At 40.8% G+C, this 125408-nt stretch overlaps 13 protein-coding genes across 16 annotated transcripts; 9 read left to right on the top strand and 4 right to left on the bottom strand.

The window, feature by feature from the left end:
• Positions 1-4069: 4069 nt before the first annotated feature.
• nectin3a (nectin cell adhesion molecule 3a) lies at positions 4070-33537 on the bottom strand. Of its 2 annotated transcripts, none has more exons than XM_034548937.1 (6): positions 33305-33537; positions 17804-18148; positions 13328-13627; positions 11527-11644; positions 10332-10483; positions 4070-8226 (listed from the first exon to the last, which is right to left on the bottom strand). In XM_034548937.1, exons 1-6 carry the CDS (start codon positions 33390-33392, stop codon positions 7571-7573), a joined length of 1659 nt encoding a protein of 552 aa, XP_034404828.1. In that variant the 5' UTR covers positions 33393-33537; the 3' UTR covers positions 4070-7570. The 2 variants fall into 2 exon arrangements, with proteins under 2 accessions (XP_034404828.1, XP_034404829.1); XM_034548938.1 differs by having other exon boundaries at positions 4130-8226; positions 17804-18145; positions 33305-33509.
• A 4115-nt stretch (positions 33538-37652) lies between these two features.
• On the bottom strand, positions 37653-40522 carry LOC117741982 (diablo homolog, mitochondrial-like). Its single transcript, XM_034549288.1, has 6 exons — positions 40388-40522; positions 39878-40010; positions 39610-39732; positions 38906-39016; positions 38675-38771; positions 37653-38291 (listed from the first exon to the last, which is right to left on the bottom strand). The coding sequence occupies exons 1-6, from the start codon at positions 40429-40431 to the stop codon at positions 38083-38085; spliced, it is 717 nt and encodes a 238-aa protein (XP_034405179.1). The 5' UTR covers positions 40432-40522; the 3' UTR covers positions 37653-38082.
• Positions 40523-47624: 7102 nt separating this feature from the next.
• LOC117741781 (odorant receptor 131-2-like) lies at positions 47625-48551 on the top strand. The gene has a single exon (XM_034549006.1). The coding sequence runs from the start codon at positions 47625-47627 to the stop codon at positions 48549-48551; it is 927 nt and encodes a 308-aa protein (XP_034404897.1).
• A 4683-nt stretch (positions 48552-53234) lies between these two features.
• Positions 53235-54167, top strand: LOC117741780 (odorant receptor 131-2-like). The gene has a single exon (XM_034549004.1). It carries the CDS (start codon positions 53235-53237, stop codon positions 54165-54167), a length of 933 nt encoding a protein of 310 aa, XP_034404895.1.
• A 2082-nt stretch (positions 54168-56249) lies between these two features.
• On the bottom strand, positions 56250-59319 carry LOC117741614 (diablo homolog, mitochondrial-like). Its single transcript, XM_034548753.1, has 6 exons — positions 59008-59319; positions 58786-58894; positions 58545-58670; positions 57178-57288; positions 56927-57023; positions 56250-56819 (listed from the first exon to the last, which is right to left on the bottom strand). The coding sequence occupies exons 1-6, from the start codon at positions 59142-59144 to the stop codon at positions 56614-56616; spliced, it is 786 nt and encodes a 261-aa protein (XP_034404644.1). The 5' UTR covers positions 59145-59319; the 3' UTR covers positions 56250-56613.
• Positions 59320-63937: 4618 nt separating this feature from the next.
• Positions 63938-64888, top strand: LOC117741779 (odorant receptor 131-2-like). Its single transcript, XM_034549003.1, has one exon. It carries the CDS (start codon positions 63938-63940, stop codon positions 64886-64888), a length of 951 nt encoding a protein of 316 aa, XP_034404894.1.
• Positions 64889-66698: 1810 nt separating this feature from the next.
• Positions 66699-71652, top strand: LOC117741778 (prolyl 4-hydroxylase subunit alpha-3-like). The gene is made up of 8 exons (XM_034549002.1): positions 66699-66713; positions 66821-67008; positions 67673-67827; positions 67946-68169; positions 70816-70965; positions 71049-71100; positions 71258-71421; positions 71608-71652. The coding sequence occupies exons 1-8, from the start codon at positions 66699-66701 to the stop codon at positions 71650-71652; spliced, it is 993 nt and encodes a 330-aa protein (XP_034404893.1).
• A 1012-nt stretch (positions 71653-72664) lies between these two features.
• Positions 72665-73615, top strand: LOC117741776 (odorant receptor 131-2-like). Its single transcript, XM_034549001.1, has one exon. The coding sequence runs from the start codon at positions 72665-72667 to the stop codon at positions 73613-73615; it is 951 nt and encodes a 316-aa protein (XP_034404892.1).
• A 1963-nt stretch (positions 73616-75578) lies between these two features.
• p4ha3 (prolyl 4-hydroxylase, alpha polypeptide III) lies at positions 75579-86960 on the top strand. The gene is made up of 13 exons (XM_034548642.1): positions 75579-75753; positions 76432-76586; positions 76707-76930; positions 79577-79730; positions 79814-79861; positions 80019-80182; positions 81465-81641; positions 83920-83984; positions 84063-84222; positions 84343-84405; positions 84833-84901; positions 85687-85783; positions 86302-86960. Exons 1-13 carry the CDS (start codon positions 75641-75643, stop codon positions 86370-86372), a joined length of 1560 nt encoding a protein of 519 aa, XP_034404533.1. The 5' UTR covers positions 75579-75640; the 3' UTR covers positions 86373-86960.
• Positions 86961-89132: 2172 nt separating this feature from the next.
• Positions 89133-107243, top strand: c2cd3 (C2 domain containing 3 centriole elongation regulator). Of its 3 annotated transcripts, none has more exons than XM_034548325.1 (33): positions 89133-89375; positions 90236-90505; positions 90583-90740; positions 91815-91993; positions 92126-92283; positions 92392-92524; positions 92619-92750; positions 92852-92999; positions 93088-93188; positions 93753-93947; positions 94045-94160; positions 94257-94375; positions 94608-94739; positions 95018-95263; positions 95405-95556; positions 95995-96238; positions 97020-97203; positions 97299-97482; positions 97567-97739; positions 97821-97956; positions 98416-98684; positions 98785-98865; positions 98950-99549; positions 99626-99973; positions 100072-100210; positions 100301-100365; positions 100461-100666; positions 100753-100886; positions 101420-101566; positions 101668-101858; positions 102773-103514; positions 103909-104017; positions 107001-107243. In XM_034548325.1, exons 1-33 carry the CDS (start codon positions 89324-89326, stop codon positions 107136-107138), a joined length of 6381 nt encoding a protein of 2126 aa, XP_034404216.1. In that variant the 5' UTR covers positions 89133-89323; the 3' UTR covers positions 107139-107243. The 3 variants fall into 3 exon arrangements, with proteins under 3 accessions (XP_034404216.1, XP_034404215.1, XP_034404214.1); XM_034548324.1 differs by having other exon boundaries at positions 94811-95263; positions 98788-98865; XM_034548323.1 differs by having other exon boundaries at positions 89154-89375; positions 94811-95263.
• Positions 107244-107801: 558 nt separating this feature from the next.
• Positions 107802-112402, top strand: LOC117741298 (mitochondrial uncoupling protein 2-like). The gene is made up of 6 exons (XM_034548251.1): positions 107802-108125; positions 108572-108779; positions 110616-110819; positions 110995-111096; positions 111178-111358; positions 111613-112402. The coding sequence occupies exons 1-6, from the start codon at positions 107997-107999 to the stop codon at positions 111725-111727; spliced, it is 939 nt and encodes a 312-aa protein (XP_034404142.1). The 5' UTR covers positions 107802-107996; the 3' UTR covers positions 111728-112402.
• Positions 112403-114192: 1790 nt separating this feature from the next.
• On the bottom strand, positions 114193-115797 carry LOC117741775 (vacuolar protein sorting-associated protein 37D-like). Its single transcript, XM_034549000.1, has 4 exons — positions 115696-115797; positions 115413-115584; positions 115244-115317; positions 114193-114630 (listed from the first exon to the last, which is right to left on the bottom strand). Exons 1-4 carry the CDS (start codon positions 115795-115797, stop codon positions 114193-114195), a joined length of 786 nt encoding a protein of 261 aa, XP_034404891.1.
• Positions 115798-117549: 1752 nt separating this feature from the next.
• camkk1b (calcium/calmodulin-dependent protein kinase kinase 1, alpha b) lies at positions 117550-122986 on the top strand. The gene is made up of 16 exons (XM_034548250.1): positions 117550-117789; positions 117889-117936; positions 118006-118059; positions 118150-118201; positions 118293-118402; positions 118663-118699; positions 118799-118820; positions 118905-118993; positions 119433-119632; positions 119820-119873; positions 119964-120037; positions 120842-120929; positions 121020-121148; positions 121529-121632; positions 122705-122755; positions 122908-122986. The coding sequence occupies exons 1-16, from the start codon at positions 117550-117552 to the stop codon at positions 122984-122986; spliced, it is 1431 nt and encodes a 476-aa protein (XP_034404141.1).
• Positions 122987-125408: the final 2422 nt, after the last annotated feature.

Below are 125408 nucleotides of genomic sequence, written 5' to 3'. Positions count from 1 at the left end.
CTATCTCCTCTTCTCTCTCTCCTTATGGATGAATTTACATCTCTCCATTGAACCTTATTAACTCTGCTTCCTCCCCGGAGTCGTTGTGACTTCACGTCTCATAGGGTCCATTGGACCTGGAGGTGTCTGATGCTGGTGAGCCGGCCTCCCGCGTTGGCCCTGCTGATGCCCCGCCCCCCCTCCTCTCTACCTCCTTCTGTTTCATGGATTGGAGTTCCATTCATACATTGTCATATTCATGTAATGTGTTTATGTAACTTTGTAAATGCTGTTCATTCTGTACACATGACATCTATTGCTTCTGTCCATCCGGGGAGAGGGATCCTCCTCTGTTGCTCTCCTGAAGGTTTCTTCCCTTTTTTCCCTGTGAAAGGTTATTTTTGGGGAGTTTTTCCTGATCCGATGTGAGGTCCTGGGACAGGGATGTCGTATGTGTACAGATTGTGAAGCCCTCTGAGGCAAATTTGTAATTTGTGATATTGGGCTATACAAAATAAACTGAATTGAATTGAATTGAATCCCTAACTGCTGTGTGGTGCTGGGCAGGGTTTTCACTGTAAGACATTGCTAATGAGGAGTTAACCAGAAGGTCACAGGCAGTAAAACCAAGACAATGAGCTAAAAGACACTATAAAGGTAACGTAAAGCTGAGGGGGATGAGAGTCAGGTGATAATGCTCTGTGGGGTTGTTACTATGCTTGACTCTTTTCACATTATAGGTGGTCATTTGTTCAATTACTATACATAAGGTTGGTAATCTTGAGAACTAGAAAGAGTATGCTATTTAAAAAAATATCCAACCAAAGAAAAACGCAGTCCATTGTTGTCAACTCTTGTCCAATGAAAGTGGGTAGCAGCACTAGCTTTTTACATTTTCTATTTCGTCAGAATATTAGATTCATTGATTGCTGTCGGGATGAATCACAATTTGATCAAATATAACTAAAACAGTTTTTGAAGGAGATTACCAACCCGAGCTGTGAGGTTACATATCTTGAGGTACATGAGAAGTCCTTAAAATGCTCAGAAGTTTGTGAGCAAAATCTACCCGTTTAAAAACAGCGGACAGCTTAACAGCTTAACGGACCTTGCGGTTAGATAGTTTATTCAACTGACAATAAAATATACATCAATTCTTTAAAAAATCCTCTCACTATTCTCTCCTATAAAGGGACAACATCAACTGCGTCTGACTGATGTCTTTTTCTTGGTACTCGTCGCCACTGTCTCAGCCACAGGTGGCTGCTGCCCTGGAGCCTCACACACTTCACACCGAGAAGAGGGCCAGCGAGACCGCAGGCCATGTGACAACATTTTTGTTGTAACTGCTCCGCAGTCTCCCACCCTGTGCAGCATTTCATTATTTCCAAACCCATGAGCTCAAACAATTTGTCTGTTCAGCTCAGTCAGCTGTGGCCTTTGAAGTGAGCTCCCCGGTGCTGCGTTCGTGTTCATTAGCTAACAATCAGTGTTTTTGGGAGAGGAGGAGGAGGAGGAGGAGGAGGAGGAGGAGGAGGGTAGCACACCTCTCTTTCCATCTGTGTGAATTAATAAATCATGAGGGGTAACAAAAGAAAACAACAGTGCCGGTACACAGGTAGTGAAAAAGAAAAAAAGGGCATTTTTACAAGAATAGTTTCTAAAGGTTAAAGTTTGATGCAGAAACCCGTCTTGACTTTGGGTGGGGTCCGAAAGAATGTTGAAAAGACCCGCTGCTGTTTTACGAGGTAACAAAACTAAACACATTTGCTGACGGATTCATTAAGTGTGAAAAAATGCCCCTCACAGCTACCTGCCAAACACTGAAGAAAGGAAAAAGGAAAGGTAACTCAAGCCCACCAACACAGCCTTATTTACCCGCACTGCCTGCACAAACATGCAGATGTTAGCAGTGATGGATTAGGCCGGGGTTATCCCAGTCAGGCAACACCAGGATAATAGAGTGAGTGCTTTTGGGCCTCGGCGACGTGGATGCTGAAGTGATGAAAGTGAAGTCCAAGAAGGGAGATTTCTGTCCAACATGCCACAGAGGATTAGGTATCTGGTTTCTCCTCCCGCTCTTAATCTGGACCAGAGGGGCGACTGTCACTTCGCTAAACAACACATATTGATAGTGTTGGTGTCACCTCCGAAGCCAGGTTAACACTGGGGATTAAACACAGGCACTTAGAGTGGGTGGACTTGGATTAGGGAGGCCATTGTAAATTCCTTTGTGAATGTTTTTGAGGGGCATCATTTCAGTGTGATAAGTTCACAATATTCAAGGAGACACATCTTACTCTTTTGGGGACTGGCGGTTGACAGGAGGGAGCTGTGGGTGGTCGATGCAGGTGTGATGACAAAAAAAAGAAGAAAAGAAGCCCGGCAGCTTCACTTGCGTCACTGTGTGAAGCGGTGATGAAGAGGGTGCTGAGTTCGACAGGATGGAGAGCGCTGTGAAAGGGGTCAGTTAGTTACTATCACAGGTGTGGACAGTGGAAGAGGCAGAAGGTGACAGAGACTGATGGGCACCTTTACTTTGTATGGGGGAGAAAAAGCAATCTATCTATTCATCCGTAGATGCAACGCACTATTATTTTAATCATCAATCTGTTTCCTGGTTAACCGATTCTTCATTTAGTCTTTAAATGTCAAAAACAGTTATTAGGTTTATCATTTATCAAAATAGTTGTTGGATATGAGCTTGAAGGTTCCTTTTTGGCCTTGGAGATTGGTATTTTGAATATAACTTTTAATTCGGGGGTTTCCATGACAATGGGCCGATCTAGTATTAAAGACCATTATTTTAATAATTAACAATCAGCACATTTATATCTATTTGTTACATTTTGTTTTACAAAGTTAGGAAAGCAACGTTTGAGTCCAGCTTGATGTTGAAAGTGAATGAGCCTTCCACAGCTTATTGATTAGACGCTAGTAACGTACAGGAAGCTTACAGCTTATTGATTAGACGCTAGTATCATACAGGAAGCTTACAGCTTATTGATTAGACGCTAGTAACATACAGGAAGCTTACAGCTTATTGATTAGACGCTAGTAACATACAGGAAGCTTACAGCTTATTGATTAGACGCTAGTATCATACAGGAAGCTTACAGCTTATTGATTAGACGCTAGTAACATACAGGAAGGTTACAGCTTATTGATTAGACGCTAGTAACATACAGGAAGCTTACAGCTTATTGATTAGACGCTAGTATCATACAGGAAGCTTACAGCTTATTGATTAGACGCTAGTATCATACAGGAAGCTTACAGCTTATTGATTAGACGCTAGTAACATACAGGAAGCTTACAGCTTATTGATTAGATGCTATATATCATACAGGAAGCTTACAGCTTATTGATTAGATGCTATATATCACACAGGAAGCTTACAGCTTATTGATTAACACTAGTATCAGACCAGTAATTTACATCTTAATGATTAACACTAGTATCAGACCTGTAGCTTACAGCTTATTGATTAAACACTAGTATCAGAACGGTTCTAGGTTTACCCAAAGCCCATGTATCAATATTGGTATCGGCACTGAGAAAGTCGGATCGGTACATTTTCAACTGTTGCTATCCGTAAAAGGTCAATGTCAAAATGCAATACATGAGCTTCCGCTGAAAGCTCTGGAAGAAATCCAGCAAGTGTAACTTGAGATTGAATTGTTTGACAAAAACATCCTGTGTTGATATTCTTTTTTACACTTTTTAAGAACTTCTCTTCCTGGTTGTTGCTTAAAAGTGGTGACGGAAAGTTCCCTTTTTCAATCTAAATCGAGTATTTTGCAATTATTGCAAAAGTATGTAATGCAGTAACGGGAAAAGTAAAAAAAGAGGAACATGGCAGGAAGATATTTTCTTATTACCACAAACTACCTAAATAATAAATGGACAAGAGAAATAATGCCATTATTAACAAAAGGTTTCTTCTGCAGAGGTTCTGTGCTATTACTTTTGAGATTTATAGTCCCTTGTATATATCTGTAAATGGATATGGGCAATCTTAATATCATCAATGTTCATTACAAAAAAGAAAAAGGAAACAACCCTGAAAGCAGAATCCCAGGACACATTTGAGTGCAATAATAATTTTTGTTTTTTATTGCAAACAAAAACACATAATACAATCTACCACACTTTCATCTCTGATTCCTGTGAGACATCAATCATTCAAACAACATACAAAATAATTGGTCTGAAACTCTCGAGAACAAATATAAAATGAAGTGAAAACAGGCTCACCCACTACAGCTTTATGAGATATGCGTGTCTCTAACGCACATAACTAATGCTCTGGGAAATGTACAGACCGTTTACAAAAAATGATTTTTTTTTTCAATAATAATTAAAAAAAAAGAAAATAGCCAGCATATTTACAGGATAACAATATTTTCTTTGAATCTGGCTTGTCTAAGTTCCCAGTGAATCTTTACTTATTACTCTGTAACTAACGTGTTACATGTGTCCTTTTAAAGCATATAAGGCATAACAATCAACCTTTTGTCTATTATGATAACAGCAAATCTTAAATATCAAGATGGAAGATATCGTAACAGACCAGTCGGTCCTCCTCTTTGACGATATTCATATCCTTTATATTAATGCTTGTTGTTTTTCAAAGCTTCTGTGCATTGTTCAGCCCGTCTAAGGCACCAACTATTCAGTAGGGGAGTCCAGAACAAACTGTACTGTAGTATAAATCAAACTGCTAATCCTACGCTACCCTATTAGCATTATGTACAGGTTTAAAACATTAGTGATGAGAAATAATGAACGTAGTAGGTAGCAAATAACTTCCAGCAACCAGTTGAGTGATCCAACAGAATAAAAAACAAACAACTTAAAAACATTCATGACTTCCGCTCACTTTGCTTTTGTCAAACTGTCTTTCGAGATGAGCAGAGACAGCAGTTTGCATGGAGCGCCTTTACCAAAATAAGATGCAGGTTGACAGCTATGAATCTGCCTTACATATATATATATAACAAACAAAGGTGTGCATGCAGACACAGAGTGTGAGCACTTTAGTTGCCAAATACGAGGAGAGAGAGAGAGAGAGAGAGAGAGAGAGAGAGAGAGAAAAAAGAAAAGTTAATTAAAAAGCTGAAGGTTTGAGGGGCGGACTGCTTTTCGAATGTGGGCTGCAGAGGCAGATGTGTGGTGGATTGGTGCGTGTGTGCGACAACGAGAGTGAGAGCGAGATTAAACTAGTTTATTCTCAGACATCTAATCCTTTCGACCAAAGCCCTGGCATGGAACACGAGAAGGGTTAAAAAAAGAAAGAAAAAAAGCGCCCACAATCTATAAAACCCCAATAAGAAAGAACCCCCCCTCGGGTCCTGATTGTACTAAAAGTATATGTTTCTGTCATCTTGCAACAAACTTGACCAAACAGGGATCTTTCCAAAAAACTGACGTTTTCCCTTTCATGTGAAGCCACTTTGATCACCTGAGGAAACAAAAAAAAGAAAAAGAAACAAAAAGTGGAAAAGTGGAATGTCAAATGAAGCAGTGAGAGATGAGCTCATTCATGAGGTCAACTCTTTTGTTTCAACTGAACGTCACTGGGTTTGTTGTTTGTAGGAAAAAAGAAACATCCCTTTGGGAGGCATTACGTACAGCTCAAACCTAGATGCTTCTTCAACCAATTTCTTCACTCGTGGATTAAATTTCTAGTTTCCATGATCGCTGTATATCCTCAGAGGGGCTGCTGCGGAGCCAAACCCCAACATTATAGCCTGTTCTGTGATCAGTAGTGATGTCAGCCGCACACAACGTTTCCAACTGGGCTGTGAGGTTACGCAATCACACTTCAATCACTTACTAAATAAAGCTGAAGGATCAGTTTATTAGTGCTCTTTTTTCTACACTGCCTGACTTTCTGCACCCCCCAACAAGTATTCTGCTTATATATCGTCATGAATCGCGGGCCTGGAGTGTTGGGGGGGTGAAACTGTCGGTGGTTTATGGAGCCTCATAACGTCAGATGATGACAGCTGTGATGGTCACATCTGGTATTTATAACTCACTGCTTTGATCCCACGTTTAAAATAAAAACTGTAATGACCAATTGGTGTTTGTGTGCGGACAGAAATCAGACGATACGGGGGAGGGAAAATGGAAAAGACAGCGATGCAGCCTGTTATCATGGCTAAGTGGGGAGGGCGAACGCCGAGTAGGCTTCCTTTGATGTTCACCGACGACTGGAATAATGGAGTTGTGCTTTTTCACTGCAAGAAAGTGACCGAGTTCACACATTTCAACAGGCTAATGACAGTATTGTATTTGGTTAGAGTTGTAATCCTTAAGACTTTCATGACATCCAACCCCATTTTTAAGAGCATTTATGATCAGCATTTTTACCTGCAGTAATTATCTCGCTAAAGTTTGTATTGGTAGTGGCAGGGTTCAACATTCCCACACCAAACAAGAAGGATTCAGAGAAAACAGCTCATGCGTGTAATCCAGCACGGGGAAGCTCTCATTGTGAAGCACCCGCAGGAAACAAAAAAGGTTTTTTCACAATAAGCGCTGACCGAGATTATTCATTTAAAAAAAGCGCATTCCAAACAAGACATTGTCTGTTTTTCTTTTTTTATCAGATGACCATAATCTTTTTCTCTTCTACAAGATTCACCTGTTGCTCCGCTTGTTAAGTAGCTGCTCAAAGAGCGTTTGCTGCAGTATTAAACCACACATGCAGTTACTACGGTAACCACGAGTGTCGCCAAATCAACCAGGACTGAAATATTAAAGATCGCAACTTAAAGAACAGAAAGATATCTGTGAGTACGTCCACAGGGAGTGGCCGCTCTCGCTGCCAGGTAACAGGCGGACCATTGCATGAATAATTTACAGAAGATACTGTGAGATTGCAAAAGCCACAGAACTTAACCAAAGGGTTACAGGGATTTGTCTTTGTAGTGTTCTAGCGTCAGTCAGTTTGCTTTTCCCTCAGAACAATGACTGATTCTCCCTTTTAAAATGATGTGAATAACAAACCTTCCCTTTAAACTAGAAAATACATTTTGCTTTTAGAAAACTCATGCAATATAATTTGCTTTAAATACTGGTTGCAGCCATGATAAACATTTCAACAGTATGAAAACGCTGAAAGTAATCAAAAGACCATTTGGAAAATGACACAGAAATTGTGAGGTTTTATGGGAGTAGAGCTCAGGGATATAAATACTTCACTATCAAGAAGCGGAAAACCTGACCTTTGACCTGTGTTAAAGACAGGTGCAAACACAAACAAGCAGAATACAAAACCTCATTCACATCAGTTGAAACTTCACTGTATGCCAAAGCCTCTTAAGCCTACACAGATATCATCACCGAGGCGTTGCAGATCATTTGTAGTTCTTTGAAATGCTACAAAAGTGTAATACAATCCACAAACATGTCCTTAAGGTTAAGTGGTTACAATCAAGGCAGAGCAGTATTGTTCAAAGAGCTCGTTGTGAAACTGAGCTGAGAAATTGAATTCATCCTTTAAGTGAAATGACGCCTTTAATGATATTTATATCTGTCAGTCAGTCTGTTCATTTGTCTGTTTTTCTTCCCCCTCGGCTTCTCAAACATACCACTCCCTGCGTGAAATCACAGATCCGTCCATGTGGGAGACGTAGTCGCTTTCTGTACCATTGTCAAAACAGTCCTCCGGGAGGTAGGGGGAGCCGTTGTTCACTGTGGGGCTGTGAACAGGAGGCCCGCAGGGGTGCATGTTTTGGGTGTTGTAGTGATCTGGGTAGTAGTTTCCCTCCTTGAGGCCCCTGTGGGTATCCCCCTTGTCGGCCCAGTCTTCCCTATCCTTGTGGTCAGGGGTGTAGTCGGGGTAAATGATGTCTCCACACAGTTTGGGTTTCAGCTCCTGGCTGCCTTTGCTCGTCTTGTCCCCGTAGACCTCCTGCAGCTCATGCGGCTGCAGCACGTCCAGCTGAGACTCCTTCTGCATGTCGGAGGGTCCCAGGTACTGTTTGGTGTAGTAGTCCCCTCTGAAGGTCCTGCGCTGTCGCATGAAGCAGGCCCCACCGAGGATCAGCAAGAGGATCAGGAATAAAACTCCGCCTACGGCCCCGCCGACTATGGTACCCAGGCTGCTGTCGTGCAAGGAGGCCAGGGTCGGGGAGGTGAACAGGGCTCTCTGCTGGTCCACAGCGGTGACCGTTCCAGAGGTGTCGTGGAGGAGGGATGCAGTTGTGCTCGGGGCAGCTGTGGTCGGGGGAGGATCTGCACAGTGAACATGTGATGAAAAGATTTAAACGGAGAGGAAGGACAGCAGATGGAATGAGGAGTCATGAAAATAAAGATGAAAGATACCTCACTTTATGTCCTGTAAAGTATACTTGAATGGTTTTTAGATTCATTTATATCAACACGGCGCAGTGTTGGAACGGAGACATGCCTCCCCTGAGACTAAAGAAGCTGGTGAAAGCTGTGCCGTAGAGCAAAAAGAAGGAAATGAGTGCTAAATGTCATTGTGTGTGTGCGTGAGAGAAAGACGGAGAGGGATTGGAAGACAGAGGACATGCACTCATGAGCATCTGAGTGAGCGTGATTGGCTCCCCTTCTCCCTTTCTTTCTAAACCCCGCTGTGGGGAAGTCATGTGAGAAGATGAAACGGTGTGTGATCGATGGGAGGTTCCTGCATCTTATTTGTCCTCCGGTGGCCTGGCATTTGTGATAGCAGCCAGAGTCGGAGAGGAGAGGGCTGTGTGGAGCTCAAGGTCAGGATAATGGTGTCCATTTTGACCTCCAACCTCTGGGACTAAGAGCAGCCTGATACCACTCGTCGATCTCCGGACAGGCACATCAAAGGCCGGACTACAAAGCAATATGACTCGCACTAATAGAGGTCTGCATCTCCAGGAGGTTTTTGGGTACTACTAAAACCGGATTCCCTGTGGAGCTGTAATGATTTCCACAATTTGTGTAACTCAGAAAGAGTCTAATTACAGGCAATTATACACTGCGAGCTTGAAGGATCACGGCTAAAGTAAAAGCAGGAGAGAGAGGACAACAGAGACGGATCAAGGTCAGCGAACTGATAAACCGGCAATCGTCTGCTTCGTCAGTCACTATCAATCCCGCCCTGCAGCACGACATTTTAAACTCATGTAGGGTTATGAGCATCGGTAACCATGTAGCTGATCATCTGAGAGACAAGGCTGCGCAGACAACTGGAAATGTGAAACAGCCCCACCAAGCAGCCACGGAGGGGGAGGGAATATAGCTGAGCTCAACCTGGCTATCTCCACAGGGGATGGAAGTGAGAGGCCGCATGCCTGAGTCTTAATATTTGACAAGAGGAGCAAGATAATTGCTCAGTGCAAGTCCGTCCTGGACGGGATGTCAGCTGTGCTTTCATTTGGAGCAAGACTCCAAAACCCGGCCTGTACACAGATGGAGCTCGACAGCCTTTTTTGGGACTTCTCCAGCTCTTTCTTTTTGACAGTGAGAAACGAAAAAGGATTGTGTGTGTTAGCGGAGTATGTGTCCAAAAGCAGCAGTTGCTGTGTTTGGAAAAGGATTAAAAGGAACCGAAGAGAAATGAAAACAAAAAGAGATGCAGAGTTCTCAGGATTCACGCCCTGACTTTCTAATCATGAACTCGAGTGGAAAACCATGTATAGACAGGGGAAGCAGACAGGGGAGCACTTTGTTATCATGGGATTTTTCTGACAAGGATTCGTCAGTGAATCGACATTTTAACTAATCCAAATGCAGGGAAACCCCTTTTGATGATCAAGGGAAGATCCCTCCTCTGTAGTCTTAATCTATGAATGAATAATTTCATAGAGAACAGCTATAAGAATACAAATTGCTGTTGAACAACTAATTATATGGCATACACACACACATACTTTTGTGTACTCCAAATCTGTGAACACAATTCATTATGGCCAGCTGTGAAACCTGACCTTAAACAAAAGCAAAGACAAAGGCTACATGGGTGCATAGTTTGCTCAACCAGCAGGGGTAAACACCCTCTCTCTTATCTGAGAAATATAATGTTGCAAAACCACAACGCTGGAAATGTTTGGGACCGATACTCTTTATCTGCACTCCGTGCTCCCATGTTGCCAGGAATGTGTGAAAGTGGATCTGTGAGGGGACATTTACACGGAGGCTTAGCTCTGCTAGAAGTGTTGAACTGAAGACTGGTCGTACTGAGAGGGTAATCTTACATCAGAGAGGCACGCTGAATGTCAAATGGCACAGATTGCTATTTTCACCTCGGGTGTTAAAGATGAATTATTTAAGTAAGCAGATGATAAAAATAAGACATCCAGGAGCACCCGGGGGAAAAAGGAAAAGTGAAAGTCAAAACGCACCTTGTACCCAGAGGTTTACATCTTGACTGCGGAGACCAATGTCGTTTATCACTTCGCAGCGATATACTCCAGAGTCATTGCGCTCCAACGGGCGAGTGAAAGCAAAGCTATTGTTTGATTGCTCAACACCCTCGGGCATTAATCCATCCAACCTGTGCAGAAATGAAACATTAAAGGAATCTCAGAGCGTGCAGTACATCAGACTCAGAGGAAATACATCGTTATAACTGCATGTTTCAAAGAAGAATTAAAAATCCATGACTTGAAGTGATGTCACTGTACTGCTGGTTGTGTTGATTCTACCATTCAAAGGCCTGTTCATATCTATATCTTCACTATCATAAGATCACATGACTAATAATTTGAGGTGACTGCACTTCCATCAGTCGAGGGGGAAAAGCGTTCTACAGCAACACAAAGTTTCAACGTCAGGGCAGAAAATAACGAGTTTACCTGTCTAGGCATTATTGGTATTGCCAGTTCAAATGAGGTAGTTTTTCTTGTTTGTAAAGCAAAATTCTGACAAAGAGCTGCCAAGTATTGCTCTGATGCGTGAACCATTGGGAATCTTTTATTTATAGCAGGGAGTCTTCCCGATCGGGGCAGCAGCGCATTTGACAGTTCCAGTGTACAAGCTCCAAAAGTCATGCTGGAGGTAATTTATAGACAGAATCTTCTTTGCTTCACTACCCAATTTAAGTTTCTTTAAACTGAGATTAGTTTTACCCAACTGGAACAATCAGCAACTGATCAGTCATGTAGTATTTGCTATTAGTTAGTTACTCAATAAACATCTTCCTTTTGCCCGTTTGTCACACCTCAGTTAACCGAGTGAGATTATATTTGAACCATCGACTTGTCCAGGCTAAAAACGACAAAGGACTTTTGCAGAGTCCAGATCATGTCATGTAATTCAACATTAGCTGCTGAAAAAGGTTTCCCAAAGTTTATGAGTGAACATGACCGCATATTTTAACAACTCACTGCTCTCAAATATTACTGAAAGCCTAAAATGAATTTGGGACAGAAACGGCTTCCACATTTGCAAGAAACTTTGACAGATGCGTCAGTCTGCTTTCACTTATTCCGTCTTGAAAAGAGGGACTTTCAGGGTAAGTATAGCATGCATTTCTGTTGATAAGTTAAAATCCTAACAAAGTGTTCGCATGGGAAGCCAATCTTTGGAGATACTGACCTGGTCCATGTGAACTGACGAGCAGGCGGGTTGGCTTTGGCTCCACAGTTGAACTTTACATTTTCTTGACCCACATACCAATTTGTGTCAATTCCTATAATCGATACTACTGGTGCAACTGCAAAACAAGATAAAACAAAAAGGTCACGATGTTTAGCACAAGTATCATTTATTAAAACAGCATCTTTTTGGTTATTCTTATACCTCGTGCAACAGTAAGTTTGTTTCTGCTGACGAAAAAATATTTTTTTTCAGGCTTTTTAAAAAGTTATTCCTAAGGATATAAAACAATAGCTCAATAATCAGTGATTGTGATCCAGAAGGAACAAAGTGTGCGTTATAAGCACAGTAGAGAGCGATGACAAAAACAAAGGCTGTGCAGGACTGAAGCAGGGTACAGGATCTGCTGGTGAACAAGAGCCAGGAGAACAAACAAATGACCCCGGGTTGGTGGAAAGTTAGAAAATGACAGACTCACTCACGCAGTAGCTGTACTGCAGCTAATAATAAACTCTACTGCCTCATCATGACAAAGAAAAAAACTAAAAGGAAAGCTGGAGCATGCCCAAATGAAGGCCGGCACATGCCACTGTAATACAACATGGCAAATACTGATTTAGGTATCCAATATTTCGTTTTGATTTCTCTGGAGGACGAATGAGGAACTCATTACAGCACGCAGGAAGATGCCTGGGCTCATCGTGTCAACTGACCTTTTTTTTTTTTTTTTTTTTAATAACGCAGCTCAACGTTGAAATTGTGCTTCTTTTGCACTTAAAATCCCCTGACTCTGCATTAGACATGATTTATTGAGCTGGAAAGCTTCTTTCTCCCTGTGTTAACCTTTGTTGTTCTGCGTCTCCATCCGCTGCCCCCAGCAGCCCCCTGCTACTTGTGTTGCTGCTGAGGCCTGATCAATATTTCATAAAATACCATCATTAGCCTGCACTCAAAGTCCAAGCTCAGATAAACCCTAAGTACTGCTCGTCAAGGAAGTATGCATCAATGATTATAACATTAAAATGACTCTTAAATGGCCCCTTTATAGTAAAAGAGGGAAAGATAGTGATCAGGCTATTCATAAATCAAGCCATCTGTACGGGTTGATATCGATATGATGTATTGTGGACAATATTATGATTATAATAATCATTACTTTGCTGGCTATATTGATTATGTGATTTCAGGAACAATGTATATCATTGATAATATCAACATTTTTAATAAACTGCATAATCTTACCCAATTATTGAGCAGCCATAGTATTTAACCCAAAACAAGGAGGTATGATCAGAGGCAAGTTGGTGAAAGATGGTGATAGAATGAAGCCACAAAACCATTCAGACTGAAATTTGAATTAATTTGTCTCGGAACATTTTGAAGTGGAACTTGAGGCTGCCGATATTGCATTTTTTGGTTATTGCATCTTTCGTAGCAAACATTACTGGAACAAGGGGCCATGGATTCAGTGTGCAAGTGAGTGTATGTGGGAACAGATATGTGGCTCACTGATGTTCTTATATTATTTCCATTTTATCACAAAAGACACCTTCCTCTGTACTTGACGAAACTAATAATTTGGGAATGTTGCACTTTACCTAATGTATTAAAGTAAACATTTAAAAAGGGAGGAATAACTCCCTTTAAATAATAAAGTGTTGCAACTCCATTGTTATTGAACAATGGAGGCCGATGGCACAGAGACCTTCGAAGTAGTAGTAGGATCAATTAAATCAATTAATCGGATGTGAGAAAAGACAACACAGGAGTTAAGGAGGTATCACAATATTTTAGCACTTACACTGAACATTTAGCATGTATGGTATGCGGAACTCTGTTTGCAGGGCCGGGTGGCGCACCACACAGGTGAGCTTCTTCCCCTGGGCGTAGCTCTGCGGTTGCCACATGTAGTGCACAAGTACAGAGGTGGTACCGTTGGGCTCATCCTGACTTTGCTTCTCACTTCGTCCATACAGCCCCGTCTCCCAGAAAACCTCAGCAGCGGGACGGCCCCGCTCTGCTATGCAGGTAGCCACCAGTGACTCGTTCCCACCATCCAGCAGAGCCGTGGGGCCGGCGGACACATAGACCTTTGGCTCCACTGTGTTAAAGAGAGCGAGGAGGAGGACGAAGGGGGAGGAGAGGAAATGACAGAATGAGAAAAGATTACAGAATGAATATTGATCTTCCTCAGTATGTACGTATATGAATAAATAATGCCCATCATGTAGAATATGGACAGAGGGAAGTGGCCTTAGTATACTTAAATGCCAGAGAGGGCAGATTGACTTCTTCCATTTCACATATATGCATTAAAAATGTATGAACCGTGCTACTCAATCTTATGAAGGAATTTCAGTGGAGACTGAGCCGTCTTTATTGTTGTGTTCCAAACATATAGTGTCTCACAGGAAGGGTAGTCTATTGGTCTGTAAGGTTCGAGCCGAGCATGAAGTAAGCATATGATATTGGGGATAACCCTGAATATTCCAAAATCAGAGGCTATTGACAGCCAACATGAGATGAGGAGCTCAGTTACTGTACACTTCTCAGCACTTTATAGCTGGGGTAACGTTATACCGGTTTCCTGAGAATAACTGCAGGTTTAGACGGAACAATGCTTTTTTTGAGTCAAAACAGATCCATGCAAGAGGGACGTGAGCAGAATAACGCAACGCCCTCTACCTGTTGCGTAGTCGGCATTTCTTATGCTGCACTGGCCTAAAGAACACGTGGAGCACTGTCTGAGGAGACGTGCGTGCGCATGTTAATTTGTCGAAACAGCCAATAAGAATGCACTATACTGAAATTACCTGCGATTGGCCAACATCTCTTGCCCCGGACAACATTTTCTAAAGCCTGAAAACAGAGCCAAGAGACGGTGCAGAAGTCGGGTTCTCTCTCAGACCACTTGCATTTCATTACGTTAAAAGGTTACTATGGAATTTTTGCCCAATGGCGCCAAAAATATACTGCCTACCCCAGCTTTAACAATCGAAAACTGACTGACACTTTGGAAAGTTCAGCAACACAAGAGGAGGAAAAAGGACAAAAGACGGTCTGCTGTCTGCTGAGAGAGGGGAGGGGGTGCAATGGAGGGGTAGTGAAGTAAACTGGCTACACAAGGTTACACTTCCGTGTACCATCACGACAATTTCCCACTTATGTTAATGATTTCTTCTTTGTCTTCCAGTACAGAGCCTACTCTATCTCTGTCCCTCTTAAAAGAACAGCTGTTCCACTTACTGCAATGGTGACAGTTTTAAAAGACACGTGGGGGCACTCGCCAGCCTAATCCACAAGACAAGGCCATCACCTTAGACTCAAGACGGATGTCTTGAGTCTAAGGTGAGGCAGCAGGTCAAACAACAATTTCAAATAACTCCCGGCACCCCTTTTTTCCCAAAATAACCTGGCATCTCCCGAACCCACTGCAGGGGCGGGACGGGACGTCCATCTCAGTCATCCACCTCACATTCTTCCCTCTCTTCTCTGTGCCTCTCCTTACAGGCCTCCATCTATAAACAGTAGCTTCTCTATGTTAAGAGGCGAGCTGGCCGAAGCTTCAGAATAACTAAATCAGAGAGACGTGTTAATTTGGAGTTGCTGTCAGGAAGGGAGGGGAACACTTGGGATGAGTGGAAATGCTTTAGGGGATAGGGTAACGATTTCCCTTCAGCAAACCGGCTGCATTGGCCCTTTCCCGCCTACGCACACACAGATCCACATATGCATACAAACACTGATGCCAGAGTGGGAACCCCTTGAAAGAATGGTTTTAACTAGGTGTTCAAAGGTCATCCATCCAAAATCTATAAATTACCATTTTTTTTTATTTAAAAGCGGTCACTTTGGTGTAAAGATTTTTTTGAGATGTTGGATGCAAAACATTGATGCTTAAAGAAAGACAAGCCAATGAACTAAAACAACCACTATTAACTTTGAAAATGAAGCCACACACTGCAAGCAGGTAAGATCAATCTAGCTAATAGGGAACAGAACAAGTAAATATAAGAAATAGGACAAATAGTAACAAGCAAGCAAAAGATAGCTTTATGACGCATTTGTCAAAGAAACTAAAGGGGGCATTATTTGAATAGAGAAATAAAACCTCACCACAAAAATCTATAACCCTCTTCTGATTTTGAGTAAGTAATCTCTCCGTGGGGCTAATTTTATGACTCTTGCATTATTGGCTACATGAATTAACAGACAAGTTAAGAGAAAAAAATAATGCGGTTTATAGTTGAAGGATTAAGCTAAAATGCTTATTAATAAAATCTGCCTCACCAACGTTATGTGTTGCATACATGTTTTGATGTTTGCTGTTCATTAGATTTCCTATTCACCCGTCAGCACTTTGAAACAAAGGGTCATTCTAATTCATTCACTTCCTGTGTCATATTGCCCTCCTCGGCTTCTTTCCTATTGCTTACTGGTGGGGACTTTTGGCTCACGTACTGTAGCACACTTGCTCCTGAGCTGTTCCTTAAAAGCTCGGGCCTTTTCTATGAGATGCTGTAGACACAAGGACGAAAAGGAAAGAGTATGCATCGAGCCAAAACAAATAGTGTGTTGAGTGCCTCGAGATTGAGTAAAAGGTTTGCATCTAGAGTGTAACTTTTGAAAATAAGTCAATGTCAACTGCAACTGTTAATCATTATGATGCGTGTCGTGACTTCGGTCTATTATTCATGGACTGGAGCCTTTCAGTCTAATAATCTTTTAATTGCTTTAGTTCATTTACAAGGAATTCAAGTTAAATCAAGTGTGCTCTCTGAAAATGAAGCAACATTTTTAGTTGAGTTGTTTAAACTGAAGAAAATACAATACACACCCTACAACCACTATTCTGTATATTAGAACAATATGTTAATAAACTCTGGTTCAACAGTATATTGTTCATATGTTGACATGCTATCCAGAATTAGTTTTAGGGATGCAGCAACCTTTTTGCTTTTTTCAAAAACACTCGTGAAAAATGTACCAGTTAACCCAAAACAAGGCAGAGATGAAGAAGCCAATGTTCATTTATGGGAACTTGAATCTGCCGAGTTTAGGTTTGTAATTGGGAGGCGTGCACTCATTAAGATAAACAATCTACGCCCACATGACATGTATCTAATTGCCAAGAACATACGACACCATAATAACACCCTAATTACTAAGCATGTAGTTGTCTATATGGGTGTACATGTGTGCGTTTGTGTGATCCAAAAATAAACAACATGCCTGAGAATCTGCCAAGAAAGAAGAGCGAGGTGAAGTTGAACTCTGTGAGGTCCCAGACACTGGCTGTCAAAGCAGCACTTAATGTACCATTCATTAGTCATCAGAGTCTCCTTCAGTCTCTGGAGGGAGACAAGAAACTACTGCCTACAGTGCAATCTACTTCTCCGCGTTGCCTGAGTGCAATCCAACCACCAATTTAGGGCTTGAAACGTACGCTGACCGTAGAGAAAGTTAAATGTTCATGCTCCTCAGAGAGGAGCCCTTAACACCAATGCAGAAATTTGCAGATACACAAAAGTATAGTATTTTTCATGACACATTTTCTAAACCGGGGATTGCCAAGTTTGTTATCTGATTCTTCAGTGATGGCTTCAGACACGACAACTACCCTTGTGACAAAGGGTAAAGAAGGCAGAACTGACACCAATCCCCACTGCCTCGAGGGAAACAACTGCACATTGTAGCGTTAAGAGCATTGCTACACATTAAACTTTATCATGCATCTTGGTTAAATGCAAGTGAATGTCATGAGAGTTGCTCTGCATCACACCCTGCAATTAACTTGTTGTTGAATGCAACTAGTTGCAACAAGCAGAGACTGTTTGAACCTGTTTACATGCTGGCTACATGAGGAGAGAGTCATTATGTTCCATTTAAGTATAAATATGGGCACTTTTTGATTTGTATGCAAGTGGGCTTGTGGAGGACCTTATGGAGAAATTAATTTAAACCTGACTTGGCAGTTTTTCAAAAGTGCGTGACACTGGGGTGAGTGAAATGAGAGGGATCACACCACAGCAGCTTCCACACAGAGCAGATTCCTATAGGGATTTAAATGTACACAGACTGTGTCCAGGCAGTAAATTACAAAGCTAGGTAGCTTCAGGGAGTAGTTTGTTCCTTCAGGACAAACACTTAGTAGTCACCTAAGCTTTGCTTAATCACAACCACCAGTGTCCTGCTTTGAAAAGTGAGATTAAAGACCAGCATTAAGAAGCACTCAATACAACGGAAAAGAAAATGAGGGGACAGAGCTATACTTTACCTAATACATTAACATAGGTTGATGCTTGTGTATTGCCCAGAGGAAATGTTACTACTTTGCAGGTGTAGGACCCGACATCTGCAAAGCCAGCCCCTTCAATGGTAATGGTAGCGTCTCGTACAGAGGGGGAAACAAACGAGATGCGTTTGATGTAGTCCGGAGAGAAGGAGGTCCCGAACTCGGGGTTGAACACTGCCAAGGTAATGGTGCCTGAAGGAAGACGCCGTTCCCAGGAGCTCTGTGTGAGGTTGGAGCCCACCTCTATTCTGCAGCCCAGTGTGATGTTCTTCCCCAGCACTGCATTCACTTTCTCAGGAACAATCACCTGGTTACTGCTCACACCTGCTGAGAGAAGAGGATAGAGATGCGATTCCGATAAGCAACAGCAACACGTCATTGTTGCAGCTTTAATGAAATTTAAAAAATGCTTTTCTCATGACACTTCTTTGGATTCAGAGGTTACAGTTGTTTTCTCTGGCGTGTAGCAGTGGACAAACATTGTCTGTGAATCCCAATCTATTTGTCAAACAGTATGTTTCTCCCCGTCCATTAACAGACATTATCTTTTTCAGACATGTTTTTCATGGGGGTAAAAAAAAAAAAGAGGGTTACTCTGAGTGCTCTGCTTTCCCTCTTAATAAGCAACACACGTTCACCACGGGACACTCAGACTGTCGGATAGGGAAAAAAACATCACTGGAAGGAGATGAAACAAAACAAGCAATGTTATGGTTGTTTGTCCTGTTTTTATAACGCTCTTCATTTGACTTGAAGCCCACCGCACTGTAAACTTGGTTTTGAATATGAATGGATATTTGAATGCTGTAATTACTAATAGCAAGTCAAGACTAGATGACCATGCGACAACAAATGCTTGAGTTGTGGTTACAGCAAAAAATAAAAATACAATACAAATTGTAACACGCACACAACACAAATCAACACTGAAGAGTATATTTCTGTGTTTAAACTGTATGGACAATAATCTGCATGTCATAGTTGATAGACTGGTTGTGGCAAAAAAAAAAAAATTCTCAATGGGAATGAATGCAGTATCTTGCAAACCTAACCTGAAATAAATCCTAAATTACAGGTCATGTCTACAGCCCTGAATGGGAATAAATCTACCCTTATTTTTTTTTGGTGCGCATAATTACACAAATGATTCATTGATAGAATTATGTGCGCTTTAACATTTTTAAGAGGCTATACCAATTCAAAAGTGAATTGTAGATTAATCTACAACAGACCTTGGGAAAATACTTGTTTTATAGATAAAATGTAAAAAGTTGATTTCATTCAAACAGTACGCCTCGGTAGTATAGACAAAGTTGTGCGGAGTAAGCTATATTTGGGAGCCATAAATTTCCACTTTGTACGTAGTCTCGGATGTGTATGGAGTAAAGCTTATAAAAGCGGTTCACTGGCTGGTATTTTGAGTCTTTGGCTTGAATTTGAGTGGTAAGCCACAGTAATGCTATCTTGGCTTGTGAGGAATATAGCCAAAGGAGGCTTACGTCCCCTGTAATTTCAGTGCACACACACACGCACACGCACACACACGCAGACACACACAGCCCAGTCCTAAATGTATGTTGCATTGTGTTGTGAAGGGTCATGCTGTGCTATAATACTTGGGCTTTCCCGTTTGTTTTCCTCTGCTGACCCACATTTTCAAAATATTGAAATATGAATATAATTGGATTTCTTGCCATACTGTGGAAACTAATCTTATCTAGCACAGTTCTCCACTGTATTTAGGCTTTTAACCTATTAAACTAAATAAGTTAACTATTATTTTTTTTTATTTGTCATTTACTAATTTAAAAACTTGGATTATTTCTCTAAGATAATTTAGGGATACAGTTACATCTTTTTCCCAGCTATGATTCATGATCTGGTCTAAAAAGAAAAGTATCCCACCCTGCTATAATGTGCTAAGCAGTGCATGTGTTGCCCTGTGTTTGCATTGCATCTGCCAGAGTCCTCTGCTGTGGGGGAGAATCAGGGTCAGAGCCATGTGGGTTTTGCATTCTGCACTCAGTCATTTGAGATGACACAACAGCTGTTTGTTGTCACCTCACTGGTGAAACTCTTCTTCTTAAACAACTAATACCATTAAAAAAGCCTGTCAGTGAGAGAAATATGTGTAAATACATATGTTAACTGGAACAAGACTATGAATGTCATGCTGATAAGAATCCTCCTGCCGCACTGGTTGTCTGAGTGGTTCACTAACATGCTTGGCATGCATGACAGTGTGTTTATGCATGCAGACACGTGTCTCGGACTAGGCTTCTCCCTGACATGCTCTACATATCGCAGCTACCTGACACTACACTCCAACTGCTACCGTACATAGTTTGTCCACCTCCGTGTGTCACTTTTCAGAACTCAAAGCATACAAAGAAACAAGACTCCTTCTATGCTATGTTCTGTTTGTTTTACTGTAAGCATTTGGGAGTATGTAGGAAAGGAGGGAGTGAAAGGGTGGGGAAGTGTTTTAAGAGGACTCCACCCTTACTATTATGGGAGGAGAGACAGATGGCCTCTGCATGAGATACCTACAGTCAGGAGGAGAGTGGGGAAACTTGGCACTGCTAGTCTGAGGCAGTGACGAACACAGCCAGAGCTCGCAAACTCGCAAGCTCCTTGAAATATTATCTAAAATACTGCATGCATATGTAATGTAAGCAGTGCGTTAAACAGAGCCGTCATATGGTTTCTTCAAGGAAATAGGCATACAGAGGCACAGCTAAGGACTGTCACTGGTTTAATTACTGGTTAGCCATCCTATCTAGTAAACAAATAAGGTTCCACATTTTAATGGGCTAAACACGAAAAACTATATTTTGGTAGACTTTGTGCTGTGTCGCTGTTTTGATCATTTGCAATGTAATTACTCTACTCGCAGTGCGACACCAGAGAACAGGAAGAAACTGGGCCTGCAAAACGCAATTTGTCCAGAGAGAAATAGGCTGCACTTTTGCCCCCTTTTTCCTTGAGAAACCCGAGGAAAGAATGAACTCATGGGAAGGATATGCCTTCCCTTTGAAGAAATGCTTCATATTTGTTTCTTTCCCTCCTGACATCACTAATTGCGACAAGCTGCTCGAAAGACGCATTGGTAAATCAAAACCTTCCTCTTTGCCTGGCAACCGGCTCAAACATTCCATGTCGGCCACTTGATGAGCCAAGATCCCCACCTACCCAGACCTGACCGAGCTTCGGCCCCGACTTCCCCAAAGGAGGAGGCTATCTCCTGGCTTGAGCTTCTCGCAATGAAGCCTGCACTGCATGTCAGAACCGTGAGAGAGAGGAGGGAGCCAAGGCCAGAAACATTCACATGCAGCAACAAAATAGACAATGTGTAATGTTCATGTCGACAAACTCTGTGCAGATTATCATGTCAAACAGCACTCATGAGGGACTGATCTGAAGACCTCATATGATAAGAATGCAGACATGAAATCTGTGCAGTAGGGAGTGTGGTTTAGGACTAAAGCAAGAGGAAACTCTGAGTGCTCAGCATTCAGAAATGAATACAGTGAGGCGAGGAGGAATAAAGACACAAAGCAAGAAATAGGGCAGTTATTGGGAGGAAGTACAGGAGTGAGATCGACAGCAGTAAAGAACTGAACAGCGTGAACTATGTTCGAACATAAAAATGCTGCCAGGCTAGGTCAATCATTTCTACAAGCTGACATTCGTAGATGACAGTTTGATAGAGTGGTTCACACCACCAAGTCAAAACTACTGCTAAAAACACACGTATAGTACGCACTACAAAGCCAGGATGGTTGATTTGTGTCGACATTACAACGTCTGCAGAATCCCGAGTTCCCTGACGTCAGCATTGGTTGCCTATTTGGATCACATGGTTTCATTTAAAGGATAATTCCTTTTCCATTTTAAATTTCATCTTTGACCACCATATTTATCATCTATGATAAACATTGTTTAGTTCTCACTCAAGTCGCAGTGTTTCTGTTCTACAGTTTTACTTCCTAATATAATAAAATGTCATGAAGTTGCAATTACAAGACTGTTGATTTAAATTCAGTGACATGGACAGCACTGCATAATCGCCAGCTCGCTCTCAACTTTAAGGATGACTTGCGAAGTCATCACCGAATAAACGGCGTATATTTCCTCCTCAGCCAGAGTGACAAACAGGGAAGAGCATGAGAGAACCTCACCAGATAACAAGGCAGATTTAACTAGCTAATGTTAAGCTACATACATTTTTACAGCTTGAATAAGCATTCGCAATGTATTCTCTTTTGACGTTCATGACCAACTAATTATTATTAATAATAATAATACATATTGAAATAATGTTTCATTCAATGTTAGCTAGTTAACATTAATGTTGTTTTGTGTACTACGCACGCTCGCACCACCCAAGTACAACAAAACACGTTCCGCCCACGTCAGAAAGAAATCCGAGAGGAAACACAGCAACTACAGAATTTTTGAAACACTGCAATGGGGCAAAAAGCACGAGTTTTCAGAATATCAGAAAAAGGGAGCTCTAACGCAGTTGTCTTGTGGCTGGCTGTTAATTTAGAAAGCGCATTATTCAATATGCAGTTTTCTATCATGTTCATTTAACTATGGGAAGCCATAATTGTCATTAATATTAAATTATTTGCACAGCCTTATGTTACGGCATGTAAACAAACACATAAATATCATCTGTGCACTCAAGATCAGACTGGAGACTTAAAATATGGGTAACTTGTACCTGCAATCTTCCGACAAACCGAGAACATGTTTGTATTGTGAGATTTACTGGAAATTATGTAAACTATAGCCACCGGCAAGCAGGATATTTTCAGCTCCCTGGGAATCAACCTCCAGCCAGCTACCAGGAGGTATCATATCACACCTCATTTCAACTTCACGAATCAGTCATTCCTCATTCAGTGAATGAATAGAAACAACACTTGACAAAATTCAACTCAAAAGAGTGCACTGCGCAGAAACAGTGTCAGTAGCATATTGCGTGAATATTTATATTTGAATAATTCGAACCTATTAACTTAAGGACAATATGGCCTTTGTTTTATCTCAAGTTTGACTTATTTATTGTCATTCTACAACTAAGGGTTGCACGACTGCTTGAGGTAAGAAGTTGCTTTTACCTAAATTAGGCTAACCTCGTATGATCATCCCTGTTGAATTACTTTTTAGTTTGGCTTTGGTTTGGCTGGCCCTGTCATCCCTCCAAGAGGTTAGCAAGCAACCTACAATGTACCAGACCTAGACTAGTCCTCACTCTCTTCCCTGCTTTGATGATTTGTGAGTAGGAGGTGAACAGAGGCTGAAGGTCAGTGTTTCATTACTGTTTAATGAGTGCAGTAATTCATGCTCATTGGAAGCACTAACGTCCCTTAGTCTAGTATCGGCCAATGGCAACACTAGCAACATTAGCTGACTATTAAACATCTACCGGATTCTCGAGGCCACATTTGAAAAATGTTCATTGATAAGCATTTGAAAACTGCATTGGCAAACTAGCAAACCAATCTATGACTATAACTATTAAATATAGACACAATGAAAAAAATATTCAATAATGTCTCAATGGGCTAATGTCCTCAACAGCAACTTTTCCAAACCAATCCAAAAATAAAAACAATTGAACCATTCCTTGAGTTCAGTCATAGCTAGGACATTTGTGGAAAAGGAAAAGAAAATTGTAACAGTTGGGACTTTGCTTTAGCACTTGAGAATTTAATCAATAAATCGTCTACTAGGGGCTGCGTTTTCTAAGAGTCATCTCTGCCTTCAAACACTGAAACTCAAAGAAGTCAATAGGCAGTGTGGAGCCATTTGTTTGCTATTGTTACTCTCTAAAGAGGCGACCAGGGAAAAGCAGACAATGCCTATATGCCTAACGCAGCCCCCCCAGACCAATGCTTTACTTTCGTGAGGCCTATAACTCTGTCTCAATCAGTTAGAGACGGGATAGGCGGGATAGGCCAAGTGGTGTATGGCTTGTTTTATAGCTTGTCTTTATCGTAAGAAATATTTGTGCAGTGTGAAGAAACCATTAGTCCTTACACCAGCTCTAATCTACCCCCTTCCTTCCTAGTATTGTATCCTGTGAGGGTGTGAGGCTCTTTCAGCAGGTTAATTCATGATGGAGACAAACACAGGCTGACAGGCCTTTACAAAAGAGGGGGGGGGGGGGGGGGGGGGTGAGGGCTTACTCTTTCACATGTCACCGTCTTCTTCAATCTTTTTCTCATTACTCCCCCATAGCAAAGTAGACTTCTGTACTCTTCTCATCCAGGTCACATTTTATTAAAGATCCATGCTTAAAAGCAAAAGATCAATAGTGTTGACATACAGAGTGTCGGGATAGGTTACAACCTCTCATCAGAGTACAGCAATGCTGTAGAACTTGTGAAGGACAATGTCTGCCACTGTGTACCAAGGCAACACAAACACTCCTACACCACAACGTCCTGGTTTATTGTGTGGGATTTTTTTATTGTTTGTTGTGGGGGTTTGAGGGAGGCAATTTCAGCATGTGAACACGGTACAATCTACTAAGAGATGGGCAATGTTATATTTTCCATGCAAGCAGATAATGTTGGACAAAATTGTACATTTTGTCCAACCTTTTCACAAACAAGTCACACATACTCAAAGTAATGAAGGGCATTGTTCAAGCTGCTCTGTGAAGTAACTTAAATGTCTGCCTTTTCTTTTTAAGGGAAGAAGCTTCAATGAGTCTCTCTCAATTAGAGCTTAAATGTGTGACATCCCTGACACTTTAATGCTAATAGAGACTGCACCGCACTCACCATTGCACCACAGTAGTGTTGAAAATGGCACTGGGGTAGAAATGTTTGTCAGGGTCTGCTTGCTCATGAAGTACAGCCTTACTGCTCCTGTCTTCTTTTAGATAGCCGAGTGTTCTCAAAAAAATACTTTCTCGTCTCAGAAGCTCACAGCCATGAATGAATGTTTAGGATTTTTACTACATAAAACAATTAGGCAGACATCCCATCCCGCATTGACAACTGAAACCTTTATACATTCAGAACAAGTGCTGGTTTATGGTTGGCCTGGTATCTGTTTAATTGATTTTAGTAAATTATTCACAGCATCTGCTAAAATCTACCATCAAGCCAAACAAAAGACAAGCATAGACAAGCTACCAATTGTACTTCAAGGTCCAACTCTCCACATTAGCCTGTGTGATAATTAAAAAAACTGTATGTTGACATCAAATATTCAAAACTCGCATTTGCTCAACTTTGGTGTCACTGCAGTTACATCACTGGGCTCCCATTCCCTCTTTAAAAGATATTGCCAACGTGTCCCACAAAAGTCTTCTTAACGTATTTATATAACGCGTTAGGGCTGGGCATGTTAACGCGTTATAAATACGTTAACGCCGACAATGATTTTTTTCATGGGTTAACGGCATTATTTTTTTTGCATTGGGAGGGGCTTAACACTGCTGCACACATTGACGAGAACATGGAGAAAGGTACTTTTAAATTTCAATTTTTTCATATACAACGTGCACCAACTGTTGCTCTCACTGAAGACGACTGGACATCTCTGGGTACCACAGTTATCTCAGAGTCACAGTTCATTATATTGATGAACTGGGAGCTGCATTCACGTGCTTTGACTTTCATGGCAACAGAAGACAGACATGTTTCAGAAACGTGGACGGAACATTGTATTCATGTTGCACAGCAGTGGACCGTTTATAATAAAGTCAAAACACTTAGTGGTGACAGAAATATAATTAAAGTGTGTTTGGCAAAGTTCTGAACAAATGCAGAAAAGTTCTGGGCCACTTAAACTCACTGTTCAATCTATATTTATCTTTCTTTGACTGAGATTCTCTAAAAAGAAATCAACAGGCTGTACAGACTAAAGGTCCCTGCACAGTAAATTCCAGCTGTGTACTTTCTTTAGTGCTAGACCACTTAACGTCACTCTACAGGGACCATAACTACTGAACAGAGACTGTAATGCTGTTATCTGATAAAAGACAAATGTTTCTTCTGGTACCTGTACTTGCAATACGCTAGTTTTTAATTCATTATAGAATGTTGCGTATTATATGCGATTAATCGCTGTTAATCACAGAAAAATCATGCGATTAAATTTGTTTATCTTTGCCCAGCACTAATAAATAAATAAATATATATATATATATATATATATATATATATATATATATTTATTTATTTATATATATAAAAAAGGAATAATAAAACCAGGCTCAATTTCCATTCATTAAGACAGAAATAGATCATGCCCTTGTTGAGTGGAGCTTTGCTGAGAATAGAGAATGGGTTCTGTACTAATCACAGACTCCACTGCCCTTCACTGGGTCTAAATGGGCTACTGTACTTTCATTAGGCTGACCTAACATAATGGAAAAATAGTTTCCCATATGCCACAGAGTGCCCAGAGGGAATGAGACTGCTTTTCTTAAAAATTATTCCCATCATTGTCCAATTTTAGATTTATGGCGTGATGCCCGTTTCTGTCAACAACCTTTTCGTTGATGACGTCAGTGATTGTCACATGCAAGCTGCAAACACTGGGCTAATATTATCATGGAATGTTAATAGATGTGTATGTATTGGTGTTACGGAGATAGAGCTAAGAGGAATACTGGTAGGCGGTGAACAATACAGACTAAAAGCAATCAACTTCAAGTAAAAAATGGGTCAATTGAACATATACAGGCTTTTTAATGAGACAAGAAAAATGGTCAGGCTTTGTTTTGAGTGCTAGATCTGCCAAGCATCCATCTCATAATAATCCATTTAATTTATATAGCGCTTCTTAAAAGATACTCAAAAACACTTTACATGTTACATTATACACCGTAGACACAGCTACAGGGAGCAATGCATGGTTAAGTGTCTTGCTCAAGGACACATCGACTAGGGCGGGGATTGAACTGCCAACCCCCTGATTGAAAGACGGATATGCTAACCACTGACCCACAGTCACCCCCACAATTGAACATATACAGGCTTTTTAATTGATACAAGAAACATGGTCAGGCTTTGTTTTGAGTGCTAGATCTGCCAAGCATCCATCTCATATTATTTGTCTTCTGATGGGGCCTGGAAATTGGGATTATTTGCAATGTTTAATACATAATTGTATCTGCCAATTCATTGAAATGCAACAGGAAAGAGGAAGCACATCAAATCATTATTTGTTAGCATCTGTTATTTAATTGTTCAACTAATATGTTGCTCAAATTGCAAATTTGCATGGATATGAGCCGTTAAAAAACCCTATAAAGCACATGTTTTGTTATAACATGAAGGTGAGCTGTTGAACTCAAACAGGTTTTTTATATATATATATATATATATATATATATATATATATATATATATATATTTTGGTGCCAATGTAGCTACCGCATCTACATAGTTTCTAGAAATGAGCAAATGTATAATAGCCTGTAGAAATGGATTGAAAGAGGAAAGTGTTTTGAACTTTCTTGAGCAATAAGCATCAATGCATGTCAGAAAACCCCACTCCACAACAAGGGAGGAAGTAAAGCAGCCCAACTCAAATCTGCCTCTGTACTGTGTGGACCCGATGGTCAATAAAAACAGTAAGTAGTTTGGTCAGTGTGGCATTTCACCAGCATTATCCTTGTCAGACGCAGTTAATTTTCCCGGCACACCCACTTTTCCCGGCAGCTCCCCACCCTGTTTTTGCAAAAGATTAAAATGTTACTCTTGATTTGTACTTACCACCCACTTTGAACGGTGAGAAAAAGGAGATGCATGTGCCTGGGTCACTTGGGATAAAACAAGTCCCAGCTGACTACAGCGAATTTATAGTGACCTCACAGAAAAACTGAAATACATGTATCTGACAACATGCTGCTGTGATGATTTTATTCCCCTACATCCTGTACAACTTTGTCTGGACTTCAATCAAAGGGGAATATTGTCAACACCCCTCTTTGCAATTTACTACACACCTCCCTCGCACACCGTTAAGTCCACAGCGAATCAAGAAGTCAGTAAGACAAAATCCAAGAGTATTTTTTCTGGTATTCGGGTTAGATGTCTGGTCTGACATAGTGTTACCATAATATAAAGCACACTTAGATATAAGAGACAAATATGGCGAGTAGTTGATCTGTGGGGATCCTGTTCAAGCCATTACTGCATTATAGGACCAGGGCTGCTCAGCAAGCCAAAACAGGGAGCTCTGGAACAGGGGACATGCCTTTCTTTCCCTTGGTTTCGGTGTCTGATGTTATCTCACGCACACAGAGCAGAGGGTGGGTGCTGAAACCGAGAAACCTTGGACTCAGGTTCCGACAATTAGTCAAAACTATGCACAATCGTCCGACTAATTTTGTCTGCTTCAAATGATGCGAGTGTCCCCAACTGAAATGCAGGGAATTTAAAACTGAACCCTGAGTACTACAAGAACGAGTTTCGGACCGTCACTCATCAGCAACTCCATTTATAGTCAATAATGCAATGTGTGCAGTGAACGGTTCCTGCTCACTCCTGATTTGGGGCCGGGGATTCTGGGATAAAAGAAAAGTCCAATACTTTGTGTTATAGATTATACATGTTGTAGTTGTAAATAATAATATTTAAAAACTGGATTGACTTTGCTGAAATTGTTCAGATATCTTAAGCAACATTCATTTTTTCCCCATTCTTAACACAATCGGTGCTAGAGACCTAAGAACTAGGATGTAGCACTGAGGGACCTAAGCTGCAGCAATGCTGAAAACACAAGTGGTATTTAGAAATTCCAAAAAGGTGTGATTTTCAATGCCCTCAAAAATACAGACCCTTCTCTTTCAATTAAAAGTGAAATGTGTAAGATCCAACTACATACTCCAAAGAAATAAGGGAAAGTGTTTCCCGTCTACTACTGGTTCCATATAACCTAATTTTTTATCAGTTATCAACAACAACAAAAAAGGTAAAGGCAAGAACACAAGACAATTTGCCAAACTGCTGAAACAATAACACAGCTATCTTACAATCTTCTCTTGCTGAGTCAGCCTATATTTTACTGCACCGCTAACCAGAGGCTATACAGTTCACGTATACATTTTGATAGTTTTTTTATTGGATTAAATAAAAAATGGCATAAACGAGAATACAGCGATTTTCTAATGTGTTGGTAAACACCACGACAACAAGTTTAATGTGGTCCTCCAACAAGAACTGGTGGAGGAGGGGCGCTTATTTTCCAACGTATTGAACCAGATGGATTTATCACTTGTCATATACCGTATAGCTCGGTGAAATGTCAGGATATAAAAAGGGCACAGAAAACAATACAGTACTATACTTTACAGCCTAAGCCTCCAAGAGATTCTTTCTATTAGCTACAGTATAAAATATGTCACCAATCCTTGGGTACAAGCAAATAAGGCAGCACTATGGAAAGCTTACTTGCTACAGTCAGCACCTCCCACTATTTGACTGGTGGGTGTTAATAATCTCCCACTTGGGTGGTAAGGGGCGTGTCAGTGTATACAACAGACTGTGTGCGCATCCCAAACATCATAACGACCCAACAGCTGAATGAGTGAAACAAATAAGAGTGAGTGGTGAAAAGCAGCCACACCTGTTTCCCATAACCCTGGTGCTCCCCTCCTGGAGGATTCAACTGCTGACTGTGCACACCCCGCATGTATACCTCTTTAATATGGACTGTGAAGCAACAGTGTATCCGAGTGACCCTAACTTCAGGGGAAAATACTGACTCTTGAAAAACAGCAGGCAGAAAACGGTTTGAAAAGGTTTCCCTGTGTTCATTCACAGTAGGTAATTAACCATGGAAATATCTGGAAGCTATTTTACTGTGTAGTTTCCTATGACTCAGTGATTGAAACAGTCAATTCCTTTCTATCCCAGATGTATGCAGCAGACAAGACATATTAGTGAATACACAGTCAAAAAAATGCACTGTTGTTCTCATGACTGGTAACACCAACTGTTGGCCTGGGAAGGAAGTAGACAAGAAATAATGAAAGTGATTAGACGCAAAACCAGACGGTTGGGTTAAAGGTTTCTATATTCCCATAGAAAGACCATATTCAACAAAGTATTAGTCTGCCTCTCAATGCATTGCAACTGCCATACCATGTCTGTGGCAGCCAGTCCTAAGACCATGCATGCCTACAGAAGATGAAACTCTTTAAGCATGACTTGGCAAAGTAGACCAACTATTGGTCCACTGACTAAATATGCCAACATTTGACTAATGGCTGGTGTTGATTATCCAAACTAGTTATTTTCTATTGGAATTATGTACACAAGAAAAGGCGTTCAAATAAGTTGGAATCATTGGATTCACATCTGTGGTTCGCAGCTGAGGCATTCATTGGATCCTCTCCTTTCATCTTCAATCTCAGCTCTAAAGCAGCAGACTGAGAACTCCTAATCACATTAAATGCATGCAGTGTTTTCTTTTTGAAGGACGGTCATCAGCAGATGAGTGTGCTGCTTTATTGTGGGGAATGGAGGTAGTGTGTGTGGGGTTCAGGGAGCAGGCTGTGGTCACCAGCTTATGTTGACTCCACCCTTTGCTTCCTCTTCCCCGGCAGATGTGACTGACTGTCAGAGTCTTTGTTTGGCAAGTTGCTCCCTGGTGGTCCATCAGTAAATTTAGAGCTGCAACCCCCAGTTTTAGCTTATCCCTGGGCTTGTCTGTAGCCAGGATGAATAAAGAAACATCACTGTGACACAGTAGTCAATTGTTGATAACTTTCAGCACACTGTTTTCACAAGTCCAATTAAAACTGCCTGCATCAACCTGTTTAACCTGAATTACCAGGACCAAATATACTCTTTATTATAATCTGAAGATGGCACCAATTTCCATTCATTCCAATGAAAGAGAACGACTACAACAAGGAATTGAAGGCCAAGTCATGATTTTGTTTATTCTTCCATTGTTTTCCAAAAACTAAAAACACACATAACTGAGCCACACCAGTCACTGTACATGGTGAGATGAACCTAGAGTACCATGATCGTAACAGCATTATTTTGAGTCAATCCCACATGCACAATGCTGTATAAATACTATCTAGCTCTAAATAGGAGGTTATAGTCACCAACAAATGCACTGAACATTCAGCCCCGTTTGAGTTTGCTAAAAACTACAGTGCCCAACTGTTTTGGGTAAACGTCTTTTCTTTTCAATTTAACTAATATTTGTTTGACCCAGGTTTAAAGCTTAACCAATACTCGTCGTAAAAAAAAATGGTATCGAGAGAATCAAGTAAAATTCATAAAAAATGTTCTATTTGTGATAAAACATTGTAATATCCCAGAGAAGCCAGGAAGGTTGACAGGTAACAAGATACATATATAACTAAAATGTAATGTTCAGACTGACAACGACATTAAGTTATCTAACTACCAGACCCGGACAAAATTCCCCAAAAACCTTGACCTGATCTACCCTTTCCCATGTGGTGACAAAGATGGAGCTATTGGATTCATATTTGCAATGACAAAACTATTTTCTTGGCTAACAACTTACTGTCAATTGATAACAACTGAAGCACATTATCTTCAATGAGAAAAAAATCAGCTCAGTCAGTGCACTGCATTTTCAAATCTATTTCGGTTTTGAGTCTGTAATTTAGGTGGCTCCATTACAACATTATTTATTTAGATTATGAATCATGCGGCCCAAAGAGAAGAAACCACAAAACTATGGTCTTCAATTACAGACCTCACTGCCTGTAGCCACGCCTTGAATTAATCCCCTCCTCACAGCCCTGTCTACGCTACAGGGAATCTGCACACTTGTGCTCTGGTAAACACAAAACTGTCGGCCTGGCCACATGGGCTCCACCATATGTTCCAAATACGACACCAAAACTAACCTTAGCTGGCTAGTTTGTCCTCTGTGTTAATAGTCAGCTTGTTTGGCTGTCGAGGTGACTAGTTGAATGGAAAACCTGCACACACACACACACACACACACACGGCATGTCAATTTAGTTCGCAAAAATGCTTTGTTTATCAATTCCCTGTGTTGATTTATGAACCAGTGTGTTGTGGGTACAGACAGAAAAAAGTATAGTATGAAGAGGTCTCAGTAAAAATGTGTGTTGCAATTGTGAGTGTGCACATGGCAGATACAACACTGGTGGCAGCTGCAGAGAAACACATACAGAAGTGTCACCAATAATCCTACCAGGCCAATCAAATAATATGTCCTCGTGTTTTGACCTAAAAGAGGTTATCTTTTAAAAATCTGAAGATGATCCGTACAAAACAGCTACAGCCCCATACTTAGCGGATGCCAATTGGCTGGTCACACCTGGGAGTATGTCACTCATCACAGCATTACGAATGCAGAAAAGCTTTTATATCATTTTAAGAAACTGCTACCAAGGCATATCTAATTTGAAATTACTGCCTTCGCATTCAGGAAGGGAAACAATGGTGCATTCCTGGGCAGTATTTACTTTGGTATCTATCAATATTTGTCTCTTCTTTTGTTTTAGCAGGCCTGCCATCTCTTGTAATCGCAGCCCAGGAGTGGGACACAGCAGAGGTCTCCAGCTGCACTGCCCAGGACGGGAAAGAGACGTGGAGGTGCTGCTGGTCTGGCATGCGGCCCAACTGCAGGTCAATACTCTCAGAGACTCTGCGACTGCAGTGCCTCCCTTAAAAATACGTCTTCATTTCCCCTGCTACCCCTCACCCCTAAAGCGGAGAGGTGTCCCCTGCATCACACAACGGGTGGTGGTACCCCCCCCCCCACCCTCTCCCCTCCATACCCATCTGGATCCAACAACCACTTGGCAAACTTTTCACAAAGGAGCTCATCTTCGCTCACCGTGGGTGACAACGGCACTGCCCAATGCCGTTTCTATTTTAGTCCGACACGAATCAATGCTGCTCCTCAGTTAGTATCCGAGTGGGAGGGAAACCAACCGGCATCCCACCACACAAACACACTCCCCGAGTAATATAAACCATGAAATGATGGGACACACGCTAACGTCGGCTGGAAAATGTGTCTATAATTTCCACAAAATCAGCGCTGCGCCTGAAGTTATCTTATATCCCGAGTGGAGAGGTTTTGGGTGAAAATCTAACTTTAATTGAGTTCGCTTGCGTGTAATTAGCTGTTGCTCCGTGGGTGTGAGTTAACGGAAGCATTGTTAGTAACGTTAACCAAGTTGTATTCGCACGTGAAAGACAAGCGCGGTTCCGCTAGTTAGTTAACGGTGTACGCGGACGCCAGCCGCTAGTTAGCCAACTTACTTTCCTACCGACATGATTTAACAGTTAAACTGTTCACACACACACACACACACACACAATAGTCGTTAGCTTCAACAAAGCTAGCGTGCTCTGAACGGAACACAGCCCAGTTCAACACGACGCTAGCCCGGCTCGACTAACGGGAGCAGCTCCGGTGCAACTTCTTTCACTGGCCTCAGAGGCAGTTATGTCAAAGGAACCGTTAACTCACAGGCGAGTCCGTAAAAGGTGAGGAGTGACGTGACGAGTCGCAGTCTGTTAGATGGCGAAGTCCCCCTGAACGGTGCTCGTTTCTCCATGATTCCTGTGTGTCTGTGCGCTTTGGCACGCTCTGGTCCGTCCTCCTCCTCGCTCGTGCTCTCTCTGGCTACTGGCTCGCGCTCTTTGGGAGCTGCTCTCCATAGCGACTGATGCGCGTGGGTTGTACCACTTCAGCTGGACGACAAACAAAACGCACGCACAGTCTATGTGCGCGCACACATGGACACGCAAACAGCCATTGGACACCTCTGAGATGAAATGACAATATAGAAGTTGTTATGTTAACTTGTTAAATTATTCAAGTAAAAAAAAAATAAAATAAAAATATATATATATATATAGTTAATTTTACTTGAATAATCTACACTGCAGTATATAAAGTAATGCATCCAACATTATAATACATTATTTAATACATGAGATTCTGAAATTCTGCGTGATGAGTATTTTTACTTTTAGTACTTTAGGAAGGCCTATGCATTAATGAAAACACTTTTCTACTTTACTTTTACTACCTTATTTCTAAAAATGTTAAATATCTTAGTAGACTACTTCTTCCACCACTGTGTATAAGCAAAAGTAAAAGTATGGCATTGAAAATAACACTTAATTAGATATTGTAATATGACAAAAAATGGATAATACAAGTAGAAAGTTGCATAACATGGACATATTTAAGTAAAGTATACATAAATGTACTTAGCTACAGTAGGGCAATAGTAGCTGGGCGATTTGCTCCTATTCTCATGTCAAAGACTTATTAACATTGCCAACTAGACCATCACTCATGAGGCTTCTTAAAAACATTAAAGGGGACTTAAATTGTCAAAGAGGACCTAGGCTGGATTACCAGCTGGGCAACGACAGCAGCTGCCCTGATCCCCTAAAAACCCAGGGGGCCTGAGGGCTCCAGGTTCTCCACACATGGCATTTAGTTTTAGGTAATTTGATTAATTCAACATTTATTTTGTAATACGGTTTGCAACACGAAAGCACAACACAAACTGCCATGATAAGGGCCCTAAATTGGCACCGACTTTGTAACATATTGTTGGGGCCCTTCCTTGTAAAGGGGAGTTAAACCTAGTTTCACAGACTTTATAATATCAGTTTATATTGCATTTACATTATCCATATTTCTTAAAATAAATATGCCTAATCAAGCAACCAAAAAGGTAATACTAATTTCTAAATAATGCTTACACAGTTTATAGTAAGTGGGAGAAACAGGGTTAGTGGAGGCAGGAGGGGGCCCCGTAGACTCTAGGGGGGCCCCTCCTGCCTCCTAGAGGGTTTATATGACCCTGAATAGAACATAAATGGACAGCTGCATGTACATGGGCATTATATGTATTCTCTCTCTTAAAAATAATTAAACAAAAGTGTAATTTAGTTTGTATCAGTGGGGAATCTCCTTGTTCAGAGGACACACTTGTGAAAACATGCATTCCGAACAGGTAAAAGGTTTAAATTGTCGTTATCAAGGAGACACTGAAGCATTATCTGTTTTTGGCAAATTCCGTCGTTGTTGTGATGATCAGACCTGCAACTGGTCACGTTACACAGTCGTCTCCCCAACCACCAGGGCCAAAGATCACGTTATCATAAGGCAGGTTTAGAATTAAAGCTGATATAAATGTTGATTTCACTTTACACATTTCGTTTTAATGTGGAAACATACACGTGTTGGAGCCTTTTAAGAACCTCACATTCACCACAGTGCATTTTGTTGTTTGAAGAAATTGAAGGGTCGACAAAAATAAGCAGCCACAAAGAAAAACTAAAATGCATGTTCCACTAATCAGCTCTAATTCTACAGACATAGTTCAGTATGTTAAAGTGAATGAACAAGATGATAAGTAATGATTGTTGAGGCACACATTTTGTAGATAATGTGTAACCAATGTTAGAATATTCTAACAGAAAAACCAAGAAGTGAATGTGAAAGTTAACCCCTGGAGATCTGCTACTGAAGGACAAATCAGTCACATGCAACAAGAGTGCTTCACTGCTTCCTGTTTCTGAGAGTGTGCACATTGCAACTACTCTGTCCTAAACCCAAGTGGTAATGAAGCACTCTCTCCCATTGTTCTTTTCTTTGAGATAATTACAGCTTTTACACATTCAGGAATCTGGCGCTGTGTGCAGCACTGTGTTATTATCATGCACTGCAGCTTGAACTGATAAATACACTTCCTCAGCAGTTTGAGACGCACATCATATTTATTCTCCGAAGATAAGCACAAATGCTCGTCTCAATGAGACTCCCTCATGTTGAGCTGTGACATCTATAGCCTGTATTACCTAATCAGGGGACATGAACTCTCCAGGGAGTCTCCAATCTCCTGCAAAATGTAACCCACCGACTCTCCCTGCGCTACAACTCAGCATCACTGTGATTAAAGCATGACCCATGATATGTCCCCACACCATACCCCCTGCCTTAATACCCCACGGCGGTTTATTTATACCCTCAAAGAGCTATAAATCCCCAGGTGAAAGTGCTGCCCTTTTCACCAATCAATCTCCCCTCCTGGGCCACTTTGCATTGGAACAGTAAAGTCAGTACAGTGCGGCGGCTCGTGTATTCATGAGATGATAAATCACATCTTATTTTCCTCCACAAAACATTGAATGTGTTAATGATATCACCTATTTCGGTTAAATAGCTTCAGTGAGGGTGATTTTACACCACCAGCAGAACTTGGGCTGAAGAAATGCTCAAACCCCCCCCTCAGTAGAACTAAATAGTTTATGAGCATTTATGGACTTTGACCTTAGTAATTGTGGTTTCCTCATTGAGGGTTTCATGCCGCAAAAATAAAAAAAAATACTTCTCTGTAAGCTCCATTACTTTTTTTTCCAGGCAAGCCATGCTGCACTGGCACCACCTCCCCTGTGACCAGTGGGTGCACATCCACACAGACCGTCTGGGACATTTGGTTTTACAGTCTGTGAAAACAGCCTTTGTTAAACACAACATTCCTCACTCGTCACATTGGTGAGCCAGTCCTTGCACACCTCAACCCCCCCCCTTTTCTGTAGCCACTCTCATGGTCCCATCCCCTGCCAAGGCTTGACCATCAAGAGCAGCGAGAGGTCATGCTTGTGTTTGCAGCTCCACATAGGTCTCCCCCATAATGAGCCCCCTCCGATTAGACCCTCAGCAGTAGACACTGACTTTTGGAGGGCATACGTGACGACAGCGTACCTGCTACAGAGCATATTCTTACTGCTTACTTACATATTCTTAAGGCTTACCAATGAGTCAATTTAAAAAAAAAAAAGGTGTATATTCTTAAAGAGCAGTTTAACACTCCCACTATTTATTATACTGGTGAAGGTGTGCACATTAAGTGGGAACAGAATGAGACAGAAATGAGTGTTTAGGTTTCCAACTGGTTAAGCTTCATGCACAATCATTCTGTAGAGTACTGTATGTGCACATGCTGGGTGAGAGACTAAATGCAGTGTGCAGTGGTAGGTACACGTACCAGGACGCACAGTATATTCACATAAAGGGTTCTCTAACAATCTGGGTTTAAATTACAATAATAAACCACAAATTGAATATTTCACGTCCATTGTAATACAAACATTAATACAATGTGAAAGAGTGACTCCAATAAATACATTGGAACTGACCGGGGATGACAATGCAAATGTAGTACATCCAACTGAAGGATAAAGAAAAAGTGTTGCAATGGATTTAGATCGCCATCTGCTGGAATTAAAAAGGAAGGTTTCACAATGTTTCAAGACCATCTTGTTTTAGTGTACATACCTGATCATTTTGAAGACGGTGAAGTCCTATAGACATGCAAATAAGGTCAGTCTACATTCATCAACTTCACAAGTCTGACCACCTGCATACCAATCGGTTTCATTGTGTAACTTTGCTGGAAACAAAAACACCCTTTCTGAAATTATTCTCCTGTTTTCCAGTGAAAAATAAATCGTAACCATTTACACTATTTGTTGACCAGAGCCATATGTTTTCGGCTCTGTAACAGTGTGGAAAGAGGTGACGCTGGAGATGAAGTGATGACAGGGGAGGTAGTAGTAGAAACGATCCTAAAAGCTACACAGCGGTGTCAGGACATGGGTAATTTGCAGAGACGGAAGAGTTGTTGAGTGAAAGAGAGTTACACATTACAGGTAAAGCAACACTACACCTTAAAGATGTTCTCAGAAGAACATGGGTGGGAATCAGAGGGAGATTTACTAATTCAAATTTGTGTGGATGGAATGTTCATACATTACTTCAGAGTAACAAAAAAAAGAAAAAAAAGAAAAGGTGGAACCACCAGCTGGTTTAATTACACAAAGGTCGCATCTCTAGGTGTCACGGTGTTCACGAAGTGTCTCTGTCACTCAAGCACACTAAATATTCCCCAAGATGACCACAGAGGATACTTCGGTCACATGTTCAACACAGATAACTCTCGTCTAACATCCTTATCACACCAACCGCTGTCAGAACAAATCTGGCAAATGCTGGTTTCAAACAACCATATGAAGTGACACGTTGTTTTCCACACTATTTCTGATTATATTTCATTTTCTGATGTTGCAGCAAGTAAACACCAACAAATAAATCGTTTTTATACTGCGTTTAGTCTTTATCACAATTCATTTTTATACAACACAAAAATCAGCTGGTCAAGTCCCAGTGCAATGGGTCGAAAACATAATCCTTTTATATGCTTTGATTGCTGAGCATTTGTTTCAGTCTTCTCTTAGATACGCCTCAGGCACCTCTTCCTCATCATTATTATTATGTAAGGAGGAAACATCTTGCGTCACCCTTTCAACCTCCATTACTTTACTCTCCGCTAACTTCTTATCTGTATCCACTGACAGTTTCCGTGCTTCCGCCACCTGCGACTCGGCCACCTGCATGTTTGTGCTCACTGTGATGGATGCATGTTCAGCTCCTGGAAATACACAGATGCAGACAGACAGACACACACACAGAGAGTTAAATTGTTGAAAAAAAGTTCAAACGGTTGCCATGACACCAGTTCAGACATTCGGTGTGGTCATCAACAAGGCACTCCTGTCCATCATCTCCATTTTGTTACCCACAAAGCCCTACTGAGTGATAGCAAATGATCCATACACTGTCCAGAGTGCAACACTGACAGTGGCTGAATGGGAACGGGCACAGACGGCGACGTACAAAGCTTTGGGAAGATGATTCACAGCCGTACACTTGTATTCATCATTACAAGAACCCTGAGAAACACTTCAACCATGACATCCCAACTGTTCACTCACACGGCCACAAAACCAGACTCAGACGTTGTCTTTTACACACCTGAGGTGTACGCTGCCTCAGCTGCCGTTTCACACAGCTTGAAGGCGCTGACCCAGGTTAACTCAAAACGCTTGCATTCATCCTGTCGGTCACTAACCTGTCAGGACGAGAAGAATTATTAAGTCAAATGCAAACCGTTTGTTCAACGGGGTTTGCAAGTATGCCGTCATATTCATGCCGTGGTTTATTTTGAAGTACTTTTCACCGAACAGGACAACACAAACTACTAACCTCGGAACGCTGGCCAATGATCACCTGCCAGATTGCATCCTCTTCTGCAGGCGACAGATTTCCCAGTGATTGCAAGTATCGTCTTTGGAGGGCAATGAGTGTGTGCACAGCCTGTTAGCAAAAGGGCGAGGACATACACGGTTTAAATTTAAAACAAAAAGGGAACAACTATGGAGGCAGAGTAGCACAGGGGATGATTTTTTTTTCTGGCGCAATGAAAACGATTCAAACTATTATAGTTGATAAATTCAAACAAATAGGCCTGTGGATTATCTCCAGCACTAGGCAGGACAGTGTTTCTGCACACATCTGGACATGGACAACTTGACATGTTTTATACTCTACTTTTATCGCTCGTCTATTTAAAGTAGAGAAATAAAGAAAGTTAGACTAAGGCATAAACAACCTCATACAACTCCTCTTTGATAAAACATATTTATAATTATAACTAAACCTTTTTTTGCTTTAATAATGATGGGGGTTAGATCTAAGGACAGAGGGTTTAGTATGCTGTACAGATTGTAAAGCAAAGGCAGATTTGTGATACTGGGCTACATAAATACAATTGTCATGACTTGTACGCAAACTATACTTGCAAATAATCTTTCTGCAATTCAGGATATAGGCTAGAAGATATATATATATATATATATATATATATATATATATATCTTTTAAAAAGGTTACTATCAATCAATACTTACTTTTGAGTACTCTGTAATGGCATCAATGAGAGCCAAAGTGGTCTGAGAAAGAAAAGTGCTTGAACTGTCTGTAACCAGAGAGGCTGCTCGTCTGATCAGAGACTCATGAGAGAGGTTTTCAACCTGCAATAGAGACGCACAGAGAGAGAGAGAGAGAGAGAGAAACAAACACCAGACCCCGTTACACGTTGAGTTATGTACTGTGTTTTCGGTAATGGCGGCTGCATTCTTTTGTACGGGTCCATCTCTGGTAAGGTGACACACTCACCTGTTTGAAAGGTATAGCACACAGCCCACCGCCCACAGTTAGAGACGCAATACCTGTGTACAGAATATTTGTCCATTTGACGGCTTTAAGGACTGCAGGTTTTCTGCTGCTCAACAGGACAGGAGCTGAACTCCTAAAATAGAGAAAAAAAACAGTTTCAGTTTTTAAAAACAGCCGTCCGTCTAAAGGCTCGCTATCTGGCTCTCACTAGCGAGTCGCGACCAAAGCCGGACGACTGAGGGATTAACTGAAGCTAGTCCAACATTTAACCTTTTATATTGATTCGCAAATGTAGCTGAAGACACACGAATGGTATTTGTTGGCAATGAAAAACAAGTTTAACGTGTTTGTCGCAACTTCCGGTTATCGTTGTTGTTGTTGCTTGGACCGTCTTGAAGCTTTCCTCACTTTAGAGTCGGAAACAACATTCCATCTCGAGATATGTTTAATTTAGTATAGCGTGTATGAATGACAAACGTTGTTGTAAAATGTTATCTAACCACAGCCTACCTGAGGAGACGGAAGCAGGTTGTTACCTTCCTCAGCGCGGCCATGTTGGTCCGCCACAATAAAACCGTTCGTCGTCACTGAGCAAAGGTTCCCCCACCATGACGCTGTCACAGACTGAACACAGTCGCCCTCTCGTGGTGAATAAAGCAATATTAGCATGGGGTTTGTTAAGTCCTGGTAATCATTACAGAGCGCAAAATGCTTTGGAGTGATGCGTTCAATGGCCCACGTATCAGTGAGACATTTCATTCCTTTCATCCTCTCCACTAGGAAGTTAAAGATGTTCAAATGTGTAACGTTGTTAGCATCAGTCTCACCTGGACCAGCTACAGAGTAAAATATTACTTACCTACACATGAATGCATCATTATTAATATTCTTCTACACATACTATTAGAAAACCCTGTTGCATTTCGGGTACCTTTATTTTGTATACTTAATTTAGTGTATTTAGCTAATAATACAGGGTATTATTAAGTAATATTTTCAATGCAGGAGTTAAACTTTACAAGGGGGAAAGAAAGAAGTAGAAATGCACAAGTTAACATCCTGCATTCAAAATATTACTTAAAGTGCAAAAGTATTTACATAAAAAAGAATTAAAGTGTCAACGGTAAAAGTATATATTATTATCATTGATGCATGCGTTCTATTTTATCTTAATACATAATATTATGTATTGTGATATTCTATATATTTAACATAACCTGTTACCTCAACTTATAACAACTTAGTTATCAAAGAAATGTAGAGTTACAAGTCCCACAATATTTGTATTTGATATATTTTAAGTATAAGTACCTACAAGTACAGTAATTAACGGTATTTACTTTGTTACTTTCCACTACTGGTAGTTGTGTTTTTCAAACCAATCTAAGACAAATTAAACAAAATAGAATGAAACCAAACCAAAGAGAAATTAGGGTCGATTTCAAGAATAATATGAGGGGAAAGCTTGACTTGCAGGTGCTTGGTGTATCTAGTCAGCTGAATTTCCTCACAAGCATTTTGCATTACAGGCTTGTAATGTGTAATGATGAATCAGCACTGTGATGTGAGTGTACAGGCCCTTAGATGGCCTTTACAGCCTCCCTTTGACCACAGAGTGGAGAGCCAGGAATGTGTGTGAAAAATGAGCAAAACAATTAACAGAAGAGCAAATTCACGAGAAAAACGCTGATTGAAAGAAGACACACAAATAATGATAGAGGATTTACAGTGGCTGCTGATGTGATGGATTTAAGAAGTAATGTTCTGTTCTGTTCTGTTCAACCTGATTTCTTTTTTCAAATATGGAATTTGAGTTTCAAGTGGGCGGTGAGATGCAACTAAATCATGAGTCAAGATAAATTCCCATTTGTTTATTAGTTGTGATACTTAATATTATTCAGTGTGGTCTGTCATACCTAATGCATTCCCATAAAACACTTCATTAAAAATAACTGTTTGCACACGATGATAAAAAGCTAAAAGCATCATAATCTGGCTTTTAATTATTACTTCTCTACATCAACAACAACTTAATAATTGTACTCATATAAACAATATGTAGGGTTTAATTATATGTTCTGTCAAGTCAGTAGGGTCAATAGTTCATCCATGTATTTCACTGAAGCAGAAAGTGACTTGTGTTACAGGTCAAATAAAGATATGATGTAATGTATTAAAGATTATAAAATGGGGTTATATTTCACAGTGCAGTTGTTAATGTATCTGTAAACTGACTTACCATATTAAAAGAAAAATTAAGATAAAAGCAACAGAATTTATTGTTCAGACAACATTTAATTAAAAAATGTAATTTGAAGTTTTGTTAACAAACTGTTAACAAACAAACAATAACAGGTGTATTCATTAGCCCAGCCAACATCAACAGAGCAGGCTTTGAATAATTAATGATGCCATTAGTCATCACTATGGTTATCAATATGCTTCATGGGAGTTAAACAGGAGTGTATTATTACACATGGGAATACAGATAGCTGGCTAATTATCATCATCATTATGTTTAATTTGTACGGACGATGAAAACAAGTGTAGACAATTAGTGTATTCCCTCGATAGGCCTACGTCTCAAGGTTAACTATCAGAAGTTGTTGAACAGGCCACACAATGGCAGTACTGTTAATGGCAGTCAGCAAAGTCAAAGTAATACAAACAACTTAATTTACATTATAATTATATATTCTTTTTTCCCTGATGTATGTGAATGAATCATGTCATTAAACAGATAAATATGCAATGTGTCACGCAGAGGAATGTGACTTGAGTACACTTACTCAAATGCTGTACTTTAAGGTGACTTTGAGGTACAGCATTAGCAGGGCTACAGCATTAGCTGTCCTACAGCCCTAGCAGTTTTACAGCACTAGCAGTGCTATAGCATTAGCTAGTGCTATAGTGCTCTACATTCCTATATATAGCACTGCTACAGCATTAGTAGTCCTACATCGATAGCAGTCATACAGCGCTAGCAGTGCTACAGCATTAGCTAGCACTAGAAGTGCTCTAGCTCTAGAAGTCATACAGCACTAGCAGTCCTACAGCTCTAGCAGCCCTACAGCTCTAGCAGTGCTACAGCATTAGCAGTCCTACCACCCTAGAAGTTTTGCAGTGCTAGCAGTGCTACAGTGGTATCAGTCATACATTGCTATATATAGCACTGCTACAGTATTAGCAGTGCTACAGCGCTAGCAGTCCTACAGCTCTAGCAGTGATACAGTGCTAGCAGACCTATAGCGCTAGCAATACTACTGCATTAGCAGTCCTACATCAATAGCAGACCTACAGCGCTAGCAATACTACTGCATTAGCAGTGCTACAGCATTAGCAGTCCTACATCGATAGCAGTCATACAGCACTAGCAGTGCTACAGCATTAGCTAGCACAAGAAGTGCTATAGGTCTAGAAGTCATACAGCACTAGCAGTCATACAGCCCTAGCAGTGCTACAGCTCTAGCAGTTCTACAGCATTGGCAGTGCTACAAAAGTAGCAGTCCTACAGCTCTAGCAGTTCTACAGCATTGGCAGTGCTACAAAAGTTGCAGTCCTACAGCTCTAGCAGTTCTACAGCTCTAGTAATTTGTGATTTTGGGCTCTTCAAAATAAATTGAATTGAATTGAATTTATTCAAGTACTGTACTCCATAATGTATTGCTCTAGATTAAACCCAGCAGTACATACATTGTGTACAAATGCAACATACATATTAATGCGCCAGTAAAAACACTTAGCCTACAAAATAACACAATAATAATATTTTTTTAAACACTGATGGACTAAGTAATTATTCACCATAATACTTGGAAGAAAAGGTATATTGTGGGGCCCTTGTTAACAATGGACACAGGGTGGTCATCACATTTATCTAATTATTTCACTTTTTAGAACATTTGCATGTTACAGTCTATATTGTATACACATCATTGTGCAGATCCCGGTGATCCTTTTTCTTTCCATCAACTCTATTCTCATTGTGACCTTTTTAAAAAAGGATCTACACAACTACACGCTATATCTTATTTGCTGTTACACTATTGTGTCATTAAAAGGTGCACACACACACACACACACACACACAGTCTTTCATCTGGTTTGGCCTGCTCTTGGAGCTCAAGTGTTTGTCAGGTCTTCTGTGAATGCATGTGGTGTGCATACACTATTATGTAAAGTATTGTTTTTTTTTTTTAAACAAGGCAATTCAAAGTGCTTCAGAGCGATCTCACTGGGCACACCAGAGATTACCAGGTGTAAATGTAATCAGGTCAAATTATATCTGGATACACAACATAATTTAGTGCAAAGTGTAAATTGGGTATTAGTCTTGTTAATGCATTATTTATTTACAAATCAATAGTTTTCCAACTATTTCAAAACTTTTTTTACCTGTTGTTTCATCCATTTTCACTGAGAGCCAACAGAGAATAGATTGAATAATTGATGAACCAATTAACCGTCACCTTCAGTAAGTTTCAAAGGGCTGGATTTGCCATATAGGAATAGTAATGAAGGGCTCATTGGCATCACTGCTCTGTTTGGAGTCAAAGTCCCCACGGAGAAAAACTAACCTTGTCTGCTGGGATAACTGTGCTATTGTTCACAGACATGACAACAATCCCCAAAAAGTATTGCAAAACAAACTCCTTTGTTCCATCAAGTTTCATCAAACCAGCACTTCCGGTGCACTAACTTTTACTTTCATGTCTAGATGGATGTTTTAGATAATATGACCAAAGTAGGAGGTTTATACGACTGCTTGAGTTTATTGTCCCGTTAAACACAGTTTGAACTCAATTTGTTTCCTTGAGTCAATAATTTGTGAGCAAATTTAAGAACATCCATTACACGACAAAACACATATTAAAGGATGACAAAGATAATATATTGAGTTTAACAGCCAACACCCAAAGAACACATGTCTCCCCATTTACATTGTTCACCTTTTTTTGCATTGCACTGCATTACTTAAGCAATAAGGTCAGGCCTAACAACACCCTTGAACAGGACATTAATGACGATACAGTCCTGCCTCGAGGACCTTATTGCTTTTTATACGGTTGCCAACGACATTATAAATAGTAAGTAAATAGTAAGCTGCCTTTCAGCACAAAATAGTTGTAGCCACCAAACGTTGTGTATCGCATTTCAGTAGCCGAGAGAAAATAGTCCCCGTGTGCGGGGCTGTTGCTATGCAACAGACAAACAGCATTGGAACATCACGTTTGTTAGCCTAGCTAGATCTCGCACCATCTCATTCATTCACATTGCTCATTTTATAAAAGGTTCCATTAAAATAACAAAGATGACTATGGGACACTTGCAATACAATAATATTTAATTTAAACATTAACGTTTGTTCATGTTGATTTGGATTTCTTCATTAACGTTACTTGTGCATCCGTGGAAAACGTTTCTCATGTCCCCTTCGTCTCTGATGATATCGCTTACGACCACTTTTACTCTCTTTGCCGGTGGCTCGGTGTTGGAAGTGCCTTCTCCAGAAGGATATTATTATTATTATTATTATTATTATTATTATTATTATTATCACTCCAACTCCATCTTTCATTGAGATTTGGTGCCCAGTAGCTTTGAAGGGAGCTTTTTTTCATTGCGCAACATTATATATCTCAATTTCTTTCTTATCTATGGTGGCATGACGTCCACCTGAAGTTCCTCTTCGGCTAACCACTCATTAAATATCAAAGTTCATTTGAAACATATTTGGTAACTGCAGCTTGAAACCAAACTAACGGCCGCGCAAAATCTACCTGTTATTTTGAGTCCGCACTGATATGGAACGCTCAGATAAATGTAAACGGGTGTACAGGACTTTATGGCTCAATAAAGTACACCCTGTGACTCACACTCAACCAATCAGAATCCTTGATTTCATCTACCCGTATTATAATAACATATAATGCATTGCACTGCATTACTAACATATAATTAAAGCATCCAATGCATAATCAAAACTATATGTATGCACAGAACATACATTAAAACAAACCGACTGAAGTGTGTCGCACACTTGTCCGTGGAAGTGGTTGTCCATGCCAGCACAAGGCTTTTTGTTTGAAGATTGGCCTGTGGGTCTGTGGGCCAATCATCAGCTTGGGCGACTGTGGGTCAGTGGTTAGCATGCCTGTCTTTCAATCAGGGGGATCGTGATTCAATCCCCGCCCTAGTTGATGTGTCCTTGAGCAAGACACTTAACCCTGCATTGTTTCCTGTAGCTGTGTCTACAGTGTATGATTGTAAGTTGCTTTGGATAAAAGCGTCAGCTAAATGACATGTAATGTAACTTACAATTTTGAGTGGCACAACCTGTTTCCATGCACATGATTGTGAAGACCGGTGCCAGAACCATGCAGCTTAGACTTTGACCATTTGTCTGGGACACTAGATGCATGAGGATGTAACTTCCATCCAATCATATGACCTGAGAGTAAGGGTGGGCTAGAATATCAATAAGATCCTCTCTGTACCTCTGAACTTTGCTCCAGTGATCACTGACGTGGGAAACCCAGTGGTTAATCCTACTTAATCCTACTATAGCATGTTCTACCATCACATCATGGGTTACTAATACCAGAGGTTATCATGTTCTGGTATAGGCATGTCCTCCAAGCATCAAGACCAACCTGCGTCTGGCCAAAAGCTTACAGAACTGGATGAAATTCCCTTTCTCATAGCTGATCCTATCAGATTCTGCAGCACCGGGCAGCAGACACTCTGTTTGAGACTGTTTTATATGACCAAATAAAGGGAATGAAAGACAACCATTAGCTGGCTTCAGTGCTTTCTTGTTGGACACAGAAAATAAATTGCAAGGGATTAAATCTATGTATCCTTTCTGACACTAAAAAACAACAATACAATAAAATAATAAAATTTAAAGTTGTCATGTGTATGACTGGTGATTCCCAGTGGTAGAATAAAAAAAGACACTATAGCAATCAGTTATACAGGACGAAGGCCTGGGATTGCTGGCAAGTTTACAACTATTAAAACAATTTAATTCTTGTATCAGTCTTCAGTCAGAACAATACTTTAATAATAAAAAAATAAAGATGAGGAGAGAATAACATGGTTATATGGATCGAGCCATCCCCATATCTAATACCTCTCTATGGTCGTATTTGACCCCACTTTTGTGTGAAAGTTTGGAACATCTATTAACATTTTTGTTGGAAAACACATCCATAATTAATCTAACTTTAAAATACATACTTGAAAGTTGATGTGTATCCAACACACAACGTGAGTAACTATCGTAACAATGGCCAGTGAGGTGTGTTGTTAGCAACAATTAGTGACGATGACATTGTGTGGGACGAAGTCTGATTTGTTGTCCCCTTGTGTTATATTTGCTCCTGTAAACTCTTCATGCACACCTCTCCCAGAAGCCAGGACCGAGGCCAGCAAGAGACCTCTACCATGCCACATTACTGCAGAGATGGTTTGGTAATCTGAGACTGTTATATGTGTCAAATGTATTGTTGGTACATGTGATATTAATGTGTGAAACCAACTAGAATTTGCAGTTGTGAGTTTGTCATTTGAGCGTTGCACCAAAGGAAACCTGTGCATCTGCCTTACACAAATATTTTAGATTACAATGACAGTTTTGGTGATGATGAATTCTTTTTTTTTTGTCTGTCATTAGAGCTACAGAAGGTAGATTGAGACAGTGTTTTAAACCCTTGTACAGCTGGCGGCTATAACCGAGAAATATATGGCGGCTAATGACTCGGTGGTTGCTGGTGAATCCTCAACGAACAGCGATCGGGTCCTTTTAGTTCAGGTTTTGGTGTCAGTTTTCCTGTACATCAACTTCTTGCTAATCACAACTTTTTTTATGAAAGACTTCTACACAACCATGCGCTACATCTTATTTGCAATAACCCTACTGTCTGACTCTCTGATTTTAATCATGACTGACACCCTGCTCATTTTGAGTTATATTAGTTTTACCATGCAAATGTGGTTGTGTGTTGTTGTATACATTGTTTCCTCTCTGTACACCTTTGTCACACCAGTTACTTTGACAGCGATGACCCTGGAGCGCTATGTGGCCATTTGCATGCCCCTGCGCCACGCAGAGCTGTGCTCCACACGCAGAGCTCTGCACTGCATCCTGATCATTCACGGGCTCAGCTCTATACCCTGCATTGTTGTTCTCTCCATCTTCTTTGCGTCTGTGACCAACAGTTTCTATACCCAGGTCAGGTTATGTACTGTGGAAGTTTTCTTGTTTTACAAATGGCAGAGTTATCTTCGGTCAGCTATTAGTCAACTTTACTTCATGCTCATGGTCATTATTATTATATTCTGCTATGTTAAAATAATGAAAGTGGCCAAAGCTGCATCAGGAGAGAATACAAAGTCAACATGGAAAGGGCTCAGAACGGTAATTCTTCATGGTTTCCAGCTGCTGCTCTGTCTCCTCCAGCTGTGGTGTCCATTCATAGAGGCTGCTGTACTTCAGATTAGTTTAAGGGTCTACCGTAATGTCAGGTATTTTAATTACATTACTTTTATTCTTGCTCCAAGATGTCTGAGTCCTCTTGTTTATGGCATCAGGGATGCACTGTTTTTTCATGCACTGAAATACTATGCTCTCTGTGGTTTGTATAAGAAAGAGTCATCAAATGTATCTTGATTGATGAATTCAATTCATGTTACACTACTAAATTAAGATGTTTAATACGTGTCTTTGGTTTTGTTTTATTGTTATTTCAAACTAAATGATTCAATTGAATAGCATTTGAGTGATTATATTACACTGATGATCTTTGTTTCTTATGGAACATTAAAGTGACAATCTTCTTTTTCAGAACAACATCAGTTGTGTCTATTCCTAACACAGTGATTGTGTTGAATAACATGTGTAGTCACGATATTCCCACTGTGGCCCTTGTCTGGTGCTTTCTTCTCTGATCTACCTTAAAACTAGTTTGTGAATGAACACGTGCAATGAAATCCTGTGCACTGAAACGTCAGTTTGTTCTGTTACCCAACTTTAATAATGAAAAAGTAAAGGTTGCACATTTTCAACTATGTTTGCTCCAGCAATCAATTTAAGGACAGCTATATTAAAATAAATAAACACATATTCTAAATATTGAACACAATAATTGAATGTTATGGAGTTATGAAGTCATTAGTTTTTAATGAGAAATCCTTCACCGACATTCATCCACTCACAACACCACACCCCTCTTATTAATTTGTAAAATGTGCAGAAAATGCACACATGGACAACAGTGAATGACACCTGCTGTCCCATTTTAAATGACCTGCAATAAATTAAGTGTTTGGTCACACTTGACATTCTGAAAAAGTAATGGCCCCTCTATTCACAGGCTGTCTGAAAATGAACTATAACAGTTGCAGTGTAGACAAAGATCCTTTTGAAAACTATGCTGAAACGCCCGTGTGGACGGAGTATTAGTGTGGTTGTAGCCTCAAACTCTCAGCTGCTTAATGGTGCATACGTCTTTTAAACAAAATTGAACATAAAAACATAAATCAACGGATTTAATGGATAATTAATCAATTATGACTCACAAATTTTACATTGACAAATGCAATTCTGTTTAATTTCTTTGTGGTTCATTGTTATTCATTGTGCTCTTCATCATATTCTTTTTTGATTCCATTACTTTTGTTCATTTTATTGTTTATTCATTTACTTTCTGTTTAGTAGTTAAACTGTGTTACTCTGATAAATATGTATGAATAATAGTTCCCTATACACTTATGCATGACTCCCAGCACTAAGATACTTATTGATTTTGAAATGTACTTTATATTAATTTAAAGCATGCCAAATACTTTAGCATAGGCCAAAGGTGGCCGTGCTCATGGCCACATCACACTCATTATATCAGTCACTATATTTTGAACAGCCAATCCTAGAATGCATTTTCATATTTAAATAAATAATAAAGACAGTAAAAGAGAAATTTCAATCAAGAACCATAAAGAGTTCCAAACTATTGGGCTAATGTGCTGGGTGGCTGCTAAACATTGGGCCTGTACCAGAGTGTTAGCTCTTTAGTAGTCCCCAATCATTTATCACAGTGGTTCCCAACATTTGTTGTGCTACGGGACGGTTTCATACAAAACAATATTCTCACGGACCGGCCCTTACGGTGTGGGTGATGAATATGACATCATAAATATGACATCATAAATATGACATTATAAAATCACCACCTTTTTTGAGTCTCAATGACTGAAATCGGCCAGTCCGTCGTGGAGGTCCACTGCTGCGTAAAAGTCATGGACCTGGATATGGAAAAAGGCCCAGAGCATTACTTTGGTTTATTTAGTGTATTTGGAAGTATTGAACTAACTATATCTAGCTGGTAATGCTCCACCTCCTGCACCAGCTCCGGCTCTTTCCCCGCTAGTGAGGTGACGTTCCACGTCCCTAGAGCTAGTCTATGCCGCCGGCGATCGGCCCGCCCAGGTCTCCCGCCTGGCCCGCCGCCCGGTCTACATAGCACCCGACCCCGATAATTCTCCCTGCGGGTGGTGGGTCCACAGGGTGACAGCTGCTCCCTGCTGTTTTTTCGGGCTGAGCCCGACCGGGCCCCATGGGCGAAAGCCCGGCCACCAGACACTCGCCGACGAGCTCCCCTCCTGGGTCTGGCTCCGGGAGGGTGCCCCGGTTTCCCTTGTCCGGGCAAGGTAGCTTCAGACCGTGGGCTGCTATTCATCAGGGTTTATTGAACCTCCACGCTCACCTCCACGCACAGCATGGGCTCTGGAACCAAGCTCCTGGAGAAGGGTTGGACTTTGTCCTTTTCTGGAGTTGCCCAGGGTGAGAGGCGCCGGGCGGGAGTGGGGATACTCACGAGCCCCCGGCTGAGCGCCGCTGTCTTGGAGTTTTCACCGGGGAACAAGAGGGTCGCCTCCCTGCGCCTACGGGTTGCGGGGAGTAAGACTCTGACTGTTGTTTGTGCTTATGCACCGAACAGCATTTCGGAGTATCCGGCCTTCTTGGAGTCGGTGGGAGGGGTCCTGGAAAGGGCGCCGCCTGCCGACTCCATAGTTCTCCTGGGAGACTTCAACGCTCACGTGGGCAATGACAGAGAAACCTGGCGGGGCGTGATTGGGAGGAACGGCTTGCCCGATCTGAAACCGAATGGTGTTTTGTTGTTGGACTTCTGTGCTAGCCTCAGTTTGTCCATAACGAACACCATGTTCGAACATAAGGTGGCTCATAAGTGTACCTGGTACCAGAACACCTTAGGCCGGAGATCAATGATCGACTTTGTAATCGTATCATCTGATCTGCGGCCGTATGTCTTGGACACTCGGGTAAAGAGAGGAGCAGAGCTGTCAACTGATCACCACCTGGTGGTGAGTTGGATCAGATGGCAGGGGAGTCGGCTAGAAAGACCTGGCAAGCCCAAGTCAAAAAGTCAAAAAGTCAACAAAAAAAAAGCTCCTTGGTGGCAAGGCGCCAGGGGTGGATGAGATCCGCCCTGAGATGCTGAAAGCGCTGGACATTGTTGGGCTGTTTTGTTTGACACGCTTTTTCAGTGTCGCATGGGGGTCGGGAACAGTGCCCATGGACTGGCAGACCGGGGTGGTGGTTCCCATCTTCAAGAAGGGGGACCGGAGAGTGTGCTCGAACTATCGTGGTATCACACTGCTCAGCCTCCCGGGAAAAGTTTATGCCAGGGTGCTGGAGAGGAGGCTCCGACCGCTTGTTGAACCTCGGTTTCAAGACGAACAGTGCGGATTCCGGCCTCCGCCAGGGCTGCCCTTTATCACCGGTCCTGTTCGTGACCTTCATGGATAGGATATCTAGGCGCAGCCAGGGGGTGGAGAGGATCCGGTTCGGGAGTCTCGGGATCGCCTCTCGCGGATGATGTGGTCCTGTTTGCCTCCTCGGACCGTGACCTCCAGCATTCACTGGGGCGTTTTGCAGCTGAGTGCGAAGCGGCAGGGATGAGAGTTAGCACCTCCAAATCTGAGGCCATGGTGCTCTGCGGGAAACCGGCGGATTGCTCCCTCCAGGTGGGGACAAACTGCCTACCCCAAGCGAAGGAGTTCAAGTATCTCGGGGTCTTGTTCACGAGTGAGGGTAAGGTGGAGCGGGAGATCGACAGGCGGATCGGTGCGGCTGCAGCAGTAAAACAGGCGCTGTACCGGTCCGTCTTGGTGAAGAGGGAGCTGAGCCGGAAGGCAAAGCTCTCCATTTACTGGTCGGTCTACGTTCCAACCCTCACCTATGGTCACGAACTCTGGGTCGTGACCGAAAGAACGAGATCTCGGATACAAGCGGCCGAAATGAGCTTCCTCCGTAGGGTGGCCGGGCTCAGTCTTAGAGATAGGGTAAGGAGCTCGGACATCAGGGGGAGCTTGGAGTCGAGTCGCTGCTCCTTCGTGTCGAAAGGAGTCAGCTGAGGTGGTTCGGGCATCTAGTCAGGATGCCTCCTGGACGCCTCCCATTAGAGGTTTTCCGGGCACGTCCAACTGGTAGGAGGCCCCGGGGAAGACCGAGGACACGCTGGAGGGATTATATCTCCCGGCTGGCCTTGGAACGCCTCGGGATCCCCCAGAATGAGCTGGAAAGTGTTGCGGGTGAGAGGGAAGCCTGGGTCGGCCTGCTGAACCTGCTGCCACCGCGACCCGACCCCGGATAAGCGGGTGATAATGGATGGATGGATGGAAGCTGTTAATTTTAATGTTAAGTCTAAAATATTGAATGGAATAAGAATGAAGAAAAGCAAGTGTGATGCTGCAAACCGCAAAATGTATGGATTATTTCTGAATTAAAGTAACTAAAATGGCAAATGGTCATCATCACATTTATCTAATTATTTCCCTTTTTAGAACATTTGCATGTTACAGTCTATATTGTATACACATTTTTACATGAACACAGCACAACTTAACTAAACCATTATAGATAATAATTAGCTATTAATTACTAAAACTATGTTCAAAACTCATCAAGAGGAGCCCAATGGCTGAGGTATCTTCATACTCTCTGCAGTACTGCAGTTAGCCAATGAGGGGAACAAGCAACGAGTGACGATGATGACAATGATAACAAAGGTCAATTTGATGTCATTCTTGGATATTTTAGTCTTTAAAGTCATCACAAACAGCTTCTCTCAGAAGACTGTAGTGAGTGCAGCAGAAGACATTGTCTTTCAGTGTTGAGTTTGGTAAACTGCTGTATTTAAACCACCATTCTGGCACTTTAGAGAAGCTTGACAATTCACTTTTTATTAGTTAAGTCTCACATTTTCTGTTGACAGATGAATTGCACATTTTTCCCTTGATTTGACTTTTGGCTGTGCATCAAAGACGTATATTTATGGCAGATAACAGCTCGCTGGTTGGTGTTGAGTCTCTCAGGCAGCAGATCAGCGACAAGGTCATTATTGTGCAGATCCTGGTGATCCTTTTTCTTTCCATCAACTCTATTCTCATTTTGACCTTTTTTAAAAAGGAATGCTTCTACACAACTACACGCTATATCTTATTTGCTGTTACACTATTGTCTGATAGCTTCCTATTGTTCATTAGTAATATAATGCTCATCTTGAACTATTTTCAGTTTACCATGCCAGTTTGGTTATGCATGCTTATGTCTGTTGGAGCACATCTGTATATTACAGTCACACCAGTTACTTTGACAGCGATGACCCTGGAGCGCTACGTGGCCATTTGCATGCCCCTGCGCCACGGAGAGCTGTGCTCCCGGAGCAACACTGTGAACTGTGTACTCCTCATTCACGGTCTCAGTTCTGTACCTTTTATTGTTGTTTTCTCCATGTTTTTTGCTACAGCCTCACACAGCTTTTACACACATGACAGAGTTTGCTCTATTCAGATATTCATTTTGTACAGATGGCAGAATGATATTAGGGCAGGTGTTAGTCAGTTTTACTTCGTGCTCATGGTCATAACTATTATATTCTGCTATGTTGAAATAATGAAAGTGGCCAAAGCTGCATCAGGAGAGAAAAAGAAGTCAACATGGAAAGGGCTCAGAACGGTAATTCTTCATGGTTTCCAGCTGCTGCTCTGTCTCCTCCAGCTGTGGTGTCCATTCATAGAAACTGCTGCCCTTCAGATTAGTTTTAAATTATTTATTGATGTCAGGTACATTAACTACTTAACTTTTAGTCTTGCTCCAAGATGCCTAAGTCCTCTCATTTATGGCCTCAGGGATGAACAATTTGTTCATGTACTGAAAAGCAATGCTTTCTTTGGCTTGTGTAAAAGAAATATTAGACAAATGTAGATTCAGAAGAAATGCACAATGCATCAATTAAAAGAAAATAAATAAACACTGAACACGGTTGACTATTTATTTTTGAGTTTATTGTTATAAGCATAACCGGGATTGCTCAACACCTTTTTTTTCTTGTATCATTTGAGCTGATTACTTGTTTCTCTTTTTTCCCTGCCCTTCATGTTCAGATTTATATTGATATTAAGTCTGTGTATGAAGTATAATGTCTCAATCTTTATTCATATTGTATCATCAACAATGCCAGTTCAGGGGTTTTGCCTAATCTTATTGGCCTACTTGCTGATGGTTGTGAGTTTGTTCTTTGATAGCCGATGCTGCCTAAATGTGGTCAATGCTCTGCCTGTGAAATTGACTTATTGAATAAACATTAGCAATGCAATTCTGTGCACCAAAACGTCAGCTTGTTCTATAAACCAACTTAAAAGATGAAAATGTATTCAAGGAACAGAGAAAATAAAAGATTATATAAAGTAATATATCTGCCATGTTTCCCACAACTGATTGTGAATAAATTGCCAATTGGCACAACCACTGGAATCATCGGTATGGAAAAATCATTATATTATCAATTTATGTATTTAATTAATGCTTCTTAAGCTATTTGACTGAATGTTACAGGTTACAGGATATAGTGTTAAGAAGTTGATGAGCCTGACTATAAAATAATGGGTTACCTGACTGCCCACATTTAGAAAAAACCTAGATGTACTAACCTTTACTTAAATATAATGTTCTATACGCTTACAACACGGGTTTGTATTACAGTGCTTATTAAAAGTAGTTATGACACATAAACCCTTTTTCTTTTCTAAATGCTTTACTTTTTCCACCCGTGCCTGCTGCCCGTTGGCATCATGGTAACATGGATTTCAGGCCAGCCAGTCAGCTTCTTCCAATCTTCAAACTTTATTTCATTGTCTTTTGTCATCTATTATTAGTACTAATCATTATTATTGCTGGATTCTTGTTAACTTACATTTAATCAATTCATGTAAGCTACACAGAGACACTGCACACATGAAAAGCAAAATTAAATTCTCCAATAATGTTTTGAGTCTTATCACTTTGCAAAACATAAAGTAAATTTATTTTTGGTAGTTGTAACTTTTTCATCATGCTACTCATTATATGAATCATTTCTGTCATATGGATTGAATGTGTTGTAACTCTGTTATGTTGTTTATTCTGTACACATGACGTATATTGCTTCCTGATAGAGGGATCCTCCTCTGTTGCTCTCACCATGTTTTATTCCTTCTTTTTCTCCCCGTTAAAGTTTGTTTTGGTGAGTGGTTCCTGATCCGATGTGAGGTCCCAGGTCCCAGGACAGCGGATGTCATATGTTTACATATTGTAAATCCCTCTGAGGCAAATGTGTAATTTGTGATTTTGGGCACTTCAAAATAAATTGAATTGATTTGAATTTACTGAAGTACTGTACTCCGTAATGTATTGCTCTAGATTAAACCCAGCAGTACTTAAAATGTGTACAAATGTAACATACATATTAATGCACCAGTAAAATTATCATATTTTTTAAACACTGATGGACTAGGTAATTATTCACCATAATACTTGGCAGAAAAGGTATATGAACTCCAACAATTTCTCATATTGCATATTATTGTTCCTTTATGCCAACATGCTTATTATCAGAACATCAAATATATAGAGATGTATATAACGATATGTGGTTACAGTTTGTTGGTCAAAGGAGCATATATCAGTGGACATGGAATCCATTTTTACTGACAGCACCTCCTGTGTACATAGTTTCTCCACAAATACATGTGCACTATCTTTATAAGATAATATGTTGAAGGGAGCATCAGGAAACTTAAAAGGTCCAATATGCCCCAAAGATAAGGGCGGTCTTAAGCAGAAAATGTTTTCTGACATTTGTCTGCAATAACTGGGGCAGGAGGTGGAGCTACATAGAGTTGGACACATTTCTATGCATACAACCTGCTCTGGACCAAACTCCTGGATATTGGTTGATCTTCCAGCCATAACATATTCATTTAGGACCACTTTAGGGATATGACAAAAAACAAGGACCCATCACACATATGTTGAATCAAATCAAAAATCATTTTATTTTGTCCTATTATGTGATCAGGGAAAAAACAATGATGCCAACAATAGCATTATAAAAATATGTCTTTGTTACAACAAAACAAACAATAAACAACATTGTTATCTGATGATGGGAAACCCCAACTGCCATACAATATATACTGAAGATTCGATGATCATTACTCCATCATTGCTTGAAAAGTGGCTGGCATTCACAAATCAAATAAATAGTCTTAAATAAGGTTTAATGCAACATTTATGAATGTAATTAATGCAGAAAGAAGAGAGATATAATAGGGAAAACAAACACGTATTTCTTGTTAATTTCAACATCTTTTTGTCTTATTGTCTATTTGTCTTAGTCCTCTCGTAGATATGCCTCGTGCACCTCATGCTCCTCGCTACCCTCTAGAAAGGCAGTATATTCTGCCATCCTTTGGATCTCTTCCACTTTAGTCTCGGCCAACTTTTTATCCGCATCCGCTGACAGTTGCCGAGCTTCCTCCACCTGCGACTGGGCCACCTGAATGTTTGTCCTCACTGTGATGGACGCCTGCTCGGCTCCTGGAAACAAACACAGATGCAAACACGCATTTTGTTACATTTCTGAGAAGGTTTGAGGGTTGAGGTAACTCCGGCTTAAGAGATACTGCTGTGCGCGTTTCACTCACCTGAGGTTTGTGCTGCCTCGGCTGCTATTTTACACAAGTTGACAGCATTGGTCCAGGTTGACTCAATACGTTTGCATTCATGTAGTCTGTCACTAGCCTGTTAGGACGAAGAGATGAGACAAACGCAATATGATAAATGTGTCTTTAAATTGTTTATGCAAAGAGTAAAAGCTGATTTCAAATGTTCAGATTTTAACTGAAACAAAAGAAAAAGATGGAGTACATTTAGATGTGTTTTCATGTAAACTAACCTCTGCACGCTGGCAATTGATCACCTCCAGGAAGGAATCCTTCTCTGCTTGGGTCAGTTTTCCCAGTGAGACTAAATAGCGTCTTTGGACAACAATGCGTGTGTGCACAGCCTGTTGGCAAACAGAGGAAGACAGGCAGTCAGGGACAGTACCGGGGCATTTTCAAAATAAAAGTATTTACATATGTACATTTAAACATTTGTGCAAAGACATAAAGACACTGTCTGAAGTGTATGTCATTTTACTTTGGTTTATTTGACAAGGGACAGTGCACATTAACCTTTTGAAAATCGACCTATTTTTTAAGGTTACTACTCGAAATATCATACCCAAACTAAAAAAGGTCTATCTCAGCAACCACAAAGGCTATTTGAATAATGTTTGTGTTATTGTAAAGGCAACCCATTTGTGCTTTTTTACGATGTGTAAATAGTAGTATATTTGTTACTGGTTAAGAGTAAATAAAGATGAAAGACAGCAAAAGTTGAATTTTCAGGTTTGCCTAGAAAGTCAAAGCACTTTCAGGATGATTATCTCTTGGAAGGATGCAGAGCAAAGGTAGATATCATAGCACACTATGGGACCAGTCTCTCTGCAAAGTTTGACTTTGAAAAAGTGAAGCAGAACAAAGTTAGAGAGGTTTTAGTACAGATTAATTAGGCAAAATGGGCATTTGGGCAATTTGAATTTTCTCATGTACAAAACCATATATTTCACTTGTATATTACTTATGGTGTTCAATACATCAAATACAGCAGTCTTTGTTGATTAGAAGAAGAAACATATTTTTTTTCAAAAAGAAAAGCCATAGATGGCAGCATTTGTGACTGTAAAGCTCTAAATCGATTCATGTTGCTGTGTTCTTTGGCTCATATCTCGGTGATGCTTTGGTGCCGAATGATTTTCTAAAGATGTTTAGAATCTGTGTGGAGTCTACTTGGCTTTTTCTGATAGCACCGAGCTACGGGTTGCTAGTTCCGAAAACGTGCTGAGTGGGCTGACTCCTGACAAAATGCTGATTATGATATTTTAATAATTCTTTCAGTTGGTGTTTGAGTTGTGTGGAAATGGCTTATTGATTATTGTAGCCCAAGTTCTCTTGTTTAATTTAATGTATAACATCAATATATTTGCTCATGTTTATTGTAATGTTTTACACAGTCTAACTATAATGTGTAAATTGGCACCCAATTGGGGGCCATGGTTTTCAAAAGCAAAAACATTTCTGTAAATGTGCCAAATAGCCAAGAGGCTATTTTTCAAGTGTAGTCGAGGTATTTCTTTCACACTTGATTGCGTCTGTTTAATGTAGCGTGAAAAATAATATTTTAGGTTGAAAAAAGGTTACACATGAGATGAAAATCTACCTTTGAGTAGTCGGTCAGGGCATTTATTAGAGCCAAGGAGGTCTGGGAGAGGAAGGTACTTGAACTGTCTGTCACCACTGAGGCAGCTCTTCTGATCAGGGAGTCGTGAGAGAGGTTTTCCATTTGCTACAAATGTGGGAAAATTCAGGCCATTAACATGGAGCACAAGAACACACTTTGTCTGAAGGAACACAAGATGTGTGCAGCTCGAGTACATTGGTCTCATAGGAGAATAACCCACCTGTGTAAAAGGGATAGCATAAAGCCCACGGCCGACACTTAAAGGTGCTATGCTGATGTGCTCAATATCTATTCGTTCCCCCAACTTCTGAACTCCAGGCTTCCTGCTGCTGAAAAATGGGGCAGACGGTTATTAGTCTTGATCAATGGTATTTCAGTGAGTTGTAATCTACAGGTAATGTCTGAGTCAAGGCAATGGCATTGCTTATTATTCATAACCTACCTTATGAAACGGATACTGGCTGCTCCTCTCCTGAGCAGATTCTTGTTGGTCCGCAGCAGTGATAGATCTGTCTGATTTCGCAGTAGTCCTCCGGCAGCACGGCTGGCACACACTGAACACTGACCAACAGCTTGCATTTTGCAGATTATCTAGGTCTACTGCACTTGAAGGAATTATTTTGATCTATGTAAATTAGTTGCTGACTGTAGATTGTTTCCGCAATTCCAACTAATCTTGTACACTCGCTTGTCTTTCTAAAATCAGAGAAACACTCTTGTTTGATGCTTGCAGTCTTTCAGTCTGCTCGACGATGACCAACTGTGATGTCCTGCTGGTATTTGTAAGGCCTGAGCACCATTGATCTGTTGACTCTGTCTGCAAATGTGCGTATTTGGCTTTATCTGAAAAAACAACACAGTGACGTTAAATACGGGCAGGTCTCTCTCTCTCTCTTTCTCTCTTGCTTTTTATGTGTGTGAGTGTGTGTGGGGATGAGAAAGAGTACCAATTGAAGTTTTGGACGGAATAAACATGTTTTCAACTTTCATCTGACCTGAATCTGAAAATTAAAGTTTCGACGATTCATGAATTTAAAGATGGCTCTGGTATAGTGTACCAGCCACATAGAATATATGCAATGTGTTAAAAATAAAAAATATTAGGAATCCTTCAGACTATTTTTATGTTGTATGTTACAGTGAAGTACAAAGTGCATAATAGTTATTTTTGTATTTATTGTCTGTATATATAATATTCATTCAGTTACTGTAGATTCTGCAGTTTTTTTTATTATTATTATTACTGTTTATTATTTATATCACTTGTTTTTGATTTTACTATGTCTGATTCAACAGGTACTTTCCCTTAAATGCCATTGATTATGAACAGTAAATATCTAGCAAATCTAGCAAATATCCCAGTTACAAATGTATGCCATGCACACATTAAAAGGAGAGCTGTTCTATCAATGTTACTTAGTTTTCATCTTTACTTATATTATAAAAGTTGCATTTTGCTTTTCAAATCCACTACTGTTTCTCAGTTTCCCCGATCTGACTCTTACTGTGGCCAGGTTTTCCAAAACACACACATACCACTATAAAAGATACCAGCTTTGTAATAATAGTGTTTTTTCTGTTTCTTAATCATGTCACCATCATATTCTTCACTGTCACAATAATACAGCTGACCAAAGCTACATCAGAAGAGAGTAACAATAACCACCACCTATATGCTCATTTACACCACCTGCCCTTTAGGTTGGTTTCATATAAATGCATAAATATCACGTACCTTAAATATACAACTTTTATTACTGCTCCGAGATGTCCTCTTAGTCCTCTTATTCATGGCTTCACACATTACAATGTTGTTAAGGCTGCTAGTCTATCACAAGATTAAAGGGGAACTGCATCAATTGTATGTGTCTGTTTACATGTCAGGGAGTCGCCTAGTACTCCATATGTGGAAATAAAAATATGTGGATTTTTGGAGGGAGAAGTGTGAATTCTCACAAATTGCCTCAAGCAATCATTGAAGGCTACCAGTTTAAAAATGAAACGCAAATCTGGGGTTTTGGAAGTGATCTTCCCAGACCTTCCTCCCAAATGTAGCGCAAACTTTGAACAAGTTTAAAAGACATTTCAGGACGGATTAGTGGCGGATAAACCAGACCTGCATGTCTCTGAATAATGGAAAGTCACCTGAAACTTATAGACATGTGGACAACATGCAAACTCCTTTCTATTAAAGTTAGGTACCTTCTTCCAATGAGGCCTTTTTATTGTTTTATCTTATAACTTCGGTCTATTCCCACATTATCTGAAACATGACATACATTTTACACTCACACAGCCTATTAAGAGCATGATAACTTTAATACACACAGCACTTATATTGCAGCCGTGCATCTCTTCGTTATACTGCATTTGTCACTTTCCCCATGTCATTGAATATTTTCCTAAAGCGCTTGCTGCCAAATGTTTGGCAACAGCATTCATTCTGTGTGATAGCCTGCAAATATGTTATCTGCTGGGGTTCAGAGGAACAAAGTTGTTTTTGGCCAATCACCTGCCGCCCTGATTAGTGATGCAGAACGTGCGTAAAGAGCTGACGAGCCCCAGTGAGCTGCCAAACAAATGAAAGCGTCTGTTTGCACAATTAGACGCAGGAGCTTGACGTTAATAATCAACCACTCTGTTCACTACCCAGCATGGAAGATACAAGACGTGCGCTCTGGAGATGTCCCACAGTATCTCACCTATAGTGCTGCTCATTAAATGTAATTTACACTACAGAAACATATCTCTTTATGGGTTTTTATCCTCTTCTTCAAAAACAATGCTGGTGTTGTGGCTGCAGGTTAGCCTAACTTCTCTTCTGTGAAAGCTAACGTTGGTATCGTGTACCTGTGTGACACTGGAACACTGTCAACAAAGATAATGGTTTGTGACATATCAGCATTTTTCAAACTTTTCTGCACTTCCCAAACTTCTGAGCTGCCTCACACATTCGGTACAAACAAACCTGGAACCTAACCTGAAATTGGATTCAGGTTAGATCCGGTAAAGTTTTGAAATACAAAGCCACCTAGCAAAAGTGTTATCAGTACTGATCTTTGTATCGACTGTCAACAACTTATAAACCCTCCTCCCCCTCCGCTCTCTCTCTCTCTCTCTCTCTCTCTCTGTTAACATCTTTTCAGCCAAATGAAATTTAACAGCCAAGTGCAACGTCCATTACCCTGACTTAAACCATGAACCTGTCATGCGCCTGATAACAACATACGTTGATTATGACGTAGAAAATATTAACAGTCTATGTATAGTAATTTGAGCAGGTTTACCTTACAGCCTTTGCCCATATTAGATGCTGACAGCTGAGTCTTTGTCTCCCAAGACCAGTTTCACAAAGATACACTTTTACTGTGAGTCAGACTTTTCATGCTTAAAATGAGAGTATCTTAATTTTGTGCCTGTCACTGGTTGAGGAAATGATGTTACTCAATTAAAAGTAACGATAACACAGTGTAATAGTGAAATACTCTGTTACATGTACAAGTCCTGCATTTAAAATGTAACTGGAATAATACAACAATATCTGAATATCCTTAAAGTAAAAAAGTAAAAGTAATTATTATGCAGAATGACTAATTGTATTATAATAATGGATGCATTAATGTGCACTCCAATGCTGCAGGTCGTAAAGATGAGGCTAATTTGAATTTTACAGCACAGGGGTAATTTGCAGCAAAATCTATTTTGTAAATAATATTTTATTGTTGTTTTGTTAAAATAACTTATTGATATGCTTGAATAAAATGCAATGGTGTATAAATTACAATATGTGCAGCTCAAAAGTAGTTGAGTCGAAGTATAGAGTACAAGTACCTCAAAATTGTACTTAAGTAGATGTCACTTTCTACCACTGGAAACGTTTACGGTTTGACTTTCATTCATAAAAGGACAGGCCTGCCACTACAAAACAGTCTCAAATATGGTTTTGGTGCTTTGTCAAAAGTCAACAGTGAACGATAAGTAAAGCACTCATTACCAACATAAACTGGGCATCGCAACACCACTCACAGTTCTTGACTCAGGCCAAGGACTGTCTTGTGTTTGTTCTGCAGTGATTGACTTGCCTTTACTGACTCAAAGTCACACAGTCCACCGTCACACTAAAAGTGAGGGACGCTGCCAAAAGACTTTACTCAATAGCTCACAAACTGCTTTGGACAAGACGCAGCTGGAACAACTGACCCGGCTCACTTGAAAGTGCCCAGTCAGCAGAATCACCACAGTGCCAACAATCAATACGAGAGCTCCCTCCTCCAGCTGGAAAAGGCTCAGTTAAGTGAAACTGCTCTGTATCAGCAAAAAAATAATATACTTAAAAGGACATTTTGCAGCTACCAGTGTGTTTTTTAGTCTGTCCAGGAGTTTTATGTAATTTAAATAAAAGATTTCACACGAGTTCACCAGCTCAGTCTTCTGCACAGTGTCCACACATTTAGGCGTGATAGGTCGCAAGTGTTTGCACGACCAAAGTGACATCACATTATCAGACAACGCCCTTCTCAAATGTAAAGTAAAAGCACAGCTGTATGATACAATAAATGATGGCGGAATTGCATTTCGCTGCTTTGATTTCAGGATTCAAGTATTGTGCGTGACTTGCATTTGTAAAAGGACCGGCCTACCACTACAAACCAGTCTCAAATATAAAAGTCACTCCCACTGAGACATTTGAACCCAACAGAGCCATCGTGGATTCAAATTTTGAATAAATGGAAAAAGATCCCTATTGCCAGCATCAGCAATTTGTCACCTCAAAGCCCTTGTTCCAAGTACAAACTGTGCGATTTTGAAAAGAGTATACGCATGATTATTAGATGTCAGCTGAAAAATTAAAATTAAAAAAGGGCGTTGCTTTTGCAGTGGCCACATACATTGTGAACTTGTGTGTTGAACTCTTTCCATAATGCCACGGGATCCCATCTCCCCACTGAAATATTAATTAATGACAAACATCATGCTCTATGACGATAGAATGTAAATAATGTGTCTCTGGAGGATTTGGGCCGGACTCAAACAGATCTGAAGTGGGCCAAACACTTGAGATAAGAACATCCCAAAAGATGTTGTACGTTGAAGCTGTGTGATATGAAGAACAGCAATCTACAGCTTCTCTCTGACTAATGAAGACATTCATAGGTGAGTGTAAGGCTCTTTTATTCTGGAGGTTGAATATGTACTAAGTTAAAGTGCACTGAAGTGTGTCTCCCAAGCGTTTGTGTTATGCCATTCTTTTATTTTATCAGTTCGATTCTATTCTTGTTCTAATCCTAATTAAATTCTCCAAAAAATGCCCTGGTGTCTTGACGTTAAACTTATTTCTCTTCAACAGGTTTGCTCTAGTGCCCAGTTACACAATGTATAATCTGACTGAATTTCCAGGGAATGCAACTACCAGCAAAAACCTGTCTGTGATCATCAAGGTGTGTATGGTTATGCCCCTCTTCTGCTTCTTCCTCTACTGTATTGCTGTCATGCTGCACATCTTTGCATCTCACAGACACTACCTGGACTCCACACGTTACATCCTGTTTACCTACATGCTGATCAATGACACTTTCCAGCTCTCGTCCTCTGTGCTGCTCTTCTTCTTTGTCATGGGAAAGATTAAATTGTCTATGATCTACTGTGCTTCGCTGGTTTTCCTTTCCTCTGTCACTTTCCAGAACACACCTTTAATCCTGGCCACCATGTCTCTTGAGCGCTACGTTGCCATCTTATATCCGCTGCAGCGTCCGGCCGTCTGGCGCTCAGACCGTATTTGGGTCATTATTCTGTCCATGTTGCTCACCACCTCGATCTCCAATATTGTTAACTACTCTATCGGTGTGAGTGATTCTGCTGCAGTGGATATCCTCTCTACCCCTGTGCTTTGCAAAGTTACCGTTATCAACACATCTCAAATCCAGATTTTATTCCAAGTTGGTGTATATATTTTCCTTTTTGCACTTGTGACTGTTGTCATCCTGTTTACATACTTGAGAATCCTGCTGGAAACAAGGAAAATGAGACAAAGCAAAGTGTCTGGGAGCAAAGCTATGCACACCGTGCTGCTACACAGCTTTCAGCTGCTGCTGTGCATTTTGGCCTTCATTAACCCCATCACGGAAACTCTCATAGTGCTGCATTCCAACTGGCTACCAGAAGACATTGCCTTTTTTAATTATTTCTGTTTCATCCTTACTCCACGCTTTCTCAGCCCGCTCATCTACGGCTTTAGAGATCAGAATCTCAGGGGCAGCCTCAGGAAGACAATTCTCTGCTGCACAGACAGAGTCAGACCCGGCAAGAGAGGCTTGCCTGCTTAGTGAACTTGATGTACAAATGTCAAAAGATGTATTTATGATGTTTAAAAAAAGTTTCTGCATGTCTTGTAAAGTTTTTAAAAGCACTGAGTACAGTTTCCTCAAAAAAGGCCTCAGACGGTTTTGAAAAGTCTTGAATTCATCCACAAAAGTCGCAAATAACAATATTTTTTGTTGGCTGCGGCATTCAGCCATATTAGTTATGTATAGATGTTAAACAAAGTGGGAAACGTGGGATTAATTTGACAATGCATCATCAGACCTGCAGCAAATGTTGTCAAACATGCTGTTAAATGTAAACCAGGCAGCGTTAGTATTTCTGAGCCAGCAGCATCAATAAAGATTATTCAATTCAGGGAGGGCATTCAAGGTACCATAATGTCAAAAGGCTGAGGCTCAACCTCTCATTCTCTCAGAATCAGAACCAGAATCAGAATCAGAAACTTTTAATAGCCAAGTAGGTTTACACCTACAAGGAACTTAGCGTGGTGGATGGTGCAAAATAGGACATCAGACATAACAAGCAACAACAGGCAACAACAAATAAACAATCAACAAAATGCAGACGAGACATGTAAAATGTAAAATGTACAGTGTAAACATGCTCATGCAAGACTGTGTGTCTGAGTTGCAGGCAAGCATATGCTTCCGGCTTTCTGTAATCCATTGTGATTAGACTGTATTACACATATTCATGAACCTAAGAATCACAAACGGCTTGCAGTTTATTGCAGATTAATACACTGATATTTTTATGAACAAATCAGTGTGTTTTTCCCTGATACAAAACTACTGTTTGAATGCATAAACATGATGGGTGGTGGTGATGAGGATATACATATACACATATACATATATACATATACATATATATATATATATATATATATATATATATGTATATGTATATATATATATATATGTATATGTAAAAATGAGGATATATACACATACATATATACATATACATGTATATGTATATATATGTATATGTATATATGTATATATATATATCCTAATCATATATACTGTATATCCTCATCACCACCACCCATATGTGTACTTAGAGAAAACATGAGACCTGTAACACAATTTTGAAAAATTTGACCAGCATCAAAAATGCATTCAGGTCAGGTCAGGTATGGGGGCCAAGGCAGCGCGTTGCTGCGTCCACCTTCCGACGCCTCAGGTCACTGATTAGTGACCTGAGGCGCGAATAACCTTTAACTCCCTTATATAATTGTTGATTATTGTGTTACTTATCAGCACATCAACTTATATATATGTATATATGTGTGTAATATTTATAAATACTGTACATCAATCATTTACAGTTTTTATTATTTTTTTATTCCCCTGAACAATCAAGTCACTCAAAAGGTATTTAATGTGGAGCTCTAAGATATCAGTCCAGTTGTTGTACAAAGCATTCACCGGCAGATGTCGCACTGACTCCAAACTCAATACCTAATGCATATAACTTTCTTCTTTTTTTCTTGCAAATTACTTACCCTATTTACTTACTTTTAACAAATACTAATAAGTTGAATGAGATTGGTGCATAAGCATAACCCTGGTTTCATCCATTTTCATTTTGATTATTTGCATGGAACGAAGCGCAAACGGAATGTGAAGCGCGATTAATCAGAAACAGCCTCCGAAACCCTACTCCAGGAAGTTTGATGCATTTCTGTTATCAATAGTGTCAATAAACCTGTCGGGTGCTTGCTGTAATGAGAAACGAATTGCCCTGACTGAGTTCAGCCCGCAGGCCAGTCCCATAAACAGAAGGAGAACGCTGATCTCAGAGCAGATGGGGGAGATCCCCGTGTGGACTTGAGAGGCATGTTTGTAAATCCTGAAGATCCTCAGTTCGGGGCAGTGAGAGAGGAGTATGAGAGGAGAGAGAGGACGCATGTCTGATCTGCGCTGGAGATGATGGATCCCACGTGCGTTTACCTCAGTTGGAGTCTCCTGGCTGTAGCGGTGATCCCCGGGTCTTTAGGTGAAATGTATACGTCGCTGCTGAACGTGAAGCAGGCGATCAGTGTTGAACAGAAGCTGATCGATTATTTGAGAATTTACATCGACCACGAGTCCGAGCGACTGGAGGACATCAAGCGGTGAGTGGCATGCACGAGGACACACGTGTAACTAACTAACTAACTAACTATATATATATATATATATATATATATATATATATATATATATATATATATATATATATATATATATATACTGCACATCTTAACTCTGTGGCGAGTTAAAGGACTAACAAGTCTCCTTACTTTAAAGATATACTATATCAAACCCTGTGGCCCCTCCAGACAGTGAGTTATAATGGAAATGTGTGGAGATTTATAGTCACATGTTTAGACCCACAGCTGGGAATCCTTCATTTTCATTTGGATGAAATTATACAAAAATGACATGAGTCCAACCAAACTTAATGACCTAATGACATTATGGGAGAAGAATGTTTTATCAGCTGCAGTTTCTTCCAGTCAGAAACCTTCATTATAAAAGACTTATTATCATGCATGAGATTAATTAATTAATTAATTAAATCTGTTGTTACTATTTCTGCGCTGTAAGGTGGTCAGTTTTTTTTCAACCATTATATACGATTAAATATAGCCTAGCTCTGGCAAAGAGAACAGTCACTTTTGTCCATTATCTTATTTCTTCAAGAGCATTGTAGGGTTCACAGGGCTCTTTTGCTGCATGTGAAACGGTCTGAGCACTCTTCCTTGTTGTAACTGCAGTCTACAATCTTTCCCACAGCTTTTATGACAAAGTGTCAGACCTGCACACTGAACTTTACAAAGGCCCGGCAGCCGCAATGGCAAACCCGCTGGCGGCATTCACCTTGATCAAGAGGCTGCATTCAGAGTGGCAGAATGTAGTCAACAGCAATGAAGCCCTGGAGAACTCACAAGGTTGGCTCACTGCCTTCTTTACAGACACATCTGGTGGTGACAACTGACGCCCCCCCCCCTCTTCTCTGCTGTCACCACCCCAGCCCCCAAGTTCACCTTTTGGCACTCTGCTGTCCAGCCCTCAGGTCGAGTTACAAGGCGGAAGAGGACGATCTGCCCACACTGGAAGACCTCCAGGGAGCCGCCAAGGGGCTGATGAGGCTGCAGGATGTGTATGCTCTTCAGGTTGCGAGCCTCGTTAGGGGTCGTTTCCAGAGAGTCACTGATGGCAGGCCTACTGATGTCTACCTGTCCACAGTGTCTGTCCCGCTGTCTGGTGATGACTGCTTTCTGGTTGGAAAGGTAAACGATCCATTCCTTTTTTTCCTGAATTTTTTTCTCCTAATGTTTTTGTTTTTTTCTTTTCTTTGAAGAGTCATTACTTAAGAAAAAGTACCAACACCACAATCTAGAAAAATATTCCATTACATTTAAAAGTCCTGCCTTCAAAAGCCCAAGAAAAGCAAAATTCCGTTTAAGTATCAAAATTAAAAAAGTACCCATTCTAACATAATGCATCAATGTGTAATAAGCATTTTACTATTGTCGTTGTTTGAGGTGGAGGTGGTTTTAAATATTTTATATACAGTTAGGTAGTTAAGTCCAGAGGCTCCTAATCTACGGTTCGGTCCCGTTTAAAGAGTCACGTGATAAATCTGAAGGGTAAATCTCAGGGGTCATAATGAAAGAGGAAAGTGGAAAAAGCAAAGTTATGTTCTTTTCTCCTATCTTTTCTTTTTCCTTGTGGATTATTGCAGAGTTTATCTATTTGGGCAACAAACAGTTGAAATTAAACAATGTTCGAAGTTTAAAGGGGGAATCACTTATTGGGGAATCTTCTGACAACTGTTTTAAGGGTTCACAGGCCAAAAATGTTGGGAACCACAGGGTTGTTCTTCAGCAATATATTACATTATTAAAAAAATCTCAATCGGCAAAGTAACTACAGCTTGCAAATGAAGGTAGTGGAGTAAAAGTACAACATTTTCAACTGAAATATAAGGAAGGAGATGTATGAAGTAATATGAAATGAAAATATAATACTCAATACCTCAAATTGTACATGAGTGCATTTCTTGAGTATATGTATAACAGATGGTGTTACTTTCCACAAGTTGTTTGTTCTTCTTATCTGTATTTCCTCAACTTTATCAAAGAAATGCGATGAGAGTGTTGAAACAAGTCTGTCATCCGTGGTCTATTTTCAAAGTAAAATAAGCTGAGTGCATGAGTAAAGTATTGAAAGGGATATATATTTGAAAGATGTTGCTTTGAAAAGGTCCACTCCTGATTCACATCCCTTTCCAAAGGTCTGCAAAATACTTTTATTCCAAAGCAGTCCGTCACTGTGTGGTGGGAATCCAGTCAGCTTGGAAAAAAAGTGGACTGTCTGGGAATCCATTTCCTGTAACTATATGAATATAATATTATATAAGTAAGAACGGGAAAAAAAGGTTTCCCTGCTATGAATTCCATTGTTTATGTACAGTGGTGATGTGTCAGGGCAGGGCACTGTGGGAGAGAAATCCTGTTGTATGGAAAAGACATTATCTCACCTAGTGTTTGGAGCAAAGCGCATGAGCTTGCCTTCACTTGTACTGAGGCCGAGATTATCTGACACCATCTGTATCCAGAGATGCTCAGTTTAAGGTGCTGTCAGTAAAAGAACTGCCTGCACATGCTTTTATATGGCTGTTAAACTGTTCCTCAACACTGGCAGGGTTTGTCAACAGTCGTTTGTTGCCTGTCAGTTTTATCTGGAGGCATTTTAAAGCAGATGCTTCCCTGAGGCTATGCTGATCTATACAGAATATAAGAATTCATTGGTTCTTTAAAGACTGTTCCCAAATTATTGGGTGCAATGTTGTGAACTGAGTGTGTGCTAGCGGAGATAAGTCGCTGTGTGTGATTAGTTGATTGTGTTTTTTGGGGGTTAAATGGAACACCGGAATTGTTGTTTGTGTGCTGTCGATGGGTTGTGGATACAATCTGTGATGTGGGGAGCCTCGTGTCACTCAGTTTGTATTTGGGTGCTGTCCGGCCGGTAGTCAGCACCTACTTAATCAAGTTAAATCAGCTACAAAAACAACCGGAGTCCAAGTAAAGAGATATACTGTGGCCAGTGTTCATGAATTTCTTACTTTAAAAAATAATCCTGAAGGTGTTGTTTGATCTACAGACATGTCGCTCTATCCACAATGCACTTGGTTGAAAGGTCAGTCACGCGTGATCTTTTAGATTGACATGCTGTCAATGGACCACGTTGAGAAACTACAATATATTTGTATAATGTCCAAAGAGACTAAAGCTGCAATAATTAGTCGGCTAATCGACGAGTCAATCTAAAGAAAATTAATAGCTAACTGTTTTGATAATCGATTAATCATTTCAGATTTATTTTAAGCAAACACGTCAAAATACTTGGTGATTCCAACTTCTCAAATGTGAGGATTTGCTGCTTTTTTTCTCTTACATGAAAGTAATCAAAACATCTTTGACTTTGGACCATTGGACAGAAAGAAAATGTAACATGAGGATAATCTAATTATCATTTTTTACTTTTTATAGACAAAAAAATGAATCAAATAACATAGAAAATTAAACATTAATCAATAAAGAAAATAATCCGGCAGAAAATACTTACCAATTGCAGTGGTTGTTACACCACATCCTGTATTTAAGAAGTCAAGTAACGTTGCTCATCATAAACGTAATTTAATCAGGAAATGTCATTAAGATCAAGATCTCTTTGGCAAGTACACGGAAGAAAATAAAACACAAAACAAAACAACACAGTCGGACAAACTCAAGCACAATCTCTAAAAAGGTCCAAATTAAAAAGGTTTTGATCCAATAGGATAGTTTCAAGTTTTATAGTCTCAGAAAGTCTGTCGTGATTATCTTCTGTATTTCATGACACATTTCTGCATTCCTTGTGATTTCACGCAGGTGGCCTACGAGCAGGAAGACTACTACCACTCAGTGCAGTGGTTGGAGGAGTCGGTGCGTCTCTTCAGGGGAACAGGAGGCGAGTGGAGCCCTGAGAATGAAGGGACTTTAGAGGACGCTCTGGATCACCTGGCCTTCTCTCATTTTAAAGTAGGTGGAAGGACACTTGGGAAATGCACATTTGTCAGATGATTGATGGATAGCACTGCCCTAAATTCCTGTCATTGTTTCAGACAGGAAACGTCTCATACGCTCTCAGTTTATCTCAGGAGTTACTGCATCATGGTAATTATTTTTATTTAACTTGTCCCTTTCCATGAATCATGTCTGTACCACATAAATCTCCTCTTTATATCTGTGAACTTGCCTGAACAGACTGACTGAAGCCTGTACAGGAAGCAACATGCCCTATAATATATTGCATTTACACGTTTCTTCTCAGATCCAATGAATGGAAGGGTTTTGCAGAATATTAAGAAATACGAGAAGCTGCTGGTTTCAAGTCCGCCGATATCAATGATTGTAGATGGGCTGAGGAGACCCACCTCCAATCATTTAAGGACCAGGGACACTTACGAGAGGCTCTCCCAGACACAAGGCTCTAAGGTAATCATCACAATTAATCATTGTGAACACACAGTGTATTAAGGAAAATATTTGGAAGGGTAAAGAAATAAGTTAATATAACAACCAGAGTATTCTTACTTGTATAATACTAAGCAAAGTCAACAGTGAACGATAAGTAAAGCACTCATTACCAACATAAACTGGGCATCGCAACACCACTCACAGTTCTTGACTCAGGCCAAGGACTGTCTTGTGTTTGTTCTGCAGTGATTGACTTGCCTTTACTGACTCAAAGTCACACAGTCCACCGTCACACTAAAAGTGAGGGACGCTGCCAAAAGACTTTACTCAATAGCTCACAAAGTGACCAAAGTGACATCACATTATCAGACAACGCCCTTCTCAAATGTAAAGTAAAAGCACAGCTGTATGATACAATAAATGATGGCGGAATTGCATTTCACTGCTTTGATTTCAGGATTCAAGTATTGTGCGTGACTTGCATTTGTAAAAGGACCGGCCTACCACTACAAACCAGTCTCAAATATAAAAGTCACCCCCACTGAGACATTTGAACCCAACAGAGCCATCGTGGATTCAAATTTTGAATAAATGGAAAAAGATCCCTATTGCCAGCATCAGCAATTTGTCACCTCAAAGCCCTTGTTCCAAGTACAAACTGTGCGATTTTGAAAACAGTATACGCATGATTATTAGATGTCAGCTGAAAAATTAAAATTAAAAAAGGGCTTTGCTTTTGCAGTGGCCACATACATTGTGAACTTGTGTGTTGAACTCTTTCCATAATGCCACGGGATCCCATCTCCCCACTGAAATATTAATTAATGACAAACATCATGCTCTATGACGATAGAATGTAAATAATGTGTCTCTGGAGGATTTGGGCCGGACTCAAACAGATCTGAAGTGGGCCAAACACTTGAGATAAGAACATCCCAAAAGATGTTGTACGTTGAAGCTGTGTGATATGAAGAACAGCAATCTACAGCTTCTCTCTGACTAATGAAGACATTCATAGGTGAGTGTAAGGCTCTTTTATTCTGGAGGTTGAATATGTACTAAGTTAAAGTGCACTGAAGTGTGTCTCTCAAGCGTTTGTGTTATGCCATTCTTTTATTTTATCAGTTCGATTCTATTCTTATTCTAATCCTAATTAAATTCTCCAAAAAATGCACTGTATTTTTTAGGATGTATTTTAGTGGGTGTCTTGACGTTAAACTTATTTCTCTTCAACAGGTTTGCTCTAGTGCCCAGTTACACAATGTATAATCTGACTGAATTTCCAGGGAATGCAACTACCAGCAAAAGCCTGTCTGTGATCATCAAGGTGTTTATGGTTATGCCCCTCTTCTGCTTCTTCCTCTACTGTATTGCTGTCATGCTGCACATCTTTGCATCTCACAGACACTACCTGGACTCCACACGTTACATCCTGTTTACCTACATGCTGATCAATGACACTTTCCAGCTCTCGTCCTCTGTGCTGCTCTTCTTCTTTGTCATGGGAAAGATGAAATTGTCTATGATCTACTGTGCTTCGCTGGTTTTCCTTTCCTCTGTCACTTTCCAGAACACACCTTTAATCCTGGCCACCATGTCTCTTGAGCGCTACGTTGCCATCTTATATCCGCTGCAGCGTCCGGCCGTCTGGCGCTCAGACCGTATTTGGGTCATTATTCTGTCCATGTTGCTCACCACCTCGATCTCCAATATTGTTAACTACTCTATCGGTGTGAGTGATTCTGCTGCAGTGGATATCCTCTCTACCCCTGTGCTTTGCAAAGTTACCGTTATCAACACATCTCAAATCCAGATTTTATTCCAAGTTGGTGTATATATTTTCCTTTTTGCACTTGTGACTGTTGTCATCCTGTTTACATACTTGAGAATCCTGCTGGAAACAAGGAAAATGAGACAAAGCAAAGTGTCTGGGAGCAAAGCTATGCACACCGTGCTGCTACACGGCTTTCAGCTGCTGCTGTGCATTTTGGCCTTCATTAACCCCATCACGGAAACTCTCATAGTGCTGCATTCCAACTGGCTACCAGAAGACATTGCCTTTTTTAATTATTTCTGTTTCATCCTTACTCCACGCTTTCTCAGCCCGCTCATCTACGGCTTTAGAGATCAGAATCTCAGGGGCAGCCTCAGGAAGACAATTCTCTGCTGCACAGACAGAGTCAGACCCGGCAAGAGAGGCTTGCCTGCTTAGTGAACTTGATGTACAAATGTCAAAAGATGTATTTATGATGTTTAAAAAAAGTTTCTGCATGTCTTGTAAAGTTTTTAAAAGCACTGAGTACAGTTTCCTCAAAAAAGGCCTCAGACGGTTTTGAAAAGTCTTGAATTCATCCACAAAAGTCGCAAATAACAATATTTTTTGTTGGCTGCGGCATTCAGCCATATTAGTTATGTATAGATGTTAAACAAAGTGGGAAACGTGGGATTAATTTGACAATGCATCATCAGACCTGCAGCAAATGTTGTCAAACATGCTGTTAAATGTAAACCAGGCAGCGTTAGTATTTCTGAGCCAGCAGCATCAATAAAGATTATTCAATTCAGGGAGGGCATTCAAGGTACCATAATGTCAAAAGGCTGAGGCTCAACCTCTCATTCTCTCAGAATCAGAACCAGAATCAGAATCAGAAACTTTTAATAGCCAAGTAGGTTTACACCTACAAGGAACTTAGCGTGGTGGATGGTGCAAAATAGGACATCAGACATAACAAGCAACAACAGGCAACAACAAATAAACAATCAACAAAATGCAGACGAGACATGTAAAATGTAAAATGTACAGTGTAAACATGCTCATGCAAGACTGTGTGTCTGAGTTGCAGGCAAGCATATGCTTCCGGCTTTCTGTAATCCATTGTGATTAGACTGTATTACACATATTCATGAACCTAAGAATCACAAACGGCTTGCAGTTTATTGCAGATTAATACACTGATATTTTTATGAACAAATCAGTGTGTTTTTCCCTGATACAAAACTACTGTTTGAATGCATAAACATGATGGGTGGTGGTGATGAGGATATACATATACACATATACATATATACATATACATATATATATATATATATATATATATATATATATATATATATATATATATATATGTATATGTATATATATATATGTATATGTAAAAATGAGGATATATACACATACATATATATACATATACATGTATATGTATATATATGTATATGTATATATGTATATATATATCCTAATCATATATACTGTATATCCTCATCACCACCACCCATATGTGTACTTAGAGAAAACATGAGACCTGTAACACAATTTTGAAAAATTTGACCAGCATCAAAAATGCATTCAGGTCAGGTCAGGTATGGGGGCCAAGGCAGCGCGTTGCTGCGTCCACCTTCCGACGCCTCAGGTCACTGATTAGTGACCTGAGGCGCGAATAACCTTTAACTCCCTTATATAATTGTTGATTATTGTGTTACTTATCAGCACATCAACTTATATATATGTATATATGTGTGTAATATTTATAAATACTGTACATCAATCATTTACAGTTTTTATTATTTTTTTATTCCCCTGAACAATCAAGTCACTCAAAAGGTATTTAATGTGGAGCTCTAAGATATCAGTCCAGTTGTTGTACAAAGCATTCACCGGCAGATGTCGCACTGACTCCAAACTCAATACCTAATGCATATAACTTTCTTCTTTTTTTCTTGCAAATTACTTACCCTATTTACTTACTTTTAACAAATACTAATAAGTTGAATGAGATTGGTGCATAAGCATAACCCTGGTTTCATCCATTTTCATTTTGATTATTTGCATGGAACGAAGCGCAAACGGAATGTGAAGCGCGATTAATCAGAAACAGCCTCCGAAACCCTACTCCAGGAAGTTTGATGCATTTCTGTTATCAATAGTGTCAATAAACCTGTCGGGTGCTTGCTGTAATGAGAAACGAATTGCCCTGACTGAGTTCAGCCCGCAGGCCAGTCCCATAAACAGAAGGAGAACGCTGATCTCAGAGCAGATGGGGGAGATCCCCGTGTGGACTTGAGAGGCATGTTTGTAAATCCTGAAGATCCTCAGTTCGGGGCAGTGAGAGAGGAGTATGAGAGGAGAGAGAGGACGCATGTCTGATCTGCGCTGGAGATGATGGATCCCACGTGCGTTTACCTCAGTTGGAGTCTCCTGGCTGTAGCGGTGATCCCCGGGTCTTTAGGTGAAATGTATACGTCGCTGCTGAACGTGAAGCAGGCGATCAGTGTTGAACAGAAGCTGATCGATTATTTGAGAATTTACATCGACCACGAGTCCGAGCGACTGGAGGACATCAAGCGGTGAGTGGCATGCACGAGGACACACGTGTAACTAACTAACTAACTAACTAACTAACTAACTATGTATATATATATATATATATATATATATATATATATATATATATATATATATATATATATATATATATACTGCACATCTTAACTCTGTGGCGAGTTAAAGGACTAACAAGTCTCCTTACTTTAAGGATATACTATATCAAACCCTGTGGCCCCTCCAGACAGTGAGTTATAATGGAAATGTGTGGAGATTTATAGTCACATGTTTAGACCCACAGCTGGGAATCCTTCATTTTCATTTGGATGAAATTATACAAAAATGACATGAGTCCAACCAAACTTAATGACCTAATGACATTATGGGAGAAGAATGTTTTATCAGCTGCAGTTTCTTCCAGTCAGAAACCTTCATTATAAAAGACTTATTATCATGCATGAGATTAATTAATTAATTAATTAAATCTGTTGTTACTATTTCTGCGCTGTAAGGTGGTCAGTTTTTTTTCAATCATTATATACGATTAAATATAGCCTAGCTCTGGCAAAGAGAACAGTCACTTTTGTCCATTATCTTATTTCTTCAAGAGCATTGTAGGGTTCACAGGGCTCTTTTGCTGCATGTGAAACGGTCTGAGCACTCTTCCTTGTTGTAACTGCAGTCTACAATCTTTCCCACAGCTTTTATGACAAAGTGTCAGACCTTCACACTGAACTTTACAAAGGCCCGGCAGCCGCAATGGCAAACCCGCTGGCGGCATTCACCCTGATCAAGAGGCTGCATTCAGAGTGGCAGAATGTAGTCAACAGCAATGAAGCCCTGGAGAACTCACAAGGTTGGCTCACTGCCTTCTTTACAGACACATCTGGTGGTGACAACTGACACCCCCCCCCTCCTCTTCTCTGCTGTCACCACCCCAGCCCCCAAGTTCACCTTTTGGCACTCTGCTGTCCAGCCCTCAGGTCGAGTTACAAGGCGGAAGAGGACGATCTGCCCACACTGGAAGACCTCCAGGGAGCCGCCAAGGGGCTGATGAGGCTGCAGGATGTGTATGCTCTTCAGGTTGCGAGCCTCGTTAGGGGTCGTTTCCAGAGAGTCACTGATGGCAGGCCTACTGATGTCTACCTGTCCACAGTGTCTGTCCCGCTGTCTGGTGATGACTGCTTTCTGGTTGGAAAGGTAAACGATCCATTCCTTTTTTTCCTGAATTTTTTTCTCCTAATGTTTTTGTTTTTTCTTTTCTTTGAAGAGTCATTACTTAAGAAAAAGTACCAACACCACAATCTAGAAAAATATTCCATTACATTTAAAAGTCCTGCCTTCAAAAGCCCAAGAAAAGCAAAATTCCGTTTAAGTATCAAAATTAAAAAAGTACCCATTCTAACATAATGCATCAATGTGTAATAAGCATTTTACTATTGTCGTTGTTTGAGGTGGAGGTGGTTTTAAATATTTTATATACAGTTAGGTAGTTAAGTCCAGAGGCTCCTAATCTACGGTTCGGTCCCGTTTAAAGAGTCACGTGATAAATCTGAAGGGTAAATCTCAGGGGTCATAATGAAAGAGGAAAGTGGAAAAAGCAAAGTTATGTTCTTTTCTCCTATCTTTTCTTTTTCCTTGTGGATTATTGCAGAGTTTATCTATTTGGGCAACAAACAGTTGAAATTAAACAATGTTCGAAGTTTAAAGGGGGAATCACTTATTGGGGAATCTTCTGACAACTGTTTTAAGGGTTCACAGGCCAAAAATGTTGGGAACCACAGGGTTGTTCTTCAGCAATATATTACATTATTAAAAAAATCTCAATCGGCAAAGTAACTACAGCTTGCAAATGAAGGTAGTGGAGTAAAAGTACAACATTTTCAACTGAAATATAAGGAAGGAGATGTATGAAGTAATATGAAATGAAAATATAATACTCAATACCTCAAATTGTACATGAGTGCATTTCTTGAGTATATGTATAACAGATGGTGTTACTTTCCACAAGCTGTTTGTTCTTCTTATCTGTATTTCCTCAACTTTATCAAAGAAATGCGATGAGAGTGTTGAAACAAGTCTGTCATCCGTGGTCTATTTTCAAAGTAAAATAAGCTGAGTGCATGAGTAAAGTATTGAAAGGGATATATATTTGAAAGATGTTGCTTTGAAAAGGTCCACTCCTGATTCACATCCCTTTCCAAAGGTCTGCAAAATACTTTTATTCCAAAGCAGTCCGTCACTGTGTGGTGGGAATCCAGTCAGCTTGGAAAAAAAGTGGACTGTCTGGGAATCCATTTCCTGTAACTATATGAATATAATATTATATAAGTAAGAACGGGAAAAAAAGGTTTCCCTGCTATGAATTCCATTGTTTATGTACAGTGGTGATGTGTCAGGGCAGGGCACTGTGGGAGAGAAATCCTGTTGTATGGAAAAGACATTATCTCACCTAGTGTTTGGAGCAAAGCGCATGAGCTTGCCTTCACTTGTACTGAGGCCGAGATTATCTGACACCATCTGTATCCAGAGATGCTCAGTTTAAGGTGCTGTCAGTAAAAGAACTGCCTGCACATGCTTTTATATGGCTGTTAAACTGTTCCTCAACACTGGCAGGGTTTGTCAACAGTCGTTTGTTGCCTGTCAGTTTCATCTGGAGGCATTTTAAAGCAGATGCTTCCCTGAGGCTATGCTGATCTATACAGAATATAAGAATTCATTGGTTCTTTAAAGACTGTTCCCAAATTATTGGGTGCAATGTTGTGAACTGAGTGTGTGCTAGCGGAGATAAGTCGCTGTGTGTGATTAGTTGATTGTGTTTTTTGGGGGTTAAATGGAACACCGGAATTGTTGTTTGTGTGCTGTCGATGGGTTGTGGATACAATCTGTGATGTGGGGAGCCTCGTGTCACTCAGTTTGTATTTGGGTGCTGTCCGGCCGGTAGTCAGCACCTACTTAATCAAGTTAAATCAGCTACAAAAACAACCGGAGTCCAAGTAAAGAGATATACTGTGGCCAGTGTTCATGAATTTCTTACTTTAAAAAATAATCCTGAAGGTGTTGTTTGATCTACAGACATGTCGCTCTATCCACAATGCACTTGGTTGAAAGGTCAGTCACGCGTGATCTTTTTAGATTGACATGCTGTCAATGGACCACGTTGAGAAACTACAATATATTTGTATAATGTCCAAAGAGACTAAAGCTGCAATAATTAGTCGGCTAATCGACGAGTCAATCTAAAGAAAATTAATAGCTAACTGTTTTGATAATCGATTAATCATTTCAGATTTATTTTAAGCAAACACGTCAAAATACTTGGTGATTCCAACTTCTCAAATGTGAGGATTTGCTGCTTTTTTTCTCTTACATGAAAGTAATCAAAACATCTTTGACTTTGGACCATTGGACAGAAAGAAAATGTAACATGAGGATAATCTAATTATCATTTTTTACTTTTTATAGACAAAAAAATGAATCAAATAACATAGAAAATTAAACATTAATCAATAAAGAAAATAATCCGGCAGAAAATACTTACCAATTGCAGTGGTTGTTACACCACATCCTGTATTTAAGAAGTCAAGTAACGTTGCTCATCATAAACGTAATTTAATCAGGAAATGTCATTAAGATCAAGATCTCTTTGGCAAGTACACGGAAGAAAATAAAACACAAAACAAAACAACACAGTCGGACAAACTCAAGCACAATCTCTAAAAAGGTCCAAAATAAAAAGGTTTTGATCCAATAGGATAGTTTCAAGTTTTATAGTCTCAGAAAGTCTGTCGTGATTATCTTCTGTATTTCATGACACATTTCTGCATTCCTTGTGATTTCACGCAGGTGGCCTACGAGCAGGAAGACTACTACCACTCAGTGCAGTGGTTGGAGGAGTCGGTGCGTCTCTTCAGGGGAACAGGAGGCGAGTGGAGCCCTGAGAATGAAGGGACTTTAGAGGACGCTCTGGATCACCTGGCCTTCTCTCATTTTAAAGTAGGTGGAAGGACACTTGGGAAATGCACATTTGTCAGATGATTGATGGATAGCACTGCCCTAAATTCCTGTCATTGTTTCAGACAGGAAATGTCTCATACGCTCTCAGTTTATCTCAGGAGTTACTGCATCATGGTAATTATTTTTATTTAACTTGTCCCTTTCCATGAATCATGTCTGTACCACATAAATCTCCTCTTTATATCTGTGAACTTGCCTGAACAGACTGACTGAAGCCTGTACAGGAAGCAACATGCCCTATAATATATTGCATTTACACGTTTCTTCTCAGATCCAATGAATGGAAGGGTTTTGCAGAATATTGAGAAATACGAGAAGCTGCTGGTTTCAAGTCCGCCGATATCAATGATTGTAGATGGGCTGAAGAGACCCACCTCCAATCATTTAAGGACCAGGGACACTTACGAGAGGCTCTGCCAGACACAAGGCTCTAAGGTAATCATCACAATTAATCATTGTGAACACACAGTGTATTAAGGAAAATATTTGGAAGGGTAAAGAAATAAGTTATTACAACAACCAGAGTATTCTTAATTGTATAATACTAAGCAAATGTGCAATTCTGCTTTTTCAGTAGCACATCTGAACATACCAATCAATACATTACATTTTGTACATTTGAGTCTTGGAAAATGTTTAATATAGCTAGCTGTGAGTGTGCTGATAAATTATTTACAAATATTTTTTTTGTCATGCAGAAATAATATGTACAGCTCAAAAAGGCTTACGAGACACCATTCTAAGAAAAAAAAGACCAGAAACCAGAGGGAAAACAAATTACTTTTGGATCAAAACTATAGCCATGCTGGTGGCTTTTAGGCTCAGTGTTGCTTTGAGCAAAATGCTAAAATCACCTTGCTCCCATTGACAATGCTAACATGCTGACCTTTAGCAGGTATAATGTTTATTATGTTGGTGACAATCTTAGTTGAGTGTGTTAGTAATCTAATATTTGCTTACTGTCACCAACGTATAGCTGAGGCTGATTGGAATGTCACTAGTTTTGAAGGTCATAACAGTCATTAAAGTATTAAACATATCAAAACTCTGACTTGATGGTGGCGATTTATCCAATTTGTCAAGATATGTGGGTGACTGTGGCTCAGTGGTGAGCAGGGTCGCCCTTCAATCAGAGGATTGGCTAGCTAGCCCAAGTCGATGTGTCCTTGGGCAAGACCCTTAACCCCAAAATTGTATCCGTATCTGTGCCTACGGTGTGTGAATGTTAGTTACTGCTGATGTGCAGGTGGAACCTTAGCTCGACATCAGTGTAGGAATGGATGTGATTGGGTGAATGATGTCATGTAGTGTTAAAGTGCTTTGAGTGGTTGGAAGACTTGAAAAAAAAGATGTCAACCTCATTGTGGCGGGAGAGGAAAAGTCAAGGGGTCATCAAAGTCAGTATGCTTCATCTTCTGGGGACCATGAATGTAAGAAATCCATCCAATAGTTTTTGAGCTGTTTCAATCTGACCCAACACTGCCATCCCCAGAGCCAAACTGCTGGCATAGCTAAAGGAAACAGAAGATATATGTCTCTTTTTCATTGTCATTTACCAACAGCTCCAAGTAGTTTGTCACAGATTTGCCAACATTTTGTAAACCAATTGAGGAGTTTATTAAGATGCAAGTTTGTAATAGGGGTGTCCTTAATTTGTGCTTTTAAACTTGTGTGGAATGAAAACAATGTTAAGTTCGATCTTGTTTCTCTTTAGCAGCCAATGCAGTTTAAAAACCCCAAACTTTTCTGTGACTACTTCACCAACGGGAATCCTCAACTGCTACTTCTGCCGGTAAGACGTGAAGTGCTGAGCCTGCAGCCGTATGTGGTCGTGTACCACAACTTCATCACTGACACGGAGGCTGAGGACATCAAGAGGACCTCCCATCCAGGAGTGAGTGCATTTTCCTCATCATCAAACACCCCAAAAAACATATGTCTTCAATATGTCCGTTTTTTTTTAGCTACTAAAACATGATTTTATTCACAACACTGCATTTTATGTTTTGGTTAATCCAATTGGGTTGTCAAATGGTTTTGTAATCCGGTATTTTGATGAGTTTTCTCTCATGGGACTCAAAGAAAGTGAAGCTACAAAGTACTTTTTCTTGACGACAGCAAGAGTTCAAGACAGTCTGTTGAAGATTGTTGAATTTACATTTTGCTTTTGTAATTTGAACGCCGTGTACCTTCATCTCACAGTGAAGAATTTGTTTTTAAAAGAAAAACTGTTTTCACAAAATTACCAACAACGACTTATGATCTTGTTTTTTGAATTTTCCCTTGTCCATATGTAATATTTTACCCTTGTGGCTTCTGATCTGTTGACAGATTATCACTGTTATTTCAAGATGTTTTCCAACACATGGACATCTGCACAGGTGTAAGCTTTTCATTACTCTGAAATTAAAAGTGTAATGAAATTGGCAGCCTTTGAGCAAGACTATACATGTGTCAATTCACCTGAAGAGATATTTACAGTGGACCTCCTCTTTTTAATTAATCTTTTATAGACTGCCTTTACAATGGCACACAATACACTATTTACTGTTCAAGTTCAACCACTGGTATCCCATGGCATGATACTGGTCACCCACCACATCTTCATCACTGTCATTATGTTGAATGTTGTTTCTCCTTCTGCCTCTAAGCATCCAATAACATAGCTATGTATTCACCTGTGTTGGTACTTTGTCAGTGGTGGACAGTTACTAAGTACATTCACTCAAGTTCTGTAATGAAGTATTTTTACTACATGATATGTATGTTGCTGCTTACAAAGCAATGCATCTCAAATCCTAATCCTATTACTCCTATACTATATACATAATAGTATAGTGCTCTGAAAGGGGCCATTATGCAGAATAATGAGTATTCTTTATTATGATCATACTTTGTTGGCTGCATTGAAAAAGAGAAATATTAAGTAATGTGGCAACATTGTGCAATTATTTCTAATTGGATTGGAATATATATTTTGTAAACATGCATATGTTACTTGATAATCTGCTCTGCTGTGGGTCTTGTTAGTTGCCGGGGTCTAAGCCAACCTTTTCCTGCTGGAAAGACCCTATGGAGGAAGCATTGGTCTGCTTCCAAACCTTTTAGCAAGGCCGAAAGAAATGAGGGATACATTACTGTAAAAACTTGTCTGAGCACCTCAAACTGTCCAAACAACCCTGCTGGGCTCTGCTGGTAAATATTCAGTCCACTAACATGGAGCCTCCGTATCTAGATGAAAGCAACTATCACTTTTCTGCTCATATATGGAAAGCTATGGAATGATCCTCAGAGCTGACTCAGTATTTGGTGGAGTAACTCAATTGGTGCCCTATAGTTTCTTTGAGGTTTTGGCATTGTTCAATGAGTTTTCCAGGCTTTGCTCAAATGAAACCCCCCGTACTTATTTCATCATTATGTCAGTGTGGGTTTATTGAAAACAGGCCCAGTATTAGTTTGAAGCAATGAGCAGCCGTTCTTAACCATGAGCATGGTTGATACTTTGCTCATGGTGGATCCTGGAGCCCATACCACAGGTCTGTTCTTTGGAGTTAAGCATTCTTCATGATTAATGGAAATGCAACATAATAATTGTTTGTTAGTAGTTTTTTTTGGACCATTTTCCCTCTTTTGTGTAAGCCCTCTGGAGCTGAATGACATAATGTCTCTCATGGCAATGAGTCGCCTGGAAGTCATCAGGAGTTTGATTTGCAACGTTAATCAAGAATGTTCTGTTACCAGTTTCCTGCAGTGCACCTGCTTATGTACCCCATTACAAATTGAAAAACATGTATGAAACGAGCAGAATGCAGGGGGACGATTCTGCAGTCCAAATAAATCCCTGAGGCTCTATTTTAAGAAGGTAAGACTTCCCAACACCCTTTCAGACAGAGACCTTGTGGTGCACTTTGACAAGGTGAAGATACGATGAAACTTAAAACTGATACCTGCGGGGGAAGAAGAAGGTCATCTGAACACAATAACCCCACCCACTAAGATTGGGCATGCAAGATTAGAAAAATAATGGCAGTCTATCATCGCAGCATTTGGACACATCATTAGAACACGTTTTTTATTCTCTTTTGTCAGGGTCTTCAGCCAGAAAACACAATATGGATGCTGTAACAATCACACACTCATAACATGGTTTTGTTTCTGTCTTTGATGACAAGTTGAAACGATCTGTGGTGGCAGCAGGAGAAAAACAAGCAACAGCAGAGTATCGCATCAGCAAGAGGTACAAAAGAAGTAGTTATTTGGTAGATATATATGTGTTCATGCTTCAAGTTGTTATACATAAATATCTTTTTTCTAGTGCATGGCTGAAGGGCTCAGCGCACTCCACTGTTGGGAAGCTGGATCACAAGATCTCCATGCTCACAGGTTTGAATGTGAAGCATCCATATGGCGAGTACCTCCAAGTAGTTAATTATGGGATTGGTGGCCATTATGAACCTCACTTTGACCATGCTACAGTAAGTTGATCGATAGACTTGTTTAACAAGTTTAGACACTTTATTACATTGCTATAGCTTTTGCATGTTGTCTGTGCTTGCATTAATCATGATAGATCAATTGATGACATTTTTTTCCAGTCGCCTTCGAGTCCCGTGTTCAAGCTGAAAACTGGGAATCGAGTGGCAACCTTTATGATATATGTGAGTCAAGTCTTACTCTAACTATCTTATGACCCAGATAGCAGCCAGAGGTTTTTGGGCAGGTTCCTGTTTCTACTGCTCCAAAATATAAATTAAAAATACAAGCGATTGCCATGAATGCTGCAAGACTTTGGAGCAAACTGCCTCAGCCTAGACGTGACCTCAGTGCTTAAAATACACTTTCATACAAAAAACAAACTCAATTTTTTGTCTCTGACCTACTTCTATTTGTAACTAATCTGTATTCAAATATTATTAGTCTTATTTATATCATTAAGAATCCCATGTGAACATTTGAGTATAATTGGATAGTGATTAATTTTGTTTGCAAAATTGCTTTAAAATCAGAGCAGCAGACAGAGTGGCTTTTCATAAGAGGAGCACATAAACACGAGACACAACTCTGAAGGAATGTCCTTTTCCACAGCTCAGCTCTGTCGAGGCAGGTGGGTCCACAGCCTTCATCTATGCCAACTTCAGCGTTCCTGTCATGGAGGTAAACAATCTGCGAATGGCTAGATGAGCTAAATGCAGTTTCTCTTGTGTTCGTGTCATTTCTTTTTGCCTTGAGCTAGATTATTTCCACCTCACTCCGCGCCTCCCTCACATTCTCTGGTGCAGCTGTCAAAATGCCAAAAGGTCAGATCATGGCAACAGCAGCCATGAGATTCTCTTCAACGCAATACTGCTATTGAATAGCTGAGTCTCAGTGGAGGTTGAAGCTGTTATTCGGTTGATAAATGAGAAGTGGAAGGTTTACCAGGCCACTCCCGGGGTTTAACCTCTCACCTTCTATTTTATTGAAATCTCACTTCCTAGCTGTTTTTACAGAAAGTAACTGATCCTAATAAACAGATACAATTACCAACACATTTCGTAGGAACCCATATCGCAGGTAGAGAGAGACCTGCGATATTTAGATTAAAGCCGAATGAGTCAATCAACAGAAAATAATATATTCTGATAATCGATAAATTGTTTTGCTGACTTTTCAATCAAAGATGCAAACATACCCTAGTTTTAGCCTCTCAGTGGTGAACATTTTCTACTTTTTCTTTTCATATATTTGACTAAATTGAATATATTTCGGTCAATAAAATCAATTGTGAAATTGTGATAGGCCTGTTCCACTACTATCTTACATTTAATCGACCAAAAGATGAATCAATAAACAAAGTAATTGACCATCAGATTAATTGATAATGAAAATAATTGGGAGTTGCAACTTTTCGAACTTTTCGAACTTATTGAATGTGATTTATATTGTTTTTCATTTCACAGAAAGCTGCCATTTTCTGGTGGAATCTCCATAGAAACGGTCAAGGAGACGCAGACACGCTACATGCTGGCTGCCCCGTACTCATTGGGGACAAATGGGGTAATATTCAGTAGATCCAGTATGATATGATGATGTTGTCAAAAGGATCCAAAAAGTGAGGTAAATCTGGAAAATAGCAAAGCAATGCAATTTATCAGAATCCTTTTAAACAGATTAGTCTTTTTTTACATCCTTTTCATGGTTTGTTTCTAGTGTTCATCTTTCCTGTCATACAGGAGCTAATGTGCAACAGCCAGGCTACATCTGGCTGCGGCATACATTGAGAGATGAAGTGCAGTTCAGTCACTGTGCAGAACATCTGCTGTTGGTTGGCCCAGATCATGAACTCCTGAAATGTGTTTTAGGCACCCAGTTAAACTGACAGAAGAATATCAATCAGCACAAAGCAGCAGAAGAAGAATTTGGTCGTTGTGTTGTTTGTAAGCAACCATATACAGTACATAATCAAAAATGTTCAAACTCAAAAAAGATGCAAAAGCAAGACAACTTTAATTCATGCACTTTTCTCCTGTCTTTCACAAATTAAAACATATTTCACATTTTTCCGTATGTTCCAGTGGCAAACAAATGGATCCATGAGCATGGCCAAGAGTTCCAACATCGCTGCAGCCTGAATCCTGAAGAGTGAGGGTGTAGAGCGAAAGCTGGGCCCCTTGGAGTACAAGAGCCAGCCTCTACAATTGAGAGGCAAACTTGCAGGCACAGGGGAGGAGGTACGCGGAGAATGAGCTCACAGGCAAGGGAGGTGAAAGCCGCCGTGAGACAGCCTGCATCTGTTATTGGAGCCCCAGGCCCCAGGCATCCTGGAGCTCACGGTGCCGCACTGGACATGGATAGCACAAGACTGAGAGGCGCGGTAGAAGAGGGCTGTTGGCAATCAGCCCCCAGAGGCCAAACGCTCTCTTGCTCTTACTGGCCAATTCTTGCAGATGGAGGGAGGCTTCTGCACACTGTGCTGGTTTCAGTTAACTGTGTTTGCAAGGCTGTTTGCCTTTCCTGCTGGCTTAACAACTGACATATGCAGCCCTTTTCCTACATTGGGCACATTCCAGGGTCTGTCATTACAAATCAACACAGCTGTACTTTGTGCAGACGGTCAGAACTTTATTTAGAATGTGTAGAAGTTTACAAAGATAGCAAACATGCCTGAATCATAGTGAAATGTGTATAGAATGACGCACAAGGCATCTTTCATTTTCTCGTTGATGTAATGGGATTCTGCCAAAAAATAAAGTGGTGTTTTGGTATATTAATATTCAAGTCCATTTAAATGTGATAATGCTTCCATAAACTGCTGGATACACAGCGTATGACTTTGTTGTACAGAGTGGCAAAGCCTTTTATGGGTTTGACGGTCATTTTTGTGTTCAATACTGCAGATTAGTAACAGAGATTCTGGTTGAAGTTCTTCCGTAATGGGTCATGTCAGACCTCAGGACTGCAGCCCAGACTGGTGCTATGAGTCAAAAGAACCAGTCATTGTGAGTCTGCCAGTTAATTCCCAGCTGACGATGTGGTCATTGCTGCCTGTGGGAGACTCATTCACTGACAGTCTGTCTAATGGAATAGATTCGAGCCGTTTGCATGCCATTCAGATATCTCAGATATTTGTGCTTAAGTAGGTCATAACCCATCCTAAACAGAGTGAAGTTGACCATACACTATTCAGATTCACTGTAAGAGCTTGGGCACTATGAGGCCTTTATATGTGACCTCTAACAATTAAATGACGGGATCTGTGAGAGTGACAGGCGGTGACAGAGGAACAATACCTCTGCCTGCTCACAGTGACATACCTTTTCCTTCCAGTTCCCCACAGTGTATACAAACAGACACACTTCCCAAGTACACACTGACACACGGGAAATATAAGAACACTGGATGCATATTGCTCATTCATGTGTGCACACTAAACAGCAGGACTTGATTATTTTCCCTTGGAGTTGATGGATAGCAAGAAGCTTGAATACGTTTCATTGCAAGTATTCATTCCATTAAAACACAGTCATAACTACATTTAGCCTCAAAACACAAGTATATGAGACCACAACTGTATTTCAGTTAAAAAACTCACATTATTGTCATCAAGTGGTTAACAACTACTTCAGCTATATATAGAGAAACACATATTGTGAATATAAAAAAGGATTCAATTCATGCGCAAATGATAGATAGCAGCAAAGGTTCATGTCTATCAATTAAAGATGCTTTTTTTTACAGTCATTTAGAAACATAATAAACCAGTAAATATACAAGCAGAAATGTTTAAAGTAATGTTTCACAGATCCAACTTACAACCTGAAGCCTGACTTTTTCCAGAATTCCAAAGATTTTATTTGGCACTCATCCTTAACACCTTCAGCAGCCCTCACTGTTATGCATGCTCACCACAACAAACATGGCTGCAGAGGGACTTGCTATCCAAGAGCATAGTCCAATCTACCTAAAGAATACATGGCTAGACCATATGCCGTCATCGAGACAATTTGAGAAGTAGTTGATAACATGTTACAATTATTCTGCACAACTTATTGAAACATAGACTTGAATACAACGCTAACTGGCAGAGATTCTGCCCAGCAACAGCTAAATAAAGGGACGCAGAAATAATGCAAGAAACTTTTAAGCTCAGGTTTGATAAAGTCAGAAAATCCCTACATACTGCTGTTAATGAGCAACTTGGTAGTGATGGAAGGATCAGTGCTGCTCCCCTCTGCTGGTAATGTAAAAGGCTGCATGGTGAAATATGTTTCACTCTATTCAAATCAAATTGTGTGCTGCTTATATTGTAATGATGAATGTCTTTGGTCCCACAGTCTAAAAACCTGCAGTTAAGTTAATTGGCAAGTCTTTCCTTAATGTGGGTCACAATGTGTGAAACCATAATATTTACATTTTGTGATACATTTTGGATACATTCATGCATGGCCTTGTAGTCGTGTTTAATTACGTTTGCCTCTGTATTCCCCTTGCCAGGAAATGTGCCAAATAAATGTATTGAACAAAAAAAGAATCATCTAAATTGTGTCAAATGCAATCTTGGGAAAAATCAATGAGAGTAATAAAACAAGAGCACGTTTTACTTAACATTATTTAGTTATACTAAACAAATCGGATATACCTTATAATATCGAACAATATACTATGATTATTATTTGAATGAATAAGTGCAATACTTTATAGACACGTTTTATAAATTAGATCTGAGGTAAACATGCCTGAATGCAAGACTGTTATCGTCACGAAAATGTGTAGAAACTAGTCGAATTTCTGCAGAAACGTTACTATTTAGCCACCGCAACATAATAAACCACATATCCCAGAATGCAGCGGTGAAATGAAGCGGCAGCGGAGGCGGCACGTTCGGACTTTGTTGCTCGGAAACAGTTTTGCGCGCCGCCGATTGCATGCGTGTTGGTGTGTGCGCGCGTGATTTGTGCAGTTCAAACCAGCAGCTCTGTTAAACGGATTATTTGCTAGTAACCTTGAGGGTGATACAAAATAAATCATGCCTGCTAACAGTTTACCAACCGCTATGACCAGGCTGTCATTCTGCATTTGTATTTACTGAGCTGCGGGATGAAGAGCAGGAAACAGAGGTCCGTCAAAGCTGGAAGCAGCAGGAAGAAAGGTAACTTAAACTGTAACGTTAGTTAACTAGCGGAACTTGTTAGTTAGCTACCTGCTAACGTTAGTTTAACTAGCTCAAATACTTGCCAGTTTAACTAGCTTAACTAACTACCTGCTATTTAGCTACTAACGCTAGCTCTTCGCGTCAGCTGTCAGTCTCACGTCTTTAGACTCGAATGGTAGCATACCAGCTAATGTTATGTTAAGTTAATGTGCTCTCACTTTCTCTTGGTTTGTGTTGTCAATGTCGTTAACGTGCCGTAGTAACGTCAGACATTTGTTTATTAACTTGTTACGCTGTTTGCAGGTTTGACAAAAGATGCTAAAAGCGAATTGTAACATAATTTTTCTCGTAGAGGAAACTATTGGCGTTAATATCAACAGTTTAATGTGTGTTTTCATAAAATATTGGTGTTTCCTGCTGTGTAGATTAAAACGTCCCAGCATTTGTTGTTGATAAAGATTGCTGCTCTATGGCGAGTTATGATGCTTTGCTGGTTAAATAAAGATTGAATTGTAATTGTAAAACACTGTTATCAAAGTATTCAATACTTGGTGTGTTTAGACCTTGACTATGAGCTTTAGTGTTTCTGATGCATTTCCGGCACTGAGGTCAAATTATTGGGGAAAGTGTCAGTATTTTTTGTAAGCACTGTCTGAACGTTTGCAAAAGTGTCAAATTGAATTTCTTGCCATTCAATTGTTCTCTCACAAAACAAAAAAGCCAACATTGAGTTAAGATTTGCAGCAAATGCCACTCTTACTAGTCATTTTGTATGGTTCTCTTTTGTGTTAGTATTTGCATTGTGTTTACATTGTTTGTATCTTGATCTTGCTGTTGTACAAAACAACTCTTTGCAGTACCCAGCGATGTGTCCCCCGCCACCAGCCTCCCTCCTCTTGTTGAGGGCCAGTTAAGATGCTTCCTGCGAGTAACAATAAGTCGAGTATTATGGACAGTTCACAAGCCTCCACCTGCAACATTCATCAGGCTGCGCTGGTGGGGAGAGTCTTCCAATGGGACACACTTCTTTCCGAGAGATGGATCCCATCCGTCTCAGAAGACCATAAAGACCACATCCCGCTTCCCTATTCGCTGTGGCCCAAAGCAGTTCACCTCATATCTGACCGGTAACTAAGAAAGCTTTGATATGTTTACAATTCAAATGTTGTTTTCAATCAGCCACTAACCTGTCTTTGATGAACAGATATGAGCTCGCTGGTGCTGGAAGTTCTGACAAAACCTGATCATTTGCCGATCTCACGGGCTGAGGTTGCGGGCATCTCTCATCTCTCTCTGTCACACCCCATCAGTGGATTTTACACCCTTGTATCTCCAACATCTGAGAAGCTGGGAGAGTTACAGGTGAGTGGAAACCTGAATTCATATTGAACTGCCAACTGCATTTGTGCATGTTTGATATACTGTGTAGTGGATCATAAAACTCACGGTTCGGATCATATCACAGATCGGAGTCACGCATCGAATCACAGATCTGATCGGCACCAAAAAAGAATTAAGCAAATCTTTTTTTTTAATGCTGCCCATGAATGATAATCCATATTGTTGTTTGATTATAGCAGCTCCAAAAATGCCATAGTCCCAAAAATATTTTCAACCACTCTGAAGTCTGTAAAGCATAAAAGAAGTTATCCTTTTATGAAGTGTTTTTTTTTTTCGCTCTTAAATACATTGTATATGTATTACACTAAATATATATTATAAACTGTTTAGAGCTAGTGTAAACACTCATAATTCCCTCTCTAATATATTATTTCATATTGCTGTGAAAATATCTCCTTCATACAATGGGATTTATTTACATTTAGATTACATGTGAACACATCATGACAACTTACCTTCGCCCAATACTAGTTTTCACTGAACAGAGCCTGAACCCATTATAATGTAACCTTCGTTCTCCTCGTGTCAATTTAAACACAATTTGTTTTTTACAATATAAAATTATTAAAGATCGGCGACGAGAAAAGCATGAATGCCGATGTCCTGATCACACATTTTAGTAGATATTGGCAGATAACGATTGTCAGTAAAACTTTATTTAACACTGCAGTGGTTAACATTAACTGTGTAATTAATCTGCGGTTCCCATGCATTAAATGCATGCACCGATTACGCATCAACCGTAGTCCCTTACACCGCTACAGAAGTGTAGTGACTAGGGAGACGTGCATTAGTCAAGACAATTCATCTTTACCAACTGCAGTGTTACTGTTTTATTGATGTGACTTTTTTTGTGACTGACCATAGCCTGTTTAAGGACAATAGAGCATCACAAGTAACTTTGAAAGGCACGAGAACCTAATTGTGGCATTGACAAAAAAACTATTTATTTTATTGCGCACCCCAATTGTAATGTTCAAGGTGTTACACTTGTATACCCGCAGTAGTAAACCACATCTTTGTTATTTTTCTCAGGTTTCCCTTAATTTGGAGCCTCTTACAGAAGCCTATGACAGCAGCAGCTCAGGTCCCATCGCAGATATCAGCATTGAAAGACCGCAAATCCCCACACTGACTGTGCCCTCACAGCCCAGATCGCTCTCAGTTGGCAGTGGGAAAGAATCAGCTGGGAGCAGCAGTGGAAACACTCCAAGGTACAATGTTGTTGCTGTTGTGATGTTGCCATTCATAATCAAATGCCTGTGTGTTGTAATAAGAGTCTACTGGTAGTACGTTTATATCTGAGCATAACGATTTTACTGTATATCTTGTTATAATATTTTCAGAGGGAAAGACCACTTATATTTCCAAAATGCCCAGAAAGATGAAGAAGAGTCACTGGAGAATCAGATGCCGACAACAAATAGATTTCAGAACAGTCAAACTGCTGTGAATCCTTCAAATCAGGAGCCTTGTGGCCAAACAACCACTGATATCCTGTCAGGTTGGTTGCAGTCTGACTAAACATCAGGCGTAAATACAGTAACAATAATAATAAACACACAAAATTGACGGTTTCTTTACAAATGCCCACCGTTTTCTCTCATCTCAGTTATTCTAGAGCGTGGGAACAAGCTCAGAAATGCTATGGTGGTATCAGCTTTGAAATGTGACGTGGATTCTGCCCCGACTCTGAAAGACACCCCACTCCCTCTCCCAAAGGATAACATCCAGCCACCTTCCAAGTTTGTGTTTCAAAAGTTTGTAAAAGAAACAACAACAACGTTTTCTATCATCTTATAATACACATTCTATAATACTTAATTCCTTTGTCTGCAGGCACTTCCCGTCTCCCTCTGGGGGGTTTCTTCAAAATATTCTTCATGCTGATTCAACTCTCAAGCACTCAGACCACAGTCTAGACCGTCATGTTGACATGGACAACAGAGCTGTGGAGCTGCTCCTCGGCAGGTATTTAAGTGCACATCTATTTCCAGAGATGACAGAAAATGTAAGCTGTTTTTTTGTTTTCTCCAAGATCTGTACTTTTTCTTTCTTTCTGTTTTGTTTAGCTTAAACACATCTCCTCTGCATCTCTGGAATGGAGATGGCTCCTTCCCTGAATCTCTGTCTGGCCGTAGCAGTGTGTGTGGGGACAGTGAGCTCAGTGATCCACAATATGATCAGAGCTTACTGGAAAATTTGTTCTACAAAACTCCTGTAAGTAGACCATTTTCTGAATATTGTCAGGGAAAAAGCATGTAGTGTAGTACCACGGTCAGAATTGATTTTTGTTGGTGTTTTTTAGATGTTAGATATCAGACCAAACGACACTGAGACGGAGGGCCAAGGAACAGTGTCCTCAAGTAAAAAACAGCTGGCGCAGTCGGCACCCAGGATTACTGGAGGGTAAGGGCCTTTACATGCTCTTGAAAGGGCAATGTTGGTATTTTCAACCACAACTCTAATTTCCTTTATTTCTTTTGTCTAAAAATGGGGACAACATCTTTTGAAATTGGTCTAGTATTGAGGGAGATAAACTGGTTGCAACGTAATCATGTCCTCACCATCAATTTCCGTTCACTAAAGTGGACAGGCTCTGATTGTTGTGATAAGTGCACAGACAATACAGAGATTTATTCGGAGGTTGATCGGCGTGTGTCATCCAATGTTTTTCATCCCTCCACCTTTAAAAGTAGCCACTCTAAAGGGGCACATCTTCTCCCTGAGGTACTTATTGATTGACATGTATAAATAAGCTAGGAAATAATTTCCTTCTGCAAAGAATGCTGAAGGAAATTGACCAGTTTAATAAACCATTTACATGGGAGATATGAGATCCACACAAGGTACCAGGATATAGACCAGACATATAGCACAAACAAAACACAAAGTATGAGAATAAACTAAATGTAAACATACCACCTTTTGTATATTCAAGACTCTTATTCATCATATTTTGGCTGTTTTCAGTTCAAACTCAGAGCCTCAGCGGTCTGCGGATGCTGGTGGTATTCCTCCTGGCGTTAGTGCAGAGCAGTTGACTGTGCTGCGTTTGATCAGACTGGCGAGAGTGACCATCGACTCCCTGACCGTACCTACAACCTCCACACCTAGAAAGACCTCAATCAAAGGGAAACCTCCTCGACTGTTACCCAGCAAGAAGTGGTGGGTGAAACATTTAACATGATTTTGATCTCATTTTAACATAACATTGTAGTTATTAGTCAAAACAACCCGTGATATCTCCTCTCTTTTTCATTAGCACATATTTTATTGAGTACGTGTTCCCAACGGCCTCCACTTCCAGTCGACATGATCGTAGTAAGAGTGGAGATGGAGAGGTGACCAGAGCCGTTGCCAGTAAAGTCACCGGAGGAAGTATGACCTAGTATCTGCCTTATTGAAACCTACCTGAGTGAAAAACACTGGTACGGGTTTGTGTCTGAATCTGAAACACTCTTCTGTGTGTTTTAGGGGTGAAGTTCCATCAGCACACTATGTTTCCTGTCCACTTCAGTACAGCAACAGTGAACAAATGGTGGGGAACTGATCTGATTTTCAAGGTTTACTGCCGAAAGAACGACCAAAAGAAAGTAAGTACCTACTTTTTGTTGTTCTTATGTGAGTTTTTCTTGGAACATTAAATTATAATGTTTAACCGTTAGCACAACCTCCAAGTGTGACTCTCTTATGAACTAGAGCTTCCATGTAAAACAAATGAAACAGACTTCCTGTTTCTAATAAATGCCAACAAACACAGGTAGACATTACCTGAATAGAATACCTTGAAGTGCTGTTGATGACCTTGGCTTCTCTTGTTTTCAGCCGGTACCCATCGGCAAGGCAGTTCACCCGCTGCGCTGTCTGCTGCAGAGCAAGCAGCTGAGTCAGTCTGTCGTCTTACCTGTGCAGAGTGTGGAAGGAAACAGGGAAACACAGGAGATTGGACCTCTCAAGGTATTACACTTTTTACAAGCCTGATTTTTCTTATCCAAGTGTCATAAAAGTAATACCATTATTTTTCTCAGGTATTACTAGAACTTATTAGAGACAACAAAGATTTCTCTTCTGAAAAAAGTAGAAGCAAGGTTGCTCAGAGAGACACATCGCCTTCACAAACTGCCCCCAGTCCACAGAGAGAGACCATCTCCAGGTCTCAACATGTTGACATTGACAGGGAGGACTTACCAGCTCACTCCTTTGAAGATCTAAGGCTGAATGTTTGGACTCTTCAGAAACCCTCAAAAGAAAGCTCTCCCCATCCCGGCCTCCACACATCTCCTGGCATCTCACGGCAGCAGGTGGAGGAGGACTCTGAGGTCCTGTTGCATACGTTACTCATGGTGCCAGATGGAAAGAACTTCAACTGTGGGCCCATGCAGGCTCCAAACGTGTACTTGAATTGTAAACTCTGGTGTGATGAGACGATGAGATCTGTCATCAGTTGGGGTCAGGCGAATCCCAGTTTCAACTTTGTTCAGGTTAGCCCAGGAGATCAAATCTTTGAACCATCTTTTTATTTGTCATTAAGCTACAAAAGAAGCAACATTCTCCTACTTTTGTAAATACAGAATCCCAGTGATCCATATCTTTTTCTTTTTTTTTTCCATCCCTTGTTTCAGGTGACGCCTGTGGCTTTAACAACTAAGCTGCTAGAACGGATGAAGAATAATGTGATGGTAGTCGAGGTGTGGCAGAAGACGAGAAGTTCAGGGCAGGATCGACTTCTCGGCATAGTTAAACTCCCTCTACACCAGTTCTACATGTCATTTAGGCAAGTCGTAGAGAGACAACACATTTTCTTATGATCTTTAAAATGTGTGATTAAGTATTAATTGACTCAAAAAAGGTCACCAGCTATTTCCAGTGTTACTGGCAACTTTTAGAGTGAAATTAGAGTAAATGAGTCGTAATCAATAATTTGTTCAACAGAAAATTAATGTTCAACTTGTTGAATATTTGGCGATCTTTCACATCCTCTTTAATGCAACCTGCCCTGTGGGAGGTGCTATAGTACTCCTCCATATAGCCTACATTGTCTTTTATCCTCCATGCATTCACTTTTTTGAATTCTCAGAATGAAACTCCAGGAATGTTCCACCACAAATTACACTACACACACATTTCTATGTGAACTCAAACATACCTGCCAGAGTGAGAGACTATTAACGCTCCTCCTATTAATGCTCCTCTCTGTTTTTCTTCCCTCCAGGGATCCAAAGATCACCCACCTTCTTCTCCAGGCCCAGTACCCTGTTTTAGGGGTAGACTGCTACATGCCAGTCATTGATGTGTTCTCAGGTAGTTGTAAAGGACACCTCCGGGTTGTCTTGGCGATGGGCCGATCAGAGCAAATAGTTGCCCTCCAGCGCACAAGGGATGAAGATTACGACAGTTCGTCTCATCTCATGAGACCAGTTCATCTGCTTGATCACCAGCCTCATTCACAAACAAAGGTCTGTGTTAATTTCATGCTCAAATTATGTTGTGTATGTGTTCTTGTCAAACACATAACTGCAGGTAAGCAGCACCTTCCAAGGTTGTTCATAGAAAAGTGTAGGATTACATTTTCCTTTTTTGTTTTTTTTAAACCTGATTTCCTGAAAACAAACTACCATTCTATTATCACAGCTCCCAAAAATGGAAAGCATTGCCATGTGAAAGGGCAAAATGATGCACAGAATCATCAGTTTTTTTAATAGACTGCTCTCAGTTGCAATTACTGTTAAATTATTATTTAGAATTTCTAAGCACGTACAAGATGGTTTTATAGATAGATTACAGCCATAGACTGCACGTCTTTTTAATCAGACTTCCACAGAGAGGAAAATTCAGTGTAAAGCACTTTTCATCACTAAAAACACCCTGAAAAAGTCTTGGAAAATGATCTCTAGAGTTCTTGGGGAATTTCTTTGCTGATGCACAATAAATTACTTAATCTATCAGTGAAGTAGGTGTAACACTGCTTATATTTGAAAAGGACTTAAGTATGTGAGAATCATGTTAGCCTGTTTTTTGTTTGATTCATGTGGATTATTTGAGATCATACTGAAGTCATGAACATGTTAACCACTAAAACCTCATACTAATATCATCTGAAAAGGCTCAGACTCATTTCATTTGTACATTACTGTTCTGTAAACCGTATATGTTTCTGTATAGTTTTGTCAGCCAAGAAATGTCACATCTGTCAACTAAGTGCATGTCGTTTTTGTTTCTACTGTGTTGCCCCCTCAGGTGAAAGCAGTACAAGTGGAAACTATGAGAGAGCATCTGTTTGTGATAAGAGTGGAGAAAATCAATGGGCTGACACCTCTGCAGTCCACAGTATGGGGTGAGGCTGACTGCTACATCCAGTACAGTTTCCCCTGTCAGGAAGGGGACCCTGGTGCAGAATTGGACAAAAGCCTCATAGAGAGTAGTAAGGCCATTTTATTGTATAAAACCTTCACCATAAAGAATTTCCCGAGATGTTTCTCCTCCTGCGTTAGTCTGACCTGTATCTCCTGTATCTAGGCGTGAACCTGAAGCCGTTTCGTACCACCACCACTCTCTGTGTCCCTGACCCGATGTTTGGACACACTGAGACTCATGTGCTTCTGGCTCCTGAAGGAGTTCCCGTTCAGAGGCTGCTGCTCAGCTCTCTTTCTAGTCAAGGCCTAAGCAGTGGAGGGGGTGTCCAGTTTGAAGTCTGGTGCAGGTTTGTGGTTGTTATTGTATATTGTATATCTTAATATGGCTTAATATTGACTGATTTCATATATACAGGATTGTGTGTCTGTAGATATTATTACCCAAACGTTCGAGACCAGCTTGTGGCCAAAGGAATGCTTCCATTGTCCAAACTGTGTGCAATGGTCACCATGCAGAGTCAGCACCCTAAAGAGGCTCAGATGTTCTCCCTGCCCCTGATTCCCAGGACAGATAGTCCCACGAGACATCAGCCTCAGCCCTCAGGTACACAGACACTCATAATAATATAATGCATTGACACGTTTAGTGTCTTATAAGTCGTGGCTGATCTGTTGTATTTCTCAGGCTTACTAGATGTGTGCATTCGGTACAAGCACCGACCAGTGAGACCTGAAGGTCAGACTGGTAAAGGAGTTGCCTCTCGTGTTGTGACGCTCGTGGTTCAGGTGCACAGAGCATCAGGTCTGCAGGCCGCAGCAAGGTACATCTCTACCGCTGTCCTATTGGGAGCTTTATTTGATTTTATATTAAATATGTGTGAAACTGTTCCTTATTGTGTGATGACAAGTGAGCAGTTTCTGGGTTTGAATGAATACAAAATAAATTGTTTAGGGAAGTTGTTAAGAGTTAAATAACTCATTTATTACTCTTTAAGACACACTCTTTAATGTAGTTTATGTTTTATTTACCGAGTTAGTGCTCTAACTGCTGACACTTCTGCCACCAGCCTATTACATTGAAAGTTTTTCAACGGCAGGTTTTGAGATCAACAAATGAAGTGACGTTCAGCTCCAGTAATTAGTCTGAGAGTGTTTCCACAGCAGAGATTTAAAAACCTTACGGCATCACACAAAAAGTATTTGCATATGTCTTGTGCACATTCACAGATACTGCCTCAATGCCTTCAGTCTGCTATTGTGCTTCTGCCTGTTTGTTTAAGGGTTTTATCAGACCATGATGAAAGATTCAGCTACTTTGCCAGTGTGGGAGTGAACTCGTACATCACAGTCGAGCTGCCCTTCTTGCCTGAGAGTGAAAGGAGGTGCACCCGCATAGCCGCCAGGACCTTCTGCCCGGAGTTTGACCACCACATGGAGGTGTCCTGTGATCTGCTGTTTCTCAGGAGCAGTGGAGAAACCAGCAGCTTGGCTGAGCAGCTGGAGGAAGCCTCTGCTGTCTTCACTGTCTGGAACCGAGACAGCCGCAAAAGTTTATAACGCTTTTTTTGTTTTATTCAATTACTTATTGATATAAATGTTTGTCAATATAATCTATAAGTTACTAATTTGTGTTGTGATATTTGTTTCAGCAGTGCACACTTATAAACCTAAGGATGTGGTGTTGGGCACAGTGAAAATACCTCTTGCTGCTCTCCTCCATAAAAGAACAGGTACGCTGCACTCTCGGTGAACGCTGAGTCCAATAGTTTTTCTGACAAAAACAGTCATTTTTGTTTCTTTTTCCAAATATTAAGGTATTTCTGGCTGGTTTGGAGTGTATTTAGCTCAGGAAACAAGTTCTTCTCAGCACCAGCACATCTCGGTCGGGGGCCTTGAGATCTCCGTCAACTTCGCCCACCAATCAGACAGGGAAAGAGTCATTAAAGCTGCTCAGGGTTTGAGCTGGGAGATGGCCCAGAATGAAATGCAGGTTGATGAAGAAACTTGGGGAGGCGATATTAGAAAATTGTCTTTGACTTTCTCGATGCCCAGAGCATGGATACCTGTTCACTGCTTGCTTCTGCCAGGCCTCAGTGAGCTGGAGCGCTCCACCTACTGCTACTTCAGGTACAAGTTCTACGACCAGGATGCCTTCTGCTCCCAGTTGAAACACCCCTCTGTTGAGGAGGGAGGCCAGGCCACTGTGCCTTTCCAGGAAAGTAGAACAGTGGAACTAAAGAGCACTCAGCCCTTGATGTGGTATCTTCGAGAGGAAAAGCTGGAGGTTCAGGTGTGGGTTGCCTTCACAAAAGACAAAACCCAAAGGCCCCGAGACACCGACCGACTGGTGGGTTCAGCGTTTGTCGACCTGTCCTCTCTTGCAAAGACATCCACGAAGAAGCTAACCCTCAGTGGTAAGAAAGTACTACTTGTGTTATAAATGAACTGTTTATTATTGCTGTAGTAACATGATGGCTGTATTTCTTTCAGGAGTGTATCCAGTGTTCAGACGCTCAGCAGCAGATCTAGAAGGAGCTGCTCTCAGGGTGCACATAACCCTGACAGCAAGTTCTGTCCCTGTGGAGGTGGGGACAGTCCCTGCTGGAGTTGACCCCCAAATGGACTCGGACAGCCAGGGGGAGCTCTTATCAGAAAAGATGGAAGCAGCTGATCGAGCCCCCTCGCCCGCTACACCCAAAACATCACAAAGTAGACACAAGAATACATGTTCCAGAACAACTCCAGACATCACGTCGGTGCAACACACAGGAATGAGCATGGAAGAATCCTTCCCTGTGACTGTTGCAGTGGACCGGGCCATGCACCTGAATCTTAAGGGTGAGCGACCTGAAGTTTTTTTTCTTTTTCTTTTTTTTTCTTCTTTTTTACATACTTTATCATTGATAATAATGATGTGTGTTGTGTTTCTCTGGCAGGCTGTCCCTTAGCAGAGCGCAGTGAAGGGTCACCATGCTGCTGTGTTTCGTTCGTCACTGCAGACTCTGCTGAACCAGTGTCCACAGCTGTCGTAGCCAACGCTGACTGCCCAGTGTGGGACCATCAACATGAGTGCAGGTCAAGTTATATAACAGACATTACCTAAAATCTTTGAGGAGATCTATGAACAATCGCATATCAGGCTGATGATTTGTATCAAATTTACAGGCTTTCAAAGCAGCTACTTGTTGATGCACAACAGTCTCTTGTGTTCAAAGTCTGGCACAAAGGAGGTACAGGAATTAGTTTCACTTTATGATGTAGTCTATATTACATTGAACTGCTTGATATATTAATTCACTCTTGGGTTGTTGTTTTTTTTCCATAGAAACAGACAGGGTTGTTGGATTTGCCTCTGTCGACCTGTCCCCCTTAGTCTGTGGGTTCCAGTCGGTGTGTGGTTGGTACAACATCACAGACTTCAGTGGTCAGTGTCACGGCCAGCTTAAAGTGTCCATCACTCCGCAGAAGGGGGTCCAAGATCTCAGGGAACAGAGAAAAACTGTGAATGAAGAAGCGTCCAAAAGTTCCCCGGTGAGAGAAAGTATTCATGCATACAGTAAAAAAACAAAAATAATTGTTTATGTCTATTTGTAATCATGATGGATGTCTTTTATTAGCAAGCTTTATTCCAGGCACTCCCTCTCAGCTACCATACCACAGCCACATACAGCAGCTTCCCCTCTCACATTAGCCGATACCCCGAACAGAAGATCTCGTCACCTGACCACACAGACAGGCTGTTCTCTGAAAGGTTTGTAGAACGATTACCATAGACTGTATACAATATAGCCGTGGTCTCTGTGACGTCAACCAAAGTTTCCTGAAGAGCCATTGTGAAGCTCAAAGTGTGTGGAAAGTGACAACACAGCCTAACTCCCGGCTAATCCAAAAATGGCCAAAGAGGTGGAGCTGAGACAATCTCATATGACGCAGCAGAGGAGAGAGCTAGCTGTTAGCGACCTGAGACGGCACCCACCAGTGTCTCAAAGAGGCCACTCCCTTAATTAAACCTGCCTTAAAGCCTTGGTACAATTTTAAATAAGTGAGTTACATAACAAATAAACCCATAAACAGTTGGCATGAACAGTAGAGTTAGCTATTGAGCACCAACATTGATTTTTGTACCAGGCCGTAAACCTGTTTATTTCTGCTGTAAAGTTGTGCTTTTTAACATGGAGGTCTATGGGGTCTATATTAACTTACTTTTTCATTCAGTCAAAGCATTCCAATATGCTGAAACAAGCCTCCACATTGTATTTATTTATCGTCTGTACTTCTGTTCAGGTCAAGTGAGAATGAACGCCACTTCGAGCACATGGACAAAGTACGTCATTACCATCAGAGTCTGCAGGAGCAAACAGCAGCTCATCCAACCTGTAGCAGCAGTGCTGACATCAATCCCTCCAGCTCATTTCTGTTTTCAGCACTCAGGTATCATTCCTCAGATATACAGGCCATTCAAATTCAAGTGATTGTTGCTTCTTCTTCTTTTTAAACATTAGCTTTGACTATACACCTCATTGTTTTTACAGGAAGAAACTGAGTGAGCTGGACAACATCCAGAGATACTTCAGCCGTAAGGTTTTAACACCCACATTCCCGTCCATGAGTGAGCAAGACTGTCACGGCAAGCATGAGGAACAGAGGGAAACGGAGACTGACACATGCCAGCTTCTTATCAAGTCCGACCACTTAGTTGGACAAGTCAACAATATCATTAGTGGTGAGCTCTTTTACATGCTTAAGGAGGTCACTTAATGTTTCTGAAATGACCAGCAATGTTTTCCGTCAGCAGATCTCAAGTGAGATCATTTTAGCATTTAAAACTGTTATAAATGACGGTACCTTTTTTCTTAAAAGTCCAATATATTGTAATTTAACCATTTAAAGGACTACTAGTCATTCTAGTTTACCTTGGTAGTTGACCCAGAGTTCATTGTGCACGCAGTCTACTGTTTAGCTTACACACTGTACCGTCTGACTTTTTCAGTCCAAATAATAACCAGTGCTGCTGAAATTTCAACGAGTGAAATAAAGTCGACACTGCATTTCTGCCAGATTAAAAGTACCCATGTCATTACAGTTTTTATACTTTACTTTAGGGCTGCAACTAATGATTATTTTCATAATTAATCTGCACATTATTTTCTCGATTAATCAATTTTATCTGTATACTTTCCACGGTGATGTATTTATATTGCTTTTTTTATCTGACCAAACAGTCCAAAACAAATCAAATTCTAAAATATTGTTTTTGGTTTAATTTTTGATCGTGAAATGACTAAACAATTAAATGAGTAACAAAATAGCTGCTTCTATAGCTGACATGTAGTTCGGCGGCGTTTATTACGGCTAATTGGTCTCAAAGTCTGCTCCCCATGCTTCCTTTTCCGATGATGATGATGATGAATTTATCATCATATGCCATTAGTGCGCCAGTTATAAACACGAGAAAACAACAAATTAAGACAAAATAATGTAGTAAAATTATTGGGAGCTACCGGGCGCAGCATGTATGTAAAGAGCCAAACATCCCACCTGCTGAGCCATGCACAAGTCACAAACACCTATCAAGTTGTGACTTTTAAAGTGTACTGACAGAACAAGTATAACATTTTCACTGTCCTCTTCATACAGGTCTACGAGGAAACCCCCTAGAAACGATTCCCTCAGATCCCCAGAGAAGCTCAACAACTTCCCCTGTTGGAGACAACAACCCACAGACTCTCCCTGAGAGTATCTCCAGTCCACGCAGAGCTCCAGATTCTTTCCAAGAAGATGTGTCTCCTCAGCCCTCGCCAAAGATGTCTGGAGACCATACAGACTCTGAGCCTGAGGAAGAAAAGGACAATCGAAACTACAACGTCACCGTGTCCGAGGGGGAAAACAAAGAAGGATCAGACAAAGATGAAGACGGGACAGGTAGCACACAGGAAGAGGAAGCTGATGATGATGAAGAGGAAGATTACGAAGAGGTTGTGGTGACGCCGAGGCCTCTCAATGAGGTGACCTCTCTAACTGACAGAACCAGTCCGTGGACCAGCATCATGTCGGACCCCGACTTGATTTCTCTGAAGAGCCTGGAGACGCCAGAGGAGCCATTTCTGAGCGACGATGAGGACGAGAAAAGGCAGATGGTAACTCATGACTGTTGTGGACGAGAAGAAAGTGAACAAAGTGACAGTTTTGATGAATCGGCAGGAGACGTTTCAGACACGGAGAGAGATGGTGAAAGGACTCTTGAAGCTTTAGAGGAAAGACGAGCAAAACAACCCAACAGCTCCAACGAGGAGTCGAGTGACGGAGCTTCATCACCCACCATACTAAACGTCACGAATACCCATGATGCTTCATGCTCCGTGGACATCCCACTCCAACCGTATCCTTGATCTGTATTTGTTGTTGTCTGCCTGGCTATCAGATTCGTTGTTGCTCTTTATTGGTTTTAGATCACAGATTCATGGCAGAACTAGTTCAGAGAGTGAATTGTAACACTCATAGTCTGTCTTTAACATGCAGCTGTAATATCATGAACAGATGCAGCCACCCTCTGTCAGTGGTTCTTTGTGTGATTTAGTTGGGAACTGTTGGTGTAACTGTTTGTATGTGACGTTAATGGGAAGATGTCAATTGAGACGAAGACGCCTCCCCACAAGATAAACGTCTTTCAACAATTTGTGTCCTTTTTGGATGTTACCAGCTTCAGCTCATGAATCTTTGATTTTAACTGCCATCATACATATTTAATTGTTTTTTTAACTTTCAAAATCCAGCGTGGACGCTTTGGAGGTCCCTAATTTCTTCCTCCCCTCTCACCAACTCGAGGCCTCTATGAGAGTCATACGTTTAGCTCCTTCTTTCTCCCAGACGGCCAGTGACCCGGTGAGTATTTGTCACACACTCTACTTCTGGCATTCACACTTACTCGCTCCCTCTCCCCTTTTACTTTTCACCCTCTCACTGAGTACTTGAATATCTCTGTTTCAGTTATAACTTCTTAGTATTTAGGAATGGTATTACATTTTGTACAGTCCTATATATGTATGACTTGATTTTTGGACAAATACAAAGACATATTGACAACATAAACAAAGTTTAACACATAGACAGTTGACATCAGGGCCAAACTGCCATGCAAAAAACATTAGTTATTACTAGATCACTTTACAAATGACATATACTGTCCAGAGTCCTGTGGAGAATAATGACACTGGACAAACTAAAGCCCGGAGCTTGGGGCCCACCCACTATCTGACAAATATTTAAACAAAGATCCTGTACATACTGTTGTAAGATCATTAATACTTCTGGTTTTCATTGTTCCATCCATTGTTTAAAGCAAAGGAAAATGCGTCATCTATCTGCCCTCATTTAGTAAGTTTTTCTTGGTCACATTTTCTTTTGACACCCTTAGCTTTGGGAAAGAAGTTGACAAAGTAGTTTAAATGATCTTAAGATCAATGGAATAATGTGTGTTTGTATCCCGTCTGTCACTTCCATCCATCCATCCATCCATTATCACCCGCTTATCCGGGGTCGGGTCGCGGTGGCAGCAGGTTCAGCAGGCCGACCCAGGCCTCCCTCTCACCCGCAGCACTTTCCAGCTCATTCTGGGGGATCCCGAGGCGTTCCAAGGCCAGCCGGGAGATATAATCCCTCCAGCGTGTCCTCGGTCTTCCCCGGGGCCTCCTACCAGTTGGACGTGCCCGGAAAACCTCTAATGGGAGGCGTCCAGGAGGCATCCTGACTAGTTGCCCGAACCACCTCAGCTGACTCCTTTCGACACGAAGGAGCAGCGACTCGACTCCAAGCTCCCCCTTGATGTCCGAGCTCCTTACCCTATCTCTAAGGCTGAGCCCGGCCACCCTACGGAGGAAGCTCATTTCGGCCGCTTGTATCCGAGATCTCGTTCTTTCGGTCACGACCCAGAGTTCGTGACCATAGGTGAGGGTTGGAACGTAGACCGACCAGTAAATGGAGAGCTTTGCCTTCCGGCTCAGCTCCTTCTTCACCAAGACGGACCGGTATAGCGCCTGTTTTACTGCTGCAGCCGCACCGATCCGCCTATCGATCTCCCGCTCCACCTTACCCTTACTCGTGAACAAGACCCCGAGATACTTGAACTCCTTCGCTTGGGGTAGGCAGTTTGCCCCCACCTGGAGGGAGCAACCCGCCGGTTTCCCGCAGAGCACCATGGCCTCAGATTTGGAGGTGCTAACTCTCATCCCTGCCGCTTCGCACTCGGCTGCAAAACGCCCCAGTGAATGCTGGAGGTCACGGTCCGAGGAGGCAAACAGGACCACATCATCCGCAAACAGCAGAGAGGCGATCCCGAGACTCCCGAACCGGATCCTCTCCGCCCCCTGGCTGCGCCTAGATATCCTGTTCATGAAGGTCACGAACAGGACCGGTGATAAAGGGCAGCCCTGGCGGAGGCCAACACCCACCGGGAACGTGTCTGACTTACTACCGAGGAGACGAACACAGCTCCTACTGCAGGCGTACCGAGACCGGATGGCCCGTGCCAACGGGTCCGGCACCCCATACTCCCGCAGCACCCCCCACAAAAACCCCAGAGGGACCCGGTCGAAAGCCTTCTCCAGGTCTACAAAGCACATGTAAACTGGTTGGGCAAACTCTCAGGACCCCTCCAGTAATCTTGCGAGGTTAAAGAGCTGGTCCACTGTTCCACGACCGGGACGGAATCCGCACTGTTCGTCTTGAATCTGAGGTTCGACAAGCGGTCGGAGCCTCCTCTCCGATAATTCTCCCTGCGGGTGGTGGGTCCACAGGGTGACTGCTGCTCCATGATATTTGGGCGAAAGCCCGGCCACCAGACGCTCGCCGACGAGCTCCCCTCCTGGGTCTGGCTCCGGGAGGGTGCCCCGGTTTCCCTTGTCCGGGCAAGGTAGCTTCAGTCCGTGGGCTGCTTATCATCAGGGTTTGTTGAACCGCTCTTAGTCTGGGCTCTCCCCCGAGACCTGTTTGCCTTGGGAGACCCTACCAGGGGCTGACGCCCCGGACAACATAGCTCCCAGGATCACTGAGCCACTCAAACTCCTCCACCACGTTAAGGTGGCGATTCATAGGAGGAGCTATGTGTACTGGAAGTGTCACTTCCAGTACACTATAATTAAGAACACTCCTATAATGTAACCAGAGGTATTTATTGCCATATTGCAAATAAAACACTCCCTTCTCCAATGAGTAATAACATAACAACAGTTTGGCAACAGGCATCTGAAAGGACTGAATACGGAATTCAGAGCGTACCTCAACACGACTCCCAACATGCAGACGGACGAGCCGGTGGCTAAAAGCAGTTTCACTTGACTCTATACTCCTTTTAGTATCTTTTATAAAGAAAGGTATTCATTGTTGATATTCTGTACAACTGAGGAGGCGAGCTCATATGCACACGTTTCACCAGAGGACTTCCCAGTGTCAAAATGGTCTGCTGGGTGACTCCCACTCAGCTGTAGAGATGGAAATGTACTTCTACATCACACCAATGTTCATGGATCCAGCTTCAAGGAGGGTGGGGAGATGGAAGTGTTATTACATTTACTTTGCAGGAAGGACCTTTTTAAAGAGTTTTTCAAAGTAGTCACTTGTTGCTGATCTCCAGATTGTACTCCGAGTACTCTAGAGAGACATGTGACAAGCCTGCTAAGCTAAAGAAAGGCTTGCTCTGTTTGAGCAGTCACTCATATGTTACCACACACCTCAAACACACAATACGATACCCTTTGACTAATCAGGGTGCTTGTTTGTTTTTTTAATACACTAGAAAATCATATTCTTCGACTCATTATTTTCTGTAGCACTCACACTGCAGGTATGTTTCTGTTTTGAATATTTCCAGGGGCCGAGGTCTCAACTTCACCGTATTCCACATCACAGGGGTCCTCGACAGCGTCCTAACATGTCGCCATCATCCATGAAGAAGGAGACTGAAAGAATAGCACAAATATTTGCGGCTCACTTTGATGACAATCACTAGTACGTGGTGTTTTTTTTAAGTGTTGTATAGCTCAGTGGTTTGAGATAATGTAAATTAAATGTAACATTTTGTATTTTTTATAAATAAATATTACTGTTTACTGTTTTCAAATTGTTTGTGTCTTTTTACATTGCATTACAATCCATAATCTGCTTCTTGGAACAGGCCTCAAGCGACATTAATATTCATGTCCTGACTGTTTGAACCTGTGGTTTATTCCTGTTGAGTTAAAGGTGAACTAGCTCAAGAATACATGAAACATTCACCCGAAGACTTATCTACAGTACATGTGGAAATATATGTATGGTTGTTCAGGTGCATTGTAGAATAATACAACAAAAGGTAATTCCATTCAAAATGAGTGCAGCAGAGTGTCTGAAGTAACTGGATTTGAAAGAGGAGGCAAACAAGCTGTGCATAGTCACACAGACCGCTGCTATGTACGCATTGGCGTGGAACAGGTTGGCGTGGAACAGGTTTTAAACTTAGCGGAGCAAACCTTACCCAACGGTGTGTGGGTGTGTGTGGGTGTGGGGCAACTTGTTTGCAAGTGGCGTGTTTTTTGTTTAGGTGCAGGAAGGGGCGGGACCTGGCCGGCTTCACCTCAGGTCTGCTCGTGCTGCTCATCGAGCCGTGAGGTGTCTGCAGAAGCTGGCGGTCGGAGTGTTTAAAAGTGGCAGAAATGTGGAGTTTTTTGTGTTTTTTTTATTAATGACTTGTCTTTTTAAGACCTGAAGCTTTACGTCGGCTACTTGTAACGTCAGCTACACACCCACCTGGATCTGACATGGAGGGGCAGATGATTCACGTTCACGTATTTACATTGTGCTTTATTTTGGTCCTCTGAGCTCATTAATCATGGTTGGTGGAGGAGGAGTAGCTGATTTATCTCCGACAGCCGCTGTCAAGATCTTTTCAGCCGGAACAGCTGGCTGTGTGGCGGAACTGGCCACTTACCCCCTGGACACAGCCAAAGTTAGACTGCAGGTGAGGACTGTCACCTGTAGCCGGCATAAAGTCAGCGCTGACGTTTCACTGTTTGAAATATGGAGGTCATTCAACCCCCAACCAATCCCCTCCGATATTTGTAGCGTACATTTTTTTCTGCACATTTTATAGATTCATTTTACTGTTCTGTTTCTGCAAATTTCAAGTGACATTAAAGATGATCCTCACATCACCCAAATTCCTTAGAATTTTACAGTACAGTACAATACAGCCTTGCGTGTTGCATTGCTTTTCAGCAGGCTGAACAGGAAAACAATCGTAGCACGAGTGCATGTTCCAACATGTCAACCCATTGAAGTAACACACCAATTTGAAAGGAAACTAATAATAGATCATAAATATGTCCTAGCCACATTCGTAACATATCATGAGTGACCTGTGAGGGGATGTTTTGAACATTTTGTTGTGCATTTGTGTTACTTTAGATTCAAGGTGAATCCAAGCCCTCACTGGAAGGCCAAAGGATACAATACAGAGGTGTGTTCGGCACCATCCTCACCATTGTGAAGACCGAGGGCCCCCGGGGTCTTTACAATGGACTGGTGGCGGGGCTGCATCGACAGGCGTGCTTCGCCTCAGTCCGCATCGGCCTGTATGACACCATGAAGCAATTCTACAACAACGGGTCAGAGAGTAGGTGTCCAAATGTTTCAGACAGTCGAGCAGTGGAGCATCCTAATTTATACATTTCCATAAGCCCCATGGTTCCGAATTGGGGGCCGATTTACACTTCATAGTTAGACTGTGTAAAACATCACAATAAACATGAGCAAATATATTGATGTATACATCAAATTAAACAAGATAACTTGGGCTACAATAATCTGTAATCATTTCCACACAACTCAAACAGCAACTGAAAGAATTATGAAAATATCATAATCATCATTTTGTCATGAGTCAGCCCACTCAGCACGTTTTCGGAACTAGCAACCCGTAGCTCGGTGCTATCAGAAAAAAGCCAGATAGCAAAAACAAGAGGACTCCACACAGATTCTAAATGTCTTTTCTAAATCCTTCTGCACCAAAGCATTTCTGAGATTATGAGCCAAGAACACAGCAACATGAATCGATTTTAGCGCTTAAAGTCAAAACATTTTCTTCTTCTAATCAACAAAGACTGCTGTATTTTGATGTATTCCAACCATAAGTAATATAAAAGTGAAATATATGGTTTGGTACATGAGAAAATTCAAATTGCCCAAATGCCCATTTCGCCTAATTTATCTGTACTAAAACCTCTCTAACTTTGTTCTGCTTTACTTTTTCAAAGTCAAACTTTTCAGAGAGACTGATCACATGGTGAGCTATGACCTCTGACCTCTGACTGCTTTTCTGTTTCTGTGCATCTTTCAAAGAGATAATCATCCTGAAAGTGCTTTTTTTTCTAGGCGAACCTGGAAATTCAACTTTTGCTGTCTTTCATCTTTATTTACTCTTAACCAGTAACATATATACTAATATGTAGACATCTGAACAGAAGCCCACATGTGTTGCCTTTATTATAACACCAACATTATTCAAATATCCTTTGTGGTTGCAGAGCTACACCCTTTTTAGTTTGGGTATGATATTTCGAGCAGAAACCTAGAAAATGGCTTGGGGTTTAAAAGGTTAAAGCACAACCGTAAATATGGGATATTGTGCAAGTCCGTGAACTGGTTCACTGGGATCACAAATAGAGATGAAATTAACAATCATTTTTACTTAATCTTTTAAATCTGACCTTTATTTTCTTACTAATTGTTTGATCAATAAAACATATTTATCTGTGGTATATCCCAAATATATTTTTCTGAATTGCAAAAAAGAACACAATGATAACTGGGATTTCAGGTATTTTGACATTTCCACTGTGAGAGTCAATTATACAGAGTGAACTGAAGGAGAGCTGAGCTACTGGTCATAGCTCCTCTTCACTGCCCCCAAATGTCAGGAAATACGACCTACACTGCAGGATGAAAAAAGGAATCCTGATAATATAACTGCAAAACAGACTATTGCAATGAATAGAAAGCCGGACAAAATACTGTTTTTTATAGAAAAGCAGCTCCAGGATGTAGGGGAAAGGACATTTTTCTTTCAGAGAATATATTTATGCCGGTGCCGGAGGCCTTATCTGTTCCACATCCAGATGTCTGCAGACCAGGTGCCATTCTCAACTTGGTGCATGTCTGCACAGAACCAGCTCAACCAGCTTGAAAGTTAATAACAGCGTTGTCGCTATATAATGTGCTCCTCTCCTGCAGCAGTCTTACACCACTGACACCCTGGGTATTTCATAATGCAAACATGTATAATGAAGCTTCATAGTTGAGGGAAATGGTAATATTCAAAATGAACAGATAAGGCAACATTTCTACTTTTGTGTCTTAACTATAATCGCTGTCGTTATGAAAAGGTCTCTATTCACTGTGTAAACTTGCTTGTGGCATCAGAGGAACCCAAGCGCCTTTGCTTGTATCACAGATGCAGGAATCGGGGCTCGGCTGCTGGCAGGCTGTTCCACAGGGGCGATGGCGGTGGCCTTCGCGCAGCCCACTGATGTGGTGAAAATCAGGTTCCAGGCTCAGGTCCGCTTGCCTGCGAGCGGCTCTGTGAAGAGATACAACAGCGCGTTTGATGCCTACAAGACCATCGCCAGGGATGAGGGCGTCAGAGGGCTCTGGAAAGGTACGCTGGAAGGGAGACAGGAGAACACAGCTTTCTTTACAGGAACGTATGGCTTCACCTCACTATCCATCAACATTGGTTGACATCCACATCCTGTAAAAGGTGGAACATTTTCCATTTTTACGGTCCTCCAGGTGGAATTTTTTTAGATAAAAATGTTGAACTGTTTTCCCAGGTTGTCTGACAAATATAACTCGCAATGCCATCGTAAACTGCTCTGAGCTGGTGACCTACGACATAATTAAGGAGCACATCCTGAAGTACAACGTGATGACAGGTAAGCACAAACTCGTCACATCAGGTCCTCAGCATTTCAGGTTCTCCTGTGTAACTAAAGCAAACGTTTTGTTTCCAACAGACAACATGCCGTGTCACTTCACAGCGGGCTTCGCAGCGGGTTTCTGCACCACCATTGTGGTGTCTCCGGTGGATGTGGTGAAAACACGCATCATGAATTCAACGCCTGGGAAGTACAGCGGTGCTATTAACTGTGCAGTCATCATGCTGATGAAAGAGGGACCCACAGCTTTCTATAAGGGGTTTGTAGTTTGTTTACTCGTGTTGGTTACATTATTTTTGTTTCTGCTCATAACGCTTATTGAGATGGAATTGCTTCTATCTCACCTGTACAACTTGCTCCTTTTTATTGGTTGTGGTGGTTCTGCTGTTTTAGTTATATTTTGCATTTACGTAAAATAAAAAACGTCAAAAAAAGCGAGCATGTCAGATCCACAAATACAAAAGAGTTTGGCAAAGCAAAAAAGTGAAGTGATTCATCTCATTGTTTTTATAGATTCATGCCCTCATTCCTCCGTCTGGGTTCCTGGAACATTGTGATGTTCATGAGCTACGAGCAGATTAAGAGAGCTTTCATACGATTCCAACAGTCCTGGGATTCTGCAGTCTGACAGCTGGTTTATTGTTACTGATGTGCCATAACCACAACCGCCTGTATCAAGCAGCACGTGCAGCAGAGAGACAATGTGGTCGGGACTTTATCCAGACCGGCTCTCTCTCTCAAGGAATAAACAACACTTATTGAAGAAACTACCCTCAAAAGAAACACTGCAGGGATGATAAACGTTGAATTGTTACTCACAATGCACACATAATAGCTCAGAAAATGTTTCTGCCAATGTTTTTAATTGCCCTTTTTCCATTAAGGACATTTTGGCATGTCACAATAATAAAAGCACAGGTGCAAATGCTGAAATGAGTGATGGCTGAATTCCATTTAGCTGCTTCAGTTTCAGGGTCTTTGTATCATGGTTTACTAAGACACTTGAATTGAACAGGGTCATTACTAATGTTATTAGTAACTCCTGTACTTTTCTTACTTCAATGACAAGTCAAAAATATAAACTGAGAACATGTATCATTTACTGGGTGAAGTCTGGGAAATGGGGATGTGGGGTTTCCTCCTTTCAGAGTTACACCTCTGTGTTAAAGCACAGTAACTTATTGGTTTTTGAGATTTCATTGATTGAGTTTTGTATTTCATATCTAGCGTCATGTGAAACGTTGTTATGCAGTCTTTCATCAAATGTTTAGGAATTAGGGTTGCATTTAACAGTTATATTAAATTATGGATACTTTTTTTTTTTTTTTACAATGTGTTAGTCTTTAAAATGGGAAATTGTGTCTTGTTTTGTCTGACTAACAGTCCAAACCTCAAAGATATTCAGATGTGCCGCCACATAAGAGCAACAAATCCTCACAGTTGAGAAGCTGGAACCAGGGAACTTCTGGGAAGAGTTGATTGTCTGTCAATCAACTAGTTGATTCAATCATTTTAGGAATGAGGCACAGTTCTGTAGTCTTTACTGACAAATTAAATATTACGTTTGGGATGGAATTGACCCCTTAATAAAAAACATACCTTAAATGTATTTAATACTCTACAACTGTGTGATACGTGTAAATACAGCCAGTGGAACGCTTTTCAGAAATGACTCAAGTTTTTTATGGCAGCTGTGTTTCCATTAAGAATATGCTTTTAATGTGTGTGTGGCCCAATGTTGCTTGTTGTGTACAGATATGCTATGGAATAATTTGCTTCGAGCTTCACACCTGTGCAGAAATAACTGGTTATTCCATCGAACAATGCAGGGACACAAAGGTGAAAGAGGCGAGAAGCACAAAACAAAACCGTCAGCTGACAGACAAGAAAATTGACCAATTTGAGTCTTGTGGGACAAAAGAAGCTGCTAACAAAGGTGTAACTGAAGACTGTGGTGCAACAAAAGCCTCTGAACACGCTCCACCTTGCTAATCAGCTCCTGTAGTGACAGTGAGGCTTCTCCATGGCTGAATTAGTATGGCAAGCTGCTAACCCTCAGTCAGTGAGCGTTTAAGGCCAGTTGATTGCTCCTCTCCTGACCTTGGCAGGAGTCTCTGCTCACAGACGATCAGAGATATCGAGTGTCGGCGAGCAGTTCAAGTTCACTGAGCCAACAGTGACCAATATTTTTCTGACTCGAGGAAACTCATTTGTTCTTACCAGATATGATGCTGCACATTTTCTGTCTGTCTGTCAATCATCTACTCCTACAGATGTAGTGACTAAATGTTCATTGATATGTTGAGTGCCACACTGTTACAGTAAATGACAGACATTTAGATATGTTTTTATTTCTTTCATATACTAATTCATGCATAACTTTAAGACTTTGGTAGGACATCCTTAATGGAAAGTTGACAGTCAACATTTTACAGTATTTCAAGTGGTTTGAGCTTCAGATTATTAATAATATGCAGTCATGGTGAACTTGGAACTTCCCCCGAGGATGTACAGTATATTGTAGTGGACCATTCTGAAGGATTAAGAATCTAACCTTTAGTATTACGGTATGTTAATAAAGTATCTGAAAGTGGACAATTTAACAATTGAATAAAACATACCACAGTGACTGAGATTGGGATAGTCAAAAGTATGGTAAGTAAAATGATTGCAAAATAATTCTAAAAAGGCTGACCTGTTTATTTAAATCTTATAGATATACTCACGTAAACATCTAACGCTCTGTGTGCATCCTCATAACTTACTCAGCTCCAAGAACAGGAGCTGATGTCATGATGACATGCAACTACTAAACATTTTGTCTCAACTTATTGTGACAAATTAAACATTTACAGTATTACTTCCTCCATTGTCTATACCCAGTGCTTTTTGGATACTATTGCCATCACATTACCTGAGTTTAAGAGTTTGATGCAAAAATGTTTATCACTGTTTGTCTTACAACAAACAACCGTTCAATAACTTAAATAAAATAGTAAAGTTATGACTAATAACTTTAATTAGAATAAAGCCACAATCTGATTATTGATGCTACAGAACCTTGCCCCTGTAACCTTTTTCCCTTTGTTAACGTTAATGAAATGCAAAACTGGATTTTGAGACTGGATTAGCTTGTCTCCTCTGCTGCACCTCCAGAGGCTGAAGATGGACAGGTTTCGCCGGCCATTTGGGGCCCCACCCGGCTCCTGGACGTAGGGACTCAAGACAAAATGGTAAATGCTGCAGACGGTGAAGAGTGTTTGCGTGGGCGCCACAGGGCAGCAGGAATGGAGGGTGGCAGCAGGCGGGTACGACCACAGCTGTGGTCAGGCCGCAGAGCGGGAGGCAGGCGGTGCGTATCTCTGCAGAGAAAGGCTGAGGCTCAAGCATTTGTGTTGCTCTAAGTTCAACAACTTTGTGGAGTTTCTTCACCAGGGCCATCCTGATGTGTTGGAGTTTCAGCGAGCTGAGAAAAGAATCCAGGAACTCTGCCAGCGGCGTCTTCCCCTCTGCAAACCTCTGAAACAGCATCTGTTGGGAGAAGCATCTCCTTATTAACACAAACGCACACAATGGGTATTATGTTGCACACGATTACACCGCTCCTTTGCTTCTGAACCAGTCTAAAATATTGTGTGTTATTTGTCTGCTTATGTTTCCTGCCAACCAGCTGTTTCTCCCACAGCTCTGACATTTCTGTTGTCTTCAACGCTGCCTTGTTCCCCAGGCCTTTTCAATAAGAGGGGTGGTGCTGTGTTACAGCCTTAGTGGGTGTAAGACTATAGGCCTCTATATGTACAGTATATATCATATATCACCCAAATGTAGCCAGATTACTTGCATTTTATAGATTATATGTGACCTCTGCTCTCATATATTGGACACAGTTTATGTCATTATGTAAAGTGTATTAGAAGAGAGTAAGCCTTGCTCATGACCGTATGGGCTACTTGTAATAATTTGCTGCAGAACTTGGCGATTTACAATAAAAAGGTATTTTAAATAATTTGCTAAGCACCATCTCATTATCTACTGTGTATTGAAACAAACTATTAACATGTTCATTGGATATAAACTTATGAGTTTATGACAGCAAACACATCCAGATGGATGTACCTGCGCAAATCAAACTGAATACACTTACCTCACACTCCTGCTCTGCATGATTTATCTTCTGCAGGAGACTCCACCGAGCATCGTGAACACTGTATCCTTCTGCTGCAAAAAATAAATAAGCAAAACAACATTTGACATTGAGGCAGCCAGATTAAATCGTTAAATATGAGAAACAGATAAGATATTTACAAACTCACCAAGTTGTTCTTGTTTGGCCTGGATGATGCTTCTGAGGTTTTCCAGCTGCTTGAACTTCATTGCAAGTAATAATTTAGCGTCTCTAAATTTAGGTTTTTGAGATAGACCGATTTTGGCAAGTTCTTTATTAGAAACGTGCATCACCTCTGCAGCCCTTTGCAGCCCCTGAAACTGGGAATTACGACCAATAGTTCAACAAATATTGAGGGGAAATTGTATTTAGTGGAGTAATGTACTCTCCATAATATATACAGACATTGTGCTTTGTTAACAGATACTCACTTTCTCACTGCACCGGATGGCGTGATTTATTTTCTCTTCATCTTCCAGCATCTCTCGCAGCTCTCTGGTCCTCAGAGTGCCAAACTGCGCCGACAGAGACATGATGACTCCTCTTCTCTTCACCAATAGTTTGGCACCTGTTCGTTCCCGATCCTTCCTGCTGGGGCGCCGTGAGCTGGTAATGCTGCGTTCAGGGGCGGCGGACTGTCGGAAAGCTCCACGCCTAGAACCCGCACATGCAGGACACGAATGGCTCTAAAAGGGACTTTAAGAGAAAGTGACGATGACAATAGTCCGCAGTCGTGTTGATATTTCAATTCACTTTATTTGTGCTAAATTAATAATATCAATTAATGTATTGAAACAATATGGCATTGCCGCAGTGTCATTGCCTGGATTTATAAGCTGTCACTAATCATTTTAAATAATTTCTCCTGACACAGTTTTGTCGCATGCATTTCACATGTATGTTGACCTGTTACGGTGGGACTACGCGCACGTGCGCGCCTCAGAATCACGTTGCCTCAGCTAAATGTAGCCTCAGTTAATCCTTTTAAAGACGAACATTGCTGCTTGTCAGTGAAAGTCGTGCGCTGAGACACACAGGACACCTCCACTGTGTGAGTACATCAGATAATTCACCTCTTGTTTGATCTCGCACAATATTTTATTATTGTCATTATTGGTGTTGGAGGGGATTCAGATGAGTGTCAGGCTTTCGTTGCCTGCAAGTGGCTATTGTTCATCATTCCTATTTAATGTGTTATAGCTTCACATGTTGCAGAGGCATATTTTCTTTAAAAACATGTGTTTTCGTACTGTAACAGTCCGGTATAAGGGTTGTTGTGTAAGTAACATGCATGGTCTTGCCTGTTGAAGCTGTCTACCTTGTTACATAAGAAGCTTGTCAGTTCTCCAAACTGTATTTCAGTGACAGGGAGTCCCACTCATAAGAAGTTGACTTTTATCTGCTGCTGTCAGAGGGTGAGATTTATATTTCTGATGTTAATTCTTATCTGAGGCTTGTGTGTCAAACTCAAGGGTTGCATAAGTGTCGACAGTACTCCAGGTAAAGTAGTTCCAGGGTCTTGGTTTGGTTCATACTCATTAATGTTATTCCTGTCATGGCAAATCAAAAATATGTGCTGTGAAAAGAGTCCACTGAAACTTGTGCTAAATGTGTGAGTGTGTGTGTGTGTGTGTGTGTGTGTGTGTGTGTGTGTGTGTGCGTGTGTGTGTGCGTGTATGCGTGTATGCGTGTGCGTGTGTGTGTGTGTGTGTGTGTGTGTGTGTGTGTGCGTGTGTGTGTGTGTGTGCAGAGAAGCTTTTAGTTCTTATAAAATGTTAAACTACAAAAAAAAAGAACTACTATACTTTTCACACTTTCCAACCACTTTTTTTAAAGGAGTATTCCACTCCTTTAAATTGTGATCGAAATCAATGCTCCAGAACCAGAAACGTTGTCTTTTTTGGATGAGGAGTTGAGATCTGCTAAGCTCACTTTATATCTATCTCTCTCAAACAAGTTGAAACCTATCAGTCAGCAACATCACTGCATCTGCAAGCTGTGCTGTCAGAAAGTCAATCAGATCACAAACAAGGAGCAAATTGGAATTTGGTTTCTTGAATCAAACGGTTTGCTGTTCGGTGACTCTCAGGCTTGAGATTGTGGAGTTTGCCAGAAGCAGTTCCCACATAACAAAATGAACAAATGGCAAGTCAGCAAACGCACCTGTACGATGCAGCCGTGTTTGTCTGCCCCCCCCCGCCTCACAGCGCAGCGATGCATCCTGTGGTGATTTCACCACGCCAGCTCTGGCACGTTCAGCTGTGAGCACACGAGGACTAACCGCCATGAGCACCGACACAGTCTGCAAGACAGAGCAGGACTCGGAGCACCACGGCGAGCTGGCCGACTTGGTGGCAGCCATGAACGTGGCCGCCAACCGCTCAGCCCCACCGAATGGCTACAAGTCCGGTGGTCCGAGGACCACCAGGGTCTCGGACAGGAAGATGTCCCTGCAGGAGAGAGGGAGCCGCATGCCCCGACAGCCCACCATCGAGACCAAACGTGTGTCCATCACAGATGCTGATGTGAGGAGACTTGAACTACAGAAATACATGTTTCACTTTATTTTGCATTTTATTCAAGATATATTTTACTGTTTGAATTCTATTTTTCTTCTTCTGCAGGATTGTGTCCAGCTCAACCAGTATACGTTGAAGAAAGAGATTGGAAAGGTGATTAAAAAGTGTTGCCCATAATCACCCCATGAGCAGCTGTTTATCTTTCTTATTCTTACACCCTAGGGTTCATATGGAGTGGTGAAATTAGCTTATAATGAAGATTCGGAGCAGTACTACGTGAGTTGAAGCTTATGAATTGTGCTTTTGTGGTATTGTAAGTGTTTACTTGCCAGTTGTTCATTACCATCATTTGCTTTGAACTTTAAGGCGATGAAAGTGGTTTCAAAGAAGAGGCTGATGAAGCAGTGTGGATTTTTGCGTGAGTGAAAACCTCCATCTCTAACAACAGTCTAATGGGTTTTCATCATTCCTTCATGTTGCTGGTGATATGTTTTGATATGTAATTTCAGGCCGCCTACCTCCTCAAGGATCAAACGCTGCATTTCCTCTGGAGAAAATGTACAAAGAGATCGCCATCCTGAAGAAACTGGACCATCATAATGTTGTTAAACTGGTGGAGGTCAGTTAGAAGACTCACTCCTCACCTGATGCACGTATCCTGCATTCACATTACAGCATGTTTAACCTGATATCTGGAAGAAAACTGGTTGAAGGTGGTGTGAGAAGAGCTCTAATCACAATGTGTGTGTGTGTGTGTGTGTGTGTGTCATTGGTGATGTAGAACATTTGAAACCTACACAGGATTACATTATTTACTAGACATAGATTTGAGTAAAACGGTTCAGAATATGAGGCCGCTGAATTTCACATGTCTTGCAGGTGCTTGATGACCCTGATGAAGATGGACTTCATATGGGTAGTGACTCATTTATCTGTTCTACAGTTATTTAATTTAACTACTTATATGTTTATATAAAATGGGGGAGTCATTGAATTCTCATTATTTGTCCTCAAGCCTTCGATTTGATGACAAAGGGGTATGTTTTGTGCATTTTATGTTTGGGCTTTTAAATTGTCCCATAAGATGTACGTATTTACTCTCCACCTCTTGTGTCGGTCAGACCGGTGATGGAGGTGCCGACAGACGACCCTTTCACAGAGGAGCAGGCTCGCTTTTACTTCAGAGACCTCGTCCTGGGAATAGAATACTGTAAGTTCACCGATTTATTAATTACAATCAAAACATCTTGCAAACTTTGCTTTTTAAAAACTAATTTTACGCACTCAGCAGTTGCCTGTTATGTGTTAAAGTCATCTGAAAATGTCCAACTCCGGGGCCTTAAACAAGCTGAAGGTACAGTTTACTCCACACTTAAAAAACTGTGCCGCAATCTGAAATTGAAATTTATAAAAATATTGTAATATTGATGACGTTTTGACTGCTTTATGTAGCTGATATTCAAGACAGCCTGCTGTTCAAGAAAAGGTATTCAATATATATCACTGCTTTTTTGTATTTAATTTAAAAGACAACCGCTTGTCATTTACATTGTAATGATATAAGGAGACGTCTTGCCCCACAGTTTCCTGTAGCTGTTCTAAAATGACCATAATGTTTATCTGACAATGTTCTCCTCTTTATTGTCCAGTGCACTACCACAAGATCATCCACAGGGACATCAAGCCCTCCAACCTGCTGCTGGGGGACGATGGTCACGTCAAGATAGCAGACTTTGGTGTGAGCAACGAGTTTGAGGGGACGGATGCCCTCCTGTCGAGCACGGCGGGGACGCCGGCCTTCATGGCCCCCGAGATGATGACCGAACACGAGCAGAGCTTCAGCGGGAAGGTGAGAAAGAAACTTCTCCTGTTGGCCTCCTGGAAAACAGACAATGGAAGCCACTGGATCACATTTTGTTTTTCGATGTGTCTCGTCCTGTCACTGTGTTTAATTTGGTGAGCAATGATGAAAAAGGTACGTCCGTCGGCCTACTGAGAGCTTTTCAGTCTTGACATAATTACTGTTTGTTGACCAGGCATTAGACATATGGGCGATGGGAGTCACACTCTACTGTTTTGTCTTTGGGAAGGTAAGAAAGCTCACAGCATATTGAATAAAAAGCCAGTACAACATTTGGTTTGAACATTTTAATAATTTCACTTGGTTTTGCCTGTTCCAGTGCCCTTTTTATGACAAATACATCATCGCTCTGCACACCAAGATCAAGAACACACCTGTGGAGTTTCCAGAGACGTAAGCCGACATTCAAAGCATTTCGATAGCAGATGGACTAACTGGCTTGTTATGTAATAGGATAGTCTGCATGTAGCTACAATATAATATCACTATGGGTTCACGACTACTGTAGTATTTTCTCAGAGGGCAGCAAGTGACTTTGCTTTTGATTAAAAAAAAACAACAACTGCAATCACAGTCTGTAAAGGTGTCACAGTAGGTGGGAATATTAAACTTAAACAAACAAGCTCTCTTTTCTCAATTGGAGAGAAATGTGATTTAAATAAGCAGATCATTTGTTATAGGAAGAGAGATATTGGTAATTGTAATAAAAGCAACAAACACACCGGCAGTTTTTATCCTCTAATCATTCATTTTGTATTTCTGTTCTTTATAAATATAGATAAAGCCACTGTAACATATACTTATTATACAAAACAAGTTGTCCATTCAACTCTTCATTCCACTTTGTTCCTCTTCGTCACTAGTCAGGAGGAAAAAGGGATGTTATGACGTGTGTAGTGTTGTGTACCTAGCTCCTCTTGCTGTTTCAGGAAGCTCACAATCAGCTAACTCTTCCTATCCAATCAGTAGCATCCAATCCTCCTCAGAAGGCCCTCCCTCCACCTGTCTCTCCTCTCCGCTTTGTTTACACTTTGTTTGTTTTTAAAATATTCTACTTCATAAACTAAAATATGGTTTATCTAACTTTATCTGTCCCTTCATGTTGCTTAACCCCTGAACTGGTGTTGTATCTGCGTCCAGTGTCAAAAACATATTTATCTGTAAAATAATGGGGGCTGTTTTGTTTGTTTTTCACAGACCATTAATAAGTAACGGATTGAAGGACCTCATTGAGAGGATGCTGGATAAAAAATCTGAAACAAGAATCACCATTCCTGAGATTAAGGTGGCCACGTCTGACTAATATTACATAAGTGACCATTGTGTTCACGATCAATTTGTGTTGCTTTTTCATAATGCTGTTGTATTTTTACAGCTCCATGTGTGGGTGACGGAGAACGGCTCCGACCCTCTTCCTCTGGAGGAAGAGCACTGCACAGCGGTGGAGGTCACTGAGGAGGAGGTGCAGAACAGCGTCAAACTCATCCCTAGTCTTTCCACTGTGGTGAGTCGCGCGTTGCTCCCTCTCTGGACACTATTTAACACTTTAATGACCAATGCTGGCGGTTTGAATATTTCAGATGAAATATAAATATATAAATATATATATATATATATATATATATACATGTACATCTACGAAACTCTTGCACTCATATCTCAAGATGTTCACATCACAGACAATTGGAGGAAACAAAAAGCCATTTAGTTGATCATGTGACATTGCAATATGCCAGTATAAGTGGTGGAGTGATGGTATTATAGTATTAAAGACTGAAGCGTAATCTCTCCAGACAATGACATATTAACTATATTAACTAACTTAACTATGAACATGCTTCGTGTTTTTACTGTTACTCTCTCTCTCGCTGATGTCCACTGCAGATTCTGGTGAAGACCATGCTGAGGAAGCGGTCTTTCAGTAATCCCTTTGAGTGTCTGGGCAGACGGCCAGGGAGGTCCATGTCTGCCCCTGGAGGTCTTCTGACGTAAGTGGCCTACTCTGCAAATCCTGCCCGCTCCGCTCTGCCTGACTGCCAGCTCTGTGGTTGCTGGGATTAGGCTTCTAACAAAACAAAGCAGCGAGCAGATGCTTGGATGAAAATAGACCAGTCAGTTACACCCTTTATATGCGAAGCGTGTCTCTAACATGTAGAAACAAATATATCAGATCAACGGTGATATCTAGAATGTTTTTCTGTGAACGCTGACTAACTCTTACACTGTATTTGTTTTGCTTCGCTTCTGAAATTAGCAGCACACTGAGACAGATACAAGTATTAGTACTCTCCTGCTCAATGGAAGCCCCCGCAGCAGCAGTAATGGCTGCCCTGCTTGTTTTTCCATTAACAAGCCAGTCTGTGGGGGGCCCGCAGGCACAGCTAATTACACCTCCATCCAAAGTGATATGGAGCTGCAACTGCATCCTCCTCCACAGTTACTCAGGCACCACCCCCACCAGTGCTCCAGCACTGCAGTGTCCCACACATGTGACATATGTGGAGATCATGTGAGACATAAATGGAGAAATCTCAGACAACAACTTTTGTTGATGGACAAAACTTGAAACTGTATTTGAGGACCTGAATACTAAAACAGATGCTATAATCAATTATCAATGTTTGAACCGCGTAGTCTAGCGCTACAGTTGGCGTAAAGAAGAAGATCAAAGTGTTTGAATTTGATCTTCTTGGAGGGATGATGTTTTGTAATGTGATTATTCTCATACAAAAACAGTGTAAACACCTCAAAATGCTGTTTCTACACTTGTTTTGTACGTATTAAACAAACAAGATTTGAAATGTTTATCAGTGGCCTTTAGAGGGGCAAGTAGGCGGGCTCGAAGTGAAGCTAGCTATTTCACCCAGTTTTAAATATTTATGCGCTATTCAGAGTACATGAGTGGAATCAATCTTCTCATCTGACTCTCGGCCAAAATATCTGACTATGCCTTTTTAAACTGTCACAGTCCTGCTACAATACAATCTGTGTTCATCAATAACTGTGTTGCAAACTAACAGTGTACATGCTGGCCTCTTACATTGCATCTCCTTCTTGCAGTGGCTCTTGGGGCTTATTGGGGCCTTCGCCTCAGCTTCATCCTTCCTTGAGGTAAATGTTATGAAAGGTTGAGCTTGAACGCCTCGACGTATGAGTTGTTTGTTCAACCCCAACCTTTACTTCTCCTCGCCATCATCATCATCAACAACTGCAATCTCATTTAGCTCTTTCAACAACATGATTAAGCATTTGTCGCCCCACAGGAAAATCAGCAAAGAGGGAAGCAGAGAGGAGTTGGAGGACTTGTATGAAGATGAAGCATTGACAGAGTTACCAGATTAAAAAAAGAAGAGTTCAGAAAATTATTTGTTTTGTATCTATTTGTCCTGATCGCACCTCATTTTCTGCTTTTGCTGTTGCTTCATGCTTGTTGTGCTTAAATGAGTCTCTCACTTTACTGCATAAAGCTTATAATTGTGGGACGTATTAAATATTACAAATATGTGTATATCGATGCATTAAAGCTAGGGATGGTAAAGAGTGGCTTTGGTGGGAGGCCAAAAAGGAAGAAGCTGTCAGTGTTGCCGACTTGCCTACTTTCTCATTAGATTTTGTTATTTTGGAGCTAGTGCTCCTCCCTACTTTGATTGGAAAATAGTTGGCGTTAAATAGGAGATTTTGAGCATTTCTATTACCTCCCCACGGCCCTCAACATGGCGATGGATGAGCTGGCGGCTCACAGCTAATAGCACTAACAATGCAAACTACAGTGTTGACAGAGCTAACAGGGTTTAGCTGAGGTGGAACTGGAGGGTGGGCACTGCGCTGTTGCAACGACGCCATCAGTTATAACCGCTGTAAGAGTGCAGTGCATTGTATTCGGCGTGAGACAAAATAGTTGATTGCTAGTAAGTAATCCTCTGAATCTGACTCCCGAGTCAGATTAGATTTTATTCTGTTTGTTTACTGTTGGCGTGGTTGATGTTGTTCATGAATGTGATACAATGCATTTGCTTTGGACTGTTGTTAAAAATTTAAATATGCTCCACAATGAAGATATTTTTACATATTCCTACAGTTTAAGACAATAATTGTATTGTTAAACATAATAAAAGTTAGTATTTTAAACAATGACTTTGAATGATTACAGTAAAATACATTTTTGTGCTTGTGTCTACAAGTGCGCTTTCTTTCTGCATTTTATGTATTTATATTAATGCATAAATAAGTCATCCTTTTAAAGATTTACATCTCTAAAACACGTCCTCATGCCAGCCAACTGGAGCCTGGTTTTATTTTTTGTAAAAATCCTGTTTCAGTATTAAATGCATGTCATTCTTAAGACCAGTAGAGGGCAGCATTGGGTAACAAGTAAACAGACATACAACAAACCAGGATGCCTGAGTTTGAGCCCGTGTTAATAGAATCACGTAAGTGCCTTTGAGCAAAACACGGGGCCACAACCAGCTCCAAGAACACTGCTCTGCCAAACGTCTTCTTTACAACAAATACAAACTGTTCAAAAATATCATCCAAAAATAACACACCATTTATAACCATTGGTATATTTGTAACATTTCAAAACGGACACAAAGCCAACAAGCTAAAAAAATAGAACATAAAATGGCAATAAAATCAAAAAATCCTACAAATATATATGACATTGCCAATTAGATATTTCATCCAAATGCAAACTGTATCCCAACAGTGCTCCGTTCTCTCCTTTGATTGTGCTGCAAAAATAGATGTTTTCTTCTGAGAATGAGTTAGAGGGATGATGCTGCAAAATGTAAAATCCCTGAGTGCCACTGACAGTCCTTATCTCACTATTACTGTCCATGGCGTGTCCTGATCAGAACAAATATCAGTTTTATCACATTTAGTTTTTGGAGAGGCAGGTTTTTTTTTAATGAGGAAAAACTATCGCAGAGGCGGCCTGAATGTTTCTCTGGAGGTGTGGGAAGTAGGAGGAACATTATCTGTGATGGTCTGAGACAGAACATTGTGGAACAATGGCAACAAGCATTGAGCAGAGAGGATAAGTTAAAAGAAAATCAACAGCAGAATGACACTGCGTGACTCCAGGTGAAGAGAAAAACAATAATGTAAATGTAAAGGACATTTTTGTGAACATAAGAGGGGTTAAACTATAGAGGTGAAAGATTTCATCTGGTAACAGAATACCCCCCCCCCCAAAAAAAAAAAATCAAACAACAGAGTTCAATCTAGAGCAGACCAGATTCAATTATAGGGGACATAATATCCTCATTTTCAGGTTCATACTTTGGGTTTCTACTACATGTTTAAATGCTTTAATGTGAAAGAACTTTCTACCTGAATATATGTTTTTTCAAGAATAATGTCAGAGCATTATCGAGAGGAAAGTTTGGTATTTGCTAGTGCGATAATAAATGTGTCACTCTGCTATTATCTGATCAGTTGAAGTCATGTCGTATGGAAGCTGTAGTAGCCTAGCACATATTCAGATTAGCATCCCACATCCTTAAGTGACCTGTAGTATGTAATACAGTTTACAATATGAAATTGAATAAACTAAATAAACTCTCCTGTTACAATTTTCTGTGTCATTTGCTCCGGATTTATATTAAAGAATTGAAAACCTTTCGCCTCTGCAAACTGAAAAGGTTCAGGGGACCATTTGTACTCCTGCATTCAGCCCATTTTTCCTGCCGCTGCCGTTATGTGAAGACCAAGGAGGAGTGTTTCTGAGCAAAGATTTCTGTGGAAACTGTTGCTATGCAAC

The sequence above is a fragment of the Cyclopterus lumpus genome, chromosome 13 (assembly GCF_009769545.1).
Source record: "Cyclopterus lumpus isolate fCycLum1 chromosome 13, fCycLum1.pri, whole genome shotgun sequence".
Classification (NCBI taxonomy): Eukaryota; Metazoa; Chordata; class Actinopteri; order Perciformes; family Cyclopteridae; genus Cyclopterus; species Cyclopterus lumpus.
The sequence above is the reverse complement of the archived record's forward strand: the minus strand, read 5'-3'. Positions and strand labels throughout refer to the sequence as shown.

Bases quoted from the DNA above. Each gene is read 5' to 3' on its own strand.
- nectin3a (XM_034548937.1), bottom strand. From the start codon at position 33,392: ATGGAGAAACGAGCACCGTTCAGGGGGACTTCGCCATCTAACAGACTG. The intron at 13,628-17,803 runs GTAAAGTATAGC...TCTTTAACACAG, and splicing joins AACCTATGTTAATGTATTAG to TGGAGCCAAAGGTCTATGTG. The intron at 11,645-13,327 runs GTAAGTGCTAAA...CTTGTTTTGCAG, and splicing joins ATACATGCTAAATGTTCAGT to TTGCACCAGTAGTATCGATT.
- LOC117741982 (XM_034549288.1), bottom strand. From the start codon at position 40,431: ATGGCCGCGCTGAGGAAGGTAACAACCTGCTTCCGTCTCCTCAG. The intron at 40,011-40,387 runs GTAGGCTGTGGT...TCTCTATTTTAG, and splicing joins ACCTGCTTCCGTCTCCTCAG to GAGTTCAGCTCCTGTCCTGT. The intron at 39,017-39,609 runs GTAAGTATTGAT...TTTTGCTAACAG, and splicing joins CCATTACAGAGTACTCAAAA to GCTGTGCACACACTCATTGC.
- LOC117741781 (XM_034549006.1), top strand. From the start codon at position 47,625: ATGGCGGCTAATGACTCGGTGGTTGCTGGTGAATCCTCAACGAACAGC.
- LOC117741780 (XM_034549004.1), top strand. From the start codon at position 53,235: ATGGCAGATAACAGCTCGCTGGTTGGTGTTGAGTCTCTCAGGCAGCAG.
- LOC117741614 (XM_034548753.1), bottom strand. From the start codon at position 59,144: ATGCAAGCTGTTGGTCAGTGTTCAGTGTGTGCCAGCCGTGCTGCCGGA. The intron at 57,289-58,544 runs GTAGATTTTCAT...GTTTGCCAACAG, and splicing joins CCCTGACCGACTACTCAAAG to GCTGTGCACACACGCATTGT. The intron at 57,024-57,177 runs GTTAGTTTACAT...TCGTCCTAACAG, and splicing joins TCAATTGCCAGCGTGCAGAG to GCTAGTGACAGACTACATGA.
- LOC117741779 (XM_034549003.1), top strand. From the start codon at position 63,938: ATGTATAATCTGACTGAATTTCCAGGGAATGCAACTACCAGCAAAAAC.
- LOC117741778 (XM_034549002.1), top strand. The intron at 67,009-67,672 runs GTGAGTGGCATG...TCTTTCCCACAG, and splicing joins CGACTGGAGGACATCAAGCG to CTTTTATGACAAAGTGTCAG. The intron at 70,966-71,048 runs GTAGGTGGAAGG...TCATTGTTTCAG, and splicing joins TGGCCTTCTCTCATTTTAAA to ACAGGAAACGTCTCATACGC.
- LOC117741776 (XM_034549001.1), top strand. From the start codon at position 72,665: ATGTATAATCTGACTGAATTTCCAGGGAATGCAACTACCAGCAAAAGC.
- p4ha3 (XM_034548642.1), top strand. From the start codon at position 75,641: ATGTATACGTCGCTGCTGAACGTGAAGCAGGCGATCAGTGTTGAACAG. The intron at 81,642-83,919 runs GTGAGTGCATTT...TTTGATGACAAG, and splicing joins AGAGGACCTCCCATCCAGGA to TTGAAACGATCTGTGGTGGC. The intron at 84,406-84,832 runs GTGAGTCAAGTC...CCTTTTCCACAG, and splicing joins TGGCAACCTTTATGATATAT to CTCAGCTCTGTCGAGGCAGG.
- c2cd3 (XM_034548323.1), top strand. From the start codon at position 89,324: ATGAAGAGCAGGAAACAGAGGTCCGTCAAAGCTGGAAGCAGCAGGAAG. The intron at 97,740-97,820 runs GTACACAGACAC...TGTATTTCTCAG, and splicing joins ACATCAGCCTCAGCCCTCAG to GCTTACTAGATGTGTGCATT. The intron at 101,859-102,772 runs GTGAGCTCTTTT...CTCTTCATACAG, and splicing joins AGTCAACAATATCATTAGTG to GTCTACGAGGAAACCCCCTA.
- LOC117741298 (XM_034548251.1), top strand. From the start codon at position 107,997: ATGGTTGGTGGAGGAGGAGTAGCTGATTTATCTCCGACAGCCGCTGTC. The intron at 108,126-108,571 runs GTGAGGACTGTC...GTGTTACTTTAG, and splicing joins CAGCCAAAGTTAGACTGCAG to ATTCAAGGTGAATCCAAGCC. The intron at 110,820-110,994 runs GTACGCTGGAAG...CTGTTTTCCCAG, and splicing joins CGTCAGAGGGCTCTGGAAAG to GTTGTCTGACAAATATAACT.
- LOC117741775 (XM_034549000.1), bottom strand. From the start codon at position 115,797: ATGTCTCTGTCGGCGCAGTTTGGCACTCTGAGGACCAGAGAGCTGCGA. The intron at 115,318-115,412 runs GTGAGTTTGTAA...TATTTTTTGCAG, and splicing joins GGCCAAACAAGAACAACTTG to CAGAAGGATACAGTGTTCAC. The intron at 114,631-115,243 runs GTAAGTGTATTC...TTCTCCCAACAG, and splicing joins ATGCAGAGCAGGAGTGTGAG to ATGCTGTTTCAGAGGTTTGC.
- camkk1b (XM_034548250.1), top strand. From the start codon at position 117,550: ATGAGCACCGACACAGTCTGCAAGACAGAGCAGGACTCGGAGCACCAC. The intron at 118,994-119,432 runs GTAAGTTCACCG...TTTATTGTCCAG, and splicing joins CGTCCTGGGAATAGAATACT to TGCACTACCACAAGATCATC. The intron at 122,756-122,907 runs GTAAATGTTATG...GTCGCCCCACAG, and splicing joins CAGCTTCATCCTTCCTTGAG to GAAAATCAGCAAAGAGGGAA.